The sequence below is a fragment of the Clarias gariepinus genome, chromosome 11 (genome assembly GCF_024256425.1).
Source record: "Clarias gariepinus isolate MV-2021 ecotype Netherlands chromosome 11, CGAR_prim_01v2, whole genome shotgun sequence".
NCBI lineage: Eukaryota > Metazoa > Chordata > Actinopteri > Siluriformes > Clariidae > Clarias > Clarias gariepinus.
Window position 1 is genome coordinate 5,034,104 of NC_071110.1, and position 144,179 is coordinate 5,178,282.

Sequence of the window (144,179 nt, forward strand, 5' to 3'; positions counted from 1 at the left end):
GATTTTCAAGGATCAGGTGTTCCACCTATATTTACATTTAGGCATTTGTTAGATGCTTTTATCCACAGTGGATTACAAAAGTGCTTTGAAGTTTACATCATTAGATAGGGAATGAGGAAACCGGAGTACCCGGAGGAAACCCACCAAGCACATGGAGAACATGCACACAGAGACGGGAATCAAACCCGGATGCTGGAGGTGCACTACACCACCGTGCCACCCTATGCATTACATATGATCCTTTAAATTCATTACTCATTCCAAATTAGAGGTTTTTTTTTTTTTTTATTATTATTTTTTTAGAAAAAATAAAGTTCTGTTTTATGGGAGCACTTCTTTAAATTCAGTGTTTATTCAATTCAGGAAAATAACATCTGCTCCTTTTTAAGTGCTGTTCAAGCAGATTAGTGTCTTTAATTATTTGTAGAGCTCTGCTTATCGTACAGAGCAGCCAGATTTCCCAATAAAAAAAAAAAACACAGAAAAAATAAATAAATGTTGAGAAATGCTTTAAAAATTAGGTGAATATACACCATCCTAGCACACAAACACAGCGAGAGAATTCAGCAGCTGTGAGGTTGATTAGTCATGCGTCCCTAACTGTTATCAACGGCGGCAAAGATATGTCACTGTCAATATACAATATGCAAGCAGCCATGCACTGCCGGGTGGTATTTATCTGCTGACAGGTGGCCGGTCGCTCTCACACAGATAGCTATGCTAATGACAGAAACATAAAGCTCTCTGCTTACCCTTCTTATACACTGCCTCTTGCAAGGAAGGTACAGTAAAATGCAACTTTGGGAGGAACCCGGGAGAGTTTATTGGGTTAGCCGATGTATGGTGTATGTGTTTGGTGAACTTCTCGATGTGATCTCATACAGTACTTGCAACAGCATATTGATTCACAAAGCTGTGTGACAATATATAAAGTTTAGGGTTGGCCTTAGGTTTAGGTCACGTTTTTGCATTTCTCATGAGATCAGGTTTAAACAAACTCATGGGCAATTTTTGTTTTTTGTGTTAATACCCAAGTGTGGTTAAGTTCTCGATTCTGATTGTTTAGAGGTTTTTAATTAATTGCCACCCTGGCACTAATGCAGGTTTCTATTACTGTGCTCATTTCCATACATTATGGTTATGTATTAGATCCATAGATCGACATGGTGGCGTAGTGGTTAACGCTTTCGATTCGTACCTCCAGGGTTAAGGGTTTGGGTCCGGCCTCAGGGTCTGTGCACAGGAAGTTTACATGTTCTCCTAGTGCTTTATGGGTTTCCTGCTTGTCCTATGGTTTCCTCCCCCATTTCAAAAACATGCAGATTAGGATTATTGCTTTTTTCAAATGCCTCAAGGTGTGTGTTATTGTGTGCTCTCTAACAGATTGACAGGGACGGCAGGGTATTACTGTTGCCTTGCACCCCCAGGGTCCGCCTTCGATTCCCATCTATGTGTGTATGTGCTCCCTGGGCTTGGAGGGTTTCCTCTGGGTACTCCAGTTTCCTCCCAAAGACATGCAGATAAAGCTAATTGGCATTTCCCAAATTGTCTGTAGTATGTGAATGAGTGTGTGAGTAAGTGTATGTGTGTGTGGCCTGCGATAGATTGGCACCCTGTCCAGGGGATACCCCACCTCACCTCACCCCACCCTACGTCTCTTGGGACAGGCCCCCCCGTGACCCTGAAAACAGGATAAAGCGGTATAGATGGTAAGTGAGTGAGTAAATCTATGAACATGTCTATGAATATACAAAAAGGTACATTGTTCTGATCTTTAGGAAAATAAATAAATAAATAAATAAATAAATAAATAAAATGTCATTATTGGCTAATTTCTGTGGTATAAGTGGAATGAAACACTTTGGGATGTGCAGTATAAAGTATTATGCATTACTAGACCCCTTTCATTGGGTCACATGATCCGACATTGATCTGCTGTACATCAGTATAATCAGGATTAAGCCCTAATAACACGATAGGACTAAAGTAAATTTTCTAAATGATACTAATGATCTCAAAAATTGACTGTAGATGGCTTTTAGGAAATTCTTCAGTTGAGAAAGAAACAGGAAAATATTGGGGTGAGATGAGGCTGAGAGGACTAAGCCCAGGCTGTAGTTGGTATTAAACTTGTACAGTATACAGTATGAAACCCCCAAACGACTAGCAGTTTCTGAACTACTCAAACCAGCTCATCTGGAACCAACAACTATGCCATGATTAAAGCCACAGAGATCAGACCTCCTCTCTATTCTGATGATTGATGTGGACATTAACTGAAGCTCTTGACTCGCATTTATACATTGTGCCGCTGCCCCTAGATTGGCTGAATAAATGAGCAGGTATACAGATGCTCCTATTAAAGTAGAGTGGGAGTGTGTTCATCTTTGATCTTTGCATGGGGAAGCATTTGTATAAATTTTTATTATTGTGTAATATGGAAAAAAATTCAAATGTCCAGCAAATATTTGGCAGCAGCAGCAGCGTGGGGGTGGCGGTAATCGCGGGTTAAGCAAGGGAGGTTTGTAAAATACTTTAGCACATTTCACATAAGCAACAGACATTCAAGAAAACAATTGTGTGATTTGAGTAACAGGGGGCCTAATTTGCTTTACTTCTACAGTAATCTACAAATCTTATAGACCAATGATTATTTGCCTTTAAAAGCACAGTTTTGAACCTTTAAAAGCTGAATTTTTTGCATAACAACATTTTGGATAATAAAATTCTTTATATGAAAAAAATCACTAACACAACAAATAAAAAATTTAATCTGACATTAAACGAGTGCATTTTTATCAAAAGATTAAGTTATTAGAAAGTAGAAGTAATAAATGTAATAAACAGTAAAAAACATTTAATGTGAACGTTAACACATATTACAAAATGTTATAAAACACTTAATTATACAGCAGTTATTTCCGACTGAGTAATCTGATTGGACGAGAGGCAATCAATATCACAAGTGGTGATAATGGACAGTAACAGCACTGGGAAATTAAACTATATGTATCACTCTGTGACCCAGATGTTCTAACAATCATTAATTAAGCTAATTGTCAGTCACAGCATGGGTGGAAGTAGGTCTGTGTGGTCCGCTATTATAATAAAGAGATTTTTTTCAACAATTTTTATTAATAATTGCTTTCAAGTCATTCCAAAATGCATCTGAACCGACCCAGTTCTTTACATTATGGTTATAAAGCTGACTAGCTCCTAACACAAGGCTGAATTTCAAACTGCTCTCCAAACCTGATCAAGGGCACCACTATTTGGGAACTTAATAATAATCATTATTAATTAATGATGTAAAGAGAACCGTATGAGATTTACAGGACCTCTATGGTTGATTCTTCTCACCTTTTGGCTACATAGCACCGTAAGAACTTTCACTCATGTTAATTACACTGACTGTTAGTGTTAGTGTTAGTGGAGCAAAATAACTGGTTAAACAAGCAACCAAATAATAATCTGTTGATAAAACATGTATTGTCATGATGTTTCTGTAAATATGACGTTCCTGTAACAGTTGCATAAAAGCAATATTACGCTGTGCTGTTGTGCTGAATATCAGCGCTCCTTCTCATGTGCTATAGCTTAATTATGACTCAGTAATAAAGGCTTAAGTATTACTTGGTCATGCGTAACTTGTTACCAAATCTCAAATTTCAGCCTAACAAGCATACAGTATTCTCGTTATAAATGACAGGTTTCTTGTCTTTTGAATTTAAACTTGAATTTTATCTTCATAAACACGGCCACATCTGTTTGCATCGACACTCTGAAACCTGAACTCTATTCTCGGCGATTCTTATCAACCCTGCGATATCATTCATTTGCTCCATATCAAGAAAGCAGACTTCCAGTCCTCTATCTGGCAGGAAATGACACGGTGACTGAGCCTCACTGACAGTGAGTGACAGTGTCATCTCCCGAGCGGTGCTCCAGGCCCTCTCACACTTGCAGAGCTGAAAACACATCTCTCCCTCTGACAGATAGGTGCAACTCGGAGCACTTCTGCCACGGACAGGCCTTTAATGACCCAGCTGCCACTTTCCAGCCCAGCCTTCATTTGACTCGTTCGTTCCGCTTTTTGCCCCAGGAGAGCAGCGTGAACGTATTTTCCAGGTGAAATTCAGCAGGAGAAATGGTAAATGGTGTCAGGGTGGTTTTTTCGTCTGAAAATGCCCAAAACGAAAAAGACTTGGTATTTAAGCTCGGTTTAACAAGGAATTTGCCTGACTGTATATATTTATAATAATTTCTGTAACACTTTCTATAAAGCTCATATGTACTGTACAATAACCTATAAATACAACCATTACTCGTTAAGAAGCAATTATTTATAAAAAATTATTACAGCTTATACCAGTGCTTATGATGCAATTATTAATTACATTAAAAAAAAAAAAAAAACACTGTTTATAAGACATCAAGTCCACACTGAAAGAATTCTGTCTCTGCTTGTTTTCTTTGATGATAATAATGTTATATGTTATAAGTGCTGCCTAAAATTTATTGTATTAACAATAACAAGTCATAATACATCATACATATTCCTATAATTAAAGCTATAATTATTTTCATTAACAATTATAAAATGTCTCTGACACCTTATGTTCATTATAACTATGATCTTCATGGAGTTCTTAGAAAGTTTATATCCTAAAACAGTTGTACTACTTAAAGGCATCTTCTGTAACGGACTACAGTATGTAGACATTGTTAACATGTAATAATGCCACATAAGCTTGTTATATGTAACATGGTATAACGCTACATAATAGACATGAAGGAAAAAAGCAATTCAGTGATGTGTGGCGATTCAGATTTGTATCTGACTGGCCGAGAAGTGCAATACAAATTAACAAAATGGAAAACAAAATAACAAATTCAAAAACAAATTAACAAAAACAAAAACAACAAAACCCAAAACAAAATAAAAATTAGTTTTGGGTTTTGTTATTTTGTTTTGGGTTTTGATATTTTGTTTTTGAATTAGTTATTTTGTTTTCCATTTTGATAATTTGATTTTGAATTAGTTATTTTGTTTTGGGTTTTGTTTTTTTGGTTTGGGTTTTGATATTTTGTTTTTTAATTAGTTATTTTGTTTTCCATTTTGATAATTTGGTTTTGAATTAGTTATTTTGTTTTGGGTTTTGTTATTTTGTTTTGGGTTTTGATATTTTATTTTTGAATTAGTTATTTTGTTTTATATTTTGATAATTTGGTTTTGAATTAGTTATTTTGTTTTGGGTTTTGTTATTTTGTTTTGGGTTTTGATATTTTGTTTTTGAATTAGTTATTTTGTTTTCCATTTTGATAATTTGGTTTTGAATTAGTTATTTTGTTTTGGGATTAGTTATTTTGTTTTGAATTAGTTATTTTGTTTTCCATTTTGATAATTTGGTTTTGAATTAGTTATTTTGTTTTGGGATTAGTTATTTTGTTTTGGGTTTTGATATTTTGTTTTTGAATTAGTTATTTTGTTTTCCATTTTGATAATTTGGTTTTGAATTAGTTATTTTGTTTTGAATTAGTTATTTTGTTTTCTATTTTGATAATTTGGTTTGAATTAGTTATTTTGTTTTGGGTTTTGATATTTTGTTTTCAGTTTTTTTTCTTCAGTTTTGTTAATTTGTTTTGCACTTTAGGGCAACCATAATACAGTATACTGTATGCTTGCCTTTGAGGTGGTTAAATCGCTGTTGCTTTTCCTCTATAATCCTGCAGGTGAAGTACTCTAAACTATTATAGCATCCTTTGTATTTTTTTTAGTAGTTAAATTATTTCCAGAGTTTGTTCAGAACTGTGACAAAATCTGGAAAAAACAATCCAATCTCAATATTTATTAAATTATGATCGCGGAATCGTAAGACAAATTCTAAAAACTTCACATCTTGGTATCATGATAATATCCCTGGTGAACCGAAACCGAAAGAGTTTTTCAGCCACCTTTATTTATGTCAGACCATTGGCCTTAGGAACTACAATGAAATTTGTCATAACATGGTACAAGTATGTATTTCACCCCAGGACAGTGTCATGACCTAAACTAATATCGCCAGAATTCAGCTTGACAAAAGCAGCCAATATAACAAATGACACCCATTTCAATCACACTTATAAATGTTTAAAGAGTCAAGAAAGACTTGTGTAGGTGTCTTGTAGCCTTATGAAATCGCCCTTCTGTGAAGAGTCGTCATTACGCTTTATAGAAAGGTTTATTATACATTATGAATGCCTAACATAATGTGTTATAACAAGTATTTATAAACACACAAGAAATCCCTCTTTCATGGTATTATGTCTTACTTTACTCATAGCTGACAAATACATAGCTGACTTATAAGGAATTATAAACCATACGTCTCTCAATAATCTACACTTATACAGGAAAACATTTACACAGTCAGTTACTCAGCGGGTCTATAACATAATGCATGACTCATATTTGTGGTCTTGGTGATATCATGTTTAATGACCACTATTTATGTACTTACTGTATATTGCATCAACCTTGATTAGTTTCTAATTTCACCTGTTACTTTGTTTTGTTGCTGAATGTTACCACGAATTAATGTTTTTAAGGCTAATCCACATTTTCTCAAGTTTCCAGGTTTTATTTTTCACATATTCGTTGGTTTATAAATACTGACATTGCCGAATATAGTCAATGCTGCATCCACACACATTCTTCTATCTCTAACCACACGTTTTCAGAACCATGTGTTAAAGCTATTCGTAGGTCATTATATATATCCCTTATATATCACCTCCATTTAAAGTGTTACCAAAATACTCCGAGGACCATGCGGAATAAATTAAGTCCGAGTTGCTGAAATAAACAAGTGAACTTCCAGGCCAGTGGGTGTTTTTTACTTTTGCTCTAAAATAGCACAGTGAGGCGGAAGAGCATGATCACGATAGTCTCTCTTCCGCAGCTACGAATATAGAAGCATGTGGGAAGAGCAAGGCAAACAAATGAAGCACCAGATCAGAAAGATGCAGGGTTTGTTAGCAGGAAAGCAGCACCTACAATATCTAAATTCACACTTCTCAAAACAAAGGCGCTTTATAAGCTTCCTTTAGAGAGATCCATCTCACAGAATGTTAACGGGATTTTCAGTAGTGAATTCAACAGGTTATGCAGTGATGTGAAAAACAACAAGTGTTCTAAATATGTCTGCTTAATAACTAGGAAGTTATTAGAATAGGATGCATAATAATAATAATAATAATAATAATAATAATAATAATAATAATAATAATTTGCATCCCATTGTAACAACTTTGTAAGCTTGGGGCAGGTGGTATTAATGTTCCAACTGACAGATTTTGGTTCAAAACAAAAAGTTTATAAGTGTTCTGTTTGAAACTCAATTATTTGTCACAATGAAATGATTTTGTTGACATATCCCAGTTGGGAAGCTGAGGTCAGAGCGCAGGGTCAGCCAGAATACAGCGTTCTCTGGAACAAATAGTGTTGAGAGCCTCGATCAAGGGCTCAACAGTGGCAGCTTGGCAGTGTTGGGACTTAAACCCCTGACCTTTCAATCAGCAACCCAGAGCCTGAACCGTTTGACCCACCACTGCGTGCCACTAAATGTCATACTGTGTATGCGACTGATAAAGTTTACTTTCATTTTACAATGCTGTTTTCCCCAAAGGTTGATATATTTCATACTACCACTTTTCATGACAATGACTTTTTCTGTGGTCAGATACAGGTACTGTACTATAGGTCACGGTGCTCATCTGCAACTTAAACTATTAATATTGGCATCTTAAAGGCTAATTCTCATCCTAGGGATTTCAGGAACATCTTCCAAACAGTGAGCAAACTTTAACTTCTCATATGACAGTGTAAGCATCGAGCCAGTCAAAAAAACAATGATGTGACAAGCCAGCCAATGTGCTGCCAGTAAGTTTGTTAGCAATGATTTTTACAATGTAGTACAGTATGGTACTATGTAAGAATTACAGTAATTAAGTACAGTAATATATCAGAAATTTAGCATAGGTTTCTGCTGCCTGTGTGGTAAAACACAGCTGGGTAATATTTCTTACAATATTTAATACAATAACTATTACTGTACAATAGTCTTACTCCTATTGTTTGCAGGTTTTACCGATAAATTTACCTTCATTTTCCAGCATCTCTGCTGTCAGTAAATACTGTAAATTTCCATTTATGGAAATTATTTAGAGACATTTATGAAAACATCAAACCTGCACTGGTTCCCCAGGGGTTCCTTTGATGGTTAAGGTTACTGCTGCAATAGATGGTTCTTCTTTGAATCTTTTCTAAAGGCGAGTAACTCTTTTAAAGGACTTTAAATCAAATCCTTAAGGTTTTACCCAAAAAGGACATGCAATATTTCTTTAACGTGCTACATCTTTTAGAAATATAAAAAAAATGTCCTTGTGAGAAAACCGTTTCCAGGGGACGTGTTATGTAAAAATCACTTTTTAGTCATGCTTAGACATTCAGATGGGTCTGCACGTACAAACAAGAAATGTGAGAGGGGAAAAAAACTTTTCTTTTTTCTATGTACATTTATTCATTTATTTATTATTATTATTATTATTATTATTATTATTATTATTATTAATTTATATTTTTTTAGTCTGTTGGTTAGTTAGGCAGACCAGGGCTTAAACAAGCCAATTCGATCTTCTCTCACATTCTGATCTCATATAAGAAGATAAGAAAAGAAAGTGATGGATAAAGTGAATAAAGAAGTCAAGACACAGAATTAGTCAAGACAAGATCAGGGAAGGACGCATTAGACATTTAAAGCAGGGCTGGTCTGGAAAATGGTCATTAAGAGGCCAGGAAGTGAAGAAGAATGAAACCTGCAGTTGGAGATCATGTAACCTACTGGATTCCAACCGCCATTGAACAATAAAGTAGAAGAAGAAGAAGAAGGAGAAGACTTATTGCTTATGACTAACAGCTAAGGCTCCTAAAGCAGTCTTCCTTACTCAACTCAGAAGATGGCAATTTGGAAAGGTTGTGTACACTGTGAAGGAGCATTTGATGGATTTCTTGAGAGCGGGGACTAGAAAGACTAGAAAACATGATTTAAACTGAAAGAATGATTATGACCAGAAGTTGGCAATAATGCAACATACTGGATGCCAACTGCCAATAAACACCAAGAAAACAAGAAGAAGACAAAACGTCCTGTTGCTCAGCTCTGCTGTTCTCTAGAGGGGCGTGGCTCGTCAGGAGCTCATTTACATAGACACTGAAACTCTGTGTTTAGAGGAGGAGTGAAACAGAGAGAGTTTAAGGTAAGAAAAATGGATGACCTTAGAGCTGGAGCATTAGCACATTCCCTGTGTTACAGCACTGAAACCTGTGTTTATTTATAAAAGACAAAAAGATTAAATGCAGGATCTTTAAGGATCTTTCGTATAAAACCCAAAAGAGAACTTTACCTATATCTATAAAGGTGGGCTGCGTTTAGAGTCCGAATTTACATTGATATTTACATGGGGAAAGATACTTGTGTTAAGAGACGTGTTGAGCCGATTTCCTGGATTGCATGCCGCATTCAGAGCAAATAAATGTATGTATGTGTCGTTTTTTTCTCTAAGTTTAACAGGTTTTATGACAATGTGGACAGCATAAAGAAACAGTGACAGTTAACTGTTTACACAAATGCATGAAGCTCCAAGATGCTAAACTGACTTTGTGACATCATAATGTCTATTTAGTACATAGGCGGTTTTATTATACTTTAAATTTTTTATGCTATTTTGAGAAATTAACTAATCGTCTATACCGCTTATTTTGTGTACAGGGTCACGGGAACCTGGAGCCTACCCTGGGTGACTCTGGACACGAGGTGGGGTACATCCTGGGCAGGGTGCCAATCCATCATAATGCACACACACACACACACACACACACACACACACACACACACACACATATAAAACCACAATTTGGGAACACCAATTGGTCTAACTTGCATGTCTTTGGACTGTAGAAGGAAACTGGATTACCCAGAGGAAACCCACCAACACACACACACACACACAGAGACCAGAAGCGAAAATCGAACCCTCAACCATGGAAGCGCGAGGCTTCAGTGGCACAACCACTACACCAGCAAGCTGCCCGCTATTCTATTCAATTGATGCTAAAAATGTTTAAACACTAAGGAGTGTTGCCATGTTTGTAGTAAATGTATGGTTTATCTGACAGGGTAAGCCTTTTCTTATTAGAAAATGTCAACAAAAGAGAAAATAAAAAAAGAGAAAAGATAAAGTAAGCTTATTTTAGACACTAGAACTAAAAAATGGTCCTGTTTGAGTTTCAGTATAAATCAAGATATTTGACATGAAGACAATTCAGACGATTCCACGTCTGGCTGTGTTTCTGTTTTAAAAACGAGGAGATCCGATGTGTCGAAAAATAGTGGCATAAATGAATAAATAAAACATTTCCAAGAATCATAAAAACCCAGCGTTCCATTAAAGCTGCAGAGATACCGTTTCCCTGCTGCAGTCCTAATGGAATAATGTATAATTCAAAGGTCCAGAGTGGACAGCCTTTTACAGCTGAATGGGAAAGAGACAGGGAGGAGAATACTTGAAAAGCCATTTACTCTTCACTGGTCATATCTTCAGTTCAGTTCAGAGGCTGAGCTGCTTCAGCAAAGGGAGACCGCACTCGGTCATCTTCCAAACACAGATATGTCAGGATGGAGACAAAGTGAATGCAGAGCAGAGAGAGAGAGAGAGAAAGAGAGAGAGAGAGGAGAAGAGTATTTTAGAAACCATATAATATCACAGTGATGACAGGGGAAAGGGACAAGAGTCGGGTTGAAATTGCATCTCTAAATGGTCAGGGTTTTGTGTACTGACCTCTGAAATGAAAAGCATCTATTGGTATGGACAGCTGTCCTTGAGGACATTCATACTGATGAAAGCAAAAGGAAATAGAAGACCTGCAGAGGAACAATGCAGACAGAAGGACATGCAGCGCACGAAACACACAGCAATCATTCGGCCCCGACCATGCCGAGACAATGAAGCATCCAGAGACTCACCCGCCCTCGGGGCTCTACACCATTAGTCTATTAGAAAGACTCTATGAACTTGAGAGAGAGAGAGAGAGAGAGAGAGAGGTGCTTTTAGTTCAGCTATCTTTATACTTTCTCAAACTGTAAACTAGATTATACTGTACAATATGTGTGCATACGTGTGTTTGCATGCGTGAAGTATAAAACTATAGACTATCAAATGACTGAGATGTCTGAGACGTTTTCCCTCTCTCACTCATTCTCTATATTGCTAGACGCACTAGGTGGGAGACCCCATGGACAGGGTGCCAATCCATCACAAAGAGCCCAAGCACATACACATACACACTGCATGTGGGAGGAAACCGGAGTACCCGGAGGAAACCCACCAAGCAAGGAGAGAACATGCAAACTCCATGCAGACAGACGGAAAGGTGGGAATCGAACCCAGAACCCAGAATGTGCGAGGCCACTCCATCTAAAAAAAAAAAAGAAAAGAAAGAAACCTGATTGATCAGATGAAATCTAGCCTGCAAAGAAATTGCAGCCAGTATGTAGAAATGGCTTGCAGGCTTATGCTAATCTGGATCTTAGACTCTTTGTTTCTCATCATCGATTGGTCGACTGCCTTCTTCACTAATAAACACAAACGATCGATCGCAAGTTTTAGGATGTTTCTTAATTAGCTACGAAAACAGCTAGCTACAGTAGCACTAGCAAAAGGATGCTATGTCACCCAGTCACAATCTTCTCATTGAACTGTGGTTAATAAAAAATTATGCCGTTTGCACCTTCACCAGGGTCTGAGTTCAATTCCCGCCTCAGGGTCTATGTGCATGGAGTTTGCATGTTTAGTGGGTTTCATTCCGGTTCTCCAGTTTCCTCCCCCAGTTCAAAGATATGCAGATTAGACTTGTTAGCATTCCCAAATTGCCCGTATTGTGTGAATGTATGTGTGAATGTTGCCACGATTGTAAAAATGGTCACCATTGGCCTCCACGGTCTCTAGTTGGACTACAGAGGTTCCTAGATGGATGGATGGATGGACAGATAGAAATGATACATATGCAAAAACATCTAGTTACATTTAGCATTTTGCTCCTCATCATCAATGCTAAAGTGACCTTGGATTCCATTTCTCATGTAACAAAAGCTAATAATAACAAGCTTGTTGTGTTACTCAGAAACCAGGAAGTAATTGGAAAGCGTCTTTACTGGAACCAATTTATAAGTGTACTTCTTTCTTAAGTACCCTTTATCTGTACCGTTATCACCCCTGGTCATGGATGCCTGGTCTTCCTGGTGATTGCAAATTCAACCGATTTAGGATTGGCTCATGCTAGCAACATGAAATTCCATTAAACTTTTCTCTAGAGTTTTCATCGTTGCTACAGATTTAGCGTGACAAAAAGGCACAAAATCTTTCACCCTTGGAAAGTGAAGTGACCATCCTCTTTCCTTCGGATATAAACCCTAAAAGTCTATTCCCAGTTATTGACTTGGTGTACAATTCCACAGGAACATGACGACTCTGTCCTCTTGTGGTCACTCTTGGAACTACACTGGCCTTCTCAGTCCCCGATTGAACCCGAACGCAGTTCAGTCACATCCTTTTCACATTAGTGCACGCTTGCTGACATTTCCATGTTTTTTCCATTAACTATACAACATTGTCAGCCCAGTATGGTGGCCATTTATTCTCATCGAGCGCAGGGTTGCTGATGTATGGATCTGATCTGTGGCTTCAGGGGGTGAAGATGTGCTTACTTACAAAATGTGCTGAGGTCTGCTGAGGTCTTTAATGATGCCTCTTGCCTTGAGCTCGGCACTCCCTTTTATTCGGTATTTATTGATATAATGGATACTTTCACGATGTTTAATGCTCTCCTACGTGGAGCGATCGCATTCATTACGGCTTACTGCTATAAAATGTGCTCCGGTCTGCTGAAGGATGATGATGCTGCTGGTGATGCAAGCTTGCCTCGAGTGCCAAGCCTTCTATTAAAGGTGTCCCAAAACATCTGTAGCACAGCTGCTGTCTACATAAAGCTATCTTTATGAATTGACTGGCGATTGTGATACAGCCACCACTAATAAACTAATAAACTTTTATTAGGTCATTATTGTGCTCCTGTTTGTCTGTGCAGTCATCCAATCAGCAAACATCTCCAGGCCTTTTTTCGATCCTCTCCAGGCCAGGTTTAGTGGACGTCTGCTGTCAGACGTCTTGTATAGTCCAGGATGCGTTCCTGCTCACCATAAGATGTAAAAAAAAAAACTATTATAACTGCCGAGCTAAACTTGTTGTTTATCCCTGCATGTGTGAAGTCTGGGTACTTTTGTGCACAAACATCCCAGGTGATGAGCACTGCATGAATTGAGTTGCCTATTCATTCATACCTAGTCCTTATTTAAGTCTTTATTTTAATATTATATTTTATGTAGCATCGTTGCTGGTGACTGTTTTGTGAAGTCAGAAAATTTCAGAAAATCTTTAAAATTTGTAATAACAATTTTAACAAAAATTTTTTTTTTTTTTTTGTTTTAATAGATCACCATCCTTGATGCTAATATACTTCATGAGGCAAAATATCAGCGATTTTATTATAACGTTTTATTATAATGCCTTAAAAATGTAGTTACTATAGCGTACACTGTGGACTGGAATGAGAACATGCAGGGCAGCTGTCCTCCAGGGTTAGGGACTGGAAAGCACTGCTCTTGTTTCACTGAGAATAATAAGCAATTACTGATAATTACAAATTAATTAAGTTTATCAATTAGAAGTGGTTACCAAACAATGAAAGTAAAATAACTGAATAAAAAGTTAAATTAAAAAAAACATAAAATCTGAAAGAAAAATTTACATTGACATGAACTAGTAAAATTGTCATTAAAAATAATAATAATCCATTATATATCAAAACTATGAAATAGCACATATGGAATTAGGTTATTACGTAACAACAACAAAAACAACAGTTAGTTGTTATTTTAAGACACAGAGGTCGGCCTTTCTGTAATAGTTCTTGCAAGAACAGTATTGTTAAGAGCATTTTCAAAATCCGTCAAGCACCATAATGAAACTGGCTCTCATGAAGGCCGTCCCAGGAGGGCGAGACCAAAACCTACCTCTGCCGCAGACGAGAAGTTCAGTTAGAATTATCAGCCTGAAAAATGACCAATTAACAACCAGCACCTCAGATTAGAGGCGATATGAAGTCTTTACAGAGCAGAAGTAGCAGAAACATCTCACCATCAACTGTTCAAAGGAGATTAATGCATGTTTTGGACGCCTTCAGCATTCCTTTACAATGTAGAAAGAAATATATATATAAAACATCTATTATTTATATTATTATATATCTATTATTATTATATAACTAGAAATGTGGAGATAGTGTACATTTTAAATGATTTACGACAGGTAAAGAGACAAAATTTTAAATTAAATTATATATTTTTTCCATCTAAATTCTAAATTTTATACACTTTTCCAAGGTAAAGTTTAATTTGAGAGGTACAAAAAAGTTTCCTTGGTAATATAGTAAAAGCTGCATATCATTATTATTATTATTAGTAGTAGTAGTAGTAGTATTGTTGTTGTTATTGCTTGCTTGTTTGTTTGTTTGTTTGTTTGTTTGTTTTTTTGAGAAAATAACAGCCAGGTGAGGGTAGCACTGTATGTTGCTGTGTACCACAACATTACATGTAACTACTTATGGGGAAAAAAAGAAATAAAAAGCTGTAATAAATTTAAAGAAGTGTACGCAGACTTCAGCACATGTGCTTATAAAAATATTATTGCGTTACTTTGTGATGACAGTAACTTTACTTTCCTACACCAACCTGATGCTGATTTATTGTCCTATAATAACGGCCTGAATTGTATTATTTCTTACTTGGATTTTTCAGTTTTTTTACTCTAAAATGGATTGTTGCGTGTAAAATAAATGCCATTGACGATACATTATTATTTTTATTTTTTTTTTTTAGGAAAAATTCATTTAATGAAAAGTAAAGAGTCTTTGCATCCACTAGATGGCAACAAAGGAAACATGTAAGCTGAAAACAGTGTGATGAGCAGACACACAAACACACACACACACACACACACATAAATCTGATATTGCTGAAAGTAATATTACACACTGTAATAAACATAAAAGCATTACAAAACTACAATAGTCATAGTAAACATCTAGTAATGATATTATTGTAATTAAAACATATAAAAGCAAGTATACTGTATGAAGCAATATTAAACATTATTATCATGTTGCATGTTGGAGACTGATTGTGAATAGCGTGTAGCTGTCATGGCGTCCTCGTTCCCAGTGGGTGCTGAGCGTGCAGTTCTCAGACACTATTTCTGGTCCCAGGTCGTCGAGGTGTAACGTCTAAGAGGCTCAGAGGCTTATTGAATATGGGGTCAATACAAAGGAGACACTGCTGTTCTTCTGAACTCTCTTACACACACAGACTCTCTCTCTCTCCCTCTCTCGCTATCTCTTTTAGTAAATGCTAGACTCTTATAGAAATTCCACTGATGTTGGGGATCAAGAAGATGAAAAACAAGCCTGTGGGAGGGGAAAAATTAAGATAATGATGAAAAATTGTGTAAAAACATAATACTGTAAATGAATCATGTAAAAAAGTCACAAGTAAAAATAAATCATTTATTATCCAAGGAAGGACAACCAGTGATTTACTGAAAGGGTGATCGATGCCCAAGGCTCATTGATGTGCACTGGGAGGAAAGGCTAGACCATTTGGATGTGTATGGCGCTGCATAACTGCGGACCAATCAGGCGGCTCGTGCTGACCCACGTCCCCCTCACAAAGCACCGAGAATGGGCACGTGAGCAACAGAACTGGAACATGGACCAGTTGAAGAAGGTGACCTGGTTTGGTGAATCATGTTGTCTTGTACATCATTTAGATGGCTTAGCTGGGGAAGAGATGACACCAGAATGCATTATGGGTAAAAGACGAGCCAGTTGAAGCAGTGTGATGCTCTAGGAAAGTTCTTCAGTGTGATATTATAAAGCTTTATAATAAAAAAAAAAACCTGAATAAAAGTCCCAGAGTTTAAAGGGTTCAATTTGTTTTTGATCTGAGTAATTCCGTGATGGTGTGCACTTGTACTTCCCAAACGTGAGCTAAACTTTTTCCAATCTAATAGCCAGTCTGCTCGTCTTGTCTGTGTAAATGAGCTCGGAGACTTCTCAAATCACTGGCGTTTAACTGACGCACGCGAATGTGCCAGAACTCGGGGGACGGCTCCGGAGAGTGGCCCCTCGTTAACTTTAATTATTCCCAACATGCGTTTGCACTAATTCAATTGAACTGTTGTGGCAAAGCAGAAGCCCAATTACGGTTAGCACAGAGCAGAGGGAGCACCAACCACATTACACATCCTTTATACATCCTTAAAACAAAACATCAACCTAGAGATAACGTGTTTATTTAAGAGCAGAATGGTTCACCCCTGGACTCCGTGGACATCCCAGGAATCACGTGGCTCACGTTTGAAATGTACATTTGACATGCAGGACATGTGTGCGTTTCCTTGTTTGTCCTTACCCATGGTTCATTCATTTGCACAGGTTTACAACTTTTTAATATATTATATAATTTTGTAACTTTTGCTTGTGATTTTTTTTCTATTTCCATGACTTGTTTAATGCCGCATGTGATTGTATTAACTTTTTTTTTTTTTAAATATGATTCTTTCACATTAATAAATGATTTCTACGTCTTTTTTGAAATATTCTTTCAAAAGATTTATTTTTACTTTTGTCTTATTTTCACACTTTTATGTCAATTTAATTTACTTCATTTATTACTACACATTTTATTTTATTTTTCTTGGCTTGTTTATTGTCATGCATAACTCATAACATTTTTGTTTGTTTGTTTTTGCTTGTACAGATGATTCATTAATTTTAACATGATTCTTTCAAATGATTCATTTAGTACCACATATGATTTATTTGCTTTCATGTGACTTGTTTGTTAATGCCTACAGTTTGTTTACAGTCCCCTTATGCTTTCACAGGATTCATTCATTTTCTTATTGATGATTCTTTTATGATTATTTTTTTCCACATAGGATTTATGCAGTTTACATTTTTCACAGTTTGTACATATTCCTTTACTTACACATGTTTTTCTTTCGCATGACTCATTTATTTCCACATTGCTTTCACAAATTGATTTTTAAAATTATTTTTTTTTATTTGTGAAAATTGATTGACATTGATTTTCACATACGGTTCATTTATTTTCACATTATTATTTTTATATGTTTGATAAATTTTCACATTTGATCTATTTCCACATATGAATCTTGTGACTGATTCATTTTTACATTCTTTCCACATGATTCGTTTAATTTCAAATGATTCTTTTGCCTGACTCATATTTTTCCACACATTATTACATCATTATTTGTTCCACATACTCTACTGTATGTGTGTGCTTTGAAGTTTTGCATAATTTATTTCAAGGTTTTGTTTGTTTGTTTGTTTTTGTTTGTTTGTTTGCATGATTTCATGTTTGTTTGCTTACATTGCCTAACATTTTTTGTTTCGAATAAATAAAAAGTGTAGGAATAATTAAGAGGTGAATTATTTTTATTATTAATTATTAAAGTATCCTTATTTAATGTCCATGATTTCTTAAAAAGAGAAAACCTTAAATAACCAACATCATTAGCATCAGCATTAGTTATTCAGAATGTATTGCTAATTATTTTACACTTATTACTCAAATGTAATGAACTGCTCTTCTGGTGAGTAAGAACTCTGTGAAGCATAAACGCAGGCTTCATCTCCAATCCTCTTATGCTGCACCTCACCAAGTATGGATTATACCAGGGGCTCACAGTGACGTCACAGCCTGGGGTCACTTTGACAGGACTTCAATTGAATGACGACCAAAGACTTGAGAGTGTGAATATATCTAAAGGGAAATGAACACAATTTGTATGCAATTATAACTATAATATTATTTTTTTTTAAATCCCAGCATATTAGAAATGGAGGAAGTATCGAAAAAGAGAATAAGGTAACATTAAAGACTTTAAATAATGGACAATGATGTTGATGGACTGCAGGCCTCGAGCGAGATGAGAAAAAGCTGGTGTTTCCTGGGTTCAGTGTTTTGGAGGTGTGTAAACCATCTGCACGTCATTACTAACAGCAGGCACTAAGGATCTCTCCTGGGTGCTGAAGTTGTTTCTCTCTGCTGCTGTGTTTGGAGAGATAGTTATATGGGGCTGCTTTGGTGTACGGAAAACACACAGTAGAGCTGGAGAAAGAAAAGAAAAATGAGAAATGCTCAAAAAAAGTCTGAAACTCTGAAGCAAACTTTGGAGGAAAATGACCTTGATGACTTTTGGACTTTGCTAATGGTAAGTTCAGGCATTTTCTTTCCATTTCTATTATATTATTAATCATTTCCTAGAAAGCTAGCACATGAAAAGTATGAAATAAGCAGCCAAAAAAAAAAAAAACAGCTACAAACCTTCCTATCCTATGTTTTCAGCTATACTTTAGTCTGGCCCCGAAAATGGTCATGTAAAAATCCACCAATCATAACGGATACAAAGAGAGGACAATGCAACAATTTCCTCTCCATTTTGAAGGTGCACTGTTGGACTTATCCAGCTGTTCATGGCATAACATCTTGAGAAGCAAGCACAGCCTTTCAACACTACCGTTTTTCAACTTGTGGACGATTCTTGCCGTTTTGACTTTTCCCTGCTGTGTGCAATGCCTCATATTTAAAGTCGGGGTCGTCGGCCCTTGGAATTGCGACCCTGTCTATTCCAAAACATTACCCGCCGTAGCCTCAAAGTTGGCCATTAGTAGAATAAACAGGGATGCCAGTTTGGACCTGGGTTGTACAATGGACTTTGTGGTTCTCCAAGAACCGTGTGAAACATCAAAAGCGCTGATGACGTTTGTGACTTATGAAAAGGAAGCCGACGCTTTCGTCGGACCTGGAAACCCTGGATACTGTAATGCAGCGACGCTCCTGGCCAAGAACTGGGATAAAGCTATTTTTTCATCGGCTTGCATCAACTATGAGCTCGATCGAATTCAGAGCTATCCTACGTTCGCCCGGATCTTGCCCTCACCTACACGAGTGCTTTATACTGTTTTGAAGTATTTCAGTTGGGCCAACATCGGCATTGTGTCCTCTAACGAGGATATATGGATCGACACTGCTATCAAACTAGCCAGCTCTCTCAGGAGTCAAGGACTTCCCATTGCCATTGTTGCATCCACTGGAAATAATGACACAGACATGGAGAATACACTAAGAAACATCCAAAATGCTGGGGAAATAAAAGGTAATGCAAAATTGATTGTATGGTTTCCACACACACATGTCTCGAGAGTTTATAGGTCTACATGAAGGCGAATTACATTGACATCTTACTGGATATAATTAATTCTTATGCTCTAATCAGCCTGAGAGGTGTTATAACACTACATAATTTGACTTCATTGGACATGACAATAGAAAACAAACCTTTATGAAGGTTTTCACAGATTAATGTTATTATGTGGGTGTCATGCAGCTCTATGAACACTGGCCTTAATCAAAGCATTATGTATAGTTTAAAATTAATCAATTAACATTAATGTGGCATTTCATTCTGTTATACAAATATGACAGAGTAAAAAAAAAATACCTACCATGCTTTCTAACCATTTATTGTTATGTGTAATGCTGTGGAACATCTGTGAGATACGTCTATCTTTTCCAGCAGCTTTAAACAGTTCCCTCAACAGCCTCTTCTTTCTCTTGAAATGTATAAAACAAAAAGAAAAAGCTGCAGCTTACTGTGAAACCATAAAGCAGAGACTCCTAATCCAGCCCATGGACTCTGAATTGATGACACACATCTTTTCATCCCATCTTTTCATTTTTCTTAAACAATTCATGCTACCCGTTCATTGTGGTTGAGTATACTACACATAGCTCTTCAAGATATTGTTATGAATCTACAGGAACATTCAGTCAAGTTTGTTGGCATTTAAAGTGGTCAGAGGGTACAGTTTCGAATCATGTTGATGACGTTGCTGTCAGGAGTCCTGGGAGCAAAGCTGGCCAGATATGGCTGTCATCACAGTGAGACTAGACAATCATGGGTGTCTGTGAGCTCATGCATTCAGAACGGGGCAGATAGGGCTTTCCTAGGAGTGTATTACCCAGTCCCATGATGCATACTGTATGAGTTCTATATGACTGTATGAATTGGGGAGAAAATCAGGAATAGCAAAAAGAAAAATATATATTTCAAGCTAAAAATAAAGTTGCAAAGCAGCGATTATCGGCCCAAGCACCTGTGTAATCACCACCCGGGCACACCAGAAGGACAGTGGTCACAGTCGACATATGCATTTAAGAAGAAATACCAATATGTCATAATGTCTGTGAAGATTCTCAGTCAAGCAGGTGAGGTTATCCTGAAGTTGAGTCCTGTCAACCAGACTTCTTCTTAGTTCAGTAGAAACGTTTCACTAATCATCCAAGTAGCTTCTTCAGTCTAAGGTACGTTGGAAAGTTCCTCATATTTATGACATAATAAATAACTATATAATTATATATATATACAATTAAGAAAGTTATTAGCCACTTTTTTTAAGTTTAAGGCCTCCCGCCAGCAAAAACATTTGAGATATCAAATATTCCCTTGCAATTCTGCATCTTCAGAGTCTTTAGATCAGATTGGCCCACTTTGGTTAAGATCAAGAGGAGTTTATCAAATTCCATTTGGTGCATTTTGCAAACAACCCAAAATAACTAACTTGACATTGATAAGCCCATGACATGCACAACAAAGGTTGTTCAGCTCAATGAGATTTAAATGTGTGCTAGGTTTTACATGTAAACATGCAAGTGATGAGCTATATAGCAAAATCTATTTTGAAGTGGCTCAGGGGGCGTAATGGTAGCAGATTACAGCCTGTGTGCTGATTTTCATGACTTTTGAGCATGCCAAGGCCTCAAAAAGTGAAAAAGCAAAAACTTATAATCCATAGAAGAACAAGAGGACCCTTTGCACACTGTGATGTCATAGTGCTTGGGCCCTAATTAAAAGGCACCAAAGTGGTTTAGTGGTTATCACTATAAACTCGCAACTTCAAGGCCAAGGGCTCGATTCCCATCTCAAGTCTGTGTGCATGGTGTGCATGTTCTCTCTCTCTGCTTGGTGGGTTTTCCCAAATCTAAAGACTTGAAGAAGATGAGCTAATAAGCATTACCAAATTGTCTATAATAAGCAGTATATAAAATGAATGAATTGATCAAATGAAAAATGGTAGCCAGCTTAAAACTATAGTTGCTGCCTCTTTTCTTTCTTCTGTCTGGAGACTGAGTACAGGGAATCCTTTTATTAAAACATTTATGTATTTTACAGGTTTTGATATAAGCCAAAATATTTATGCAATGATTATGAATATTCTTTATAATATTTGGGTGGGTTTGCTTTGAAGGTCCTATATTTACTATTATTTACGTCTCAAACCTCCTCCAAAGTGTTTAATGCTCCTGCTGATGTTTGATGAAGCTCTTCTAAAGTTCAAATGGGCTTTTTTTCTCACAGTTATCATCATGTGCATGCATTCAGTGCTGATCGGTGGTGAAAAGCAGCTGGATTTCTTGCTAAAGGCCTATGACATGGGATTAACAAGTGGCAGCTATGTCTTTATACCATATGACACTCTACTCTACAGTCTGCCCTATACCAATATTTCCTATTTTGCTATTCTGAACAACACTAAGCTACGTACGGCGTATGACGCTGTTCTCACTATCACAGTAACATCAGATCGGATGTCCTTCAACCAGGCCTTTAATAAAGCCAAACAACAACAGGAGTTAACCATTACCCAGGATGCTCAGCAGGTAAGAAAGTGGGAAAATTATATCAATTCTTTAAATAATTGTGATTAGGTTTATCTTTGCATATAATGCTGACATAGATGACTAAAAATATTCTTAAAAGAAAATAGCTATTTGATTGCAGGTACAGCAATTGTTTGAAGACTTCCTTTTCGTTGTGTTCTTCATACTTCTGAATTTCAGGTTTCTCCCCTTTTTGGGACAGTCTACAATGGCATTTACCTTCTTGCCAAAGCCATGCACAACACCAGGAGAGCTGGCCAGTGGTTCTCAGGGACCAACCTGGCCTTCTACACACGGAATCTGACATTTCCTGGCTTCAATCAGAACATCCAGTTTGGCCCAGAGGGTGATGGACAGACCAACTATATCATCTTGGACTCGGATGGCTGGGGGACTGACTTGTATCTTTGCTATTTGGTGGATCTTGGCACAAGCATGGTGCGCTATGCTGGAAGATCCATTCACTATCCCAGGGGTTCTCCACCTTCTGCTGACTCCAGCTGCTGGTTCAATCCTAAATCTATCTGCACTGGAGGTACTTGAAGATGTGTACATGGGATAGAAAAAAAGTGTTAAAATAGTTGTGTATGTTTACATCAAAGGGCTTCTTGGGTACCAATGTGGACTAGCTCATTTTCTCATCTTCTCAATTGCTTTATTTATTTATTTTTCAAATCAACAATATTAAGCAATAGTAGTCTGTGAAAATGGATTTTTTTTCTGCTCCTATAAATGGCGTCTGACCTACACTGATCTTATCACCCAACCTTCATGTTTTTATCCTAGGTGTGGATGTAATCTATGTAGTTATAGTTTTTGCAATCGTCATCGTTTTCATTGTTGGTGCTATTGGAATAAGTCTTCTTATAAGGTAACTCTGAACTATATTTATTTTTTGAGTACAGTCACTGGTACAGTCACTGATTATAAGTCACACATGTCTTCTTTTGGCAGACGGCGAATCCAACAACTCCAACTAGTTAGAGGACCCAATAGGATCTTGCTTACTCTTGAAGATCTCAGTTTCATCAATCCCCAGCTAAGCAAACGGGTACATAGTGAATCTTTTGTTTCATTGGTTCCTTTCTTGGTTACATTAAAACTTTCTAAAGGTTTGTTCTTAAAGAAACGCCCGAAATTTATTAGTTGTTGCTGAGATTTTGTTCAGAAGAACAGGTTCTTTTGTTATTAAGAGCTTATTGCCAGTCCCTTTGAAGATCAAAGTCGAATTTTTGAAAAATTCACTGTAACGTAGTGTAGATGTAAGTGCAAATGACTCAGAATGCAGTATAGCCACACTGTAGTTGCAAAGAGTTACAGCTTAGATTTACTTTGGTGTTCAACTCACTGCTGCATTGCCTTCTTTATGTAGAGACTAAGCAAGGGCTAAATCCCAGTGCATCAACATGAGCAAGTGGTTTACCAGCATTGTAGGCAATATATGGATCATAAAAAGCTAAAATATTAATGCACCTCAAAAGAACCTTAGAACTCAGAACAAATCAAATCCGAGCTTTCCATGAAAACCACATGCTAATTATAAAGCTTAATATGCGAGTTCTTCATGTTAGATCTTTCCATCAACTTGTATCCTTTCATGTGGCATGTCAGAAAATCACCCTGGAGGAATTCAGTGACTCCAAAAGTGCTGCTGATGAGAAGAGCGTGCGGTCGGCTGAACACTCAGTAAACAGTTTGGCCACAGCGACTCATGAGACCTCCAATGTGGCCGTCTATGAGGTAAAACATTGTACGTAACATGTGGCTACTCAATCTTTCTAAGAAAGTTAATAATGAATATTTTTACAGGGTGACTGGGTGTGGCTTAAGAAGTTTGAGACTGGACAGTTCAAGGAAGTCAAGCAAAGTACCACCAAAATATTTACCAAGGTATCTAAAACATTGCCAGGACAACTGTTCATGCTAGTCACTAAGCTTTATAAAGTATTCATATTTGTATCATCTTTAGATGAAAGATCTCAGGAATGAGAACGTTAACCCATTTCTTGGGTTTTTCTGTGACTGTGGCATGTTTGCCGTGGTCACTGAGCATTGCTCCAGAGGAAGCTTACAGGACCTACTGCGCAACGATGATGTCAAACTAGACTGGATGTTTAAGTCTTCCTTGCTTCTGGACCTCATCAAGGTGTCTGAACCTCGTCAAATTAATGAAGAAAAACGTGTTTAATTATGTGTTTAATGATATTTAATAGGGACTCGGTCCTGTTTCAAACAGGGAATGAAATACCTTCACCATCGGGAGTTCCCTCATGGCCGATTAAAGTCACGCAACTGTGTGGTGGATGGACGATTTGTGCTCAAAATCACAGATTACGGTTTCAACGAACTCCTCGAATCCCAGAAAGCTCCAAAGGAGAAACATGCACCAGAAGGTATGACCTTGCTTTTATCATTTCCAACCAATAAAGTATACTCCAAATCCAAAACTACCACATGGCAACAAGCATGTGTTCTGGCCTTCCCTTGTTCCTCAGATCTCTTCTGGACAGCTCCTGAACTTCTCAGAGACCCCGAGAACACACGCCGAGGGACGTTTAAAGGTGATGTATATAGCTTTGCCATAATACTCCAAGAGGTGGTGGTCCGTGGTGCTCCGTACTGCATGCTTGGACTACCTCCAGAAGGTTAGTTAAATAAACACATCACAAATATTTATTGCAAGAAAACTGTTGCTATATTTTTTCTATTGTGTTATGTTGATAAATTGGGTTTTGCAGTATGATACCGAAGTGTTCATGAACTCGGTTTTGTGTTGAGCTTGTGTGTTGTGTTTTGGTTATGCTTTGGATTGTCTTGCATCTCTTGGCCACCATAACAAGTCTTCTACCCTTGTGTCTTGTACAGAGATTATTAGAAAGGTGAAGAAACCTCCTCCCATGTGCAGGCCTACAGTGGCTCCAGACCAGGCTCCACTAGAATGCATCCAGCTGATGAAACAGTGTTGGAGTGAACAGCCTGACAGGAGACCGGCCTTTGATGAAATATTCGATCAGGTACATTGCCAGAACTGCATTTTGTTACTTCTAATTAGTTTATTGAGCTGCTGTGCTTGATATAAGTGTAAATACAGGGTCAGCAGTCTGGGCTTTACACAAGTGCTATGTCAGAGGATATAAGTGATTTACCAGCCAATCTGGACATCTGCCAGATTATGTGGGAAAAGCTGAGCTGCTGTATTCTTCTCTCAGTAAACTGATCTGTTGTGTCGATGGCAGTTAGAATCTTTTCATGTGCTTTGGATTAAGTTATTACCAATCGATTTCAGTGGTTTATTTTATTTTTTTTTATTTTTTGCAAAATTTCTTTTACAGTTCAAGCTTATAAACAAAGGCAAGAAAACCAACATCATAGACTCTATGCTGCGCATGCTGGAGCAGTACTCCTCAAACCTTGAAGATCTAATTAGGGAGAGGACAGAGGAGTTAGAAATAGAGAAACAGCGGACAGAGAAACTCCTGGCTGAAATGCTCCCACCGTAAGAATGTATTAAATATATAAGATGTGGTATTTTATTTTTTTTACATAATCATAACTGGTGCTATTTTACTCCTCCTAAACATCTGGTACAGTGACAACCACTTGGTAACCACTGCTTGTGCCTGGAACTAAAACTTCTCAAGAAAGTAATGCTGTCCAGAATTGCTCCATAACACTTTTAAAGTTTTGCCTGTAAAGGCATTACTACTCTAATGTTTACTTTTATGGCAAAATCTCAGCCAGCGCCCTTATCTGCAGTGATTTACACAAGTGCCTTAAAGTCTGTCAAAAATACATCCTTAATCTAGTTCACTAGGTTACCAAAAAAAAAAGTAGGTCTCTAGACGTTATTTGAAGATTATGTAGGTTGTTTAGACATCTATAGGAAGTTAATTCCACCATATACAGTACAGTAGATGCCAGAACAATAAAGGTAGGTGCCAGAACAATACAGGATCTAATTGTACTTGAGAGATGGTGGGACCAGTCGAGGAGTGCTGGAGGGTCAGAGGGAGCATGGTTCAGTGCAGGATGAGACAAGCCCTTTAAGTGAAGTCCAAACAGACAAATCCTGAAGATGATATTAAAAAAAAATCAACATGACCATGTCATGTTAACAGTGTGTCCAGTGCAGTGGAAGAAGAAGTGCTCGCCTTATCATTTGGAGATCACGAGTTTGAGTCCCAGGTGATACTGGGGGCCTGAAGAGAGCTGATTGGCCGAGCTCTCTCAGCAGGGTGGGATGGGAAGCACTTAGCTCTCTCACATCAAGTTACAGCTCTACAGCCAGTTGTGGGCATCTGTAAGCTCACGCAAGTGGAAGGAGTGGATAGCACTGTCCTACAAGTGTGTTAAACCAACCCAATGGTGCATGAGCGAGAAGTTCGAAAAAGATGTAGTCAGCTGGCGTCACGTGGTTTGGAGGAAACACATGATAGTCTTTGGCCCTCCCTGTGGAAGCCAGCTAGTGATGGGAGGGAATTGGATACGACTGAATTAGGAGAGACAATCAGGAACAAATCCCCCCCAAAAATGCCAAGGTTGCATGTAGTGACTGAAGGTGAGATCATAGAGTTGTCCAGTGATTCTCACCACCCCTAGTGGTTAGGAGGGGTAAAATAGAATGCCAGCTAAATATGTAACTGTGGTTCTTTAAAACTTGGATGTCAGAGTTGCATTTAGATGGTGCAACTTGACCATCATTTTAAATCAAATTCAGGGATGTTCCAGGAAAGATGGAAAGGTTAGAAAGGTTATTCTTACCACCAAGTTATTTCCAGTTAATAGAACCAAAGTTACATATTTAACATGCAGACTCTTTTGTGTGGTTCGAAGAAATCGTTTAAAGTTGTTAGGTAGTTTTTATAAATTGTATCATAGCTTTAAACGATATGGAAATCTTATGTTCTAGTCTTATTTACAAAGCCTAACATCTTGCAGATCTGTGGCTGAGGCGCTGAAAACAGGTGTTTCTGTGGAGCCTGAGTACTTTGACCAGGTTACCATCTACTTTAGTGACATAGTGGGCTTCACAACAATCTCCTCACTAAGCGATCCGATCGAGGTTGTGGACCTCCTCAATGACCTCTATACGCTCTTCGATGCAGTGTTGTGTAACCACGATGTATACAAGGTAAGCTCAGTATGGAAGGTACATCCTTAACGGACTATTCAACTGATAATAATTGAGCTTTTTACATTTATAATGTGCTTGTTTTTATTAAGTTTGATTCATTTGCAATATATTGCATGAACATTCATTTGAAAAGTATTCCATCTAAAATGGTTTATCTAAAAAATCTCACAATAAAAGACATAATATCTTGAACCTAGGAGGTGGTAACATAAACAGCATTACAGATTCTGCATGGTAGAGATTTTAACTAGTGTGTTGCATTGGTAGTTTGCTACAAGGTAGTTTACTAGTGCCATTTATCTATGTTCTAAGTTACTTACATAAAAGCATTTGTTTAGCCATAACGTTACAATGGCAAAAATAAAGCCCAACAGTGTTTACTTTCCTCCTTGTGCCACCTGGGAAGCTCTAACAGACTCCACACGTCCTCTGACTGCATGCTGTGGTGTCTAGCGCAGTTCCTTCACCCAGTGGATCATACTTGTTTGTCGGGTGCATTGTATAGGGGCTAGATCAGATTGTGATCTGGGGAGTTTGGCGGATGGGTCGGCACCATTGGGCTCCTTACCTACTGGGCCCTGTGCATGGTGGACTGTGGGGCACTGGGTTTTCTGGTGCCTCTCTGTGGCCAGCATTGACGTTTTGGTGTCGTTCCAAGCCCATATATTCCTTGACCTCTTTCCTTATGTTTCTTAGGAAGACTGACCAAATTGTTTACTATTCTATTGCTGTATTCATCCCGTAACCTAGAAAACAATTATTTTCCTTGGCAGGTGGAGACCATTGGAGATGCCTACATGGTGGCCTCAGGACTGCCAAAGAGAAATGGAAATAAGCATGCAGCTGAAATTGCCAACATGTCCCTGAACATCCTGAGCTCTGTGGGATCTTTTAAAATGCGTCACATGCCAGAAGTTCCGGTCAGAATAAGAATAGGCATTCACTCAGGTAAGCAACTATTGTTCAAACCTGAATGAGTGTCAATGTTTATAGACATTCAGTTCATTGCAGTCTCTTGTATAGATGTGAGGAAATTACAATTTCCTTGAACTCTTGGTCGAGGCCTTCTTAATTACAGAGGCTGTATTATAAATACAGAACCACCCAGATGGTGTTCTTTCCATTGGACAAAGGGGACTTTTATTTGCATTGACTCAACATTCTGATCAAACTAATAAAATACATTTGTTGTTTCCATACTTTGCAACATGGCACTTATATTGGATGTGCTGTAGCCCTTAGGAGCAAATAATACTGTTAATAATGCTAATTATTTTTTTGGTGCACCTTTAAACTTATACATGAGGTCTTCAACAGCCTAAATATAATATCATCCTAGCATCTTTATTTCACTGATTTTGTGTTAATAATACACGAAGAAGGCGGCACGTTGGTATAGTGGTTAGCCCTGTCGTCTTGCACCTCCAGGGTCCGGGTTCGATTCCTAGCCAGGCTCGATTGCTCGAGGCTCGATATATTGTTCCCAAATTGCCCGGAGTTTGTGAGTGAGTGTGTGTATGTGTTTGCCCTGTGATGGATTGGCACCTTGTCCAGGTTGTACCCTGCCTCTGGATGTGTCCTTCAGTGTGAAGTGCCTTGTCTCTGTATAGGGTCATGTGTTGCTGGAGTCGTGGGTCTTACGATGCCTAGATACTGCCTTTTTGGTGATACAGTCAACACCGCCTCTCGTATGGAATCTACGGGATTGCGTGAGTAACTCCAAAATATCTATTGTAAATAACTGTACGTGCAAATTTTACATAGATAAATATTTCTCTACATGATGTTATAGGAAACTAATTAATTATAGAATGGTAATAAGTTGCTGTTACCACAGAAAGGTGATCACTTTCTAATAACAGCCTGACCCGAAAGTGTTTTATTTGCCTCACACCACAGCAATTGGATTACAGGTTGTAAATGTATTAATGAATGATACGGCATATTTTTACCCATTTATAGTTATATTTAAGAGATGTTGCACAAGCAAGAGTGCAGTTAATGTATAGTGAATATTAGTATTAGTTGTGATTTGGGTTCCTGGCCACCCAAAAGCGTTGCCATTCCAGAAGGGTCAACCTATTGGCTTGCATCAGGCAAAGACAGCATCACAATTACTAGAATTGGGTTAAAAAGTGTCCAACTTGTAAATTGAAATCTGAAAGGATAGAGCTGAACTACATCATCAATTATGAATAATAAATCACAGCTATTTTTAATATTGAAATTAGGAGCATAATGTAAAGAAAACTAAGTGAATTTGGACTAAACAACCATGTGGCCATAAGAAAACCACTTTTTAGGGAGACTAATCAAAGAAAATCATTGGTTTGCAAGGAAGTATAAAGATTTTGCTTTTTTTGGACTTTGAAGCAATGAAAACAGGTCGTATAATGTGATGAGTCCAGATGAGCCTATTCCAGAGCGATGGGCGTGTCAGGGTAAAAAGGGAAGTGCATGAAGCCATGCACCCATCATGCATAGTGTCCACTGTACAAGTCTCTGGAGACAGTGTTATGATCTGGGGTTGCTCCAGATGTTCAGGTCTAGACTCAGCAACGTTATGTTGCAATTAAATGATGTCAGCTTCTCTTTTCTCTCGTCTTTTCTGAGAGTCAGGGTAAGACAAAAACACACAGGTTGGGAACTTTACCTACACTGGAGACCCCTTCCATAAATACAGAAATCTTTACCATGTAATTGATTTTTAGTTACGTACATAATGTTTTAATGCGTTAACTAATAGACTGTGCAACTATCTACAGAACTGCCGTCAGTGAGGCTATAAAACACCTTCTGACCAGTTGCTGTGGTATAAGAGGATGATATTGTAAAGATGTGCTCTGAACAATCAGGATTTGACTGTCAGATCGGATTTTCTTGCAGCTTATAGAATTCATGTGAACATAACCACTGTGAAGATTCTCCAGTCACTGAATGAGGGCTACCAGATAGAAGTTAGAGGAAAGACAGAGTTAAAGGTACAAATCCTTTTGACTTCCATCAAGTCAAGTCCATCGGCTTCAGTGTGATGCATTACCAGTAGTATGGTTGAAATTCTTTTTATTTTTTCAGAAAGGTTGATTAGCACCATGTCCTAGGTACATTACATTTAAATAAACAGAAAAGTAAGTGCATTAGACCTAAATCTCTTCCTAATTGTGTTAGGGTAAAGGAATCGAAGAAACATACTGGCTCGTTGGGAAATCCGATTTTACAAAGCCTTTACCAAAGCCTCCTGAGATCAAAGCAGGGTAAGACAATACTTCATCCATCTTTCATTTAACATTAGTCTGAATTGAATTGAGAAACACATTTGTATATATTGTATAAAACTACACTGATGAATCCTTTTTTTTATGGAAATAAACAATTTCATCTTTTCTACTTTACACCTCCCCTGAATTGGCTGGTAAAATGTTGTGTACCAGGGACAACCATGGTTTGAGTCCTGAAGACATTGCTGCTTACAAGAAAAAGAAAGCTGAAAAAAAGGCTTGATTCTCTGAGTCAGAAAGCAAGGAGGTAGTGCCTCGCATGCCGCCCTGTATCGTGACGTGTGGTGTTAAAGGCGGCATTATTAGTTTTGCAAAATCAGTGCTGTTGTTGTATTTGTCTGTTCATTTCTGTTAAATTTGGTCATGTATATACATGTATATAAGTTTGAGTTTGGTTTCTTTAAATAGAGTGCATGCATAGTACTGTTGATGTGACATGTCTGGTGAAGTGCAAAAGTTTGCATCCCCCAAAATTGGCAGGTAACAAACAATATACAAACAAAAAAAAACGTCCAAATGTTATTTAGCAATGTGATTATTATTGGAAACTATTAATTATTAGTGGTGCTTATGAAGTGAAGCACTACTATTATTATCGCTCTGGCTTATTATTATTTTTCCTTTTTTTTTACTTCTTCCGTACAAAAATCTAGTACAAAAAAAAGGAGCCCTAATAAAATCCACTAGACTTAACATTGAGATAACTTTTGATGGATTCTAGAGTTGAGCCAGAATTTGGTAGATATCTCAAATTTACCACATTTAAAGAGGCTTGCAAGCTGTGTGAGAACATACCCCGCAAGAGGGTATAAGTTGTACACAGGACAGGCCCAAATTTCCCCCATTAACGTATAATGGTAACTTCCATAGGAACTTTAGAACTGTGGATCGCATTGCTGTAGAGACACAGAGGAGGGCTCATTTTACTCAAGTAATCAATCAGTCTCTCCGGATCATTGTGAAGCTGTGAGGCCACAACAAGCACCACTCAAGTTTTCTTCAATAATTTCAATAATTATTATTATTGTTATTGTTAACAATAATAATAATAATAACAATAACAATAATAACAATAATAATAATAATAATAATAACAATAATAATAATAATAATAATAACAATAATAATAATAATAATGTTGCTATTATTATTATTGTTGTTGTTATTATTATTATTATTGTTATTATTATTATTATTATTATTATTATTATTATTATTATTATTATTATTATTATTATCTTCTTATGGTTTTCACTGTTAGTAATCTTTATGCCAAATATAAGGGTTTTTTTTAAGTCACTAAGCACAAAGAGATGTTAAATAGTGATACACATTTTTGAGCCTAAATTTAGACACAACTGCTGTTTTATTTAGGTTTCATGTTATATCAAATGGCGGTATTGTGGCATAGTGGTTAGCACTATGTCCGCACACTTCAGTTTGCATGTTCTGGGTTATCTGGAGTTTTCAAGAGTTTGTGAATGAGTGTGTGCACATGCCCTGTCCAGGGTATATCCCACCTTGTATATATACCCCACGCCTCCCACAGCCCTGTACAGGATGAGAGGTATAGAGAATGAGTGAGTGAGTTATAACTAATTAATCATACATTAAATAAATATCATCATGTTGTCAAACTGCAGAATACATTTTTTTTCACCAAGCAGCCAAGGGAATGCAAACTTTTACACTGTTGCACATTATTTACAAACAGTCAGGATAATTGCAGGGGGTTTTTGTTGTTGTTGTTGTTGTTGTTGCTTCAAATAACATCAAGTCTTTTGATGTATTGGGATGTTCCAACATCTTTATTCCTGTCCATAATGTTCAATGTGATATTCTTACATTTTAGGGATAACTGGCAGGAAATGGTGACGGAAGAGATCAAGACGATTTTCCGGAAGGCAAACAGACAAGTGGACAAGCCCAAAATCTGAACGTGAAACTAAGAAGACACAGGAGGAGAAGTATGAGTGTGTATCCGTCTGTGATCACTGCAGCTTACAGAGACTTCTTTAATAGGATTGACCCTCGTCTGTCTAATCTGCCTCTGGCCAGCACAGCAGAACCAGCAGCACACTAATGAAATGAGAGATGAGGAAACAGGTGATCACTGAGAATGTGTTCTCACTCAGGATGAACTGCAGGCATCGGCCATTTGCTTTTAGCCACCAAGTGGCTGTTTTCACTCAGGCTGTTGTCTGTTATCATCCAAGAGTCTGATGTATGCTAAGTAATTAATTAATTAATTAATTAACATCACTGTATTTTTGGTTGTTGTTGATAATGATGATGATGTATTTTGTTTTAATCTATGAAAAGAAGATGAAAAAAATTATCCATGTAACTAGAAAATTACCTGGCTTTTTATAGAACAAGAAGCAAATAAAACATCTGGAATAACAGCTAGTTGTTGTTGTTTTTTGTTGTTGTTGTTGTTGTTGTTGTTTTATTTGTTTGTTTGTTTGTTTGTTTTTAATCCAAATCGTATTATTGTAATTAATTTGCTCTTTTTTAATAGTTTTTTTTTCAGTAATTCCACCATACCATTTATTATATTTATTCATATATAGATATACAATAAATCTGTTCTAGTTGCCCGTCCTATTAAATCTTATTAAATATATGAAACATCATAAATATGGTGGTGCCCAAGACATTAGCAACAGATCTTTTGGGTGCTGTGGATTGGACTTGTTTGTCATTGTTATGCCTTGAGTACACATGAACCTGATATCATTGATAATTATATTATATCATACAGTATCTATTATAATTATATATGAAAATATTGATAATATTGAACACATGATATAATTGATAATACGTTAATGTTATGTAGTATTAGGGATGTTCATTCTATGCCTTTCAAAACACAAAAGTTAGCCATTTTATTAGATAAACCATCAACTAATCAATCAATTAAAAACTATCCGAATACTACAAGACATTTTATTTATGTTTAGGACAACAAATTACAGTATAGTCCAATCCAATAATGACAAAACCATTACAAATGCTGGAGCACCTACAATTAAACTAAAAAGACATTGTTTAGAGTAATAGCTCTCTAATAAGCATGTCATGTGGTTACCTTATTACTAAAATGTTGTCTGGGTTTTGTTTAAAGATTGTAAAGGCTGAGAAGGGCTTTGTGTTCCATTTATAAATATTTTTACTGCACTCATGTGGCTGAGTCTTCCATCACAAGTTCTCCATGAAAATATAATAATAATAATAATAATAATAATAATAATCATCATCATCATCATCATCATAATCATAATAATATGCTGAAGGTTAGGATATGTACTATTGCTCCTACGGGTTATTCGATTATTTTGACTTTTTGATGTTATTTTAAGACATAAGACATAAATTATTATTATTATTATTATTATTATTATTATTATTATTATGTCAAGAAAATTTGTTCTTATTTAAACTTCTATTAAAAATTATAATAATTGCTCTATTTTACGATAGTACATTAAGCTTTAAAGTGATTACCCAGGGTTAATCTTCCTATACAAGGAAAGATATATAAAGAATTATATTAAAAACATTTCAAATGGAATTTGCTTTATGCCTGCAATGTCAAAGCACACCACAAGGTGTCACCTTCCTCAACAATGCTCTTAATGTGTATTATCATTTGGGCATTTGGCAGACATTATCACACATTCACATCAGGCAAACTTCTAAGGCTTCAAAATCTGATTGTCAGTTGTCCTTGCCTTAGGTAACAACAATCATTAATTTTCAGTCCCTTTATTTGTATATAATACTAGCTTCTCTCCCATTGTTATGGAACCATAATCTCTGTAACCTTGCTCTCCAGCAGGACCGTGAACTCCTGACTTTATAGTCTAATTCCTAGTGTGTTTGGGAACACACTAATCGGCTTATTTCCTATTCATGACCAAATATATGCTGGTTGATGGCCCTCATGCTAGCATAGATTTTTGGAAAACATGTATCATGGTCTTGTGGTAGAGCGAGAGATAAGCGCTGTAAGGCTCAGGCATAAGATAACACTTCATTGTCTAAATACTGATTCCAGCCATGAGTGGAATGTGGTCCATGAAGATAGGGATCAACATGTCTAGGAATGACTGAACAGTAAACAATGCTGCATGAAGACCTTTTCTTGTGTCTTGTGCTTTGTACTACATGACTGACTCCATAAGGTATGGATTCTGATTTCTTATTCAATATTTTAATGTAAAGTTATTTAAGACTTTAGAATTTAAGACATTTATAATAATTTGCTATATAATGCTGCTTGTGTTTTTCCTCTTTTTTTTTCTTTTCTTTTTTTTTTTGATTGATACCTTGTTATGGTCACTGGCTTCTTCCAGGGCCAAACCTGTTGACCCAAAGAATGATACGAAGAAGACTAAGTGCACCCGGCCCAGATTAGGGTTACCAGGATAACCCCTGGAATCAAGACCAGGTAAGGTGTCTGTAGACAAGGATCTGATAACCAGGACACCAAAAAAAACCTAGTTAAGCTCAGCCCAAACAAGGTGAACCTCATCGCTTATAGAGATACATCAGCAATCTAAAAATGCGCATGTGAGGAATTATTTTAAAAGGGCTAGATACTTGGAATTGAAACTGTCTTTGATCATTTGTAACTCTTTACTATTTTTACAGGCACTTGTGAACTGTTGATAGTTTTCAAATGGGAAGTAAATTTATGACATAAGCACTTATACCCAAGTAATTAGATAAAAACTGAAGTCTGTATAGAGGGATCCCACTAGGTTGTATGTTTGGCACATATATTTGATGTATGTATTTGATATATTTGTATTATATTTGATGAAATGATCTTATATATTTTTTATATATATATGTAGATATTATTACTATAATATACTATGCATGATGATGTATGAGAAAAGGAAAATAACCCATAAAGCATAAAGGCAATTACTTTATTAATAGTTTATTTAAAAAGAAAGAAAAAAAGAAATGAGCACCACACAACTTTTGTACATTAAGCATGATTTCAAACATAATAATATAACAATTGACCTCATCTGTCATGGCTTTAAAAAGGGCGTCAGTGCAGAAGGCAAGGCAGTGAAATCAAATTTGGATTGAGCTGGAGTGTTTGAATAACATAAGCATTCAAAGAACATTTGCATAAAATCCTTTTCTCTTTAAACATTAAAGATAAGTCAAAGAACCCACACAGCTGTCACATGAACTCACGAGAGTTAGAATAAAAAATACATCACAATCACACAGGCCAACATGAATGCTAGCATACTTAATATAAGTATAGCATCTATTCAGATGGACAATTTAAAATTTAATAAGACACATAGTCCAGTTGATATCAAACCTGTGGATAAACCTTAATATCTAATCTCTCAAGTGGAATTCTTCTGCCATTTTCTAGTTACTGTCAAACTTTGGTTCAGCTCGAAAATTTACTTGAATAAATGTGGCTTTTAGTTTTAGCTCTAAACAACCTGCTGAATTGTGTCCATGAGGTAATCGTCATACCACAAAAAAATACAACTTATAACAAATTATTAAGAACAATTTTTAAAAAGGCTACTATTATCAGCATATTCACACTACAATTCATCTCTCATTTTGTCACCCTTTGGTCTAACTAGTCTTCCGATGTAGAGGATGGAGTTGGTCTGGTTGTCCTTAACCAGGAAGATGAATGGATGGTCAGCATAGAACAGCCTGGGGTTCCTGAGCTTTTCTGAGCCAAAGATGCTGGCGTCAAATGGATTACCCTCTGTGTCCCATTCCCATGCAGATGCATGAAAGACATTTGAGAGGTAGAGATCTTTCTTGCCAGAGATGTTGGACAGATCAGCCTTGGACTTGTCCACTGCTTCTGTGAGACCAATTTCTCCAAGGTGTTTCTTTGGGACATAAAAAAAAGCACACTTAATGACCATAATTCCATTTGTTTCATTTCAGTGTAATTCAAGCACAAGTCTGAACCAATGTTACCCACTGCACCATCAATCAATCCAATGTAAATCTAACAAAATTAAAATGACTACCTGGAGATCATGGCTGACTTCCATGATGACTTTGGGCAGAGAAATGGCCACTGCAGTTTCCTGCAACTTGCTCATCCAGGTGTTCAGCTGATCTTGTGTCAGAAGCTTCTCCAGCCTCTCCAGGGGCTCCACGTGGTAGGGCATGATGAAAATCACACTGGATTTCTTGTGGGCCAGAGGCATGTTAAGGACAAACAGTTTGTTCTCTTTGTCCTCATGGAAGCCATAAAGACCTGTACAGTTGCAAAAGTAAGTGTCAGGTTATTTGTTGTAGATATGATGGTGATCTCATATCACCCCTTATAGAACTGCAATATGGCATTTGAGATAAATAGCTCTTCATCTTACCTGTGCGATGCATCATTTGGACGGACACAGTAAAAGAACGGGACACAAGGAACCCACGGTTGTCAACCATCTTGTGGTGGAACTTCTCATCCCAGTGAGCTGTGGGAACACAAACTAATTTAGAAACTGGAACAGCTTAGCAAATTTTATATTATAAGGCATGCCTGAGCTTTAAATGTCCACTTACGTTTAAAGTACATGGCATTGACGATCATGGCACCATCTGTGTTCTTCACATCCTTGGTGATTTCTGGCAGCTTGCCATCTGTAGACTTGGTGGCCCACTCATTGATGGAGTTGAGAGCACTTCTCTTGTCACGGAAGTTGATCTTGGAGTGATCATACTTGTAGTGCTTCTTGCTGTTCTTCACAAAGTCATCAGCGAAGCTGACAGAACTGGGGCCATACAGCCTGTTGTTGATCTTCCAGGTGACGTTGCGGGAGTTGGGGTCACTGACCTCGCTCAGGAGCTCGGACAGTCCTGTATGCAGATGCTCATCTTTTAGCGTATTAGCCTTTAGGACACTTTTGACCTGTGAGGCAGTGGTGGATTTTCCACCAAGGGCAACCAAGCCTAGAGAGGATGCAACCACCACAGGGGAGAACAGGATGTTGTCCAGGTCTTTTTCTTTAGCCAAGGTATGGTACAGGTTAAAAGCGAGGTGGCTGCTGGTGTCAGCCAGGGAAGTCGCATGGCTGCTGAGTTTCTTTTCCTCAGCTGAGGAGGCTACGGCCAAAAGGCACAGAGTAACGAGGTTGGTCACCCACATTCTTGCTTTATGCCTGGGCAATATTGGGAAGCTGGAAGAATAGAAAGTACAAAAGAATATTAGGTTGTTTTACTTGTAGTGAAAATTTATATTGCATATACAGTCATGGGTCCCCTCATTTCTTAATATTTTGCTTCTAATGAGCTAGAATTTCTTGTAATTTTATGCAGCCTTGAGGAATAGTTGTCGAGGATTCCTGAAGGACTATTTCGGCTCTTGTTTTTAGTCCAGTCCCTGTACCTGAGCAATGTTTCAATGTTTTTTTTTTTGTTTGTTTGTTAAACCACACAGTGACCTATAAATCATTCAAAGATAAAAAAAATCTAACTTAAGGCGTGAACCAGTGAGAAACGGGTATAAATGGTGACAGATGATGAGGCTGGTGATGATGGAAGAGACGAGAGCGGAAATGAACTTGCTGCTAAGGGTAACATAAGGAACCAATTTTTAAACTGTATCTTTAGACACTTTGCAGCTTGTGGAAGTAAACCCTTTGTTCCCTTTTGTTTTATTCTACAGAATTGTATATATTTTAATATAAAGAAGTGAGGGGTGACTCAAGACTTTTGCACAGTACTGTATACACATATATAATAATTATCGTTAGTACATGTTTAGTTGCCTGTATTTCTGTTCTGTCTTAGTTCTCCATATGTGTTTATGTTTTTTACAAAAAGATTTTGTTAAAAAAATTTTAAATAAATAAATAACCCTAAAATTAAAAAAATTACTGTTTGTCTTTGGAACTATTGTAGGACATTTGAGCTGCATTAAGGAGGAGCAGCAAAAGCCCAGACAGAAATGTAACTGTAAAAGTCTTTTGTAAAAAAATCATTGTCGACTAAGACTTAAGAATGCTAATATATTTCCAGCTTGTGAATGGTGTGACCCAGCATGCTGCTTCAGCAGACAAAAGAAACACAAGCACTGCCTAAGCCTACATCTGCAGTCTGCCTTTCCATTGCCATATACAGTATCTTGATGTCTTTGTATGTTTTTTTTTTTTTTTTTTTGGTTGTTCACCGACAGGAATACCTTGAAAGGTTTTCATAGTGTTGTCAAAGATTTCGATTTTCATTCTGAAAGACAAGAGGTGCATTTTGGTAATCTACAGAACAAAAAAAAAGTGCACAAATATTGTTGATTGAGCAGAGCAAGCTAGATTGGTTTTTTTTTTTGTTTTGTAAAAACCATTGCTCCATGCAAACTTATATGCCAACTTGGCACTTCATGCAGACACAGGAAAGGACGCGTAGACATCTCCTATTGGCTAGAGAGTCTCGGGGGAAAGAAAGAAAAAACTCCTGACCAATCAGAGATGCCATAGTGGAACAGTAACTGGATACCAGAGGAAGTGCTGTGATTTTAGTATAAACACAGAATCACTCCCTTTTGGCTTCCTTCAATCTGATTGAAATCTTTACACAAATTAAAGTGGTTTTTTTTGTGCTTTAACACAGATTAGTATAAAAGAAAGACGTTTTTAAAAACTCTTATGTTTTTAAAATGAAACACATTTTGTTATGACTTTTTAATAGCAAATTTGTCTAGATCAGATTTTGATCCTTTATAGTCACTTTATCCTTAACATCCTTAACTTCTTGCTTGGTTAAGGAACTTTACTGATTAAAATTTTCTAAATTTATAGCTTATTTTCAAGAACTTTCTCAACTATTAAAGCATAGAAAAGGTTTCCTGTCCCACTTAGCAAGCAGAAAAACAAGATCAAAATATGCATTAAAAGTAAAAAAAAATTTGCAGGTTTCTTTACAATCCTTAATCTGCTATGCATTATAATTATATACACATTTAGTGTTATTGAAGAAAAAAAAACGCTTTGATCTTAAAGCAAGCAAAAGTGAAGCATTTGTTGTAAGTTCAGCTTAGAAATATGGTACAGAAAAGTCTCACCTTTCACAGCTGCTCTGATGCTCTGGTCCGGTCTGGTCTGATCTGATCTGATGCTGATGATCTCCTGCTGATGTGCTGCAAACCAGCAGTTTCTGGTGGTCTATATACTGCTTGGAAGAAAGTTCTGGAAGGTTTGTGGTGGGACTATTCAAATGAGGATGTCTGGAATTTCTTTGGGAAGCTGAAACTGGGACCTCCCACTGGATCGGGTGACCAGAAGTTCGGAAGTGAGCTCGGCTCTAAAGACTTTTCCAAATGTTCAGACTCTCTGCAGTTTCCACCCTTAAAGTCCCATTATACAGTATAAAAACAGTAATAAGGACAGGATGTGGCCTTGAAATGCATTAAAACTGAAAAATATTAACACCCCATTGTTTATCGCACTAAACTCACTAAGTTCTTCTTTTGCAGATTAGGGTTTTTTGTTTTGTTTGCTTCTTTTGGACATTTTCTGCACCAGTGTGAGGGGTAACGTCATGCTGAGATAACAAATATCACTGCGATGACAACATCACTATTGATTTTATGTACATATTCTTAATAATATTTGCTAGATTTGTGAATCAGATTCTGGGTTTCTGGTGTAATCCTGGTCGCTTCTTGCTGCATGCTCGGGCTTGCAACCCCACCCCCGAGTGCAGACTGCCACGTCTTCTTGCTGCCTGTAGGCTCCCACATCCACTGGGTGGGGGTGCAGCAAAAACAACCATCATACAGCTACCTTTTAATTTTGAGATACATTTTTAGCTTTATAATGATGCCCTCAATGCTTTCCTGCACTTTTTTTTTATTATTAATCTCGGATGGTCCAGAGACTCATGCTGTGTCGGCTCAGCTGGATATTTTATTTTAAGCAGGTTTGTGTGTCATACTGTAAACAATATACAGGAAGGCTACACAGGACATAGGAAGCCATGTGTTTAAATCGTTTAAAAACGTGTAGGACGTGGAATAGTTAGTCGTGGAAAAGTTTGTGCACAAAAAAGTGGGGATGTTAAAGTACATCATTTTGGCAGAAGATGATTAATAACTTTCATGGAATGAAATGGAATAATACACTAAGACAGGTTGGGATATATGTTCTCAATATTCTCTTTTGCATTTTCTGAGCAGCTTTTTGATACTTTTTTGGAGACCAAGAAGCTCGAAAGATATTGATACATTCTCTTTAATTTTATAATTACATGGTTACAATTTATCTTTTGAGCCTTGCAGTAAGCATTTGGCTTTATCAATCGCAAAACAGAAATTGTATACGATGCAAACTTATGCACAATAAAGTTCTACCAATATATTTTCAACATCTCACTATAATGAGATTTTGTGAATTGTAGTGATTTTTCGCATTTTTTCCCCCTCAAGTGTTAAATCCTTCTGTAAAATGACCCCTGTACTATTCTTTCTCTCCTGACTTTGACACAAACACATCTGAGCAAACACACATTCGGTGCATCACAAACCCCCCTGAATAAAGCACCAGCAGAACACAGACCCCCCATTCCACCACCACCACCCCCTCACTCCTACACCCCCCCCCCCCCCCGGTGTAAATGCTTCTGTCCTTATAGACAGTAAACCCTCAAATTCCTCATCCAGCCCATAACGATGCTACACAGCTGAACCCACCACCTCCTCAGAGCAGTGGAGGAGTGTGTGAATGTATGTGTGTGTGTGTGTGTGTGTGTGCGCAAGTCAGTGAGTGATGACGTGGGAGGTCAGATGCTAGAGAAAATTCTGGAAACACATATGGAGAAAGAAACTTCTCCAAGGATTTCATCGGTTAAACCACACCTACTGCTGAACGTACAGCGCAGGGAAGGGGGAAAAAACTGACTGTGCAGAAAGTTTAACGCAGCTGATCGCATACATGCTTTCTTTCTTTTTTTCAATATACTTTAATAGTTAGTTCTCATTATTTTTAGAATGAATAATTTATAAATTATTTTATTATTTTTTCTTTTTCTTTCTTTTTCTTTCTTTATTATCCTTTATATTAATAATAATAATAATAATAATAATAATAATAATAATAATAATAAATTATAACCCCCTAAACCAAGCAAACTGGATTATTATTACCTTTATTAATATTATGTTTCTGTATTCACCGAGGAAAATAAAGACCACTTGCTTTGAATGTTTTAAGGGGACAATATCTTCTTTAAAAAAGACAGTTATGATGTTCACTCCGTGATGTCGTCCATGTTTAATTACAGTTTCACCAGATGTGTTTTTTATTTAATTAGGTATAAAGATAGACATAGCAAATGTTATATATCTTTTATAAAAGAGAGGAACATAAAAACTGATTTACTGTAGAAGGACATCAAGTAACTCCTGGTGTGTATGTTTTGTTTTTATTTTTTTTTAACTTGTTAATTGTGGGTTTCTGTATTAAATTAATAGAAGGTAATTATTTCCAATGATTAACTGACTCTCACATGTGATGTATTTGTTGCTTCAGTTTATCTGTCTCCTACTGTATATAATAATAATAATAATAATAATAATAATAATAATATGATTATTTTAAAGCAACCTATTCATTTTTTTTTACTTCTTTTATTATTCTTATTTATTTTTCCTTTTTATTCTAATGTTTTCTTTTCTTCTTTTTTTTCTACAAAGTAACGTACAGCTGAGGCAGGATCAATCGGAGCAGTTTAGAGTCAAGGGTCTTAGTCAAAGGCCCAGAGGAACTCAGGAATTAAACTCACAACCTCCTGCTCATTGGCTCAAAGTCTCTTCTGCTCCATCATACAGCATGGATACACACTCACTCACACCGTCACGGCAGAGCTGCTGATTCTCCTGAACTATTGTTATCCTCCGACTCCTTCCAGCTAAGCCGCTGTCCTCTGCTCCTGATGCTTTTGTAAAACAATACTAAACTGTTTCACATTTAACATGTTGCATGAAGCCTGTTCATGTGTGCTCATATACTGTAGCATACACTATAGGACAAAGACTTCTTTCAGCTTAGGAGTAGCTGCCAGCACACACACACACACACACACACACACACACAGAGGCTGCATGATGTAAGTCGTGAGCAATGTTACGCTGGCTTACACGCTGATGTAACTTTCTGCTGAATTACAGATTTTCCAGAAATGCTGTGAAAGCACTTGGCTTCCATATTGTAAACTGAGGAGATATTAAACTCCTAGTGTTAAGAAAGCTGCATGTTTTATTTACTTTGCAGAATTCATTCATGACAACACTTCTAATGTAACGAAATGAGATCAGTGTCATTAAATAAAGACAACTGAATGTAAACATGATCTAAATGACATCTACAGTACATCAATGCAATACAATAATCACTGCCGGGAAAAGCATCATGGGAAATGTGTACATACTAAATACAGGACTACAGCTACACTGCTGGATATACAATCTTTAAAGTATTTATTTTTTCCATAACATCACATTCCAGTGTGTCAAATTCCCTTCATAATACAGCAATCATAGCATTACAGGCGATTTTTATTCTTTAATTACTGATCTTATAACCGCTACGGTCTGTGTGCATGGAGTTTGCATTTTCTTCAGTCCAAAGGGACGCAGAGTGGGCTATAATTGCCAACTCCAAAATGCCTTTAGTGTATGAATGAATGTGTTTGCCATGCGATGGATTTTCATCCTGACCAGGGTGTACATCGGCTCATGCCCAAAGTCTCCTGAGATAAGCTCCAGACCTATAGAGAATGAACAAACAAGTGCAGATTTACCTCCATATTGACTTCAACTTCATTGTGGGGGGGAATTTACAAAGCGCTGACACTGGAGACTCCTTCCGAAAGCAGATCTTTAAAATCACAATAAATTTCATCATGTAACTTACTATATGTTTTTTTTTTCCTTGTTATTTCCTTGTTGCCCTCACTGATGCAATCCTCGCATTTGATATGGCAGGCAACCATGTAATCCATCTATAATGAATTATAAAACCTGTGATTTGAAGCTGCACTACTGTTAGAGCTAAATGAAGTGGAAAATGTATGTATGTGTGTTTTAAACATTTTTTTTGTTTGGCCTTGTGTATGCTGAAATATATCTAATAAATCTACATCAAATTGAGACTGGAACAGTTTTTTTTTTTTTAACTGATCAGGAATTACTGCCATATTATTAAGGACCTTCTATTTGCTCAGGCTCAAAAGTATTTGGACAGCTGGTGGTTTCCTGCGGCCTGTTTCTTTCTCCGTTACGTTTTGACAAATTAAAGCGATAAAATGTCTGGCATTGATTCAAGTGTTAAATTTGCATCTGGTGGATATTTATAGTAACTTGTACAACTTAAACTCTGACCACATACGCACAAGCAAACGAACAAACAAACGAACAAACACACACATCAAATACACCATGGTAGTTATGTGCAATATTATGACGGAACACTTTAAACTTTATAGTGATTTCTAGTCATGTGCAATACTATGGTGGAACGTGCAATTTTTCTTTCTGTCTCGGGGAACCACCATAACTGGGCAAAGTGCAATTTAAAAACATTTTATTTAATTTATTTTTTTCCCTATTTTTATTATTATTATTATTTTTTTACTTTATTCTGTTGTTTCTTAAATTTTAACTTTGTACTGTCCACTTGCTGCCGTGGCAAAGCAAATTTCCCACTTGTGGGACTAATAAAGGTTAATCTTATCTTATCTCCTATCTTAACCCTACCCAAAGAAGTGTCAATGCAAGTGAAGGAAGCCATAATTAGGCCAAACAAAAAGAAAAAAAGACCTACAGAGACTTGCGAAATCAACAATTTAGTACGTTCTTTAAAAAAAAAGGAGGTGATTACTGGTGACCTGGCAACGTCAAAAACCTGGAAGATCACAGTAGACTACTGAACCAGAATAATCGCAGTATTCTTTTCCTGGGTAAAAAAAAAAAAAAAAAAACACTTGAAAACAACGAGGCCAAGCCAAGAACCACCCAGCACCACCAAACTGCTACAGGTAAGCCTTTGAGCAAGGCTCTTAACCCACTGACCCGTTCTGATACAGGATTAACTCGACCAGAATGAGAGGAAGGAAAGGAAGGGCTCATGATCCGAAGCATACTACATCATCTATTAAACAAGGTGCAGGAACAGGAACTGGAATGGAGCTGGGTCACTGGTGTTTATTGATGATGTGACGGCTGATAGAAGTAGCAGGATGTATTCTGAAATATGTAGAGAGCTCTGCAAAACTAAACTGTAAAAATAGAAAACTGAATCAAAGTACAGATGGATAAGGACCCAAAACTTATCCAAAAAAAAAAAGGAAAAATAAAATGTTCTTAAAGGACAGAGTCACTCGACCTGAAACCATTTCATCTGTTTTTCACTTACTGAAGACAAACCTGAAGGTGTAAAGACCGCTAACAAGCAGCGACTGAAGGTGATTAAAGTACAGGTGTGAAAGTAGTGATGGCCTACAGTAGCATGGGTTCCTGACTTCAGGCAGTCTCTGACTGAAATGTTTTTGCATCCAAGTATTAAAAATAAGCCCAATAATTATGATTGTGTTAGTTTTTTTAATTAGTTTGGTAAATAGGTAAAACCATTCCTAAATAGTTTTGCTAAACCCCTTGAAATAAAAGTGAAAGTGACTTTAATTACATATTAATTACATCCATCCATCCATCCATCTGGGAACCAGGTGGAGCCCAATGATGAACATCGTATTTATTCCTATTTTCTGACCATGGTAGGACCTTTGGTCAACATTCACACACACATTCACACACTATGGGTAATTTGGGGAGGCCAGTTAGTCTAATCTGCATATCTTTGGACTGTGGGAGGAAACTGAAGTACACTGCATGGGAAGAAAACACAAACTCCATACACACAGACCCTGAGGCAGGAATCAAACCTGGACCCTGGAGGTGTGAGGCGACAATGCTTACCACTAAAGCAAATGTTTTTTAAATGTCACTGTCCATATAAACCATAATGCCAAAAGTATTTGCTCGCCTGCCTTTACAGTACATGCATATGAACTTGAGTAACATCCAATTCCTAATCTATAGGGTTTAATATGATGTCAGCCCAACCATTGCAGCTATGACAGCTTCAACTCTTCTGAAAAGGCCTTCTACAAGGTTTAAAAGAATGTTAATGTGAATTTTTGACCATTCATCCAGAAGCGCATCTGTGAGGTCAGACACTGATGTTGGACGAAAAGACCTGGCTCACAGTCTCCGCACTGATTAAGCCCAAAGGTGTTTTATCGGGTTGAGATCAGGGCCAGGCAAGCCAGTCTTTATGGACCTTGCTTTGTGCACTGGTGCGCAATCACGTTGCAACAGGAAGGGGCCGTCCCCAAACTGTTCCCGCAAAGTTGAGAGCATGAAATTGTCCAAAATGTAAGACAAACCTAGAGCAGGTCCAACAAGACTGTATGTATATTGTTTGTCTCGTTTTATTTATTGTGGCATAGTGGCATAATGCTTCGCACTGTAGCCTTGCAGCACCAGGGTGAAGAGTCCTGACGTTAGATCTGTGCACTTGGTGGGTTTCCACCAGGAATTTCCTTCAGGCCTTGCGAGACCCAGTATTGTGCACGTGGTATAGGGAATGAATAAATGGATAAATTAATGAGTGATTGTTTCTTTTATAGTGGAGTGCACTCCCCTCCAGTGGTGGGAAGCAAATTTACTCAACTGGTGATATAAAATGTTTTTCATTATTTAAGTTATCACTAGAGGGCAGCATTGGAAAAGAGATCATTGAGACATAAGCCCAGATTTGTCTCTGGACCCAGAACAGGCCAACCCTGCCAGTTTCAGCTTGTAGCTCTAATTATGGTCAGTTATGTAAAGAGAAGTAAAAATTATTTTTAGTAATAATTTTCTTTTTGTAACAGTGACACTGTGGTTATTTTTTCCTGAGGTGTAGCCCTGAATTAATGTGTTGATGCAATGATTTAGGCTTTCTGATATTTGTTTTATAACCGTGAGGCAACAAGAGAGATCCAGACAATTAAATCATTTTACCAACAGGATCCTAAGCAGGGAAAGGTGGACTTATATAACAGTATTATATTTTTATACTTGGAATGATGCAAGACAACAAAACGCAGCCACAGGCATTGCGACATGGATATACCATTAGCTCATAGCACCTTGTCAGTCCCCACAAAATAGCCGTATATTCTTACAACATGTTAAGGGTTCGGCTACACATTTTTTTTGGCAACAACGTTGCTATCTCATAGCCATAACATTATAACTATCGGACGTGAGAGATGGGAGATACCTATGGCTTTAAAATGTTAACACCTGGCCTCAATGCATTACCTTGTGTCCTCAAAGTATATATATATATATATATACACTACCATTCAAAAGTTTGCGGTCACTTTCTAACTCCATGATGGTTCCTGATTTTGATTTCTTTCTACATTGTAAAGGAATGCTGAAGGCGTCCAAAAAATGCATTAATCTCCTTTGAACAGTTGATGGTGAGATGTTTCTGCTACTTCTGCTCTGTAAAGACTTCGTAACGCCTCTAATCTGAGGTGCTGGTTGTTAATTGGTCATTTTTCAGGCTGATAACTCTAAATGAACTTCTCGTCTGAGGCAGAGGTAGGTTTTGGTCTCGCCCTCCTGGGACGGCCTTCATGAGAGCCAGTTTCATTATGGTGCTTGACGGATTTCGCAAATGCACTTGACAATACTGTTCTTGCAAAAACTATTACAGAAAGGCTGACCTCTGTTTCTTAAAATAACAACTAACTGTTGTTTTTCTTGTTGTTACGTAATTACCTAATCCCATGTGTGTTATTTTATAGTTTTGAAATCCCCAGTATTGTTGTAGAATGTAGAAAATAAATCACTAAACAAAAACAAAGAAATTTGCAAGTGATATATATAATCTTACCTACTTTTCGTTCACAATTCGTTCCCACTCTTTATTCAATATTGTTCCTGTATGCCAGTTTTTGGTATTTTCAGTCATCATAAAGCGAGGGAGATGAGCATTTTTATGAATATTGATGAATACGTGATAATATACAGATAAATTCCTTCATACCCAGAGAGGCCCACTTTCATCTTCTGAATGTCATCTAACCATGTGACTCTCAACATTGTTTCCTCACCTCTATAATCCCAAATAGTCCACCCCAGGCCCTGCTGTTCTCCCCCTGCTGTTCCTAATTATCCAGAAGGGAAGTTCACAGTCGACAGAGCAGCTGGGGCTCTGATATTAAGTGCTCACTCTAGTGGAGAGTAGGGATGGTCTTTATCACAGCAAGACCTGAAATGTCAAAGGATATGTGATAATATCAGTGATATACACATGCAGTGATATGGAAACAGTATAATTCAGTGTATCTCAGCTGTGGGACCAAAAGTCCAAGGTTAAAAGCTTGACCTTCTCTAACCATAATCCTAACCCCTAAACCATAAGACTGCTGACATACTGTACATGGACTCCATCTCTTAGGCTTTTGTTTTAGCTCTGACCAGATAGAAGGACCTGGATCAGATCTGACTGCACCCTCTGGACTTCTTCACCAGTCCTGAATCAAGAGATAATTGGATTATTTTTCACATCCACATTGATTCAGGTCCCTGATTGGATCATTCGCTCATGTTGCTGTCAGTGTAGAGTTCCCTGTGTGCAGTTGGGTTTCCTTCAGGGTCACCAGCTTCTCAAATATATTCAACTTTATTGGTTGAATATATTCAAACATGTTTTACTCTAAATTAGCACTGAGTGCGAATGAGTGTATGGATGTGTGTGTGTGTGTGTGTGTGTTGAATTGATTCTTTGTAGTAGGGGTTACTGAAGATGAATGACATATTACTACTACTACTACTACTACTACTAATAATAATAATAATAATAATAATACCCCTGTGCTGGATTGGCATGTCATCCAGGTCATCCACCTTGTGTCCCAAGTCTTCTTATCTCTGTATACAGGATAAAGCGCTATGGATGATGAGTAAGTGAGTGACTTACTGAGAGTAATAATCCTAATAATAATAATATTCGTAATATACTATGATGATGATAATAATCATCATAGTATATTAAATAATAATAATAATAATAATAATAATAATAATAATAATTATTATTATTATTATTATTATTGTAGTTGTTGTTGTATTTAAGCGTCCAGATACATTTCCCTTGTGTTCACTATACTACAACTACTCACAATACTAATTGTAATAATCATCTTCTTCATATTATTATTATTATTATTATTATTATATGTATTTATTATAGTATATTGCTTATGTTGCTAATCAAACATCTAATCCTTAGTCAATTACATTTAAAATCTATGACAAGTGTTAAAAATATATACTTAATAATAATAATAATAATAATAATAATAATAATAATAATGATGATGTAAAATATTACATTTAAACAATAAGTACAGATCAGAGTAATACATTCCTGTATTAAAAACTAAAAAAAAACATGATTATCAAATTATACTCATTATAAAAAGGATAACAAATGAATAAATAAATAAATAAATAAACAAACAAACACATAATTGGATTATTTTTCACATCCACTTACTTGTTACTGAAAATTTAAACAGGAGGAAAAAAACTTTATACTCTTTACATACTATGAACGTTTTACATAATAAAAAAAAATAAAAAAAAAGTGAATTTAATTTTTATGAAAGAAATAAATCACCTCCAGACCTTTAAAGGCTTCCTGTTTATTCCAGTCACCAGAGAGCACAATTGGACAACAAAACGCTTCAACTCCGCCCACTACCTACTCAACACGCATCCTGATTGGACTACACTATTTTAATCCCTGCCCATTGGCTAAAGCCCCGCCCATTACCTACTAACCCGGGTTACTATGGCTGATGCGCTCCAGTCTTTATCCAACACACTGAGAGCGCGCGGACGCACGAGCTCTACAAGGCTTACATACAGCAGGATCTCTGGACTGTACAGTATATATACAGTGATTTAATTTCTTATTTTTTTCATCTCCTGCTTTATACAGTGTTAGGATTTATAGAGCAATCCTATGCAGCTTATATTTGTGCTATAAAGAGTGGTGTGAGGAGGAAAGGCAGAGCGCACAGAGGCTTCACCTGGCTGGAGATCTTACAGCACAGGAGTGGAGAGGAAAGGTAAGGACAACACTCAGAGATTCATACTTTTACTTTATATAATATACAAATATTATATAGTAGGCATGCTTGTTTAATGTTGCATAATGATAAACCAATTATCACCACCACATACTTCATTAAATAATTATTTATTTATTTATTATTATTATTATTATTATTAGATTTTATAATTATTATAATTATTATAAGAGATAATGGTTTCTGCAACATGCAACTTTAAACATGCATGCCTATATAGGATATTTTATAAATGATCCTCCTCTATCACGCCCTTTGATAGAGGCTCCGCCCCCAATCACCCCATCATCCTACCCTCTTACAGTATATACCACCACTACTGGATGTCAAGTAGGACATCTATACTTCCTAGTTCCACACTTGGATTCTCATTTTCCCTACCTAAACCTCCACCCTGAAGCACATGATTTGATTGAAGGTCCTGTATTTTGTGACACTCTGATGTCAAAACAGGACGTTGTTATTGTATATACAAAAGAGTTTGACAGAAAGACAGAAACAATCTCATATCATGTTTCTTCAGCCCTATTCAGACACGGGACACGCAACTTAATGACGGCTTTGTCAAAGCGATGTCTTTCTGTCGTTCAGGCATAGGTTATGACATGCTGGGTTAATGTTCCTTCATGCTTCCTTGAGACATAAACACAATCATGGACAGAGCCTGAGGTCAATAAATCCCGCCTTCAGCGTTAGGATTGATTACAAGAATTAGGTTTCATCTTTGATTGGTTTTAGGAATGGGAATCACCAGGGACCGCCCGAAACAATGTCATCACGATATCTACTTGCCAATTTAATTTGTGTTTTGTATCACGATTTTATAAATAACCCGATTCGATTTAAAGATTTTGTTGCAATTCTAAAGAATCTTAGCAAATAATTTGCACCTACTACACAGAATTCTGTGCTGCTTGCCAATGTGTGAATAGTTTAGAGTGTGCCACCTGTAGGATTTTAGCGAAATGACACTATTTATAAAAGAATTGAATTGTGTGAATTGCCATACAAAAGAATCGTGGTATGCAACTGAATAATTTTTCCGCCATCTCTTATTGGTGAACTCACAGTTAACACAAGTTAATCCTAGTGCATGAAGACAAGACTTAAATATTCCTGTCCTGGTCCTGAACAGTTTATGTATTATTTAACTTTGGGGAGGTGGTGGCTCAGTATGGTAAAGGTTATAAGTTACTGATTTGAAGGTCAATGGTTCGAGCCCCAGCTCGCCAGATTGCTCTGTTGGCCCTTAAACAAGGCCCTTAACGCTATCTGCTCCAGGAGAGCTGTATAATAGCTGATCCTGCACTCTGACCCCAGCCTATTAAAAAAAAAAACTAGGTTTTGCGACTAATAAATAATTCACTGTGCAGTAATTTATATGGGCTGAACCTAACTTAACATCGGTCTAAAGCACTTTTAGCTATGAACTGTCAGTCGCACATCTGTTACATGGACTGGATGCAGTTCTGACTTACGAAGTGTCGAGATATATCCGTAAATGTTACTTGGTTCAACCTAGTAAAACACCTACCATCACGTCTTTCACAGAACGTGCCCGTTCAGACATGAAGCCATAATTTTCGAGTTTCGAGTGCGTGTCTTTACAAACAAAAGAGCAGGAACGTCTTTTCCCATTCAAGATTTTCCAGCAGCATTAACTTCATATCAGTAAAAAATCCAGCATGGACGTAGTTGGGGTGTTGGTTCAAAAACCAGACTCAGTGACCCAGAATTCAGGCCAGCTGTATGACCCAGTTGCATCGAGTGATGGCAGAGACCCAAGTTAGCTAGTTAGCAATCTACAGTATAAGATGATGATTGTGATGGTGGAATTAGAACAAAAAGTCGCACAGACTTTAGAGGAGCCAGACAGAGTAAAGGTACTTTATGTCTTTATGTAGACATGAAACGAGTGTTAAATCCCACCACACGTTTATCATCAGCACATGGCCAAACAGCATTGAGAGTGATGATGATGATGATGATGACGGATCTGGTCACCAAATGTTCAAACAAAAATGTATCAGAGTTTCATTGTAAAAAGTGAACTCTTATGCACACTTCTAAATATTGATATGCAAGTCATCGAGGACGGACTTGTTCCTTGAAAATATCGAGTTGCTACTTTAAAAGCTGTTCCCACATTGTAGCTGTAATCATTAGCAGGTACATCGGTTATAAAGGGCACGCTGTAGGTGTATAGTTACTGACTGGAAATGATCGAGTGCTAGTGATTTTTGGTTTTTAAATGAAAATCGCCCACCATACACCCACCAAGTCCAGATATGACGAACTGCAAATGTCAGTGGCTGTTGGCGAAAAAGCTTATATCTGGAAGCAGTAAGGTTTCATCCACTGGGGAACATTTACAGCTTCTATGTTGAACCCGTGTGGTCGTACATTGATCTACATTATGAGAACGTGGTGGGTTACCAGTGTATCTAAAACCACCTTCATGCCAGCAAACTCTTTGGAAGTTTGTGCCAGTGAAAAAAGTGTTTCGTTTCATCAAACCACAAGTGTCAGCTGATCATCTGATGTTCTCCTGGAACCTTGATTGAAACCAGGTTTTCTGCTTGGATACATGGCATCATGGACCCCATGAAGTACCAGGAGATTCAATATAAAAATCTGTCTAGCTCTGCCAAGAGGTTACAACTCGGTCATGTTTTGATCTTCCACAAACTCAGTGATCTACAGTAAAAAGGTTGAAGATCAAGCTTTGGACATGGCCGTGCCAATCCTTGGATGGAGCGTTAGTGTGGCAAGCTGAAGAGGAGAGTGTGTAGGAAAGACAGATGGCCCTGGAGGCTGTGGAGTGTTTTATATTATGGAGTCTCAAGTTGCTTACGCTGTATTCTTTAATCTCATCATGCGTTATAGAAGACTAAGTGCTCGTATGTTTGCAAAGGGAAATATCACGAAGCACTAAATGCACAGACACTAACTGTGACATCATTTTGTTAAAATACTGTACTGTATGTGTTTTTATCTTTATCTATCTTTATCTTTGATTGAACTAACTGACTTCAAGTTCAAGCGCAGCAGACATTTTGGGGAAAACAACACCAAACGGACAATATGAATGCTCAAGGCTTGGCACTTTCAGCATCTTGTTCAGTTTATTTTCCTGGGTTCTGTGGTTCCACTGCGTCAAATATTGTCGTGGTCTGAGCGTGGGTGAACAAACAGAGAAATAGAAACTATTGCTTTTTACTGTGGGGTCACAACCACTAGACTAGACGTCTCTCATATTTTCAGTCTGAGAATAAACCCATTACTTGCTCGTCTATACCGATAATTCAGTAGCTGACGGGGTTATATATGGACCTAATAAAAAGGTCAATAAGTGTAGCTACAAGGAATCATTGAGGATGTGTAGTAGTGCACTCAGTGTCTTATCACTGGACATTCTGTATACAACCATAGTGATAAACGCTGACTATTATTAGGTGTCTTATAATGATTCACAGGCAGCATGGTGGCTTAGTGCTGGTGTCTTGGTCCTACAGCGGTGGCCGTTTGAATCTCGCCTCACTCTTTTTACTGCTTTACATACTTATAAATGCTTAATCGGTGTCTGGAATGTCTTGAGTGTGTGTTATTGTAAAAGGCACAGACAGCCTTTGCGACCTGATAGGTCTCAGTACTTGTATGACCTTTTGTCCAGCGAGGCATACAAAGGGTGTTCAAGTCAAACCGGGACTTTTGATGTGCAGAATAACAAAACATTTATAAGAGTAAAAAATAAATGTGTGTGTCTATATAATCCCCTGCTACACTAATGCACTTATCCCAGCGTTTTACAAGTGCTTGGAAACCACCAAGGTAGAAATTTTTTTCAGGAGCCATGATCGGACTTCCGCCTTCTTCACATCTGAAACGCTGGCCTCCCAGGAACTCCTTTAATGGCTTAAACATGTGGAAATGGCTTGGAGTGAGGTCAGGACTGTTTGAGGCATAACTCCTAGACAACTCCCTGTAATCTGCAAGTGGTGTTGGAAAATGGTTGACACAATGCATCTTTTCCGCAAGATGGCAGGTCTTTTCTGCAAGTCTGAGCCACCTCGGCCGGGATCGTTCTTCATGGACGTACGGCATTCTTTAAGAGGTTCGCATCATTCAAATGTTTTACTAAGACTAAGAGTCTCGTTACCGTACTGTGCTTGAAGTCTTCTGTGAATGTCGAGTTTTATGGCTCCATTAACAAAAATTGTATCACGAGTCCCAGTTTGAGTTGAACGCCTCTCATATTCAGAAAATAACTCTTTTTGTCAGAATCTATCAATTTCCTCGTTCTAATACGTTATCATTACTATAATAACAACCTGCGCATGGACAACATGCACTTCTCACCCAGAACAAAACCTGACTGAATTATTTGTTAACAGTGATGGGAAAGTCTTCAGGAAAAACAAGGTTTATTACTGAATGTCCCAAAGGACCGTGATGAATAAGTGAGAATTTTATATTGATCAAAATATCATCAGCATCCATTGTCTTGTCTTTCTGTAAAAATAATTGGTCTAGGAAGTAGGCATAAAGAGAAACTGCCGATTATTACACACAAACACACACACACACATATACAACTAATTGCATGCTATCCCATTTGTGTCAAAGGTCACCTTCATATCAGTAATAGACAGAGAAAAGTGAAGGACTTTTCTAGTGCATTGTAGAATTGACCGTCTCCGATTGAGTGGATGAGGACGGATTTTCTTTACTAATTGGCCAATTTTCCCCAGCGGTGTGACGTCTCCCTGTAGAGCTGGAGCTTAGATCTGTGAACCCAGGAGGGAAAAAAAAACCAGTCACAATTAAATGATTAAATTGCATATTCTCTGTGTGGCCATGTAAATATGAATAAATATCGTCTACACTTATTGTTTATACCGCTTTATCCTGTAGTCAGGGTCGCGGGGACCTGGAGCCAATCCCAGGAGGCTGCGGGTACTCAAGGCAGGGTACACACAATTTGGGAACGTCAATTAGCCTAACCTGCATATCTTTGGACTGTGGGAGGAAAATGAAGTACCCAGAGGAAACCCACCAAACACAGGGAGAACATGCAAACTTCCCAAGACGGGAATCAAACCCGTACCCTGGAGGTGCAAGGCGACAGTGCTAACCCCTACACCACCGTGCCGCCTCCTGTATACATGCATTAAAATATTAATGTCAGTTATGTGTTAATTTTGGTTAAAGTATGTCTGAAATGTGCCTTTAAATTCGAGAAGGGCTTTTAAAATTGACACTTAATAATTTTTTATTTATATTATTTTAATCCTGTAGGTGAACGTCAGCTCAGCTGAAGGAAGTCTTTAAAAAAAAAAGAATTCTATTCTACTAGGAATGTTTAGGTCAAACCGGGATTTTTAAGTGCAGAGTAACAGAACTCAGTTATGAGAGTAAATCCCCTGCTACACTAATGCACTGATTTAAGTTTCACTATTGCTTGGACACCATCAAGGTAGAAAGTTTTTCCAGTACACCAGAGCCATGATCGGACTGCCTGCTTCACATCTGAAACCCTGGCCTCCCAGAAACTCCTTTGTTGGATGTTTCCTTTAGTGGAAAAAACAGCCAGGCTGGGAGTTATCGCCACATCCCCCGTACAGTCCTGACCTCGGTCCAAGCCCCACATGTTTGGGACATTAAAGTGGGTTCATGGGAGGCCAGCATTTCAAACATGACGCAGGCAGTTTGATCATGGCTCTGGTGTACTTAGAAAACATTCTACCTTTATGATGTCCAAGCAGTAGTTAAACACTGGGATAAGTGCATTAGTGTATTTGGGGATTATTTAGAGAAATAAAGGGAGTTTTTATTTTCCATCAAAAGTCCCGGTTTGACTTGAACATCCCTCATAACTAAATTGAATTAATATTTTCCCTACAACAGTTCACCTCACAGCTGTGGCCTCTCTATGGTCTGTAAGGCACTGTTTCTTTTTCAGTTACATCACATCTGTAATCTGAACATGTCCCAACAGTTGTCTCTGTAATCTATATCTCTAACCCTTTTCGAAAGCAATTGAAACCAAAGCAAATTTTTGCATGCCTCATTATGTGACCTTTAAAATTATGGAGTCCCCAAAATACCCCGTTTTGCTGATGTGGATGAACTGCGACATATAGCAAATGTTAAAAATGTCTGGTTTTCCCTGGAAGGTCACATGACTATTATGATGAATAGAAATTAAACGTCACGGCCGTGACACTGTATAATATTCTTATGTACGAAATTTGAGAAAAATTAATGCTGGCTGAAGTAAAGCTCCCGAAAAGTGTTTGCGAGTAAATAAAGTGAAAAGGCGTCACATTTTGTACCTTTTCCGTCCTTGAAGCCTTGCTGAGGTTCTGGCCCGGCGTGTTCCACGTCCCCTGCTGAGCAAAAGCCGGTCCAGATGGCTACCTGTCGTCTTGCTCCTTCTGACAGATGGCTCTGCTTTGCTGTTTGCTCAGGAAGCGCTGAAGTACCAGAAAGAGTTAAAGATTTAATTGTTAGTCTCCTCCAGAATGTTTTTCCAGTGTCCGCATGCCACACATAACTTCCTCGGCTTCAGGCAGGTATGATTACAGGCTGAGCCAGAATTACGATCTCGTTCCCAGGCGGACAGATTTCTCCCGCTACTCATTGTTCGGAGGAATTTTCACACTATCGCAGGAACGAGGCCACGGGTTCAGTTTGGGTTCAGTTTGTAGGGAGTTGGCTGGAGATATCAGCTCTCCGGAGAGACGGGTCACGTAAGGATTAGTGTAGAGCTCTGTTATTGGAGGAGAAGTACATGTACGGGTGGAAACAGTCTAGCACAATTTATTTAAGGAAGGAGTCTCTGAAACCGAAAATTTGTAAGAGAGAGCATTTGTTTCATGGATGTTCAACAAGAAGAAATGCAACTGGAAATTTGTAACAAGTACAGGATGCCACTGATGATTAATTAATTGTATAGAGTTGGAAGTAGAGGAGGCGGCACAGTGGTGTAGTGGTTAGCACTGTTGCCTAGCACCTCCAGGGTATGGGTTCGATTCCCGGCCAGGCTCGATTCCCATTTTGTGTGCATGGAGTTTGCATGTTCTCACCGAGCTTTGTGGGTTTTTTCTGGGTACTCTAGTTTTCTCACATAGTCCGAAGACATGCAGATTAGGCTAATTGCCGTATCCAAATTTCCTGAAGTGCGTGTGATTGTGCCCTGTGATGGATTGGTACCCGGTCCAGATGAATGAGTGAGAGTTGGACGGTTACGGTTCATTAGGAAGCGCTGTTAAGGGAAAATAATACATTTCCTGGTTTTACTTATTAATACTGAAATTAATGATGAAGCCAAATACATTGCTCAAAAAAAGCAACAACAAAAAAGGGGACCCCTTAGTCTCGGTTTGACTTGAACGGCGCTCATATTTTTCTATGGTTCAAGTCAAGTCAAATGTGTTCTTTTTTTTTTTTTGAGCAGTATATTATTAATGTTTCAGCTAAAAAATACAAGCATTCATTTTCAAAACCAGAAATCATTACTTTAAGCCTTTTCTTTCCTACAGTCGTTTACTCAAAGCAGAGCAGAGCAGAGCAGAGGTTTGCGTGCGTGACTCTCGCTTCTCTTCTATCACTCCCTGCTGCTTTTAATTATCACCAAAAAAGAGCTAAACTTTCCACTCAGTGCTCAGACACAGCCCTACTCATCACCACTGTCTCTCCCTGGCATCCTAAATCACACACTAGCGTCACCAGAGGGTGGACACATCTCCAGCTGTGTGGCAGCCCCTTGTAATTATTCTCAAGATTATTCAGTATTGCTCACTTTTAAATCCACACGGTACCTTTCAAAGACTGCGATTCTTTCACTGGTTGGAAAACAGCTGCTGATTTACTTACTTTAACTGAATCCAGTTCAGCATGGAAAACCAGGCTATATTTGTGTGTTTTGGGTAATACAGTACATATACAGATAGATAAAATAACTGTTGCCTCACATCTGCAGGGTTGGGTTCTTGAATCTTGTCACCGGTCCATGTGTGTGGAGTTTTAATGTTCATTCTGTGCTTGTTGGGTTTCTTCAGAATACCCCGGTGTCCAAACCTCTACAGTCCAAAGATATGCTATTGGCTGATTTGGTTTATAAATTGCCCATTGTGTATGATTGTAAGTACAGTATACTCTTGTGCCTAGTGATGTGTGCTCATCCTGTCCAGGGTATACCATGCCTTGCACATGAAGTTCACTGGAATATGAGCTAGTCTTTTGTGTCCTTATCAAAAACTATATTAGATTATATTAGAGAAAACCATTTGATCTCAGGTTCTAGTTAGAAAACATTGATTCCATAGGCCTGATTAGTGAACGCTTGGCTCAAATGAGAAAACTGTGGGGTCTAATACAGAAATCTTAGCATGTCATTGGTGATCCTGAGTTATAATGTTGATCATCTGAAATCCTTAGTCCTGACTTGATCACTTAATGATTATGTGCTAATACTTACCCAGACTTCTGGCTGCTTAACCAATAAAAGCTTACTTGACTTGATTGACTTGACTTGAGACTGCTAGGTTCCTAATGTATTCTGATTTGGTTTGAGGATGGCTTGTGACTAATGTTAACAATTCAAATGGCTTGACCTTTATACTTGAAGATCTGCTTGCAATATTTTGGAATGATTACCAGTAGGGCGAGTCCCCCTGACCACCACCACCCACTCCCTGTTTGGGTTCATCCAGTCTTGACAAAGCGTTCAGTTTGAATAATCGGGTAATTCTAATCTAAAATCAGGTGATGATCGCTTTATTGTTAATAGACTTAGTATTATCGGCACCATCAGTGAAAAACCCTTTGAAATTGTGTTTGATGATAAACAGTATAAAAAGCTGGTTGTGGGAAATACACGACTTGGCATCAGAGCTAATCGACCTTCCGCTAACATCAGGAGGGTTTTTTTCCCACATTCTTGTAGAAGAATTCTATATTTAGCTCAAATCCATTCGAAGAGCTGAGAATGATCAATCTCCCCGTGGTCTGGCTCCAGATGCACACTGCTCGAACATTGTGCTGACTCCTGCACATTTCCCCTGCCCTTGTCTTTTTACGAGAAGATGACAGATGAGAGACGGGATGACAGATTGAGAATTGACACCATGACTCAGTTTATTCTAAGAGACAGAGAACACATGAAGCTACTCATCATTTAAGTATTATTTCATTACACTTATGCACTCTCGTGTCTAGCTCTTTGATATCTACTTATTTGCCACTAAACAAAAGCTTGCTTCGTCCCTCTTAGCCGTGCTGCAGGACTGAATGAAAGCATCTGTGTTCTCCTTTAATGTTCTGTTCAGGTGGAACACGGAGCTTTTGAACTTGACTTTCTAATGAAAGCTATGCAAATGGCTATCCATCTGCACTCATATCACTACGCATGATGTCTCAGTGTCAGTTGTAGTAATGCAGTTATCCTTAAGTCTATTTAGACGGACATCATTACCATATTCTCCATACGCTAGTGTTATGCAGTCGTTTTGTGGAAATCTCTTCGAAACAGCACTTCATTTCCCTAGAAGTAGTCAGTCGTTGAAAAGACGTTGCGTAAATCAGAAACAAAAGCTGTAAAACCTGTACGAGCTAGAAACTCCACAATTTCCTAGACAGAGTGCGTAGACTTATAAGAGAGAGCGAGAGAAAATGTTTCTAATTAATACTGCAATAAAAAAATACCTTGGAGTCTTTAGATGTGCTAATAGAAATATTGCGCCAATTTGTTTTTTGCTCATATCCTTCACATGAATGGTGCCAATACTTTTGGGGCTGAGAACATTTTAATCAGATTAGCTTATCTTAAAACTCTTTTTAGTTATTGTGAACGGGTATAAAGTGGAAACTATTCCCTAACCTCCCCCATAACGCGTACACCCCATGCAACCGCTTGTTCTACAAAGACTCTCTGGAAATCTCTCTGGAATTTTAACTCGAGGGACGATTACGAGGAACTCGCCTCCACAGAGTAGATCCGTGCTTTTTGATTTGACGCCAGATTCAGAGATGCCGATAATACATGCTCGGCCAGACTTGTCCTTACACACACCATTTATTCATTTGGAGATAACACACATTAGTTAGAACTGCACATCGTAGAAGTTTCTTCATAGAGCTGAGTGATTAGATCGATTATCCGGTTTAACTGATATTGTGTTGCTCGACTTTGTATCAGGAATTATTGGAATTATTATAGTTCTGACGGAGTGATCTGATTGGACGAGAGGCATTCCATGAGCGGTGATAATAGATGGTAACAGCACTGGGACGTTTAATCATATGTATCACTCTGTGTCCCAGGTGTTCAACAATCATTTATTACAATAACTGTCGGTTGGTTGACAGCTGAAAGCAGGTTGGTATGGTTCATCATATGGAGAAGAGAGCAGCTACCTGCCAAAACCCACATTCAAATCCAGTCACAGGTGCACTTCCAGCAAGAAAAAACATCGTAACTTCATAAAAACCAGTTACCAGAACTAGTTAGTTCTACCACGCATGGAAGGATATGTGTAGGCGGAGCAAAATAACTGGTAAATAAACAAACAAATCATAATTTGTTGATGATGAATGTTTTTTGTGGCACTGTTCTATAAAAGCAATATTACACTCTCGGTTGTGTCTGGTGGCTCACTGGTAGGTGTTCCGCCTGTCATGCGGAAGGCCTGGGCTTGATTCGGTTTTGCTGGGTTGTATCACAGCGTGCTGATATCCAGCACAGCAGCACTCCATCCCATGTCATATTGCTTAAATATAACCCATTTGTATGCAGCGCAATCTTCCATAATGCGTACAGGATACATGACAGCACTGTACTGTTGAAGCAGGAGCTCGGTTGCATCCTGTTTGCCCTGCTGTCCATGTCTATCCTCACCTACAGTATAGTCACACGCTTTTTTTTTTTTTTTTTTTTAAGGAGTGACTGAAATAATCAAATTGTAAGTGGAAGAAATAAGGTTCCTACGGCAGGGTTACACGTTTTAGCTTGCATCTTAGGGTTCTTCATGACAGGGTGAGGAGCTCGGCAGTATACAGCAGCATTAGGAATGACCTGCTGCTTTTTTGAATCAAGAGATTTGGGCATCTTACATCAATTCCCACTAGCACCGTATAAAAAATGTCCCACTGGACTGAGACCTCGGGGCAAACCCAGGCCCCTCTAGAGAAATTATATCAACAGACGGCTTGGGAAAGTCTGGAATCTGGGCTGGGGAAAGAGACATCTGAGATGACCTTCTCGGCTTGGTGCCTCTGTGAGATCTACCAGGAATATCCGTAAAAAAATGAACAAAGAACCTACTGGCATTATCGTCATCACCAGAACAGATCAATCACAGACGTAGCTTCAATTTTCAAGCTTTTTAAATGGAGTCTTGGAGCGGGAAGATATGTATAGGACAAGAGTTTTTAGACATACAACTCTCTTTATACGGCAGGATTTGTTCTAAATAAATTTTGGGTGTCATAGACCCGTAAGAGTTGATACATAACCGAATTGATTTTTTTCCTAAGGACATTTATCGAGATGCTGGTGCTGGAAATATACTCCTTTGGGCTTAGATTGGATTCCTTAGAATCAGAAATTCTACAAATATAGCCCTGTTTGGCCAAATTACATATTAGTGACGAAAATGAAGTGTAAATATAACTTGTTTTTAAGTGGAATGCAGTGAGGGATAAGCGGGAAGGGATGGGATTTAGTGGGAAGGCAGATTTAAGTAAAAAATGCCCAGATGAATGTTGTTGATCATATTAAAAAAAAAAAACATACGCAACAAGGAAAACATCATCTACGCCAAATTTTTATTAAAATCATCTTCCAAGACCCATGCAACTCTTTTTAAGCCCCCATGAGTGTATTATTCAGGTGTAAAAACAGGGCAAGCCTATGATACATGTTGAAAATAACTGTTGTTCTTAAGAGGGGTGGTTTTTCAAATTGTAGCCTGCACTCTTAAACGAAGTCTTGCACACACACACACACACACACACACACACACACCCTCTCTGACAGGGAGTATTTTAGTTTGGGTGTTGCACAAAAGTGGTGTTGAGCAAACAGATGGTCACTGGAATATTCCTGGATGTCATGGGGAATGCGAATGGCGAATGGCGAATGGGAGGCAGCTGAGTCAGCGCTGAAGGTCTTTCAATAAAAAAAAAGGGAAAAAAGGACCAGACGAGAAGAAAACAACCTGTTAATGAAATTCATGTGACCTGGTGCTTCTGTGATGACAAGATTATCAATCTAGTGATCAAGAAAACAATAGTCATTCACTTCGAGTTGATTACTGGGGATGACTTGATTAGGTCGGTCACATGTCCTTCTATGTATCGAACATTCCAAGTAAGAGGGTGTGTTTTTTTCCTTGACAGTAATAACCTAAAACCGTTCCAAGTTTCTCATCTCATCGCCAAGTTAAAAAGTAATCCCTGCCTCCTCCTGCAGCCTCGATGACCTCCAAGATGGGCCTCATTTTATGCAATAGTCATTAGTCAGGGAGAACTGACGTGTGTATAGTTGCGACACCACTTATTGCGAGTTCAGCCCCACTGTTCGTAAACATACACTTCCCAAAATGACAGTGTCCCAAAGATAGATTATGTCATGTGGTTTGTTTTTTACTGTGTCCTCATGCTATGCTGCCAGGTTGACGTGAGTCTGTGTGAAAGCAAAGCAGGGACGTGAGAAGGAATTGCAGGAATGTTTAACTGCCCGTTCAAGGGCAACTTCAGAAAGCAAAGGAATAATAAAAAGAGGCTTATATGTGCTTGTGTAAAGAGTTCTTTTAAGAAGTTTAAAATGTTATGTATGGTGTCTGAAGGTGGGGATTAATTTTTTTATAACAACAGGTTTATATTAATGCGCTCAGGATAATACGTTATTGTTTTTTAAATATCCGGCCAAAAAAAAAGAAAAACCCCACTTCAGAAGGGTCAAATTGTTGGCCAGCACCAAGTACAGTACTGAAAATAATAAAGGAGATTTAAAATGATTGGAATTGGGTTAAGAACGCTGTTAAACACCTTTTTAAAAACCTGTAAGGACTGTGCTGAACCATCAACTTTGTGGTTGAAATGTGTTCAGAAAAAAATAAATGAGGGTCACTTAAAGGTTTTGGAAGGATGAATGGTAAAAAAAAAAAAGAAAAAAAAAAGGAAATCATAACTATGTTAAAAGTAAAAGTAGGAGTATTTCCACATGCACACAATGTGAACTGGGACTTATCAGGTGTTCAGCCATAAGAAAACCACATGTTAGTGAGATTAACCAGAAAAAGAAAACACTTACATTTGCTACGGAGCATAAAGATTGGACTTTGAAGCGATGGAAAAAGGCCATGTGGTCTGATGAGTCCAGATTGACTCTATTCCTAAGTGATGTGCGCATCAGGGTAAGAAGAGAAGCACATGAAGCGATGCATCCATCATCCACCCTCTGTACAAACCTCTGGAGGCAGCGTTATTATCTGGGTTTGCTTTAGTTGCCCAGGTCTAGGCTCAGCATACGGCCTTATTCCCGGACTCTTCGAAATCTTAGAGTCTTCATTGCTGGCTGTGTTTTCCGCCACAGGAAAGTCATCAGGACTTTACACAATCTGGTTTCACTTGAAATTGAAAAGCTCCATTTTTTTTTAACCTCATTAACTTCAATAGTGATATAATAAGGATGTGGTGAGGGAACAAATATTTATAGCTGCTATAATATTTTTTTACATTCAAAAACATTATGTTTAAAATATTTCTTTGCAGTTTGTTCACAATTATATTTTTCATTTTGTTGTCCATCACCTAAGAAAAAGTTTAAAGTTTAGGGTAATGATTTGAGGAGAATGTTTTGCTGAACTTCTTGCTTGGTGCGTTTCTTGTCTAGCTACATACTGTGTTTTCAATTCAAGCCAAAGTGCTGAAACATTTCCCTTAGAGCAGACTGTTATTCTGTCCTTTTTTTCTTAGTTGGTATAGGAAGTGAGGCAGCGGAATAGGTGACTGCTCGTCCAGACTCCCTGCTCATGTGTGCCAATCCTCATTGAGACGAGCAAATGGTCAACAGGCTGGTATGAAGCTGCCAAGTACAGAGTTCAATCTAGGGAGTATTAAGACAAAGAGATATTTTTATCAGCTTAAATTTGTCTTTATTGCAGTCTTCAGGGGATTTTAAGACTCCTTAATAGGTAAAGTCGGGAAACTTGTAGAATGTCTGGAATGTCAAGTTATCTGAGCTGTTAGTAAGGCCATGGGCGTTATCGGTTTGGAAGCATCTAAAGGTAAAGGGACAATTTTATGATCGTTATCTTTTCATAAGAAAGTGTTATTGTAGCACGGTTGCGTTTACATCCTCAATGAAAAAACAGCCAGCATTAAAAAGTTGACATATTATAAAAAATTTACTTTCTTTCATTTGTAATTGTAGGCACGCAAATGAGTCTCCAATATATGTGTGTGTGTGTGTGTATATATGTGTGTGTGTATACAAGCAAAAGCAAAAACAAGCAAATTAGATTTCATTCACCCCCCCTCGCCCCGACTGTGACCTCATATAACAATATATGTTATACAGTGTTATATGTTCCCTGAGGGGGCGTGGCTCATCAGTAGCTCATTAACATAGATACTAAAACAGCACATTTGGTGGAGGAGGAGGAGAAGGAGTGAAATAGAGGGGGGTTGAGGTATGAAAAATCCATAATCTGAGCGGTATTAAAGTTAAATCGTTACCAGACACACTTTGCACCACCTCTGAGAACTTAAATAAGTAGTAAAATATGGAACCTTTAAATGTAATCTTTAAATGTATAAGATATTAGTCGTGGTGGGGTACCATCTTTTTCTCCCCTCCTATTAACAAGATTTGTTCAATACACTCTGTAATGTAGCATTAAGTAAAAGAGTAATTATTTATAATTTCGCAGTCCAGTGTCACCAGGAGAGAACGGATTCCCTTTGGAGTCTGGTTTCTCTGTAGGTTTCTTCATCGTAGAGCTGGCCCTTAGCTCAATCGTTATGGATCTAAATCTACCCTTCATCCAGATTTCTATCTAAGCTGCTTTGACATATTGGCGTAGCTCTTTAAACTTGACCTGAACTCAGTTTCTGTCATTACTATGTACATGTTTGGAAGAATAACCTTTCCCTAGCAGTGTAACATATAACGTTGACATAAAAAAAAACATCCCTTGTTTTTACTCTCAAGGTTATGTGTACATAGACGATAATTCCATCTCATCACAAGATCCTATCAGCAGGAGCTAATCCGTATCACTGTTTGACCCTCCTGTATGAGTAACAGTGCAGACTGTGTGGGAATACAAAGGCAAATATTATATTCAGTATAGAGGTGGTCATTATCTGACTCGGATCTTGAAGCACGTGTGTTATAGTTTATGGAGTTATTAATATATGATGACTGATTCGTTCCAGAAAAAAGAGGTATACTGGAAGGTAATCAAACTATTATGATCGCTAATTATACCTTTACAGTAACCTTATTACTGCTCAATTAATTACGTAAAAACAGGGTATAGACCTGTGCAATTATCTAATTACAAAAGGCTATAATTAAGTACAGGCTTTACAGGTATATGCACAATCAGTTATTTCTGTAGAATGTGTCAATAATTTATATATTTTTAATAAATTTTAAGGTGCTAAATAAATACAGTATTAGAAAAATTGTGCTGTTATTTGCTGTTAACCTTATCGGTAATTAAGCTATATTACATTAGGGAGAGTGCTGTTGTGTTGGATTAATCACGACTGTGATGATTTCTTTTATACAACAGTTCTGTATACACCATTTATTATTAACAGATTGGGATTTGTTTCTTTATTTAATCAGTTATTTTGCTCAGTTATTTTTACTGGAGTATACTCCATAGTCACTGGAGTGAAAGTAGTTTTTAAACAATGAAAGTGATAGACTGTCCTGTAAATCACGTAAGTTTCTCTTTATATTTCCACTTATTCTGATTTGGAATTTTACCTTTGTTAATTTCCGGGTTGCAGGTTGAATCCCATTTAGTGATAAATTGAAAGTTAGTGCATTAAGTAGGACATGCAATCCATTTTCACAAACACTAAGTAGGGCCTGTGATCATGGGTTGGAGAGCGATTTAAAAATCAGCACTATGTTAGGAGCTAGTTAGCTTTGTACCTGTTTAAAAAAAAACTGACATTTTTGAATGGAATCAATTATTAAGGAGTCAAAGGGTTTTTTTTTAAGATGACAAATGTTATCTGATTTGTTTTTCTTGCTGAAAGTGCTTCTGTGACTGGTTTGGGTTTTTTTTTGGCAGGTAATTGCTCTCTCTTCAGTATGGCGGACAGTACAGACCTACTTTTACAAATACTGCGACTGACCGTGTAATTGATAACTTATGAATTGACAACTCGTGTGTGTGTGTGTGTGTGTTTGTTTTTACTTTGTTTGCCAAGTAGATTATATGAGAGAAATGTCATATTATAATGAAAATTTAATAGCATCTCCATGGAAACCTCCCCGACCAGAAATAGAAACAGAACATAATTAATTATTATACTTATTCATCAAAAATCCAGTATAGATCAGTTCCACACAATGAGAAATTGTGTTGTTTTATATATTAGTTTTCTTTATTGATCATAAAAGACATTCCCAAACTTCTATTTTATCATAGGTTTGTTTGTATTTTTTCTTTCTTGGCTTTCTGTTTTTCTTTGTATTATTATTATTATTATTATTTTTCCTTCTAACTAGGTGTAGTTTTCTCCATGCATTTTGTGCTTCAAACTTCAAAATTGTGCCTCAAGCCTCACAAAAATTGCTCATATTGGCTAGCTGTTTAGCTATCAGTGTAGCATTTTTTTTTTGTGGCAGGTTAGCTGATATTAGCTAGCTAGCTAGCTACACTGACCAGGAACAGTAAGAATTATATAACTTTAAAAATTCATTTCAGTAATTCTAGGTCATTTTATCCAACTGATGAAATAAATATTAAATAGATTTCCCTTACAGAAATCCTGTCAGGTTAGCTCATGTTAGCCAGCTAGCTAAAATATGTAAGAACAATAATAAACATAAAATCCTCTCAGAAATCCTGTCAGGTTAGCTCATGTTAGCCAGCTAGCTAAAATATGTAAGAACAATAATAAACATAAAATCCTCTCAGAAATCCTGTCAGGTTAGCTCCTGTTAGCCAGTTAGCTAAAATATGTAAGAACAATAATAAACATAAAATCCTCTCAGAAATCCTGTCAGGTTAGCTCATGTTAGCCAGCTAGCTAAAATATGTAAGAACAACAATAAACATAAAATCCTCTCAGAAATCCTGTCAGGTTAGCTCATGTTAGCCAGCTAGCTAAAATATGTAAGAACAACAATAAACATAAAATCCTCTCAGAAATCCTGTCAGGTTAGCTCATGTTAGCCAGTTAGCTAAAATATGTAAGAACAACAATAAACATAACATCCTCTCAGAAATCCTGTCAGGTTAGCTCATGTTAGCCAGCTAGCTTAAATATGTAAGAACAACAATAAACATAAAATCCTCTCAGAAATCCTGTCAGGTTAGCTCATGTTAGCCAGCTAGCTAAAATATGTAAGAACAACAATAAACATAAAATCCTCTCAGAAATCCTGTCAGGTTAGCTCATGTTAGCCAGCTAGCTAAAATATGTAAGAACAATAATAAACATAAAATCCTCTCAGAAATCCTGTCAGGTTAGCTCATGTTAGCCAGCTAGCTAAAATATGTAAGAACAATAATAAACATAAAATCCTCTCAGAAATCCTGTCAGGTTAGCTCCTGTTAGCCAGTTAGCTAAAATATGTAAGAACAATAATAAACATAAAATCCTCTCAGAAATCCTGTCAGGTTAGCTCATGTTAGCCAGCTAGCTAAAATATGTAAGAACAACAATAAACATAAAATCCTCTCAGAAATCCTGTCAGGTTAGCTCATGTTAGCCAGCTAGCTAAAATATGTAAGAACAACAATAAACATAAAATCCTCTCAGAAATCCTGTCAGGTTAGCTCATGTTAGCCAGTTAGCTAAAATATGTAAGAACAACAATAAACATAACATCCTCTCAGAAATCCTGTCAGGTTAGCTCATGTTAGCCAGCTAGCTTAAATATGTAAGAACAACAATAAACATAAAATCCTCTCAGAAATCCTGTCAGGTTAGCTCATGTTAGCCAGCTAGCTAAAATATGTAAGAACAACAATAAACATAAAATCCTCTCAGAAATCCTGTCAGGTTAGCTCATGTTAGCCAGCTAGCTAAAATATGTAAGAACAACAATAAACATAAAATCCTCTCAGAAATCCTGTCAGGTTAGCTCATGTTAGCCAGCTAGCTAAAATATGTAAGAACAACAATAAACATAACATCCTCTCAGAAATCCTGTCAGGTTAGCTCATGTTAGCCAGCTAGCTAAAATATGTAAGAACAACAATAAACATAAAATCCTCTCAGAAATCCTGTCAGGTTAGCTCATGTTAGCCAGCTAGCTAAAATATGTAAGAACAACAATAAACATAAAATCCTGTCAGGTTAGCTCATGTTAGCCAGCTAGCTAAAATATGTAAGAACAACAATAAACATAAAATCCTCTCAGAAATCCTGTCAGGTTAGCTCATGTTAGCCAGTTAGCTAAAATATGTAAGAACAATAATAAACATAACATCCTCTCAGAAATCCTGTCAGGTTAGCTCATGTTAGCCAGCTAGCTTAAATATGTAAGAACAACAATAAACATAAAATCCTCTCAGAAATCCTGTCAGGTTAGCTCATGTTAGCCAGCTAGCTAAAATATGTAAGAACAACAATAAACATAACATCCTCTCAGAAATCCTGTCAGGTTAGCTCATGTTAGCCAGCTAGCTTAAATATGTAAGAACAACAATAAACATAAAATCCTCTCAGAAATCCTGTCAGGTTAGCTCATGTTAGCCAGCTAGCTAAAATATGTAAGAACAACAATAAACATAAAATCCTCTCAGAAATCCTGTCAGGTTAGCTCATGTTAGCCAGCTAGCTAAAATATGTAAGAACAACAATAAACATAAAATCCTCTCAGAAATCCTGTCAGGTTAGCTCATGTTAGCCAGCTAGCTAAAATATGTAAGAACAAAAATAAACAAAATCCTCCCAGAAATCCTGTCAGGTTAGCTCATGTTAGCCAGCTATCCAGAAGGGTTTTTGTCGCTAGCTGAAATTAAACACAAGGAACATTCATATAACCTAAAATCCCCCTGAAATCATCTGCTTGGGAAGAAGTTGAAACTGGGCTTGCATAGTCTTTATCATGGCATGGTTCGAGTTTAACAGTTAAAATGCTAATTACTGAAGATAAAGCCGTTTCCTCTGGTGTGATGCAAATGCCAGTCTGCTGGTGGTCTATAGATTGTGCCTCTCAAGTGCCTTTGATGGGAAAGATAGCCATTTGGGTCCACTTGTGTATACCGCTACATTAAACAGCTATGCAGCAGCAGCACTAACTGATAAGAGTGAGTAACTCTTTAGAGAATCCATTTAGCGACGGTAACTTCTGTGCTTATTTGTACAACCAGAATTTACATTAACTGTAGGTTCCGGATATACAAGTGCAGAAGTTTATTGTCACTGAAAGGCATATACATTTGAAAATACTTTACACAACGTACAATGGTGAGTTGAAATACTCCTCAAAATCATTATGTAACGTTACTTTAATGTCAAAAAGGACACCGGGTCATTTTTTAAACTTCCTGAAGTCTATCAGATGCCTCTTAAAATTTCATCCATCACAACCGAAATTGAAGTTAACAAAACCATGTTATGTCTGTGCAGTGTGCATGTGCACATGTCACATGAAAATCCCATATTTAACGAATATTGAAATCATGCATGGCTGTAATGAGCTTATCAGATTTTTTACATGTGACATGGAGCAAACCGAGACCATATTAACATTCCAAAATTTGTTCATTCCATATACCCGTGGTTTGTTATTTTGGTTGATTGACACACTGTGCAGATGTGGTCCATCATCAATCATACCATCAAATTGACGTTTATGTGATTGGCTGAAATTGGAGGAGACATCTAATGTCAGCGAGGCCTCAAAAATCCACGGACGATTGCAGGGACTAAATGCCTAGCAGTTTGCTGGGATAAGAGTTCACGAATGCCTAGCAGTTTGTAAATGCAGAATTGCCAGTTTATAAATAAGTGTACACACAAAATATTTTAATCATGTGACATTTATATATGGGTCAAGAAATACATCTGTGAATCATTGTGAAACTGATCTTACTCCACAGCAGGACAGCACTTCGCTGTACACATGGATAATGACTCAAAACCTACTGTGAAAGTAACCGGAGAGCCTCTTAAGGCACAGAAATGGAATGTTTTTAAAGAGCTGAGTCAGTCAGCAGACCTCGAGCCAATTAAACACACTTTTTTGTTTCTGAAAACAAAACCGAAAGGCAAACCGAAAGGTCCCACAATTTTGGGAAGTGCATGAATTTCAAATGTCATTGACTATCATTTTTGCATCCTAGTATTAAAAGTAATTCTTATATTTATGATTTGTTCAATTAGATTAGTTTTTCCAATAACTTTTGAGCATTTGATCCAACAAGAAAAATAATAATAATTAAAATTGCATTCTAAATACTTACGGACCTGACAGTATATTGCAAAAAAAGTGCTTTCGCAGAGACCACTGACATAAAAAAAAAAAAAAAAGAATGACTCTGCACCTTTAGCTAGATGTGTAATAGTGTAAACATCAGACCAGGTTTATTGCAGCAGAGCAGATTGCTGATGAATGTGTGTCTCTCTCTTTTTTCTCACGTTCTCTCTGCCTTTTTATCCTCACACTTACTCCCTCTGTCCGTCTCTATTTCTCTCTTGTTTTGACTCTCACGTATACACTCATATTCATTACCTCCGCCCCCCACCCCCCATCCCCTCCCTCTCTCTCTCTTTGTAGAGTGCTGAGCTGTCAGTGGGATGGTAGAAGGGTGGAGTGGAGTCCAGGCTGAAGGAGCATGGTGAAGCACCAACCCCTGCAGGTCTATGAGAGACAACTGTGCTTGTCCTGTCTAACAGGGATCTACGGCTGCCGCTGGAAACGTTACCAGCGCTCACATGATGACACCACAAAGGTGAGGTTTGCCTTTCTTTTGTTTCCTTTTACAACGCATCGCCACTCGTCGTGGTTACTATGGCAAAAAAGTGTTATATCATGGTGCGTAGAAGACATTTTATTGTATGATGTACAAGGGATGTTTAGGCGCACAATAACAGAACGCAGTTCTAAGAGTAAATATTTCCTTTATTTCTCTATATAATGCCCTCCTACACTAATGCACTAGCACTTCAGTGGTCCTAGGATACTATCAAGGTCTGTCTGAAACTCTGGCCTCCTTGGGAACACCTTTAATGATTCAAACATGTGGAAATCGCTTGAAGCGAGGTCAGGACTCTATGGGGGATGTAGCAGTAATTCCTAGCCCAGCCTATAATGTGAAAGCGGTGTTGATGAATGATTTCGTGAAGAGTTCAGTACTTGTGGGTACAAGATGCATCTCGTTCTGCAAGTTGGTGATAAGTTTTCCATTGATTTTTGTTACACCCGCTGAATGTTCATGCTCCGTGCCACCTCTGCCAAGATCGTCATTCACAGACCTATGGCCTTCTTTAAAACGTTTGCAGCATTCAAATGTTTTACTGCAGCTAAGAGTCTCATCATCCTACTGTGCTTGAAGTCTTCTGTGAATGTTAATCGGTTTTCCACCTTCATTAACCAGAAATGTCAGATATATGGAGACCAATATATTGTTAAAAACAGAAATGCAGAAAAAAGAAAGTGTGCATTGTGAAAGTTGCGAAGCAAACCAGCGCTAGTCAATATTTTAAGAAATGTAAAACAGACATGTTATAAATTGTCATATTGTTAATATATACAGTGACAAAAATATGTAACTGTAAATCTGAACTTTGAGCCATGTTTCGAAAGGGATTTGAGTCACCGGAAATAACAGCCATGCAGGGAGAGTGAAAATTGTACTAGATAGGCATCAGTCTGGAGGCCTGAAGGACCGGGTGTATCCTTTCAAGCAACTTTTGAATCCTTAAACGCTATCTTGATTTTGGGAACCAAACACCAGAACGCTGAATTATCAGAATTACATAGAAAAAATATCTTAATTTGTTAAAAAAAAAAAAAAAAAAAAAAGCTTTACATTTGAGAGACTCACCCTCCAGGAACTCTTTTAACAGTTGTGTATGATTGCGTGTACAGTTCCCACAGACAGATGCGTCTCTTCCACGAGTTGCCGGCAAGTTATCCATTGATTTTCAAAGATCAGACGTTTGACTCACTGAATGTTCACAGGAATTACTACAGTTGGCTCTGAGCCACCTCAGCCAGGATCGGCGTTCTTTAAAATGTTTGCACAATTTAAATGTTTTACTGCGACTAAGTGTCACATCCCCTTTTGTGCTTGTACGTTAACTTGTTTTACACCTTCATTTGGCAAAAATTTTATCAAGTCCCGGTTTGACTTGAGCGCCCTCCTGTATATTCCATAATTCCACCAACCTTATGTTAATTTTTCTGTAAATGATTTTCAGAGCTGCATCTTCAAAGTCAAATGTCTAATTAATTGCCTTTAATGCCAGTATGTGTTTTTTGCCCACATCACAGCTTTCATGTAGTTAATTAGTGGATGTGGTGTTCTATTCTGCTGAGTTCCTGAATTATTTATATGCACTGTGTGTAGACTGCCAACAAATAGCATTTTCTTTATTATATAATGCAGTAGCAGAGGCCAAGCGTGTAATATGCAGCACTTTATTTTAGTCAAAGCACCACTGTGTGCAAGTCCTGCAGCATCATATGTTGAAACTCAAAGCATTTCTTAAGAATTTCACCTGAATTGTTTTGCCACCTGTTGTTTAAGTAAACAAAATGACACACCGCACCGTTTCCATCCTCACACTTTTACTCCTCGACGCTGTTCAAGTCAGTAGGTGTGAAGTGTGAGCGGAGTCGAGCAGCTGGTCTGTAGGCTTATAGTACTGTTACATATTGAGCGTTGGCTCACTTTTATATGTTGTTTTCTTTTTTTTTTTCCAAACCCAACTAATAAGGAATAATAGTAGAGCTGGACGATGTGCAAGAACTCTCGAAAAGCAGTTGCGAAGGTAATTTTCCCATATGACTCTTTCTGACTTTGTCACGACTGTTTGCACTGGAGACTTCTTCCATAAGTGCCAAGCAAACGTCTTTTTACAAAAAGTTTCACTATATAGATGGTTATGTACTGTAGTAAATAACATCTTTTTTTTTTAGATCTTTATAGATTTTCTTTGATAACTTGGATTTGGATAATTTGCAGTACAAATTCCTGTGAATAAGTTACTACAGAAACGATAATGTATCTGAAAAAGCGCTTTAATATATTTTAAATGTATTTAAATTGCGTATTTTTGTTTATGCTGCTGATGAAGATTAAGATTAGGTTCTGACCAATCAAAATTAAGAATTCTCCAGCACTGTCGTATGCAATCTATATATATATTTTTTATCAAAATACCTTGAGGAGAGGTTGGTGAGGTGGTAATTGCTGCAGCTGCTGTAATGGAAGTGATAACAGGAACTACGTTGTTTCAGAGAGTTTTTAAATGAATTAAACACATTAAATTGATATGTTGCTTATTAGCAAATTAACATTGTTAGCCATGACGAATTGCAATATGGAGTAAAACGTTGTACGATGTACAGTAAAAGAAAATTACACATTTTAACAGCTCATATTAATATTAGTCTATTTTTTGCATGCAATGCTGTTTTTTACTGGTATTGTTTTTTTCATAAGGAAAACTATACTCCATAAAAAAGCATACAATTTTTTATTTATTTATATTTCTTAAGTTTAAATGGTCACGTCCACCTACGCCCTTGCATAAAAAGCTCGAACAAGAACCGCTCTACTCGACAGCCTCCTGTCAAAAGAATGCACATCGCTGGGCAGGTTTGGCGCTTGGCCCTGATGAGAGTGGGTGTCTCTCTGCGGCTGCCCTCGAGTGTTAAAGTGTTCAGTTGTTTTACTTTATTTTTTTATGTTTTTAACCGTGGATGACACTGTGTCATTACCGTGCTATGATTTGAAGCCTCTCTGCCATGTTTAGGAGTGGAGTAATGAAGCCAGAATGAACAGAGCTCTCAGGAGGCGGCTTCACGATATAATTAGTTTTGTTCCAAACCACTTTGCATGAATTAGCATTGTGGTGGATGTTTAAGGAGGGTGAGTTTAATATGCCCCCTGAGTACGAGTGCCTCGGGCAGAGTTATGTCAGATAGATGGTGCAGTAGGCAAGAGTACAGAGTACAGCTGAAAGTGCTAAGTTAATGTGAGCTTATCTTAGAATAGGAGTGAACTTAAAAGAGAAAAAAACAGCGAGAGCTGGAGATGTATTTATTGTAATTATAAAAGATTCTGTGGGAGAATATCATAATATTCACATAGTCACAATATCACAATATCTTATCAAAAGTAGTGTCTGATATTGTATGTGTAATGTAAGCTCTCGCTCTCTCTCATATATACATACATATACACACACACAGTGGAACCTTAAATTACAAGAACAATTCTTTCCGGAAGCAGGCCCGTATTTCAAAACACTCGTTATTCAAAGCAAATTTTCTCATAAGAAATAATGGAAATTCAAATGATTAATTCCACAGCCCAAATAAAATAAATACATAAAAATAAACCCGCACTTTACGTTTAAAAATAGTAAAAATAAATCCTGACAGGAGTTTTTCCGTTTATGCGCGCAGGTGCTGTGTACGTGTGAATCTAAGGTAATCAGCCCTCCGTCTCTCTCTTCTCATCTTAGGCAGATACCTTTCTTCCTCTCTTATTTGAGTTTCACACTCACACACACACATATTAACGGAAAGACTGTTTTATTGGAAAAATTAGCAAGGAACATTGCTAACAACTCTTGCGTGAGCGACACTAATGGAATCACTGCTGTTAAGTAAGAATAAAAAACAAATTAACCTGCACTTTACCTTTGAAAAAAATCGCGACAGAGCAATGTTTCTGTCTAGAGCAGAGAGAGAGAAAAAGAGAGTGTGTGTGTTAGTGTGTGTGTGTGTGTGTGTATGTGTGAAGGCACGAGGAGGAGGGTGTGTGTGAAGGGGCACGGTGTCAAATTACATACATTATGGCATGCTGAGGGAGAGAAAGAAAAGGGATCTTTAACCTCTCCAATGAGACTTTGGTTTGCTTTACACGCCCGCACACACGTGTGTTATAATAAACAGCACATGCGCGCTGTACACACGTGCTTACAAACACAAAATAAATGATGTTTTATGTGCACACACGTGGTCACAGTGTTATAGTAAACAGAACACACGTGCACGGATGTTGATTATACCAGTAAGAGACGAGCACTTAGACCTAGCAGGGGAGACGATTACCCACAATTCCGCAGCGCAAGAGAGAGAAAAACCGTTGGCTCAGTTGTGATAACCTGACGCTCAGTGTCAAAACAAGAAGTGCATGCGTGATACATAATAATAATAATAATAATAATGCATTTTATTTAAAGGCGCCTTTCTAAACACCCAAGGACACCTTACAGCAAAACATCCAATAAAATAGTAACAATATAAAAATCAGATTATAAAATTTACAACATAAATACATCCATCACACATCAAAATAAAAAAGAAAGCTGCAATTCACACGTAAGCCTGAGTAAAAAAAAGAGGCTTTAAGACGGGATTTAAAAATATGAAGACTGTCACTGTCCCATTGTACTTAAACGAATAAGTGGCGGCACGAGAGGAATAGAATGAATCGATCTAAGAGAACGAGAAGGAGTGTAAATATTTAGAAGATCGGTAAGATACGGAGGAGCCAAACTATGTAGAGCCTTAAATGTAAGAAGCAAAATTTTAAAATCAATAAGATACTTAACTGGGAGCCAGTGTAATTGCTGTAGAATTGGAGTGATGTTATGATACTCGGTACTCGTAAACCAAGACTTGTTTGTGTTCCAAGTCAAAATTTATTATACATTATACACACACACACACACACACACACACATACATATATATATATATATATATCCTCAGTAAAATGCTGAGGAGTGAGCAAAAGAGAAGAAATCAAAAGAGAAGTGAAGTGGCTATTGCTCTCAAGATAACCGAGTTTGTACATTGATCAAATAAAACTGGGAACTCACTTTATCAGATTCAGGAAGCGCTTGGCTTTCCCATGAATACTGTGGTCCCTTGTGTACATGCGCTAAAGGCTGCAGTGACCAACTCAACTCAAAGATGGATATCTGAGTACAGGGTCTGCCAAAGGCTTTTAAACTTGCAACCACATTAGAGTCTCAGTTGGATGAACACTTGCATAAGTCTGCCTCATCAGGGGCATTGCATAAGTCTGCTTCATCAGCTGCTGTGACGTCTATCAGCATGGTTAAGAGCTATTTAGTTGAAGCTAGCTAAATTTCACTGATCTCAGATCCTGCACAAAGATAAGGACAACCAGCGGTGGCTTATGTGGCAGTGAAATACTTCACCTGTCCCCAACAGGTGTCCCCTCTGAGTGTTTCTTTAGCATGTCCCCATCGATCCAGACTGCTTCCATCCCATGTGGAGAAGCTTATGGATATAAAATATAACTTGGAGAAATTTAAATGAGAGTATGGTAGTAGAAAATAAACATGATTTGCCTTTTGTAATTCATAAATTATTTGGTTAAATAAAGTGGAAAAACAACAACAACTACAAAAATATTGTTAACCTAATTTTTGTTAAGGTTGTAATTTGGTAGACATTTTGGTACATATGAAATACATAACATCTGTATTTTTTACTTTAAAACTAATGCAGTAGAATAAAACTTGTTCAGCCAGATCTCTCAGCCAGGGGTTAAGTAAGGTTTAGGTTTTGGCATACAGTACTTCAGAGAGAACATTTTGTAATGCTTTTTGTTTGTTTACATTCTGGCTGTTCAGCGTCCTCCATTCAGGGCGGTGGTGGCAGGGTTCACAACGTTCAGAAATCAGTTTATTGTATTGGGTGTGGATTAGGAACTGAATGTTGGATTTACAATCATTTTTAGGAAAATCATAAAACAGATATATTTATATATTTATAACTATAATAATAATTATTTGAACACAGACACACACATAAAGTAAGGCAAAAAAGTATTTAGTCAGCCACTAATTGTGCAAGTTCTGCTACTTAAAATGATGAGAGAGGCCTGTAATTTTCATCATAGGTATACATCAACTATGATAGACAAAACATCTGCAATAGGTAAGCAGCTTGGTGTGAAGAAATCAACTGTGGGAGAAATTATTAGAAAATGGAAGACATACAAGACCACTGATAATCTCCCTCGATCTGGGGATCTGGTCCGGTCAAAAAGATCACAAGAACTGTGAGCAAAAATCCCAGAACCACACGGAGGGACCTAGTGAATAACTGAGTGAAAACCTCCTTCCATCAGCAAGGGAATTGAAGATGAAACGTGGCTGTGATGACAATGACAATGATCCCAAACACACCGAAGGAGTGGCTTCGTACAGTAAGAAGCATTTCAAGGTCCTGGAGTGGCCTAGCCAGTCTCCAGATCTCAACCCCATAGAAAATCTTTGGAGGGAGTTAAAAGTCCGTATTGCCCAGCGACAACCCCAAGACATTACTGCTCTAGAGGAGATCTGCATGGAGGAACGGGCCAAAATACCAGCAACAGTGTGTGAAAACCTTGTGAAGACTTACAGAAAATGTTTGACCTCTGTCATTGCCAACAAAGGGTATATAACAAAGTATTGAGATGAAAGTTTGTTATTGAACAAAAAAAATATATATTTTCCACCATAATTGCAATGCAATATGCAAATAAATTCATTAAAAATGCTACAATGTTACTTATTTTGTCTCTCATAGTTGAGGTATACCTATAATAAAAATTACAGGCCCCTCTCATCTTTTTAAGTTGGAGAACTTGCACAATTGGTGGCTGACTTAATACTTTTTTGCCCCACTGTATATATATATATATATATATATATATATATATATATATATATATATATATATAAATCCGTTACATTAATCATATGACCAAGTTTGACCCTAATGGCTTCCCATAATTGCAGTGAGGTAACCAGGCTGTGTGTGGTAATGATTTAATAAAAAGCCTCCTGATGGAAGTTTGGATAAAAGGTGCTCGAGCTAACTTCAAAGGGAACTATTTTTTATAAGAATGCAGAATTGACTGGGTAGTGTGGGGTGTGGCAAACCTTTGAACCCGAATGCTCAGATATGAAAATCAGCAACCTAGAGCCACAGCCGCATGAGCCACTGATCCAATGTCATACATTAAAACAATTTGAGGGATTTTAATTTAACATTTGTTAAATGTTAATGTTTGAGATATTATGATGTTATAAAACGTATTAATCTATTTATGAAAACTATAACTGTGAATAACTGGATACATTTATTTATGTATTTTATTGATTGACAGTACTAATATACAGTACATACAGTGCGTTCATAAAGTTTTTCCGCAGGGGCTACGTAGAGTAAAAGTAGTGTGTTAACGCGGTCTTGTTTGGGGCGACCAGTCTGTTGGACGTATCCCAGGAGTTCTTTGTGGGAATGTTAAACATCAAAGAACCTGTTTTACTAGTGAAGCACATTTTTAAAGCTGCTGATAAATATAGTAAACAATAATAAAGATTTAATTTGTGGAAAATTTCAAGCAGCTTTTCCTGAGACAAGAATACCACATCGCGATAAATTGACACATGAATGAGAAGAATAATGCGGTTCATTAAACAAATATTTTCCCATACCCTACATAACCTAATCTGCTTCCAGTCCCTCCACTGGGAGGGACGTTTTAAACACACATTATATACAGGTGCATCTCAATAAGTTAAAATATCGTTGAGTTGTCGATTTATTTTAGTAATTCAATTAAATAAGTGAAACTTGTACAGTATACTACATGGATTCATTACACACAGTCTTTAATTTCTTTTAATTGTAATAATTAAGGCATACAGCTAATGAAAACCCCAAATTCTGTATATTAACATTATTGTGTAAAAAGGAGATTCATGGTATCACACTCAAAACAAAGGTTTCCCGAGCCTTTAAATGGTCTCTCAGTTTGGTTTAGTAGGCTACACAATCATGGGGAAGACTGCTGACTTGACAGTGGTCAAAATGATGGATGGAAGGAAAAAATGTGATATAAAAAAGTGGACAAGCAACAGGGATGGCCACAGCCTTGAGAGGATTGTGAAAGGATGCCCATTCAAGCAAAGATTTTCAAGGAGTGAACTACAGCTGGAGTCAGTGCTTCAAGAGCCACCATGCACAGACGTATACAGGACATGGGCTATAACTGTCGTCACTCTTGAACCAGAGACAACGTCAGAGGCGTCTTTCCTGGGCTAAGGACAAAAAAGGACCGGACTTTTGCTCAGCGGGCCAAAGTCCTCTATTAGGTGGAAGAAGATACAGTAGGAGAGGCACAGAATCCTTTGCTTGAGATATAAAGTAATTGATGAGCCATTTGGGGAGCCATGTCACCTGCTGGTGTCGGTCCACTGTGTTTTATCAGGTCTAAGGTCAGCGCAGCCGTCTACCAGGAAGTTTTAGAGCACGTCATGCTTCCCTCTGCTGACCAGATTTATGGAGCTGCTGATTTCATTTTCCAGCTGGACTTGGCACCTGCTTCAATAACACCTCAGCAGTGCCACAGACTGATCGGCTCCATGCAACGCAGCATTGCTGCAGTAATTCATGCAAAGGGAGCCCCGACCAAACATTGAGTGCTGTACAACATTTCTGTGTTACAAATCCCTCTCTCTCTTTTTTTATTTATAAACATTAATCATCAAAATCATTAAACTTGAAATATATCATTCTAAATGTAATGAACCTATGTATTGTTTTAGCTTGAATTGAATTACTGAAATAAATCTACCTTTTGCTGATATTTAAATTTATTGAGATGCACACAATCATGGTGAAGGCTTACTTGAGAGTTGTTTAGAAGACGAAATGTGGTAGAAAAAGGTGCACAAGCAACAGGGTTAACCGCAGCCTTGGGAGGATTGTGAAACCATTCAAGAATCTGGGGGGGATTCACAAGGAGTAGACTGCAGCTGGAGTCAGTGCTATATATATATATATATAAAATCAGGATTGTGCAGTATATGGTGACATATCCTTTTTTCAGCACAACCTAGGCAATATGATGAACTAAATTGTAATATATACATTATATATATACACATCCATACCTTTTTTTAAACACACACACACACACACACATTCACATAGGCAAAATAGCACAGATGTATTATATCACAGGTTTTTATGGTTGTTTTTGGATGTTTCTGTGACTGAATAATGTTAATAATAAAAATATGCACATTTTGTGAACAAACACTGCCTATAATAAAATAGTCCATTTACTTATTTCTAACTGGTTATTTTAATTTTTAGTCTCTGCTATCTCCCCTCTCCCCTTTCTTCTCTAGCCTCATGTCACTTCAGACGGAGCATAAATACACACCACACTTACAGATCAGCTATTTAATATGCTTTTGTTCCTTCCTAAAAACAACAAATTATAATAAAATGTATAAACTTTCTATTTGTATCTTCCTAGTTACTGACCTACTTACTGATTTAATAAACTACGGACTGAATGAATTATTCACTTACCAGCTGTGACCTACTCTGCTTACTGACTGAAGGTCGCCTCTGTGACCAAATAATAATAATAATAATAATAATAATAATATGCACATTTAGTGATATCTCTGCTAGCGCCAGAGCGAACTGTCCCCTACTGGTTAACCAATCGCAGATGGCAGATGGACAGATTTTTATAAAGGATTAGCCGATGTACTGTATACTCTATGTGTGGGAAACACTGCATATAATAAAATTGTGTTGTAGAAAACTACTCCATTTTACTTATTACATTATTACTTATTACACATGTAAATATACACCACACTCACCAATTTTGCTATTTGTATCTTTGTATATTGAGTGCTGAATTACTGACCTACTTACTGATTTAATTAACTACTGGCTGAATTACTCACTCATTGTCTACACCGCTTTATCCTGTATTAAGGGTCGTAGGGTCGCAGGGTTGCCTGGAGCCTATCCCAGGAGACTTAGGGCCCGAGGCGGGGTACACCCTGGACAGGGTGCCAATCCATTGAAGGGCAGACACACATACACACACTCTCACACAGTCTTTCACACACTATGGGCAATTTGGTAATGACAATTTGTCTTGCCCCCTTTAACTACAGTACTAATTTCCTGATCTAGTTGTGACAGATTTATTAGTTACTGTCTAACTGATTAAAAATGCTAACTGACTAACTAAGTTAATTACAGACTTACAGATTGCATTATTGACCAAAAGCACTCTTTAGAGACATAATCAGTTGTTGACCTAATTACTGATTGTTAAGGGATTTAATTAAGCACAGACCTGATAACTGACTTTAATATTAATTGACTGAATGATTGGGTTACTTAAGTTCCATCCAGCCATCTAGGAACCTCTGTAGTCCAACTAGGGACCATGGAGACCAGTGGTGACTATTGTCTTTATTTCCATTTTTTGGACCGTGGTAGGACCTCCAGTCAACATTTGCACTCGCATTCATACATCACTGGCAATTTGGGAACAATTAGCCTACACTGCATATCTTTGGACTGTGGGAGGAAACCGGTGTACCCAGAGGAAACCCACCAAGCACGGGGAAAACATGCAAACTCCGCGCACAGAGACATCGAACCCGGACCCTGGATGTGCAAGGCAACAGTGCTAACCACTAATACCCCTATCTCACCTATGCGGTTTGACCTACGGTAAGATGCGGAGTTAGGCACCGTGAGTCGCTGCAATTGCCTGCCGACGTTCCGCTAACCTTCCACGAAGTTCTGTAAGGACCGCAAGCTTTCGCGAGGACCGGCCAAAAAATGAAACGTTTAATTTTTCGCGCGAAAAGATGGAAACGTACTCACAGCACCAAAAACCGCGTAGGTGAGATAGAGGTATAAGTCACTGTGCCGCCAATTATTGACTTAATTCCTGATATACTAAGCGACTCAGCAAATTACTGATGCCTAACTATTGCCTCTCTTAATTACTAACTTACTGTCTGACTTATCCATTATCTGACCTTACTGATTTACATATTAGTAACTTATGGAATCTCAATTTTGTTCATATTCAGTATTTAAATAGAACAAAGGTCTGTAATAAAGTACATGCATGTAGTGTACATTTTTAAAGAAAATGTTTAGGTATGTAAATAATTAAATCCCATAAAACTGTATTGTTTCTTAACTTCCAGTACTGTACGTCAGTGGGCACTGAAGTCAGATAATGATAACATGGTGTTTCTGGTTGCTTTAAATACCTTGTAGTAGCAATTTTAATTTTACTTTTTATAACAATGACATGGATAAGCAAAGCTTTTTAAAAACCTCACAAAATGGGATTTGCGGATTGTCGTGTGACCGTGTGGGTATATACGGAAATGCAGTAAGGGAGAAAGTTACGGCTTTCCACACAGGAGGAATGGTGAGACAGTGACCTGTTTCCTGTTGTGTTCTGGCTCTCGGGAGCTGATAACGGTGCTGTCAGCAGTTTCAGCTTAGCCTTGACCATTGAATGGCAGCTCAGCCCCTGCATTACAACACACATTCTCTCTCTCTCTCACACACACAGACACACACCTCCAGCTTATCTGTCTTAGAAGCGTTTTGCCGTTTTCTCATTTTCTTACAGCTTTGTAAAAAAAAAATCATTACCAAAAGTCGTAAAATTAAATGAAGTGTTGTGACTTCCTCCGGCATGTTCTAAGAAAAACTGCACATTAGGCATCTCTCAGCACTGAGCCGGCTGTTCCAGCTCATCCGATAAAACCTGCAAGACCTACATTTACTACTACTCTGGTGATAAATTCATAAATTCCTATGACGTTTGTCATAAATTAACACTTAATGAAATTTTAAGGAAGAAGTCTTGCCTGTTTTTTTTTTTTTTTTTAGACTTCATCTCATTTGAATGCATCTCTACTCATCTCTGGCTGCAATTCAGATTACCATGCAGTGCACTACGTATGGTAATAAAAAGGCTTCAGTTCCACAACAGCATCGTGCGATAAAATAGGAAGGATAAAGGGAACTGAGGTTTCGACCCTAGATTGTTTTGCTAAGTGCTTATTTTCTGCCAGTTATCCGGAGATGGATGACGTGAATTTTGGCACCATCTGGATTGAAATGTTAAAAGGAAGGATGTTCATGGAAAAGGAAGACATGAATGAGGAAGGAATCAAAGAATTAAAAAAATGGGTTGCCTGTTACATGATCCATGACCAAACATAAATCACAATTGTACTGGGCGCTCGAGAGAAATTGTAAGACAATCTTGACCATTTATACTGTATGTGGTGTGTGTTTAGAGATGGTCTTCTGCATACCACGGTTATAATGAGATGGTATTTTGACTTACTGTTGCCTTTCTATCAGCTTGAACCAGTCTGGCGCTTCTCCTCTGACCTCTGACATCAATAAGACATTGTCATCGCCCATGAGAACTGCACTCACTGGTTATTTTCTCTTTTTCAGACCATTCTCCGAGGTGGTTGTGTGTGAAAACCCCTGTAGCGCAACAGTCTCAGAAATACAGCACTCAGAATAGCCCGTCTGGCAGCGCCAGCCATGCCACGTTCAAAGTCATTTCAATCACCTTTCCTGTCCATTCTGATGCTCGGCAGATCGTCTTGACCACGTCTACATGCATAAATGCATCGAGTTGCTGCCATGTGATTGGCTGATGAGATAGGTACTTTAATCAGCGGTTCAACAGGCTGTTAATGATAAAATCATTTCTAAAATCAGGAGCAGGTGTTGTGGCTGCAGAACAAACCTTGGTGTACAGTTTTAAGGCTGAGAGCCGAGGTTCTGACCTTGCGTGCCTCCTTAAACTCCGGCCTTGTTTGGCCTGGTCTTTGGGTATCCATTTTTAATTAAGCAAGACAAAATCTCTGGCAGCAAGACAAACCCTGGTTTAGACCTACAGGATGGTGTTTCACACGTAGCCGGTAATTCTGGTCTCTAAACACAATGACTGCACTGTGGATAAAGATAGATTTCTGCTGAAGCTTCTTATTTCATTTAACCGTGGAGCTTCTACCTGTAATGATCTATGTGTGTGTATGTGTGTGCGTGTGTGTGTTGTGTTAAATGCAGCCTGTCCTACTGGAAATTGATCCCTCCTCAGTAATAATTGAGAGATTTTCCATTTAGTCAGTTCTTTAGCATGAGCACAAAGGGCCTGTAAACAGAACCACGAGGCTTCTCCGGAGCTGATGGACTGTGAAGCCGGGACAGAAGAACAGCAGGATGAAACCTTTCTGTTCGCATTCACATCATGTCTCTTGTTGACATATGGATTGGATTTGACCCTATTTTCTGTTGTGGTAATGTAAAGGCAAGGTGGTAGACGCCGATTAAACGATTCGCAGTAGCTAATGTCATGGTTTCACGCGCATGCACTGAATATGATCTGATTTTTGACATTATGGATGACTTTCTTTAAAAGTAGCGATTAAAATCCATTTCCATCTGCCTTCTGGAGTGTTTTTTTTTTATTTTTTAACCCGATTAAGTTCCTTAATCCAATGGTTCTTATCTGTTTTGTGGCTGACTGCAACTTCCCAAAATGTAGGTTGGATTTCACCACACTCTCCCTCTGGACTCGGCCTAAATCACACTTCAGCAAACTCTGTTTTTTTGCTGGGTGGATGCAACCGTACTGAAACACTTTAACTGTATTTAATCCGCTACTGATAAACTGTAAATCAGTTGCATGGATACCTCAGCTTGGATGCTAGGGAACAGTTTGTCACCTGGGACAGGAGTATCCCATTGGTTAACATCTCTGATTGTTGATCATGGGTTCAAACCCTCGATCCAACAAGATACCACTGTTGGGCCATTGAGCAAGGCCTTTAACCATCACCTGCTCAGATGTATAATGATTATCCTGGTGATTTTAATGTTTCTTGTATGACATCAAATTATTCGAGGGGTGTTCGAGTGAAACCGGGACTTGGGATGACTTTTCTTGTGAGTAAGGGCGTAAACCTGATTGACATTTACTGTACAGAAGATTTCTAATGCAGTACGGTGATGAGACTCTTACAATCTTTTAACTGCGCAAACATTTGAAAGAAGGGAATACGTCTGTGAATGACGATCCCACCGCAGTCGTTCCCGTGAATATTCCACAGTAAGTGGAACGCCTTCCTTAAAAACCATCAAGGTATAATGTTTTCCAGTTCACTGGAGCCAAGGAAACTTTGGCCTCTCAGGAACTCCTTTAACTCCTTTTCTTTAATTGATCACCAAAGACGTTCTGTTATTGCATGACATCATACTGCCCACTGCACCACTTGCACATTTCCGGACCTTAAACAACACAATAACACCAAACCTGTTTTTAGGTGCAGTAGATGCTGGCTGGTGCAAAACGATAAAATCATATTTAAAACCTTTGTTGAAAGAGCTTAGCTTATTTCTTAACATTCAAGCAAATAGTCTTGTGCTGAAAGTGAGGCTTTTTCCGTCTCATTTACGGCAAAATGTAAAGTGTGATTGCAGTTAACTCTGCCCTCCTAGTAGAGAGCTGCTTCTGACTGCAATAAGGAAAAGCGTCCGTTCAGTCCATCAAAATACCTTTTATTTCCAAGTCTAATTAGCATTTAACGTCATTTGGTGAGTCGTAACATGCTTATTATGACAACAAAGCCTCCGAGTATACGCTTGAAGCTGTCTTTAACTCAGATCTGCAGATCGGGTGCTGACTTGTTCGCTACATGATGCAGGTGAACAGCAGAAACAGCGTCTCTCTCTCTCTTCGTAACTTGGAATAAATTGTAAGTGTCGATACATTGTTGTACTTCATCTCAAAAAATGAAAATCAAGTTTGCAAATCATGCAAGTAAGTTTCAGATATTTTTTAGGCAAATACGTTTTGGCTCATCCTTAATAATCTACGGTTACTATCACTACTAAGAAGTTTAAATTATAGATCATATTAATAAAGTTCAACCGTATCAAATAAAACATCCCACATGCACACACAAAGCAGAGTAAGATGAAGACATCAACGACCTGATACTTGTTTTTTTTTTTTTCCATTATGCAGTTTGAACAGTTCCCTGTTTATCATGGCCTCTTTAGTGGCTGACCTACAACATCAGCAGTCTCGTTTTTGCAAGCCGAGTGGAGTGTGCTGTCCTGTTACGTTTAATTCCGTTCTACCTGTCACACACATTATTATACTGCACACACACTTACTTGCACACCACTCTACACTAAGAAGAGATTTACTCGACCCATTTTCAGCAAAATATCCCTGAATAAAAAATGTGATTGCTATAAAAAAACAATTTTATAAAGTATATTTGGTTTGTTTGTATGACTGTTGCAAAAAGGGGTGTGTTTCGTACTAATTATTGACTATTGCTTAATGCATGACTTGGTTTGTCAGAACATAAAAGTCAATACTGTAATTCCTCTACATACGAACATTCGAGTTACAAACTTTCAAAGATACGAACATGCTTTACACATGTTTAATTGGAGAAGTTAGATCAAATGTCCGACGTACATATCACGTATAACGTGCATGTGGCGTGCAGCCCAGATGTCCGGAAAAAAGCATTAAACGCAGTGAGGATGAAGCTGGTACTGCTAGGAAGTGCCAAGCAATAACGATGGAGACAAAAGTGAATATAATTGAGAGAATGGAGCGAGGTGAAAAGATGGCAGGCATCGACAATTTGTTCTTTTAACATGAATCCCACAATCCCTCATCAGCACAATTCTAAAAAGATTATGTTCATTTTATACTGTGTATAGCCAATTGTGTTAGTATCCTAGTACCTGGACAGTTTTTGTTGAACACATAGAACTTGGCTTAACAGCACCACCTGCAGTACTGGAGACAGTATGCAAGCTCGTACGCCGTGTAAATGCGGTTTCTTCTTCGTACCAGGCTCACAAATGTCATCTATGCATTAAGTATCCTGAAGCTTAGTGAGAGTTGTTCTGACTCAATGGCCCAGTTGTTACAGCTTTACAGGGGGGAGTCTTTTAACTCGTTTAGCTACTGTACCCCATGTGTGAAAATGATTCCAAAACCACTCTTTCACATTTTGGGTCCTGGAACATATTGAACATATTGGAGTAAACCTATGCCATCAGAAAAAGAAAAACTTCATAGATGTGATAACCTGGTGATTCAGTACATTCAGGTCATCACCTGACGTCTTAGAGTCTAGACCTGACCGACTGAAGCAACCCCAGATCATAACAGATCGTCTCCAGCGGCATCAAGCGCTTCCCTTCTTACCCTGACACACTCATCGCTCTGGAATAGGCTCAATCTGGACTCATCAGACCACATGATCTTTTTCCATCACTCCAAAGTCCAATTTAATAAACTGAACTCAGACGTTTAAGTGATCTCCGTTTATTATAATTTCTCCCTGACGTTTCTTCTCCATTTCTTTTGTAAAGTTACCAGTTCAGCACTGCCATTCCAGGTTTTAATAATGTGTTGGACATAATCCAATCTTTGCCAAAGACTCGTAATTTCAAATCTTCTTAGTGTTTTTCGTTTCTTGATTCAGGCCAATAAATTAGAAATTTTTTAATATGAAATTGCACCTTTTTTTGGATAAGCAGTGTAGAATAAAATATGCTTTTGTACATCACATTCTCCACTGCTATTTAATATGACCTTGAACACACCAAGCTTGTTTTTTTTTTGTCCTATGTGAAATAGCCTTGGAATGGGTCATCATGACTCTTTGGCTGTCGGATGTCGGATTTGTTTTACATATAAAGAAAACAAAAATGCACTCCGTAAAATCCAGCTTCCCGGTCGTGCAAGCTTTATACTGGAATAGCACGACCACTATTTCAGCCAAAGTTTGACTTGAACCTCTAAATCATTCTACACTTGGGACGGTTGTGAGAAAAGCAGTTGTGTTCCTGGATTGAGGCTGGTGGTGGTATCTGAGTCAGCTGATATTTTCTGCCCTCTGTTCCACCTTTCTGCCTTTTATGTAACCACGCCTCTGTGTATCTGTGCACATGCTGGGATGTAAAGTAGATATGCTTTTCTTTGCTATCACATGCTGTCCAACTCCTCTGTGTGTGTGTGTGTTTATTACAATTATTATATGCAATGTGTGGCGTGTGAAGGTCGTGAAGGTCCTCCTGGTTTTCACAACACAATAAAATGCATTATAAGTTTCATCGGTCTTCTCTGTTTACCAATAGCCTCCTTGCACAAAATACAAGAGCTCACTTTATTTGCATGTTTTTATTTTATTTTTATTTTTATCAGTATCTCTCCTCCTGGTTGCACTTCTTTACTACTGGAGTGTAAGGGAAATGTGTGTGTTTGCATGGGTGTGTGTTTATATTTCTTCCACTGTATATCGAAGGCTGTACGATAGCGTAGTGGGTATCACTGTGGCCTCAGGGTGACCCCCTGCAACCCTGCACAGGGTAAGCGGTACAGATAATGAACTATGAAGGTGACACAGTCATGTCACATGATCACTGAGGTCCCAAATGAAGCAGATTTATAAGGCCGTCATCAGATATACTACAATATTAGTGTTAATGTAATCCAGTATGTTTTATGTGTGTATAGTGTCCAGAACAGGTGCTCTTCCCTGAACATTCTCAGGAGCATAATTACCACTAAACAAAACACTAGATAAGTGCGGTCATTACAGGTGGAAGCTGCAGATTATCCTGATCTGAGATTGTCCCAGGCTCCTTGTTTCAGCAAATAAATTGCCTACTTATCTTAAAACCGGCTTGCTGCATAAACACATTTAATTCTAATCTCAACAAATAAAGAGAACCCAGCGTTTTCAGCTGCTCTGAAACGACCAAAAGACTTTAGTTGGTTATGCTGGTTGATTGAAAGTCACCAGAACATTCAGTGCACTGCAGCGTTCAATCCCAGCACAGTCGAACAACGTCCTGGTGCTAGACACCAAAGCACACATCCAGAGACCCTGCAGAGCCACACTCCAAGGGGCTAGACGCACCTCATTGGCACAAGGGGCAGAAAAGAGGAAAACATCTCAGGACACACAAGTCATTAAACCTCGAGATCAAAGGACCAACGTTATGAGATGCTTTTCTGCTTACCATGGTTGTAAAGAGTGGTTATTGGCGCTACCGAGCCTTCCTGTCAGCCTGGTGTACATTCTAGGAGATCAGCACTTTCTAAAATACGCATGTATGATTTTATGCATTGCACTACTGATACCTTATTACCTGAATAGCTCATTACATGAAGGTATAAAAGGTCTTGCTAATAAAGTTGACGATTTAAGATTTAATTAACACTTACAGTTTCCAATCCGTTAGTTTTAAACTGATTTGAAAGTACGATGTAGCATTATTATGTACTGTAGTGTTACAGTATGATGTGATAATCAGGGATCCTGTTATCAGGTCAGGTTTTGTCGTTCTGATGCTTTTCGTGCCTGATTACCGAGTGTGAAATCAGTCTTCAGTGCCCGTCTGCGTCTAACACGACCAATTCAACTCAAATTATTCCTCATAATGAGAGACTGATGAGAGGGAAAGGTCTGACAAAGCTTGACGTACGATTTAACTCCGACAAGCAGATGCTGTTTGTATCGCATTACTTTCTGATTACTGTTAAAAGATCAGGAAACTCAAGTGATTAGTTTGGAATGTGTAAACAGTATTTTGTTTGTAGCCGTTTTGTTTTATAGGAATTCGTGTCTGGCTGGATGTGATTACCACAGACAAGTATTTCAGCATGCTTCTTAATACTGAGGAAACTGGAAAAAGAAATCCGTTTCACTCCATATTCACTCATAATAAAGGTCTATAGTATGTGAATAAACGTATAATTAACTTTTAAAGTGTGCAACTGTGTATATTATTAGATACTAAGGCAAAAGAAAAATGTTTTATCAACATGGACTAATTACATCTTTGTATTATTTGGGAAACTTCAGGAAAAGTCATAACATTTTAGGCAAAAAGAATTTAGTAATGTAGTGTGTTATGCATAGTACCACATACAGTAGGACTAAACACTTTGATCTGCTTTTTCACACAAAAACAATCTCACTAATCACACGTATAAATGCACATTTGCTCATTTTGCACACCATGAAACTTTGAAATTGACCTTTGAACTTTGCACATTATTCTGCAAATTGTCTTGCATTTTTTTCAAATGCCATTTTAATTCAAGTCTATTTCCTTCTTATTTTATTTTATTATTTGTACACATTGTGACTTTTCTACAGCTAACGTTTTATATATTTTCTATATCTGTATAATTTTTTCTCTTATTTCATACTTTATATTCTTTATTAGAAAACTTTTTTTTTGGAATTTTTAGGTCATCAGCGGTCGAACAAGCATTTCACTTTATATCATAATGTGTTTGACTTTGACTGTAGAATTTTTAAAGTCCAGTTATGCAGGTGTTCCTAATAAAGTGGATGGTGCGTGTACACATTGTGATAAAAATATCCTATCTCTATGAAGCAGGCAGATGTGTTTGTGTTTTTATGGTGTTTTCCAGAGGTTTCTGTGGTTTGCTCTCCTAAAACGTAGTTCCATTTTAAAAACGATAAATCACACAGGTCTACAAATATATGTAAAAAAAAACTAATAAATGATAAACAGTAAGAAAATTTACCAATTGCCCCTTAGAAATCTGCAACAAGCCACTTTTTCTATATTCTAATCTAAAGAATGATGTCATTCCAAATTACATTTTAATCACACATTTTCTGAGGGCAAAGTCCAGCCAATGTTAATATAACATGATCGGTTTATGCGACATCTGTGTAACCTCCAGTGTGTGTGTGAAAGTCGTCCCACAAGCCACGCCCCCGATAACCCGCCCACCTCTGATATTCCTGCTGTTATACCCCTATCTCACCTATGCGGTTTGACTATACGAGGACTGACGCGCGGAAAGATGGAGACCTAATCACAGGGCCAAAACTCGCGGTGAACCATGATCGGGAAGACCTGCAACAAGCAGAACACCTGAGACTGTTCCGACAAAGACTGACTGGATTAGAACTGGAAGCGTAATGAGAAGATTATTGCATGTCATCCAGCCGGTACATGGATGGATAGTTTCAGACGGACCTCGAACACTCCACATGTGGGAAATGGAGATTGGGCCAAAAACCATTCCTTTAATCCCTCCTAATATTGCTTTAATGATCTCCATGTGAAGTGAAGGAATACATTTCCGTATGTAGCACACACTTTGCATGCAATTGTTTTTCATCTAGTCTTTAACCAAAGTCTGTGTGTGTTTGTGTTTTTCCCGCAGTGGGAGTGTATGTGGACCTTCATCCTCTTCGGGACTTTCACTCTGCTGCTGTTCTGGCTTTACTTCTGGTTAGAAGCAAGCAATGACTACAGCGCATATAACTGGTGAGCTTCAGTTCAAAACACTTCTATTTGTGTAGCACTTTTAACAACAGACGTTGTCACAATGGAGCTAAATATAACTCTCTATTCAGTGAAGCTGCTTTGTCATTGGCATGAAGTCATCATGAAGTGAAGTATTATGGGAGTGTTTGCTTTGCGTCTGTGTCTTTGTGGCTTTTTTGTAAAAGATTTCAGTTGAAATTTGACTACCTGCGGTGAGACGAGGTAAAAGCAAATAAAAAACAACAACATATTGTACTGTATACGAGCGGTGTTCAAGTCAAACCAGGACTTTTGATTTCACAGAATATGTTACATATGCTACTCTAATGCATTTACAGTATCCCAGTGTTTCACTAGTGCTTGGATGGGAAGTTTTCTCCTCACGTTGGAGGTTGCTTGCTACACATCTGAAACGCTGGCCTCCCAGGAGCGCCTTTAATACATCTTTCCCTTGATAAATGTGTTCTGTGTTCCGCACACTCGTCCCTCGTACAATACCATGCACTGCACCAACTAACAAGAACTAAGTTAAAAGGAATAATATTTTTTTAGGTCGTGTTGCAATACTAATCAATGATTTAAAAGACTAACTTTTAACTTTTTAAAATGTTTTAAAAAGTTTTATTTGCTTATACCACGATTAAATAGATTTATTTCACTTTTTTTCTTCTTCTTGCGTGTCCACAATGAATGGTCTATGAACGTACCACAGACAATACAGAGTACCCATGATGCACTCTGGTGTTTGTTGGGAAGGGATTAATTCAATTCAATTCAATTTTATTTTTAATAGCGCTTTTAACAATTGTCATTGTCGCAAAGCAGCTTTACACAATCAAACGAATTATAGTAAATCAAACGTCTGTATAGTAAATATGGAGTCCAGGTAGTAATTGGATTAGAGAGTAAGACACCAGATTGAAAAAAGTTACTTTAGCTAATAATAAAATAATGATTTAAATATAATTGTCATAACACTAAACAGAAAAAGGAATCTTAAAACCAAGATCAAATGGTTTAAATGTAATATTATTGTAAACAAAGCCAGATTAACTAGAGTAATAATATACTCTGATACTCCCATTTTTTATGAGATGAACTCAAAGATCTGAAACATTTTCTACATACACAAAATAACCATATCTTTCAAATATGGTTCTCAATTAAACAATCTATAAAATAAAAAAATAAAAATTATCTCATTAAAAATGGGAGCAAAAACAAAAGTGTTGCGTTTATATTTTTGTTCAGTATAAAATTGGATTCCTTATTGGTTGTTTTATCTTGTCTTCAGTAAAATGATAATTGGTGGTAGAGTGAGTGTTTTAATAATATTTTTTTAATTTTAAAACTTAGTATGTGCCTTCTTTCTGTAAACAACAAAAACAAACAAACAAAAACATAAAAATATATACTATGCTGAAAATTTTAATTACTTTCTACTACAGCAACAATAACAAGCATTTAAAAAATGAATTTATATTATATTTCATAAACAGTGCTTATTTATATTAAAGACATATATTATTACATAGAAGAATATAAACAATCTGTTGTAGATCTCATGAGAAATACTACATACAGTCCCTGTGAAAAAGTATGTGCCCCTCCCTCATTTTATTTATTTATTTTTTTGCAGATTGGTCACACTTATATAATTGAGGGAGAATAAAAGACAAAGATAACCCAATTAATTACAAAATGCAGTTTTTAAATGGTGATTTCATTTGTTAATTTTTTTCAAAAGCTGTCCAGACTAGTGCCAGAACCATATTACGTTATTAGTTTTATATCAATGACTTTTTCACATGCAGTTAGGCGTTTTTCCCATTAATGAACAGAGTCATAATTATTTTTTTTATTTATTTACTCAGGTTATTTTTGCATAATATTGAAATTTGTGACAAATAAGTGTAACAAATATGCAAATAAATCATACTTTTTCACAGCACTATACTATATTAAAGTAAAGGACAATATATATTGTATATATATATATATATATATATATATATATATAGTATATATTAAAATTTTTTTAACCTAAAATAAAAAGGTTTGTGCTTTTTCAGTTCTTGCTTTCTTTCACTGGTTCATATTCTGTGTTCGTTCTCATTGTTCTCCATCTTCATCCACGTCTCTCATACCTTTCATATGAGACAGTATCATGAAGGACGTCTTGTCTCAGGATGTCCTCGAGTTTAAAGCCTGTGAACAAACTGGCAAAGTGGGAGATTGTAATAAGGAGACGTGTCTGTGATATGACCTTCTCCTGGCGTCCTCAGGGGAACGTCATGGCTGATCTCAGACCAGCTTCATCCTGCAGAATTAAGCATTGAATGCCAAAAGGAAGAGCTGTTGACAGCATTGCTTTTTTTTGAGTAAATATTATGTGTGATGAGTTTAACAGCACTGTGAAATATAATTCTCTGGTTTTATACAGTTTAAATGTTTTTTCAAAGAGCGTGTTCACATCATGTCAGAATTAGATAAAATACAAGATGAGTAATTTCTTTAAAAACGCTCTTACGATGTTATGTTAGCGAGACATTGAAGGACAAACAATTTTTTTTTCAGTCCTGACCCCGCTCCAGGCGATTTCCACATGTTTGGGACATTAAAGGAGTTCCTGGGAGGCCAGTGTTTTAGATGTAAAGCAGGGAGTCTGATCATGACTTGCTATCTTGATGGTATGCAAGCACTAGTGAAACACTGGGATAAGTGCATTAGTGTATTGTATAGGAAAATAAAGGGAGTTTTTACTCTCATAACTGTGAGAACATATTAAACCCAATCAAAGTCCCGGTTTAACTTGAATGTCCCTTGTGTATGTATATATCAATGTTTCACGTCACATTATTCATATACTGTAAATTGCTTCGACTTCAGTTAGACAACGTGTCAATCTCGAGGCCTTCGGGCCAAACACAGCCTGTGTGAACTTGCGAAAGTAAGACTGAAACGTGCATCTGTGTTTTCTCACTAGAGGAACATACTGTACATGTTAGTGCATGTTTGTTTTCTTTCTATTAATTTAGCTTGTAAACAGATTTGATGTACAAACTTGTAAACAGTTACAAACTGCCCTAATTTCCTGAACACATAACGAACGCAACACTATAACAAGTAGTGCAAACAGCAGTTCTTTTGAAAAGGTGACGTTTGTTAAACGCTATTAGTTGCTGTCGACGGAACTGTTCCCATTTTTTGCACAACTCAGTGAACTATTCTTTCTCATCGGATTAAATGAAAAGAGTCTTTCATGGCATAAGATTCCAAAGCAAGAAAAGTCAGTATAGGGTAGTATTTGGGGTATGATGTCAAATTAGCATGGCTGCTCACGGCATTAGAGTAAACAAGTGAAAACGTCTTAGCTTTAAATGATTTTTAGTCGACCCCCGAAATTCGCAGGGGTTCCGGTCCTAGAGCACCCACGAATTGTGAAAAACTTTTTTCGGATGTGGTCAAAATATGCCTATAAATGCCTATTTGCTAAAACACTTTAATTTAAAGTCTAATACATTACCCTTAAAAAAAATTTATAAAAGGATGTAAAAGTAAACCCGTATACTGTACAGTACTGTACTGTTGCGTCACCCGCAGTGCTAGAATGTAAAATACCGATGTTACCCCTCTATATGTATTGTAATTCATGAAAGTGCGTTTTCTTTGATATGTGCTGTCGTTTTCTTTGGGATCAGTACTGTAGGGTAAATACGGTAATAATTCACCGTCCCAAGCTGCGTTTTCCTCTACGGTCGATTTGTGTGGTCTCTACAGTACGACGAAATATATACAGTATTATATTTTATATGGAAATTTTGCTGAATTACTATTTATGTATAATTAGTAAAATTATATTGTTCTTAATAGTTTATCATTAAAAGGCATGAAAAATTTTATATTGCCATGAAAAAGCCATAAAAAAACTGAAAATTCCGCGAACAATTATTAGTTTGATTATAAGGAGAAATCTGCAAATGACTGAGGTTGTGATATCTAAACCGCAACTTTGACTTTAAATTAAATATACAGGTACTGTATAAGTCAGCGTCATACAGATGTACAGTATGGGCTCTTTGCACAGCGAGCTGTGATGCACTGGGTGTTCTGGTGCCTTTCTTTCATAGCCAGCATTGACTTGCTGGTGATTTGTGCTGCATTGGCTTTTCTATTGGATCAGACCGGACGGGCTGGGCTTCGCTCCCCGCAGGGTTGGGTAAGCCTTGGTTTGCCATGATCCTATCACCAGTTTACTGTTGTATACTGTAGTTGGTGGTCTACTGTAAGTAACAGTTCACTGGAGTATAGTGTAGGTGGTACTATTATGGCTAATCGGAATAAAAGTGAATAGTCATGATGGTTAAAAATAAATTTAACCATGCATGTAGAATGTTGTCAATAAATGTATGACATATTTATTTTTATTTATAGCCAACAAAGCACCTTGTAGCCCCACTGATCAGCAGTATCATAGTGATAATAATAGTAAAATGGGAAAAATCCAACAAAAAATCCACATATTGGTTTGCATTTGCGGTAAAATGCTATTAAGTTTATGGCCAAGCCTACACTCCTGCTTTGAGGTCAGTCGAGGACTAGTCATCAATGCTAATTGGGTATTCTTGGATTTTTCTCACAATGGACTGTATTCTGCTACAACATTGTCTGCTAAATGTCCCTGTTTCCTAACTGAACTTGACAACTGAGCGCTAAACACAATCACCTTTCGAAACCTTGGCTAATTTTAGCCATTTAAACTACCATGTTTTGCTAACAAACAGATTTGATTGACAGTAGAGAGATAAAGACAATCCCTTTCATCAAGACAAGTGTGGCCAATTATGCACTTTTGGATGTTTAGATTTATTTTTTCTTTTCTTTGGCTAGCACAAATTAGACGTAGCGGATTACACAATCACAGCTTCTTCACAGGGTGGAGGGTTAAAGTGTGCTTAAGATAACAACTTTACTCCTTCCTAGCAATTAGTTCTCAGAAACCTAAATGTAAAACACGTCCACTCAACTTATGTAAATGTACAGTAGGAGAAGTGATACTATACCAACTAGAAAAGACAGCGATCTGCTTTGTACTGTTCATTAGGACTGACAAGGAAAGAAAAAAATTGTAATGACTTTTTTTTTTAATTATTTCAAGGTTAGTTTTCTAAGGTATATAATTTTTTTTATTATTTAATTGGTTCTGAATTGTGTTTTTTTTACTCAATGTGGTGCCTAAATATTATGCACTTGGTGAGAAGATTACCTAGTTTTATAATTTTTTTTATTTGATTGGTCAGAAGAATTATACAATTTCAATAATAATATAGTTTCCGGAGGTTTTATTTCATTAACTTCAAGAAAGAGAAGAGTTAGTAAAGAATTTTATTCTGTAGCTGCTTTTTAGCTGCTATAATGTACAGTATGTGATAACAGGAATAATACACATTATTGTGTAAAAGTCCTCCCCTAATTTCATATATTAAATTCAATTAAAAACATGTTGTTTATGGAACAACCTCAGCAGCGACCTCATTTCCCCTCTCGTCTGTTCCGACCACTCAGCATTCAGCAACACCGGTATAATAATAACCGTCTGATCATCTGTCATCATCTGCACCTGTTTCTCACTGGTTCATGTCTTAAGTTAGAAGTTTTTTGTATGTTTGAATGATTCATAGGTCACTGTATGGTGTAACAAACAAAAAAACATTCTTCTGAAACTGCTTAGATACAGGGACTGGACTGAAAATAATAATAATAAAAAAAAAAAAAAAAGTCCTTCAGGACGCTTGGAGAACTATTCTTCAAGGATAAATAAAAATACAAAAAAGACTGTCTATTGGGAAGTAAAACATGAAGAAACAGGAGAAAACTACTAGGGTAAAAACAATGCTGAAGCCACGCAAAATACACAATAATCTCCTCTGAACAGTTGATATTGAGATGTATATCTGCTACTTCTGCTCTGTAAAGCTTCATAACGGCTCTAATCTGAGGTGCTGGTTGTTAATTGGTGATTTCTGAGGCTGGTGACTCTAAATGAACTTCTCCTCTGCAGCAGAGGTCAGTTTTGGTCTTGTTTTCCTGGGAAGGTCTTCATGAGAGACAGTTTCATTATGGAGCTTGATGGGTTTAACAAACGCACTCGACACGATACTGTTCTTACAAGAACTGTTCCAGAACAGCTGAGCTTCATGTCTTAAAATATCAGCTGACTGTTGTGGTTTTGTTGTTTTTATGTGTTATTTCATAGTTTTGAAATCTCCAGGAGTCACATTTTGACCTTAAAGGAACCGACACCTGCAATAGCGTCTAACAGTGCTGTAATAAAGTGATGATGGGTTCCTGCACATGTTTATGAATAATTTTTCAGGACTGGCCTGTGTAGAGTGTATTATATGAGTCATGAGGAACCTCTCCACTCACTTCCAGGAGTCATCGTGTGTGTGTGTGTGCGTGTGTGTGTGCGTGTGTGTGTAAACATGACTCACTGTTTCAGTTCCCAGCATCATGTTTAATGATGAACCAAGCTCTCTCTCTTTCTGTGTGTGTGTGTGTTTTCCTCCAGGTATTTATACAACCAGTCAGGCGAGTGGAGTGATGGAACTGTTCCCATACTGGCCACCACCGCTGCAGGCTTCACCTATATTGCATTTTTAATGGTGAGCTGCCGCTTTGCCTGGTATTCATACCTCCAAGGCACTGATCCTTCTCCTAGGCTCAGGAAGGTGGAGCTCATCTTCTCTTAGGCAAACCTAACAACAATATTAAAGGGAATATATATTATGCAAAATTCATTTGTAGTTATTTTTAGATATTCTAAAATATTATTTATCTAATATTTTTTCCACAAAAAAAAAAAACAATTGGTATTTGCCAAACAAATAATTTTTTCCCCTATTGTGACATCATATAAGAAGAGCCCCACTCTCTGGCTTGTTGTTGCTCAGCTCATTTACATAAACCTCTTAAATTAACCTCTGAGTAAAGCGAGAGACCTTTTAATTATATGTCAGAGTAACGCAGTTGGAAAGCCCTATCTTCGCTCCTATCTTGAAGAGACAGTGGGTTTTTGTGTATCTGTAATAGCATACTCTTACTGTCTTCTCAGTCACAGTGGCATCAGTGAGCTGGTGTAGAAGAGGGCCGCTCAAAAAGAGGCGGTTGGCAGGAAGCACATGTTTTGTCCTCTCTGGTTGGTAGCTGGCATGGGATAGGAGAGAATGGTACATTCAAATTATAGCTGAATGAGTGAACCACGGTGATGCTTACCATATTAAAGCATTGACTAAGAATAAATAAAATATGGCATGCTATTGTTATGTTATAATAAATACTTTATTATGCCACATAAGCACTTAACTCTCTTCCATGTAAATTAATGAGGCCTCTCTGTATCCTTCATGTTTCACATCTTCACATCAGCACTAGAGAAACTCTCCCTTATTTATTCTTTATAGCGCTTATCCTGTACAGGGTCATGGGAGGCCTGGAGTCTATCCTAGGTGACTTGAGGCATGGGGAGACTACACCCTAGATCCCACCTAAAAGCCTTTATTAACATTTAACATTAAAAGTTTTTTTTACAAAATAATAAGTATTATTTCTTTAATTAATCAAATCAAATCAATTCAAACCAATATTAAGTAGGCAAATAAAGAGCAGTGGTTAGTGGTTAGTAAACGGCACAGTGGTTTAGCAGTTAGCACTGTCACCTTGCACCTCCAGGGTCTGGGTTCGATTCCCGTCTTGGGTCTGTGTGCATGGAGGTTGCATGTTTTCCCTGTGCTTGCTGGGTTTCCTTCCTTCCTGGTACTCTGGTTTCCTCCCATAGTCCGATGACATGCTTAGGTTAATTGCAGTTCCCAAATTACCGTAGTGTGTGAATAAGCATGTGAGTGTGTGTGTGTAGTTGCCCTGCGACAGATTGGCACCCTGCCCAGGGTGTTCCCCGCCTTGTGCCCTACGTCTCCTGGGATAGGCTCCAGGTCCCCGCGCCCCTGAATACAGGATAAAGCGGTATAGACGATGAGTGAGAAATCTGTTAAAATATATTGTGTATACTTTCTGAAACAAATGTATGGCAAAACATCCAACTTGTTATCCCATGTCCAAAAAGACGATGCAGCAAATCAAAAGAAAATAATAAAAACATCTTTATTGTCATTATACTGGGTACATAAAAATTTTGTATGCCATTTCTCTTATAAGATTAGGGGAAGAAATCAAAAACAATATTAAGTAGGCAAATAAATACTGTAGCACCGTTCACTCATCTGTGAATGACGCTAGTAAAAGAAAAAATAAAGTGTAATAGCACAGACCTGGCAACCTTGGACCTTGGATTTAACGTTCCAGATGAATATTATTATATATCTCAATCCTGTGTGCATTATAATGATAACTGACTCCTTGCTAAGATATTAACTATGTTTAATTTGTAATAAATAAATTCTTCTTGAACAGACAAAAACAATCGTATATGAAACATATAATATTTAGATTTTTGCAAGCTATTAAAATGTTATTACATTTGTTTATGCATTTATTTAAACAGTTTTTAATAGGTTTGATTTTTTTTTCTTTATTATTATGTTGTAGATTTTAGCTTTATGTCACATCGCAGTGGGACAGCAGCTGAACCTGCACTGGATCCATAAGGTACCTGTTTATGTGGTGTGTGTTTGTGTATGTGGGGTGTGTGAGTGTGTGCTGAAACATCCTCCACTAATCAGCACACAAGGTCACCCTGTCACAAGGACTCGGTAAACATACAGTATGTCTCCTGTTAACCTACAGAGAAGACGAACGTTCATACCCGCTGCTTGACTTCGGCACTTTTATTGATCTTTTGAAATTTATAACCCGTTTGTTCTTCCTTAGATCGGAGTGACGGTAGCTTTACTGACAACCGTCATCGGCGTGATATCCGTTAGTCAGGCCTGGAGCGAGGAGTGGGACATCTTCTCAATCTCTCTGCAAGTATGCATGCTGTAATCAGTCCACATCTGTAGACAGATTGTTTATAATTTTATAATATATATTTAAAATTGAAGTTCGAAGCCTTGATGAATTTGGATGCGAAGTAAAAAGGCTAAACAATGTTTGATATATTACATATGGCATGTTAGGGATAATTTATAAAAATTAATTATATAAAAGATGTGCAAAGTAGAGAGAGGAGACAAAAATTTCAAATAATTTATTGATTGTTGTAGCGAGCTCAGATCTTAAAGAGAGAGACTCGAATAGAATAGAATTTAAAATACTAATAATAATACTAATAATAATCTTAATCTCTAAATACTTATTTAAAGATTAAGATTTGGGAAACTTTAATCTTTTAAAGCTTCCCTTTTTTCCTTCAAATGCCTGAAATGATTTCCCACAAATGTAATACCTGTCCTTCTGTCTTACTGTGGATCAAATCTGAATCATAAGACTATACAAAGATTCAGAAACTGTATTTGAGATTTAAAATAATGATTGATTCGGTTGTTTTCATGCAAATTGCTGAAACAGATCCCCACAAATTTAATACCTGGCCGTCTTTCATATTGATTTATACAAGCATTTATACACGGGCTGTAATGAAAATAATGCAAAAGTTCGCTTAACTTTTTTATTAACTAAGACAGGTTGTTTAAATTGCGCGTATTGTATTACTACCCAACATTGTCTTCATCATAAGTTATGCATTTTCACCATCACTGAACTGATGTCTTCAGCATTGGTTTCCAAGTTTCCATCCTCATTTATTCATATTTTTTCAGGCTTTCTTGTATTTTTAATGCAGTCTTGAGGAATAGTCCTCGAGGCTTCCTAAAGAACATTTTTTTGCATTTTCAGTCGAGTCCCTGTACCTGAGCAGTTTCAGGGAAATAGGTTTAATTTCTTACACCACACAGTGACCTGTGAATCATTCAAGCATTACAAACATCTAATGTAAGGCATGAACCAGTGAGAAACAGGTGCAGATGACAGATAATCGGGTGTACTTCAGTAAACTGCTAATGCTGAATGCTGAGTGTTAGACGAGAGGGGAAATGAGGCTGCTGCTGAGGTTGTTACATAAAGAACCAGTTTTTAAATTTTAAATTGCCTTTCACAGTAAAGCATTTGTTCCCATTTCTTTAATTTAAGTTTAATTAAATATAAAAAAATGAGGGTTTCTCAAGATTTTTGCACAGGACTGTATGCATGGAATAAATAATGTATTCTATTTATAAACCCCAGGGTGCATTAGAGTGCAGCAGAGTAACTATAACCACACTTGAGATGATTATTTTCCAATAGCCTTTAACTGTTCTTTAATGTTGTTGAACATCAACAAGTTTGTTCCAGTTATCACTTACTCTACAGCAGCTGTTAATTTTATCCCCTCACTTTTTATTATTATTATTATTATTATTATTATTATTATTATTATTATTATTATTATTATTACTATTATGATATAACATGAAGGCTCCTTCCATATGAGTTAAATGTTAATAAACATCTTTTTGCAAAAACTCTTTGAATATGAACAATTACACAAAATGTTTTGAAAGTACTATGAGTAAGCTAAGAAAATTTATATTATAATCCAGAGTTCAAGAATGAATGATGTGGTATATATTTAAAAAAGAATTAAATACTTTAAATCTGGTTCATCACATTTTTATTGTGTGTGTGTGTGTGTGTGTGTGTGTGTGTGTGTGTGTGTGTGTGTGTGTGTGTGTGTGTGTGTTTGTGTGTGAGCCAGGCCACAGGACCGTTCCTGCACATCGGTGCACTGGCTGCAGTTACAGCATTGTCCTGGATCGTGGCTGGACAAGTAGCTCGAGCTGAAAAGACCAGTAAGTCTGTTTTTTTTTGTTCTCACTTCACACTAATCAAACTGATGTTAAATATTAATCAAGAACAAAAGGCCCTTTTTTATATCACCAAATTCCCACATCATTCCTTTACCTTCACTGTCGCGCTAATCGAGAGCACTGGCTGGACGTGAAGTAATGCTTTCTGGAATTTCCCCTGTAATATCTAAACCAATGGTGTCCTTGTTTTTAACTTTTAACCAAATGTTGACACACCAGATGCAGTATAGGGTCATTAGCTGTCATCCTTCGAGATCGTAGTAGAAACCTCGTACAGAATAGAAACCAAAATACAAAGATTTTGTCAGTGTTTCAGAATCATATACTATATCTGCGTTCTGATTGGTCAAAAGATGTGGATTAATGTTCTATAACAGCAGCTTTGAGAGTAGTCCAGTTGATCCTAAGTTTCTATTAATACACTTGTAATGCATTATCGCTTTCTATAGTACAGTGGAACCTCGGATTACGAGCATAATTCGTCCTGGAAGTGGGCTCGTATTCCAAAACACTCGTAAACCAAATTTAATTTTCCAATAAGAAATAAAGAAAACTCAAATTATTTGTTCTACAGCCCAAAAAAATAAGAAAAAATGGATCTTTACCCTCTAATGAGACTAGGTATTGCTTTATATGTGCGCTGTAAAAACAAAATATGTTTTATCAATATATGTAATAAAATATGTTTCACATACACACACGTGGTCACAGTGTTATAGTAAACAGTACACACGTGCACGGATGTTAATTATACCAGTAAGAGACGAGCACTAAGACCCAGCAGGGTAGACGATTACCTACAGTACAATTCCGCAGTGCAAGAGAGAGAAAAAACATTGGCTCAGTTGTGATCACGTGACACTCGGCTTCAAAACGAGAAGCGCATGCATGATACAAGATACTTGGTGCTCGTAAACCAAGACAAAGCTCGTTTTTCAAGTCAAAATGTATTCAAAATCTTTGCTCGTCTTACGGAAAACTCGTGAAACCGAGTTACTCGTAATCCAAGGTTCCACTGTAACGGCGCATTTACATGTACTGTGTATGAGTGTTAAACTCATAAACATCATGTTATTTGACAAAGAAAAATGAATAATCTCTGTTATGATAAAGTTTTCTGTATGAAGTTTAGAATTTTGGTATTTAGGAAGGAGTTTCCAGTGAAATTGTGCAAATCTGCCTAAATCAGGGCTTTAAATCACAAATTTCGTTCACAACAGCATTCTGCTCTGAGACAGATATACTGTATTATTAACAGATGATTAACATGTATTCGGAGTATAAGTGCTCTGATGATAAGTGTGTGGTGTAGCGTTTCAGGTAATAGTTCTGCTCATCTACCTGGTGGTGCTTCTGAGCCTCTACCTGACCCCGCTGTCCATCACGTCGCCCTGCATCATGGAGCACAAGCCTAAAGCACGGCCTGCCGTCATCGCCCGCCGCGGAGCTCCCATGGTGAGTCCGGCAGCAAGGCAAGACAGAACTATGATTATTGTAAGCGTGGGCTCTTTACACACGTTTTTATTGGTTTATACAGACCAGTATGGCTCGTGTTGCTCATGAAAGACTTAATAATATGCTAAGCAGGGTGATTGTGGATTGTGCATTTGGGGTGAAAAAAGTACAGCAGATCCATGACTCATTTTTCGGAGAACTGAACCGGTGTGTGTGTTTATTTAACTTAAACTGTAACCGCTCAGGTTAAGTAAAGTGGAAGGACTAACTGTAAAGATGAGTCAGGTGATAGATACTGTATGTGGATGGACGGGTGGATAGGTTTATGGATGGAAAGGCAGTCGAATGGATGGATAGCAAGTTGGAGGGATGGATGGAATAACAAATAAAATGTGAAAGTATGGATAGAAGGATAAATGGGTGGATGAGTAGGAATTGGTGTGAAAAATGGAATGGTTGTGCAAAAAGAACTAAGGACAGATGCACGGATTGATGGATAGATAATTGAATGGATGGATAGCAAAATGGATTGATGGATGGGTGGGTGGAAGGACGGCAAGTGGATGGATGGATTGATGGATTAAAAGGCAAATGCCTGGATAGAGAGATTTACAAAACAATTTATGGATGAGTAAATGCAAAGTTGAATGGATAGATGGATGGATGGATGAATGGATGGATGAATGGATGGACGGATAAAAAGCCAGACAGTAAGGCACATGAAAGAACAGATAAAAGGGTTATGGATAAAAATTTGGATGTATGGAAGAATAGAATGACAGATATTGTCTGTTGACATTTTAAGATAGACAGTTTATTAGTAATACTTTTCGTTGTAAATAAATAATAAGCAAAGCTTTCCTGAAGTGTTCTTTTGGATGTTCTCTCATATTTTAATGATCCTGAAAGGAGCTGCAGCAAAATAAATAAATAAATTACACGTCTCCTCTGCATAGTTTTTGTATTCCAGCCTTGATGAAATGCCATAAACCTGACATTAGGACTCCCTTAATGCTTCTGTAAAGCCTGGAAACGTGTCGCTAATCGTGTTTTCGCATGAATGAAAAAAAAGCTTCGTTCATGAATCGTACTGTAACTCTGCCTCCAGGAGCCTCCTCCACTGTGAGTTATTAATCATATCAGAATAATTGGAAAAAAAAAAAATTAAGAGCGTCTTATCCCCTGGGGAGAAATGCAGAGCTGAACACGAATCCAACCATATCTCTCCGTCATGATTTCTTTTTCTCTGTAATGAAATTTATTTGCTCCTAACCCCTAAGGTCACTCTCTAACTTTTTTTTTTTGTTTTTTTTTTATTTTACTGCTTTTTATCCCTACTGCATTGTATCTGCTGTTTCCTCCCCTGGTGCTTGATCTCGCTGTGTTTGATTGAAATGTTGGATTGAAGGTTAACGCTCCCTGTGTGTGTTCTTCCTCTTCCTGACAGCTGGCTCCAGAGAACACGCTGCTCTCTTTCCAGAGGGCTCTGCAGAGCAACGTCAGCGGGTTGGAAGCTGAGGTGGCCATCAGGTAATTATTCATTTATTCTTTCACATATTTCCTGTGCATCTTCCTCTGTCTGAGTAAAGTACAGATCAATACACCATTTAGACTTTAGAACATTTAGACAGAATTGTGTGTGTGTGTGTGTGTGTGTGTGTGCGACAGAGAGAGAATGTGAGCTCACTGGGAGGTGGGTTTAGTCATGTCCAGATGATGGATGGATAAGAGGATGGAATAAAGGAGATGAGCTCCAGGCTGATACAGAAACGCTAAGAGCGCGGAGTGTACCCGAGACAACACACACAGTCTATGCATCTTAAATCCCCATATGCTCACTGAGGCCTACACATTTAGTGTATTTCGTCCTTTTTTGAGCATAATGAATAAAAAATTAATTGTTTGATTTCTTTTATTTAAAAAATGCAGCTCTGGTCTATGAAGGTTTTTAGTCCTTGAGTTCACTTTAAAGGAAACATGATCAGTCTATATTTATACTGTAATTAATGCTGCGGAACGTCTGAGACAAGTTTTCACTTGCATCCAAACTTCTACAAGCGGCCGTTTTATCACCAGCTTCTTTCTCTTCTCTTTATATTGTCACCAGAAATAAACAGCAGACTTTTTTTTTCTTCGATGTTTTATACCTGAAATCTTTCAAGACTTTTTCCATGAATGTCAAGTACATGTCTTCTAAAAGACAATTTCACACTGTCACACAAGTATTTATAGTTTTCTATTTGTTCTATGTTGTTAGTCTTTAGGCATTACAATGAAATGAAGCAGGTTTTTAAGGCTACTTCTCATCTCATCTTGACTCAAGATGTCATGAACAGAAACATTCAACGGTCATCTGCCCAGTCTAAGGCTTTGTCCGTCATTGGGTTCTGGCTGTGACTTGGTCCTATCTGGAACAGTTTAATCTGATGTAATGTAACTGCTCTCTGTTTTTAGTCTAGATGGAGTACCTTTCCTGATGAGAGATCGTACCCTGAGCAGAACCACAGACGTGAGCAAGCTCTTTCCTGAGAGAAAGAATGATGATGCCTCGTTCTTTAACTGGACTGAACTGAGTATGCTCAATGCTGGCCAATGGTTTTTAAAGGTACTCAACTAAATGGATGGATGGATGGATGGATGGGTCTGTAGAAAGCCACTTGAAGAATTATATTTATCAATGGCTGGATCCATGGATAGAATCATAAATGGATGGATGTGTAGATGTAGATAGATGAAGAAATGTATTAATGGATGGCTGGATGGACCTTAGAAAATTAAATGAAGAAATATATTGATCAATGGATGAATGGATAGAAGACTAATCCTATAGAAAGCTAAATGGAGAAATGGATGGATGGATGAATTAATGAATGAATGTATAGAAACCCATTTAGACTATTGTTATGATGGATGGATGGATGGATGGATGGATGGATGGCCCAAGAAATGGAGGACCTATAAAAAGCTAGATGGGCAAATGTATAAATGGATGGATAAATGGATATATAAATGGATGAATGTATAGAGTACAGATGGACGAATGGTTGGATAGAAAAGCAGAAAGGTTGGGAGATGGAAAGCTAATTAGTTGGGTGTGTGGATGGATAGATGGATCTAAAATGAAGAGACGGCAAGTTTAATAGAGAGCTCAATATAAAAATAAATAGACACGTGTCTAGAAAGGCAGAAAGATAGATGAGCAGACATGGATAAAAAGATAAACAGATAGATTAATAAAAAGATAAATCAAAAGGAAAGATAAATGAATGGAAAAGCATGGATGGAGGAATAGATAAGAAGATGAGTGGATGGAATGATGGAAAGATAAAGGGATAGATGGATAGGCTAAAAGTTAAGCAGATATATCATTAGTTGAGATAATGGAGGGATGGTAAGATGAATAAACTGATGAATGGATGGAGAGATAAATGGACAGATGGATAGAAAGCCAGGAAAATGGATGTATGGATGGATAAAGATAAATTGAATGATTGGGTAAGAAGATGGATGGATGTAAATGTAAATAGATGAAGGGACAGAAGGCAAAATAAAAGGATTTCTTAGAAGATGCGGTTTCTTTACTACATCTTTACTCTTCCGTCAGTGTGTTGATTTAGGTGTGTTCTGATTTTTTTTGTCCTGCAGGATGACCCATACTGGGCGGTGCACCACATGTCCGAGCGAGAGCGCCGATTAGCGGGCAATCAGACAGTTTGTAGTCTGGAACAGATGCTACGGCTGGCAGCCAGCGCCAATCTCTCAGCCCTGTTTACCCTCCGCAGACCTCCACCGGGGCACCCACACTACCTGAGCTGGGTTAACCTCACCCTGACCAGCATCCTGAACTCCAGTATCCCTCAGCACCTGGTGAGGCAAATGACTATCACGTACTTTATTTTCCTAATAAAAAAAAAATGTCATTAACTTTTTACAAGCTCTCCATATAATCCTATAGTGTGTTTTAATTGAACGTCTAGTGCATTATCCACTTTTTATACCTCTTAGTGGTCTAGTGGTTAGCAATGTCACTTTGGTTTGATTCCAAATGTCGGGTCTGTGTGCATGGAGTCCCCATGCTTGATGGGTTTTCTCCAGGTTTCTCCGATTTCCAAAAACATGCAGATTAGGCTAACTGGCGTTCCCAAATTTCCTGTAGTGTGAGTGTGTGTAAATGTTGACTGGACATCCTACCATGGTTGTACGAATGGGAATTGATACAATAACCACCAGTGAACTCCACTGTCCATAGTTGGACTACAGAGGTTTCTAGATGGATGGATGGATGGATGAATGGATGCCTCTTTATAATATACACTGTGTAGTCAGCAAATACAGCGAACAGATGACGAGCAGAAATGTGGGCTTGTACAGCGCTGCCCCCTGCTGGTAAAGTGTGTGTTAATGTGTTGTGTGTGTGTGCGCGTGTGTAGGTGGTGTGGAGTGTGGACTGGGACAGAGACCTGGTACGGCAGCAGGCTCCAGGCTTCCAGCAGATCTCCACTAAGAAACAGACGCCGGAGGATCTCCATGAGGAAGGCATCGGCAGGTTACTGCTGCGCTACAACCGTGTCAGTGAAGAGGAAATACGGTGAGCTTCTAACCTCAAGTGCATACACACACACACACACACACACAAACACACACCCTATCTCTCTCGCTCTCTCTCTCTCTCTATATATATATATATATATATATATATATATATATATATATATATATATATATATATATATATACACGTATACATATACACACATACACACACACTATACCTTTATCCTTAGCAAGAATTCGAATATAATATTATAATAGACTTTCCAGTGAACCATTTATTGTTGTGATAATTTCCTGTTGACATACTGTAAATAAATCATTTGTAGACATTTCCCTAAATTACATATTGATTTATGCTGAATGATGAGCTGCTTTATTCCATGTTTTACTATTTCCTGGGTGTTTACAGTATATTATAATTTATCTTATCCAAGTTATTACATCTTTTTGTTTATTTTCATTTATTTTTTTAGGCAAACCTCCTTTTTCCTAAAAAAAAAAAAAAAATTTTTCTTTTTTTTCTTTTTTTGCAAGAAGCAACTTCCATACCATTAAATCTAACTATATAAACCATTATAAATGTCCATCTTTCCATACAACATCAAATTTAACTGCAAATCACACACACACACACAAAACAGCACACTGTGGTGTGTTAATCTTTTCACGAATAATTCTTGCCATTTTTTAATTACAGTGTTTTTAATTACAGTAAACCTTTTGCATATTTTAACAATACAGGAATATTTTTCTCATGATATACTGTATAGATTGAAATAGTCATTTTTTTAAATAATGAATATCAAGATAATAGGAATCATTTCTCATTTTATGCAGTGAAATTACTATACAACAATCAGTATTTAATAATGAAGTGTTTTATTCTTCGAACCCTGCTGGATCCAGCTGAACATAGAGTCAGAAAGGCGACTGCAGTACTCTGGTGTCACTCGACCAATCCATGTCTGCTCGATCACTTCCTGAACATCATGAGTATAAGATGGTTTCTTGACTTTTCCCACCTTTCTTATTCTCAAACAACAGTTTGCTATAGGGTTTAGGTCTGGCTGAACACCGTTGTAGTTTTTGAGTAAATTGGGACAACTTTTCCGTTAGATTGGCTAAAACTCATTAGTCACATCACTTTTTTTTGTGCTCAGGGGCAACTACAGATTAAAACATGGCATATTCTGTCCTAATACTTTTGGAACCCAGTATATATACAGAATAATCCTATAGAGAGGGTGTGTTTTCTAGCGTTCTTATTTTTATGACAAGTTTTTTTCTCTCTCTCTCTCTCTATATATATATATATATATATATATATATATATATATATGTGTGTGTGTGTGTGTGTGTGTGTTTGTTTATCAGGAAGTACACAGCCAATAACGTGAGTGTGACTCTGTACTCGGTGAATGAGCCGTGGTTGTACTCTGTGCTCTGGTGCAGCGGCGTGCCCTCCGTCTCTTCGGAAGCGCCGCAGATCCTCAAGAATGTTTTATCACCTCTCTGGCTAATGGTGAGACTCTCTCTCAATGGGAACACGCCTCTCTTATAGATTTACTGAATCCCTTATTGAATTATTGGCACCCTTTATGCAAATAAGCAACAGCACCCCGGAACAATCACAACATATCATGCTTAAACATGTACAAATTAATACATTTGCTAGATTAATTCCTTGGCGCTTTGGGATTTCAGGGACAAGATTGAAGTTTGCGTAGAATCTAATTGAAACCCAATACCTTTGGCATTTTTAACTTTTCTTCCAAAATATCAGTAATATTAGTTACAGCTGGTTGATTTAAAACATAATAAATATGATATGTTATCAGTGTGCCAATAATAGATAAGCAAGAAATAAAATATTCAAGGTCATGCTTTTCGATGATGAAGTACAGTACACTCTCTAAAAGGTTTGATTCCTTTATACACCATAACAATTTGAAACCACTAACATTTCATAATGTATTAAAGTATTGCATCACCTTTGTTTTTGTTTTTATTTTTTTCTGTTCATAGTTAAATGTTAAGGAATGTCCAAGTTAGTTCATGTTATGTTATACTTATGTTATAACAGCTATAAATGTTCAGTACCTCATATGCAACATGGAAGCATAAAAATACTTTCCTATGGTGCAAAACCTCATTTCACCTTTACATCAGACTTTTACCGGGAACTTTTAATTCTAAGTTCCTGTGAACGAGCTTGTACTATAGGAGCTGTATAATCACTTATGGTCATTTTCTCAAATTTAAACCAGGCTTAATAGGAGAAAAAGCTTTTTTCTGTGTCTCAGTGCCACCTAGTGTCTGCTCTGTCACATCGCTGCTTCTGTTCCAGACTCCGGACGAGTACCGCTTGATTTGGGTCTCTACGGATCTCGTCTCCTTCGCTCTGGTCGTGGGGATTTTTGTCTTTCAGAAGTAAGCACTTTATCAGTTTGACTGTATAATGTTTTTCTACAGGACAGATTTACTTTCTTAGTGTTCATTGCAATGCTTGTATTTGTGCTTTGATAGTTTATTAAATCTACATTATCATCTGTATCTGTTTCACCATCTGTTTCTCTTTCATTAATACAATCTGCTAGCATTAAAGCCTCTTGTAGTAACATTTTGGGTTAAATGAAGTGAGAAAGAATAAAAAACTCCAGAATCCAAAAATAAGGAGAAGAATAGTGAAGAGGAAAAAAAACGTTAACTTTTAAAAGTCACCTGATTCAGATTATTTAGATAAAAAAAAGATAATAATGTTTAAAAAAAAAAAGATTAAATACAAATAGTCAATTATACCAAACATTACAAATGAATATAAATTTATATATTAATTTGTAAGGTTTAATGCACTCTTATATTTAATTTAAAAGAAATTACATTTTAATACACTATTAGTCAAAAGTCTGGACACACCTTCTAATTCCATGGTCTTTCCTGATAATCATGGACGTCCTACACTGTAAAACAATACTGAAGGCGTCCACAATATACAATAATCTCTTTTGAACAGTTGATAATGAGATGTATCTGCTACTTCTGCTCTGCAAAGCTTCGAAACAGGTCTAATCTGAGCTGCTGTTTGTTAAATGGTGATTTCTGAGGCTGTAAGAGAGATAAATCAACTTCTCCTCTGCAGCAAAGGTACGTTATTCAAAAGGTCTTGCTTTCCTGGGAAGGTCTTCATGAGAGACAGTTTCGTCATGGTGCTCGATGGGTTTCGCAAATGCACTTGACACAATACTGTTCATGCACAAACCGTCCCAGAACAGCTGAGCTTCATGTCTTGTAATTACAACTGACTGTTATTGTTGTTACTTAATGATGAAATTCAGTACGTGTTATTTCATAGTTTTAAAAAAATCCAGTATTGTTGTAGGATATAGAAAATAAATCACTAAACAAAAAAACAAAAAAACATTGGAAGGTGTGTCCAAACTTTTTACTGGTACTGTAAGTATTTAAAAAATATTAATATCTGTTTAATGAGCTTTTAATAATTAATAGGTATTTAGTTAGTGTTAATCAATATCAATAAGTATTAATATTTAGGGTATGGATTAAAACAGTTGGTGTGTGCTGTTATTTAAAAAAAATCTAAATTTGCCAACCATAACGTTGCTTTATTAATTAAAAACCTACTTTACTTTTTATCCTCCTATAATTATGTTTGACATTTCGGAAGTCCGCAGGCCTTATTAGCTGATGAAAGAAAACAGAAATGAAACAGCAAAATAAGAAAAACTAGTGTAAGGACTAAAAGGGTAGGGGAGGTTTTGAAGGAGACTGATTGATTGTGATTGTGTGACGACTGAACGAGTGTGTGAGCAGTGAGTGTATTCTTGCTGTTTCTGTGTTAAGAAGAGTTTTGCTGCGATTCTTGGTGGTTCTGTACGCAGCACTCAGTGTGGGATTCTCCTGCCCACTGCTTTAGTGCGGATGTTCCGCTGTGCTCGGCATCCTGACTTCAGCTTCTGCTTCTGAACTGACCTTTTGATTCTCTCCTTCTTTTACTCTGTTACCTTTGTGACCTTTGTACCTTTTCCTCCTCTACTTCCTTTTCCTGCTGCTCTTCTTCCTCCTCCTGCTCCTCCTCCTCCTCCTCTGCTGATGTGCATGCTCCTCTTCTCTGCTGCATTCTGGCATCTCTCAGCTATCACTTGATCAGGTAACTGGGTCACTTCTCCCGGCCCATGGAGGCTGTGCTACTGCGTCTGTCTGTCTATCTATCTATCTATCTATCTATCTATCTGTGTGTCTGTCTATCTATCTATCTATCTATCTATCTATCTATCTATCTATCTATCTATCTATCTATCTATCTATCTGTGTGTCTGTCTGTCTATCTCTCTATCTATCTATCTATCTATCTATCTATCTATCTATCTGTGTGTCTGTCTGTCTATCTATCTATCTATCTATCTATCTATCTATCTATCTATCTATCTATCTGTGTGTCTGTCTGTCTATCTCTCTATCTATCTATCTATCTATCTATCTATCTATCTGTCTGTCTATCTATCTATTTCTATCTATGTCTGTCTGTTTATCTATCTATCTATCTATCTATCTGTATCTATCTATCTATCTATCTATCTATCTATCTCTCTATCTATCTATCTATCTGTGTGTCTGTCTGTCTATCTCTCTATCTATCTATCTATCTATCTATCTATCTATCTATCTATCTATCTGTGTGTCTGTCTGTCTATCTATCTATCTGTGTGTCTGTCTGTCTATCTATATTTCTATCTATGTGTCAGTCTGTTTATCTATCTATCTATCTATCTATCTATCTATCTATCTATCTGTCTGTATCTATCTGTGTTTGTCTGTCTATCTGTCTCTATCTATCTATCTATCTATCTATCTATCTATCTATCTATCTATCTATCTATCTATCTATCTATCTATCTGTTTGTTAATTTGTCTGTCTATCTGTCCGTCTGTCTCTGTCTATTTATCTGTCTGTCCCTTTGTTTTTTTGTCTGTCTATCTATCTATTTATCTATCTATTGCATATCTGTGTTTCTATCACTCCCCTGTCTATTGATCAGTTTAATTATACACATGCTACTTGGAGATTAATACAAAAGTTTGTGCACCCACCATATAGTTTACTGTTTAAAAATACCTTTACACTCATAAGAGGAAAAAGTAATCTTTTGTTGAAAGTGTGTTGATACAGAAAACATTTTTTAAACAAGGTTTTAAAAAAATCTCTGATCTTTTCTAGAATGCTAAGAACCAAATAACATCCAAACCATTCTTAAGAGTCTTTTACTTGCAATTTCTGTAAACTTGGAGGAAAACAGATAGACGGGGGAAAAAAACAAGGTGAAGAATTTTGGGGTTGAGTTTTTGAAGCTTTTATGATGAATTCAGAAATATTGATCTCAGTCCCAATCAGTGCTATTGATCACTAAGATATGCAAACTTTTGCACGGTATTTTTATATATATTTAAAAGCTTGATACACAACATTATAAATATGAATGAATAAATAATGCGGTAAATTATGAATTTATTGGTTAATAGGCAGAAAAAGGGGTTTTCGTACAGAAGTACACATACACACAAAAAATTTTTTATCATCTTTTATCTTTATCTTGGGACCAGCACTGCATCCAGTGTCTGGGGTTTGAGCATTGGCTAGGAATCGAACTCTGACTTTGTCATGGCAAGCGAGAACCCTGGTATAACAATGTAACCATGTCTTCTTGCATCCACTAGAGGGTGGTGTTGAGCCTTAGGGCCTGTAAGCAGCTTATTATCCATCTGATGTGATTATTTAAAGCTTCCTGTCTAAGCGCTGAGGTTTGTGTTTTAGCTCCCGTTGGAGTTGAGATGTAAATACCGGCGCTGTGTCTAAGATGGATGGTGGCTCTGCATTAATCACACCAACCTGCACTAAAAGTCAGTTATTTATAGCAATTTGTCTGAGCTTAGACCCACACACACACACACACACAACATCATGCTACAAAGAAGGCCAAAAAGAGATAGGACACCAGTGATTTTATCTCAGTGCGAGCGTGTTATCTCACCAGGATTCAGCGTTATATTATTATATTATATTTAATAATCTCATTGTTCTAATATAAACACATTTAATGTTATTTCAGCAGAAGTCGTACACACATAAATAACTCTTTACATCATGCATATATATCTGTATTTTAGGGATGGAAGATATGATGGTATGAGAAAAAATATCCTGAAATGAGGCAACGTGCAAAAGTTTGCATCCCTCTTGGATTTGAGATGGAAAAAAAGTGTTTATTTAATGAAAAATGAAGTTAAATGTGAAATGTGTGTTTATTCACAAACGCAATGATCATCCAAAACATTAGATGAATAAACACTGCTTTGAAAATAAATAATAAAAAAAATAAATTTTTTTACATTTTTTTATGATTAACATTTTAAAAATATGCTGCGGTATATCACAATTTGGTTAATCTTTTTTTCTTGTTTTTTATTGTGTAATTCTTTTATTATTTATATTAGATTTTTTTTCTTCAAGACAAACTAAATATTCTTTATTTTTTGCATATACAGTAGATTCTGCAGTATTAGTCCAGAACCATGCAAATAAATATATTAAGTTTGTTTTTTGCTAAAAAAAAAAAAAAGAAAAAAATGGCTGATAATCATAATCATTATTCTTGTTAGGTGGTGCAGTTAAAAAAAATCATCACAATTTTTTTTTTCTGATAAACAATTAGCTTAGAGATTAGCAAGTGTTATATAACAATTAACAAATTAAAATGGTTTTAAATGTAAAAACAAGAACTTTGAGCTAACACTTCCCTTCTTTACATTTGCTTTTTTTTAATCTTATTATTTTTAGTTATTTTAGTTTGTTATTTACAAGGACATCAGTATTGAGACCTGTGTGTGTGTGTGTGTGTGTGTAGATGGCGGATGAGTGGCATGCGTAGCTACAACCCGGAGCAGATCATGCTTAGCGCCGCCGTTAGGAGGTCGAGCCGAGACGTCAACATCATGAAGGAGAAGCTCATCTTCTCTGGTAAAGGAATGTTGTGTGTGTGTGTGTGTGTGTGTGTGTGTGTGTGTGTGTCCTTTCATTTTGTGTTACTGCATGAGCCCCATGATGTCTGCATGGATCTGAGTGGTTCTGACGTTTCCTAAAGGTCAGCCACAGTAGCAGTTTAACCCCAGCTGTAACCCTCCATCATCATCACCTCATCTCCCATACTGTACCATCCTGCTCCTACCTGATCCATCCTGCACCATCCCTAACCATCACGATCCATCCTGCATCCTCTATCATCATCCTGTTCCATCCCTAACCATACTGGACCATCCTGAACCATCCACCAGCTTGCTTCCTCCCAATGCATCCTGACATCCATCTATCCACCCACCCATCTATCTATCCATCTATTCCTCACTCCGTTCTTCACCACCAGTTGTAGCTCATAAGTGGCTCTGGTAGTCATGACCAGTGCTCTCTTCATGGTGAGTAACCAAGTGTGGGGAAAATGTACACTGCCTTGCATAAGCTTTTATTCCCTCCATCCATCCATCCATCAATTAATTGTCATTTCCTAAACTCATTTCTAAACGTCATCCAATAGTTCGTAAATACTTGTGAATATAAAGCAAAAAACTGGGTCCAGCCAGAGCAAGCAAGATTTTTCAGCACTTCTGCTCTTCCACTAGAGGGCAAGCTGGAGCCATAAACCACATACTGACAAGACATTGTTTAAGAAATCCAGTCAGAAAAGGTTAAATAAAAAATATGAGATGTTGTAAAATCACTAGAATTGCACAATGAGACGATACTTGTAACTTTCAGTAACAAAAAACAAGCTTTTGAAAAATTAGCTACTTCTGTCACGTGTGCTACTCAGACACACCACCACATTTTGGAAATTATGTCATGGGTACACAACGTCACATGACTGCACCAGGATGTTCATTATCGTTGACTTTAAATCATAAAGTCTTTTAATGACATCTAAAGCTGAATACAGAACTTTCCAGAACATTGACTGTGTCCCTGTGGATTCTGTATGAAGTACAGCAGTGTTTTACCCCCTGGTGGGCGGTGAGGGTACTGCAGGTGGGCCACGAGCAATCATTTACAGTATCATGAAGAAAGTTTAACATTTTCATTTTGGTAATTCATTTGGAAATGACTTTACCTTTTTATATATACATTTTTACTTTAAAATTTAATATTTATGATTAATTGGTAACTTGCGGTTTATGTTATTTATGAAACATAATCTTATAAAAACGTAGTCATAGGGTTTAAATTCTGTTAATTTTCATTTATCTGACCTCTTTTTCAACCAGAGTGTATCTTACTTGCCGTCATTAGCAAGGAATCATAATTCACAATTATTATAACAGTCTGGTTCCTCTCAAGGTTTCTTCCAATTGCCATCTCAGGGAGTTTTTCCCCGCCACCGTCGCCCTCAGCTTGCTCATCAGGGACGATCTCACAATCTCATTACTATCTAAACACATTTTTTTACTCAAACACACTTCCATAAATTTTCTTTTCATTTTGTAAAGCTGCTTTGAGACAATGACTATTGTTGAAAACGCTATATCAATAAACTTGAATTGAATTGAATCGAATAATAGCTAAACAAAGTCTGTTAATGAAGAATATTCATCCACTTTATTTTTATTTCTCCAGTATCAAAGAGTCAGAAAACAGACTTAACTATTTGCTTTACATTTGTTGCTTTATACATTATGTGGATGTATTACCTTGTTGCTGTAGGCCCATGAACATAGAACTGTTCTGTTTCTAAAATGAAAATCAATATAATTACTGTATGTTGATCAGATATGTGATTAAAGAAGGATTTTTTGGTGATGGTTTAAGAATGGATGCATTTGGGTGTTCTGTAGGTTTGTGCAAGGATCTGAACTGCTTATGGTGTGTGTGTGTGTGTGTGTGTGTGCAGAGGTCAGCGAGGGGGTCAGCTATGAGGAAAATGGCTTCGACTGCTACACCAATCAGGACGTTCACTGACTCTGCGCTCCACATCCACATGGGCAAAAAAAGTACGATTTACGACTCGGACATACTGCCAGACCTGCTTTTCTTTTCCGTTCTCTTTCTTTTTCTCTCTCTCTTTCTCTTTTTTTCTTCTACTCTGCTTTCCATCACTGCTTTGCCATGTTCAGAGTTTTCCGTGTTCAGTGTCTCCGTGAGCTGCAGAGCATCATTGTATTACTAAAGGAACATCAGTGTATATTTTGTATAGTTTTTCTTCGTTTTGTACTGTAAATTGCTTGTAAAGGATCACCAAGTGCACCATCAACCGTTTTTGTTTTGACTGCAAGCTCAGATGTACTAAACCATGCCCTTCATTTCGGAGAACCCGTAACCAGGGTGCAAGGGATAATCCTAAACTACCCCGTATGATGTTTGTTTGTTACAAATTTTACTCTGGGACGCTGTCGGGCCCCGTCCACAGGGCCGAAGCGACTTCCTGTCTGTTTACAGAATGCCTGTTTTTCCTCTTTACTGTATGTGACTACTTTCATACACACCCATCTAACCTTTTCCTACAGAATGAGTTTTTATATTCATGTTTTGTGCTTTTGGATAAAGGGTTAAACTTTTTTTTTTTTTTTTATCCGAGCCGGATAGTAAAATGGTAACTTAAGCTTCCTGAAGGTTTTGTTTTGACTGTAAAAGCAGGAAACCGTGAGAGTGTGTACCAGCTTTTTAAAAGGAAAAATCCACCCTGGGTGAATGGCTCGCATGTTTTCTTTAAATAAAAAGTGTTTTGTTGCACTGTGTTTAAATGTTGAACATTTGCACGATGATGTCACTGAGAAACGGGGACGAGATGAGATTTTATTTTCAGTGTAAAACAAGGGTGGACTTTCCCTTTAATTCCGTTCTACACTAAAAGTGGTGAAGTGTCTCAGTGCCGTCTGCAGTACTACTGTAAACAAAGGGCGTTCAAATCAAACCGGGACTTTTGATTGTACAGAATGAAGACAGTTATAAGAGTAAAAACCTCCTTTATTTTTCTATATAATCCCCTGCTGCACTTATGCATTTATCCAGTGTTTCACTAGTGTTTAGACCATAATCAGACTGCCCTGCTTCACACTGGCCTCCCAGGAACTCCCTTAATGTGGCAATAACTCCCGACCGAGTTCCTGTAATGTGCAAGTGGTAAATGAATGAAGAATCGTCATTCATGGACGCATTCCCTTAATTAAAACATTTGCACCATTCAGAAGTCCTGGAGTCTCATCACCGCACTCTACTTTAAATCTTCTGCAAAAGTCAATCAGGTTTTATGTCTTCATTCACGAGACATTTCATCACATTTCAAATCTCGGTTTGACTTGAACGGCCCTCGTATTTCCTGGCCTGGAATTAAGTCTGAGTGTTTATATAATTAATATATTGTACAGTGATGAATTGTCTCATCACCATCACCCTCATCATAATCATCATCATTATCATCATGAAATTAATGTATTTTATTTGCTAGGAACAGTTTATAAGTTATGGCACTGGTAGACATGTTATGTGTTCATTTGCACAAGAGACAATGAACAAATTGTGTTAGTTTGTTTTTATTTTGTACATGTTGCTCAACAAATGAATAAAAATAATATTTTAAAAGCATGTTTCGTTTTTTTCACCAGATTCTGGAAGTCTCATAATGAGACAAATTTGTCTCAAAAGGACACACACAATTCTTTAATGTGTATAAGGTATAAAAGTTTGTTTTAATCCAGACATTTATTTATACCAGATTTTAATACACAACAATAGATATAGGGCTGTTTTAGGCATTTTAGCATTAAATCATTATTTTGTTATTCTGTAAAAAAAAAATTATATTCGTGGAAAAAAAAACTTTTACGAATTGAGGTATAGAAGAAGCCACAATTATGAAGCATTAGTTATAAACATTTTTAGGTATATTGTAAGGTAATTTTTGTTTTTCTACATTTAGCATTTTTAATAATATTTTTGAAGAATTAAACAGAGTATACAGTACATCTTTGAATTTATTAACATTTACTTTTTGTGCATTTTTTGTCAAAAACAATTTTTAAGTCTTCTTGGTGAAGAACAGAAAAAGAACACCAAAGCTAAACATTTAAGAAAATACAAGTTTCTTTTCCACAACTGGGAAATAAAAGAATCCAAAATGTATAATATCACAATATATACACAAAGAAAAGTTTGAAAACACCTAGACATTATTGCATGTTTACTCTAAAATGTATATATATATATATATATATATATATATATCTACAGTATAAGTGTAATTAGCAGATAAATCATCTAAAACGTCAAAGATTATCTTTTTACAAAACAATCACCATTTGCTCCTTAATTAGTGGTAAATTGGAAGGCTTTGAAGTCTTTTCCAGAAATTAAATTTAATTTGTATAGCGCTTTTAACAATTGTCCTTGTCGAAAAGCAGGTTTTACACAATTTTCGTATAAAATGTGAATGGTTATGAATCAAAATGATTAGATTGTCCCTCAATTCAAGTGTGATTGGTCCTAAATTCATCACGCATGTTCTACCAGGTGCTAAGGCATCTTTAAAAAAATGTTCATGGCCAGTAAAAAATATAATATTGAGATTGAGATTAATTTGAGATTATTTCTGACTTTTCCTCCAGATGGAGAGTGATCTGATGATAATAAAAATGGGCAAACAAAATGTGGTTTCCTTATTAACTCATTTTTCTATACTTCATTTGAGAAAGGAAGGTTATTCTCTGAGATATGGCCAATAAATTTAAGATTAATTTAAAAGGTGTACACTATAGTCTCCAGAGACTAAAAGGACAGAAGACGTAGTGGAAGGCCCAAGCACACATCTGGCCAAGAAAACGAGTACTTACGAGTGTCATTCTCGAGAAACAGATGCCTCACCGCTCCTGAATCTAAATAGACTTGTGTCTAAAACTGCAATGCACTAACAGTGGACTTAAGATGATTGGAACCAAGTTTTGTTCACTGATGAGTCCAAGTTTAAAAAGTATGAAAAGATGATCGATGCCTGCCTGAAACCATGACCTGGGGTTCTCTGGGAATGGAAGAGAGGGCAGTCTCAATCATGTACAAGGTGTCCTCAATCAGCATGGATACCACTCTGTACTGATGAGGCGTGTTGTTCCCTCTGGGCAATGACTGATTGGGGAGAACTTCATTTCGCAGCAAGACAATGACCCCAATCATTCTTCCCAATTGTGTAAGAATTATCTGAACAAGAAAGTAGATGGAATACTCTCTGTGACAGCTTGGCCAGCTCAATCACTAGATCTGAACCCCATCGAGCTGGTGTGGGGGAACCTGGACCTAAGGGTTTATTGACAGAACACGGCCCAAGCAGCACAGGAGAACTTTGGAAGGAAGAAATCTCAACTCTCAGCTCAAACACACCTGAATATGTGCAAAAAACTGATCTGATCAGTAAAATGAAAGTTACATTTAACATGCAAGTTTGATTTGACTGCTATCCCTTTCTTAATTATGATAAAAATGAATTGTTTTGTGATCCATTTACAACTATGTTTGAATAAAATCAACAAAAGTTAATATAGATATTATAATATACATTATATATATATATATATATATATATATATATATATATATATATATAGTATGTGTGTGTGTTTGTGTGTTTTTCCAAACTTTTTTTTCTTGCCAGTGTACGTATATGAGACTCACACTCATTGAAATAGATATGAAGCTAGTCCTGGTGTATAAAAAATATACATATATATTTTTTACATTACATCCAGACTTGACATTATTCATAAGACAAAAACAGAATAAACAAAAAACACAAGAAAATATTAAGTACATTTGGCTTGTTTTTCTTTTTAACTAAAACAAGATTTAATTACTATATTTGGCCCAAAAAGAGACAAAATTATTTTTGTTTTTTATTTTTTGTCAAAAAATTGACAAAATGGAATTTTTTTTTTGTACATTTAAGCCTCTGTATTTTAAAGTGCAACAGTCTCCTTCAAAACTTAAGCTTGAAATGTAAAACTCAGATGAAAACATGACAAAAAAATATATTAAACATCTATTAATAGGTACCTATTTTGACACAGTGTGGTTTTTATACACATTACCTGCTTAGAAAAACAGCATTTGTTTTCCCAAAGCTTAAAAAAAAACAACGGATGAGTCATGATTAGTCCGTGGTGCAGAAGTGACATCAGTGACGTTACAGTAATTACAGTAAAATACAGCGGCTTCAGTAAATGTAGTCACGAACAGACTGAGAGGCGAGAGATAAATAAATAAATAAATAGCTGATGAATGACTGGTGACGTTTGAGAGATAATCACAGAGATTTCTCCATCATACTCAACATCAATGCAACTTATTATTATTGGCACCCTTTCAGTCATCATTTCACTGATCAGTACTTTGACTCTTTCTGAATATAACAGCGGTGTGTATTAGGAAGCGGAACAACGTTACATGTTCAAATTAGCCAAAACAAGCGATTAAATGTACTTAATTTCAAATTGCGTTTCTAAATACCGCTGACTCTTTATATACTTCATTCAACCTACACAATTTCCAAGCGCACCCAGAGTCAAACTTTTCTGTAGAAATCCTACAGTTTGTTCCCAAAACATTTTTTTTTTTAAGTGCTAGAGGTTAAGCACCCTCCTCGAAAGCTTTCAGAAATGTAGGCTGAACATGTCACATGGTCCTCTCCCACGCTTTATATAAAAATAAAACCTGTTTTCTAAATGACCGAAAAGACTTTGAGAGAAAATTGTCCAAAAGACAGAAAATTAAACTCTTATTTTGAAGTTTTGAGCTTTTTTAAAAACTACACGTCCAAATATCAGTCGCTTTCCTCCTGAGAGCTCTCGAGGCGTTTCAGTCACGTTTCAGTCTGTGTGCCGCCCAGACGTCCCTCCTGCTGAGTCTCAGCTGAAGTTGGTTTTACGTAGGTGTCGGTTGGGAATCTCGATGGCGCTGACCTGCAGAGGCCACGATCCTCCCATGATGCCCGCCTGCAGCGCCACGCCTGTCACCACAGCCAGATCCGGGTCCACGCGCGTGTTCACTTCCTTCCCGAAGTACTCGCTGATGATCTGACGGACGCGTGGGATCCTCGTGGACCCGCCCACCAGTACGACCTCATCCACCTCGTCTTTTTCTAGCCGGCCCTCTTTCAGCACCGTCTCGATGGGGGCCAGGATCTTCTGGAACAGATCTGCGTTGAGTTCCTCGAAGAGCTGGCGACTGAGATCCTGTCTGAAGGTCACGTGCTCCTCCTGCTGCGCTTCTGAGCTGCTGAGATGGAGAGGGACTTGAAGGGAGACGGTGGAGTTGATGGTCAGGCTGAGTTTGGCTTCTTCTACGGCCTGACGGAGATGCTGGATGTCCTCCTTTAAGGACGGAGCGACGCCGTACTGCTGCAGCACTCGGTCGCTGACGTACTGGAAGAGCCGCTGGGTGAAGTCCTGCCCTCCTAACTTGTTGTTTCCTGTTGAGATGTCGAGAATGGAGAGTTAGTAAGTTTTAAGATGGCGAAAAAATATAAAAAACAGGATTAAAAAGGGAATCAAATGCTGTTCAGATTGATTAATTAGTCAAAAAAAACACTATAAATTAAAGTCACACTAACTAGAATTTTATAATAACTTCTTAATAAACTTTTCAAATGGCTGGGTGTGAACCTCTAGTCTGTGAGAGTAGACATACATATCCGTGTGTGTGTGTGTGTGTGTGTGTGTGTGTGCACGCATGTGTGTGTTCAGACCTGCCATGGCCCTGGTGAGGAACATCCCTCCTTGCTTATTGAGCAGAGACACGTCCAGCGTCCCTCCTCCCAGGTCCACCACCAGCACGTTGAACACGTCCACTTTGTGAAGGCCGTACGCCATCGCCGCTGCTGTGGGCTCGTTAATCACCCTCAGGATCTCCAGCCCTGCGAAACAACCCGCATCGGAAGGTGTTGTTACATTCTAATAACGCTCTGTAAGAGTAGTGCAGCTGAAAACCACAGGCTTCTATTAATAGGTTAGCGTTACCATGAGAACGGTGTGCACGACTTGTACGAGGGGGGAGTCTTCTGTGGGAGCTCTGTTTCGGCACGGTCTTCTGATTATAAAATCATACTCCTCGCTTAACATGCTTTTTTCTCTTCGACCGTGTGTACGTAGGCTGGTACAGACGTTACACACTTTACTTACTCTGTTAATGCACAATGATTTAAACGCGTTACACGCAAGAGGTCAATTTTACTTGCAAATGTGCATTGTATCAATACAAAGAGGTGGAGCTAAGTGATCGAAGAACACATGCAAAACAATGACTTATTAGTGTCAAAGGGGCGGGGCTTGGATATTCAAGTACGTTTGACTCGATTTCCTATCACTTCATAAAGTTCCATAAAGTGTTTAATTTTAATCATTTCTTATAAAAACAACCCAATTTGTTTTATCTCGAAACTAAACAGATTTTTTTTTCTTGTTGTAGCGCAGCCCTGCAGCACCGTTGCCACCTTATAATCATAAACGCGTCTGGCAGCCGCAGGAAGTCCTGACGGCGTCCTTTAACCGCTAATCTATAGCTGCGACGGATAAATTAATTGCTGCGGGAGGAGGAGAGTGTGAATTAGGCGAGTGGTTTGTTGGCAGACGGACCTGCTAAACTGGCAGCTCGGATGGTGTAGTTCCTCTGCATCTCGTCGAACTCTGCTGGCACCGATATCACCGCTTTGTCGATGGGGACCCCGAGGTGCTGCTCCGCCATTTTCTTCATCTTTAACAGCAGCCGAGAGCCGATGAACTCGGGGCTCACGGTTAAAGTGCCGTTGGTGTCGAGCAGGAACTCGGCACTGCCGTTGTTAAGCACGACCTGCGTGAATGCGAAAGCTTTTCAGTTAATTAGTCTCTTTCGAGATGTATAAAGCATGGAGTACATATGAAAAGCAGTGAAGGGGGATAAAAATGACGTTTAGATTATTATTTTTCTTTCAGCTTGATAAGCCATGACCGATCAGCCTGACATGTCTATACTATAATTAGTCTTAATTACATAATTACGCCAGTCTCAAAACGCCGCAAGTGCAAATCACACGTTAGAAGTTAGAGGCTGGACGACACACCTGGGTGCCCGAAACATTAGAGGTATTTAAGGCAGCGAAACGTCACTGTTTATAATCCTACAGGTGGTACACAAAAGCTATTCACACGCTGCCACCTTGTGGTAGGAGTCAATTATTTGTTTGTTTAGAATGAATAATTATCACAGGTGACAAAAATACGAGTAAAAATTTAACATTTTAAATTTAATTTTAAGTTGAACGTAAAAATTTTCTTTTAAAATTTTTTTTGGAATGCATAAGGAACGCATTACATTTAATGGTTCCTTTGTGGTGATGTTAATTACAGCTAAGGTAGAAAAATTTCGAGTTATCAACTATGAAATCGTGACACTTACAGAATCGCAATTTAAATAGAATCGGCTACTGGATATCGTGATAATATTGTATCGGTTGGTGACTTGCGATTCCCGACTTCAACAGAAAGGGGCCAAAATTTATTCACAGCAACCAAATAACAAAAACGTATAAAAAAAAAAACTTCCGCACTCTACACTTACATTTCTTATAAGACGAACTGAGGGTTCTTGCTCTGTACCTCGTTCACAGCTATTAGAATGACAGTGCACTTTTTTTGCACTTACCTTGAAAGGGTAGCGAGCGCTTTCCTGGTCCAAAGTCTTCTGGTCGAAAATCTTCCCTATAAACCGCTTGGCATCGTAAACCGTGTTTTGCGGGTTGATGTCCGCCAACTCCTGGCCTTCGTGTCCGACGTACACACCTGTGGGGGTGAAGGACACCACGCTGGGGATGCTTTTTCTTCCCTTTTCATCTTCGATCACCTCGACGTCCCCAGTCCCTGGCTGGAAGACGGCCACCGAGCAAAACGTTGTTCCGAGATCGAGCCCGATGACTCTGGGTTTAGGAGGAGGGAGGTACTGCTGTCCCAGATATCCGGCCAGGAATAACGCCAGGATCACAGAACCTGCGACCAACAGAAAGTTATCACTCTGTGATCATGTGAAATAGAGAATAAATGTGTGTCATTTCTAAAAGAACTGAAAATAAAAAAAGTGTGAGCTGATAGAAACAAGCAGGCTTCTGAAACAGGAAGTCAGTGCATGACTGATTTACACAACCGACTTCCAGATACACCATGCGCATCTCTACCCACCACCTTCACCCACGACTGTCCACTTTAACCAGGGCGACATCCTGTAGCACATGGTGCCGAGTCATCATGTACACTTTAACTTCAAGGTCGAGACGCAGCAGTGCACCCGGCGATGCAAGAGCAGCAGAACATCTTACAGGCCTTAATGCTAAATCAGAACATGATGCAGAAACCTCCATGATGTATAAAGACAGTAGACAGACTGTGCGCCAAATGTGGGTGATGAAGATGATAAACAAAAATATAATTTATAAAGACATTTTAATGTAACATGATCTAAATCATTCAATGTCTTGCTTGATGATTATTCTATTTAATGTATACATTCATACATTATATATTTTAAAAATCAGAAAAAAAGGATGATAAACCATTAAAAAGTCAGCTCCCAGTTCTAATATAAATTATAAAGCCATCATGATACCCATAATAGCTCAAGATAAAATGTACTGTGATGTAATTGATCACAATATCAACAACAACGCATCACTTCGCCCAGCCCTACATCTCGTTCTGACTGTACAGCATTGAAGATCTGCTGTTATAGAGCAAGCTCCGTCCATAGTGGTGAGAAATAAGCTTTATAGAGTGCATTTAATTAGATGTACATAAATCATTTTAATAGTTTATATTATATGGGCTCCAGGGGCAGGGGTAGCTCAGTGGGTAAGGCCTTGAACAACTGATCAGAAGGTCCCAGGTTCAAACCTCAGCCCCATTGGGCCTCGAGCAAGGCCCTCATATGTGTAACAAGATAAATCTAAGTCGTTTTGGATAAGGGAGTCTGCCAAATGCCACAAACGTAAATGTCCAAGAAAGAAAAAACAGGTGAACTGGCAACAAGGTCACGAGCGGTCTAGGGTCACAAAATAGAAAAGCTAGGGTAGCTCAAAATGCTGGATAAGTTAATGCTGGTTCTGGTGTCGCAGTTTGTTGCGTATGGATCGGGGTACACCCTGTACAGGGTGCCAATCCATCATTGGATTATATATACACACACACACACACACACACTACGAGCAATCAGTGCTGACCCATGCTGCACTGACAAAAGCTCCAGTGGGGGAAAGAAAAAAAAACGGCCTGGTCTAATGAATCACGTTTTTTCTTTTACATCATCTGGACGGCTGAGTGAATTGGACAACAGTTACCGGGAAACATATGTTAGCTCAAATTGAGGAAAAGGTTAATGTTGGTTGTAATGGAAAGGTGTCAGAACACACAACACTGTTATTGTGGGAAAAGGGGAGACTCAGTGTTAGGCAGATGGTCATAATGTTATGGCTGATCAGTGTTTATAGACAGATAATAAAAAAGAAACACTGAATATCGACTACAAAAGCTTTAGCAGGACTATACCAGGATGTCATTATTTTAAACATTTATTCTACATTTATTTTATTTCACTATTGGTATTAAATCCCTGTTATAATGGTTAAATATAGTAAAACAGCTGTTAGTGTTAAAGATGTCACTATAAGGCCATATGGGTGTGGTACATTTAATAATGTGTTACCATAAAATAAATCCAAATAAACATTGTATATGTTATAAATAATAAATAATTTAAAAAAACACAAGAATCATGATAGCCGTTACCTAGACAACTACATTAGCTCAGTCGCGTGAAAGCCGGAAATGAACATTAAACGTCAACAGTTTGTCCATTTTCTCCCGTATTTTAGCTAAATAATCTGATGTACAGCTAAAGTAAGACATAACTCACCGATTATAGACATCTCTCCTGCCATTTTTGCTCCCGCTGTTTTAATAAACTCTTCCAACTAAAGTGACGTTCATTCACTAAGCGAAACCGAGCCGGGAGACAAACATTTTAACCACACGCATGTACACGTCCTCCTAACCGGAGTTTATTGCGTTCATGGGAAATGTAGTCTCTTCCTACTCAAAAGCACACACAATTAGTTATTTTTAAAACGACATATCCCATAATGCCACGCGTAAACGTGTATCCGGAAGTTTAAATAGTTCTGCGTTGTGATTTTAAATATCGTTACTGTCAATTACGAATCCATATAATCCATTATCCATATAAATGTCTAAATTAATCAATAGTATGACTTTATTAATATGTAATATTTTAACTTCCGTATTAGCTGGGCATTCTAGCCACGTCACTTTTCGCCATATTGGAAAGGGCATATTTAGCGAGGATTGTTTTAGCTCCACCTCTTTTTCCTTAAACGGAAGCTCGAGGCGGTATAGCGTTTCAGTTCAGGTGCATTTTGTATTTCGGGCAACAGGTGGCGCTCCAAACGGCTTTTAACAAGTACAGTAATGGCGCTTGATTTCAGGTTGCCAGATTGAATTTAATGGATTAAAAAATTCAGAATATAAGATTTCTGTCTAATTTATTTCATCTGCAAAAAAAAAAAAAAAAAAAAACATTAACATCTTTAATAGTTTAACAATACTAACACCTTATTATTATTTTTGTTAATTTTTATTTTAGTGACATCTACATATCTGTCACTGATTGACCCCTTTTATTACATTTTATACTATATTTAACCTTGAGGATGTTAATTTTCTACAGTTGGAATTTTCTACAGTTAAAGTTTCTAACCTTTGATGTTTAATGTAAAGATCCTTGTGTGATTGAAAGGCGCTTATAAATAAAATGTATTATTATTATTATCACTCACTATGCATACCATTTAATCCTGTATACAGGGTCATGGAAGGCCTGGATCCTATTCTAGGAAACTTAGGGCACAAGGCGGGGTACACCTTATACAGGGTGCCAATCCATCATTGTCTGCACACACATACACACACTACGAGCAATTTGGAAACACCAATACGCAAGTCTGTTTTTGGACTGTGGGAGGAAACCAGATTACCCGGAAGAAACCCACCAATATTCGGGAGAACATGCAAATTCCATTCACAAGGACCGCAAAGGGGAAATTAAACCCGGGCTCTGGAGGTGCAAGGCGACAGTACTAACCTCTACGCATACGGTGCCTAGTTTACACATTTGCATTTAAAATGTCTATTTCAACAGCAATAAACAAAAACATTTTCCATATTCTAATACGTCTTTTTTTTTTTTTTTACATCTGTAATAGTATAATAATGAAACTTTATTGTAGTTTATAGACCTTTATTAATTATTATTATTATTAGTAGTATTAGTAGTAGTAGTATAATTAGTACTATTAGTATTATTATTTAATCATGTATTTGATTTGATTTCACTTTATACTATATACAGTATAATCTAACAGTTCTTACTTGTATACTATTTTATTTTGTATTGATTTTATTCTCAATTCTTTATTAAATTTAAATTTCTATGTAGTTTTTTTTTATGTTTAATGTAAAGTGTCCTTTGGTGCTTGAAAGGCACTTATAAATAAAATGTGCAACACGCAGTAGTGACCAGGTTAAGGGTTAAAAACGATTGAAGATTATGACGAAATAATGGTTAAACAAATAATTTATTAACTTCTAAGAAGTAAAAAAAAAAAAAAGGCAGTATACAAAAGTAGACATATATACAGTAGGTTTATAGTAACATACAGAGACCAACAGAAAAAAGATATAAGTAAATCTTGTATAAATACAAAGTTAGCAGATACATTAACACAGTAAAAGTACAGACGTATTGCTACAAACCCGAAGGGTAACAGAACAAAACGCAAATAGTTGAATTTGTGAGTAGTCATAAATGGTCAAAGGTCAACTCCGAGTAAAGAGATGTTAGTGAATGTCCGCGTCCTCTCTGCTCGAGTCGGCACACTCCTTTGGGATGAAACAGCCCGAGTCCCGAGGACAGTCGCTCACCTCCTCCTCGTCCTGCTCGCCCTTCGCCTCGTCCTGCTCGCCCCCTGTGTGTCACAGCAGATTGAGGTTAGTGTGTGTGTGTGGATTTGCTCCTGCTGCTTCATTACATTCATCTCAGAAAAGCTAACCAGGTTTGGCTACAATTAAGTTCATTTTAAATGAAATTACTGGATCACTTGCTGGTTAATAATGTGATCATGTGCAAAGGATATGACCTCTGCGTGGAATAAACGTACACTGATGCCTCAAACACAACCACACCAAAAAATACTGGATCCTCGCAGTCAAGGTTGTAACTCGTAATTCACAACCTTCAACAAAAAATAGAATAGAAAGAAAGAAAATGCTCTCAATGTACACGTAGAATTCCTACTCAGGAACTAATGGTGGCCAAACCAACATGGCTGCTCGTAGCATCAGCAGTACCGCTTCTTATCTTTAAATTAATTATACTATATATTTACACACACAAAGATTTAGATATACAGGTACATTTACTTGTTGAATCCAACACACTACCCTAACAGTTCACTGTTTTAAGGAGGAAAACACTTCACAATCACTCATCCCAGCTAGCTGGCTAGCTTCTTGCTAACATGCAGGCGGACATGTTCTCCCCCACCGGACCCTCACTTTGTAGTTTTTTATTTTACAATTTTACAGAAACCTTTTGACGAAATCTGAATCTAAACTTTGGTTTATAATATATAAAAGCATTAAATAGTACAATTGTACTACCTCATAAAGTAATATGGCAATACCATTGTATAGGTGGTTGTGATCAGGATACGGCAGAATCAAACATCTTAAATGGAATAAATATACATAAACATGTAGCTAATGACAGAAGTGGGCAAATTAAGTGCATAATTCAAAACTTTTTTTTTTATTCTCTAGATCAAATATTACTAAGTATAAGTAGAAGTCCTCTATGTACTTGCGTAATTGAGTAGAAGTACACAATTACTAGCCTTCATGTATCAAAAGTACACAGCTTGTATACGTTCAGTAGCCTTTTTAAATCTCTCTCTCTCTCTCTCCCTCTCCCTCTCTCTGTGAACCGTGACCGTACCGCTTTCATCACTATCTGCAATCAGTTCCGTTTCTGATTTCACAAACACCTGCTACGTGGTTTAGCGTGCCATGAAGGAAAGGGATGTCATGCAATCACGCATAAAAATCAGCCGGTGTTGAAATGCACACTTTAAACATTACACACTTAAAACATTACACACTTTAAACACTACACACCAGTGATAGAAATGTAGTTAAGTCAAAGTACAGAAAAGTGAAATAAGTCCAGTACATTTACTCCGTTACGTCCCACCGCTGGCTCATGGCCTGCTAGTTTGATTAGAGTTACAGTAATGTACTAGACTTTAGGGTAGCTTTGTAGCTACAAAACACTGTGATTCCAAGTACGATGTTTATATTATTGCTTTTTTGCAATATTTATAACTATTATGAGTTCTGCCTTTGAATATTAATGACTAGTGAACATGTGTTGTAAGTCTGAGGGGCAAAGAATGTCACTCTACAGTTATTAAGTCTCTGATTGCTCTGATTAATTCCATTCTTCATTGATTAATTTAATCAGAAAGCGAACTGTTATTTAAAGCATTGATTGAAAACCGTCTTCCTTGAATGAACATTTCGTTCAGACTCCAGTTCCAGCCCGAACTAAACTTTTTTTTTTAAAGGAAAGTCCGCTGCGATACTCACTGCCCATGTCATAGACGACCTCTGAAGCGGCGAGGAGCTTGTTTCTGTGCTCAGGATCGGTGATGTTCAGCTCAATCAGATGTTTCTCTTTTAAATGCTTCAGGTCGTCCACCGACTGGTAGCCGTTCAGGAGCAAAGTCGAGGCATATTCCTGTGAGATTTATAATGGTTTAACGTTAGAAACTCGTGTACTGTAGGTGTGTACATGAAGTTGGTTAAAGTCTAAACCGAAATCTAAATCTGCCCTTCTCAAACCCTTTACTGAATTAAATAAAATCATGACGAGCATCAACAAATGGTGCATAATGTTCAGTTTAAGTGATGTCATACATTTTTAACAAAACTGAATTTCTTAAAATCTTTATTGAATGCTCTATTCTGATGAGTTGGGAACATTTGATGCAACTCTGATTTAATTAGTTTAATCATTTATATAATCGTATTTGCAATCATTCTGATAATAAACTAAAATAAAAAAATATATAAATGTGTTATTGTTCAACAAAGAAAAACCTATATTTTATATTCTATATTATATTATCTTAAGGAGATTTAAGGTTGATGTAGGCTTTATGGAAGGAGTATCCAGTGTCAGGGCTTCGTAACAGTCGGACATGAAAGCTGTAACTTAGTCTTCTGACATCTTCAAGACAGAGGATGTTGCATCTACGTTTTTTCTTTTTCTTTTTAAAGAACAGGAAATGACTCATTTTACTGATGTTCTGAAACAATATTGGTAGCTCTAAATGGATACAAAGGGTTTTGCTTATTAACCCTTAAAACTCGAGCGGCACTTTTCGTTTGTTAATAGTTCAGGGTTAATAACTTTAAAACTGTAAAAACTAGCAACCTGCTGCAGTATAAAAGAAATGAAACATTTCTAAGCCGAACCAATTCATATGCTCATATAGTAAGTCTAATATATACAGTGGTAAGTTGTCTATTTTTATGTATATGGCTCAACTGAAATGCATCAGACATTTACCTCTAAATGCAATCTCTCCAGTAACTCCAGCAACGTTTTGGGACGTGGTCGTTTGGACAATCTATGAGGCCTGATCTTAAGACCATCTTCCTCCTCTTCCTCATCATCTCCTTCGTCTTTTTCTTTCTCAAGCAGCACATCCACGTAGATAAACTTGAAATTTCCTACTTTGTTGTTCAGCATGCCCGTCCATATCCCCATAGGATGTTTGCTTATGATATAGATGATATCGCCGACCTGACAGAAACATCAATATATTACAATAATATAATATAATGTCGTTTTTCCTTCTGATGCCAAGACACGGATGCATGACGATGCCAATGTACATGAAGCAGATCGCGGGCTGACCTTAAGCTTGAGCAAGTCTGTGTCATACGGACTGGGGAGGAAATCTGTGTGTACTCGGGCTCGTCCACAAAACGGCCCGGTGTAGGACACGTCCTCATCCAGCCTCAGGCTGTCTGGCCTACTGGATGCGTCCACGCTGCTGGTCATGGCACCTGAGACAGTAGAGAGGAACGACAGTATGAAATGAGTGTTGCTCAACTCTCTTGGTTTTAGTGTTTTTTTTTTCGATGTGTAAGCGCTTACTGGAAGAGCTCTGTCCACTGGAGAGACTTTCTAACGAATTATTTGAGTGGTTTGACGTTTTTGTGGCCTGAGAGCTGCTTTCTGTGCCTGCTTCAGTTTCTCTGTCTATGTCGTCCTCCTGCAACAGGTACAGTGTAGAGAAAGCAAAAGGATTTAAATGACAGTGTTTCAAACTGTACAATAGCCATCAACATAAATATTCACAGTCATATATTTATCTCATTGCCATATTAATAATAAAAAAAGGTCTTGTTTAATAAAATACAACAGTACAAAAACTCAACAGCGGTTTATTTAGTGACATTTCTGATAATCAACCAATCAGCCATAATATTAACAGCAGATAACATTAACACAATAGCACTGAGTATCAATTATATACACCATCACATTGGTGACCGGATCAAGGGCACCCAAGGCTCACCCATGCCATGGAGATCAAAGGCCAGAAAAGCCAAAAAGCAGCACAAAAACTTCATGACAGAAAGGCACCAGAACACCCAGTGCACCACAGCCTGTCAGAAAAAGAGCCCAAGGCTTCGAAACTTCCAGATCCCAATCGGATCGAGCAGCACCGGACAAACGAATCCAATCCAAAGGATCTGCTGCCAACATCCTGGTGCCAGACATCAGATCGCACCCCCGAGGCCCTGCTCAGCCACGCCCTGAGTGGTCAGTGCTGCCCCCGGGGCAAATGGGGAACCAATACAACACATAATGTTTTGCATTGTAATGTAATGGTAAAACTGATGTGTGTGTGTGTGTGCATTGTAGAAAAATACCAAAACAGTACAAAATGCAAACTAAAAAATGCATGAACATTGTGGCATCTTGAATTTTAACCAAGTCTAAAACAATATATTTATTGTCAATATTTTATTTGTACATGTTTATAGCCACATATAGTGCAAAGAATCATTATTAGTTTTTTTTACTTATAAGATTTTTTCACATGTGATTATTTATTTTAAGATATATGGAAAATTATTTGGATTTATTTCCTTTTATAATTTTTTTACTTTTATATCTAGGGCAATTCTTTATTTTTCTATTTCTCTTTATGATTAATTTACATTTTCTTTTCTTATTTATCATGCTTTATGCAATTTCAGGTCCACGGACACTGACAAATTCTAAACTCTAATTTTCATACCAGGATTATCATGTCAAGACTAATAAATGATCACATCCATTACAAATGTATTCTTGAAACAAAGCTAATAGTCAGTTTTGCCTCATACTTGTGTAATTAAACGATTTCAATGCAGGACCAACACCACAGATTTGCTATCAAGTTTCAGGAACTTAAACACGTCCTCTGACGTCATGGGGAAGGGTGCTGTCATGTCGAAATCTCACGTGTGGTTTTGCCGTGACTCACCGTGTCCTCGGAGCACGACTTGACATGTTTCTTCCCTCTCCTCATAGTCCAAGCGATGGCCCTCATCTTTTTCCCCAAACTGTTCGGCTTGTCCTTCCTCTCCACTCCAGCCTCGCCCTCGGCCTGCTCCGAACACACAGCGTAATGAATATTGACATCTCGAAACAGGCTACATCGGCTGCCAAGTGCTGAGTAAGCCTAAAGCTCTGAAGCAGCATCCCACTTAATCATGCACAAAGTAGATTCACCCTAAATTTAGCATCTTAATTTTTTTTCCCTGCAAAGCACAAGGATTATTTATCAAAGTGTAAAAAAAGAGAAAAAAAAAACATTCGTACCAGAACTGTTCCATCTTCCTCAAGCTTCGGAGAATTCCTGAACGTGTCAAACTTTCCAAAACTGGTGGATCTCTGATCGATGGGGGAAAGATTGTATGATGAAGATATTAACACACACACACACACACACTTCTTGCAAATACACTAGCTATACATTATTAAAATCAATGGTTAAAGGTAATTTTTGTACGAGTTTAGTAAAAAAGTTTTTACTAAATTATTTTGACCAAAAAAAAAAAAAAAAACATAAACCTTATTTATTTATGTTTGTTTTTTGTTTAAATCCTCCTCTCATATTGGTCAAATTGTTGGTTTTTCAGCCTGTAATGTTCTGTAAAGTAAGTTCATCTGGAGTAGATGTATTTGCATGTATTAGTAGATGTATTTTTCTTTTTATTATTTTTTTTTACCAAAACCAGTCATTTTGAAGGTCCAGTAACTGGTAAGCTAAAGATTACTGGACTCCTATTTGTAAATAATTCATCATCATGGGTGTTAACCCATTTCTCAAACTAGTGAGTTCGCACTTCTGTTCGTCTGTCCAGAATAGAAGACATTTCCGACACCTTGTTTTTCTTTCTTCTTCCATTTTAATACTAAATCAGGCATTTTACATTCTGACAGCTAACAATATTGCTGAAATTTACATTTATGTTTTAGTTAAAAAAAAAAAATTGTTATATGAAACGGATTGAAATAACATTTATATGTTAATAGGTTTAGTGTCGGGTTTTGCATTAAAAAAATACTGTTTAAATCTTTCACACAGAAAGACGTTCAAGCAAATCACTGAAACATTTTAACATTAGTATTAATTAAAGATTTATCTCAATTAGTGCAATAGATAACTAACAAACCCATGTTTTACATCTTGAGTAGGGAATACTGTAAGCCTTACCTTTGGTTTGATGTTCTTTGGTTTATCTGAGACATTTGAAGCTGCCCTTTGAAGCATGGTCCTGTTTTTTCCCCCTTAAAATTATCCTACACCTGAATTAATAATATTATATGTTTTTCCAATCCGAGCTGGTGTGTGTAACCTTTGACTCTGAAGCACTAACTGCAGTGGTTCATCATCTGTCTTGCTTTCTGACTTCCTCAGATGACACAGGATGTGACACAACCCGCGTTCTGTCTGTTATTGAAGCACTTTCGGAGAGAAAAAAAAAAATGCTTGAGTCTGCATTGTGGTTTGGTTGTTAAACCACTTCCCAGTCATTTCAAGGAACCTACATACAGCAAATATGCACAGGCGTGACAGCAGAAAGAACTTTCCACAAAATTACTGTTATGAATATACATGCGCAGTAATTAATAGAATCCAAAGTTATTATTATTAATAACATACTATAACCTTTATAATATGCTGGATTTGTATGAAAATTGCGAGTAGAGAAAACAAGTAGCTTTTACCCAAGTTGCAAAATCTGGTCTCTTTACAAGAGGAAGTATTAGCTAGCAAGCACATACAGGAATACAAAAGAAAAAGAAAAAAAAAAAAAGGAAATGTCATTTTACTGAAAGTGTACTTCTCATATTACCCAACCCAGTGCATTTTACTGCGGAACTACTGTCAGATTTAGTACTATATCCCTTTATTATCTCTGTGTGTATCATTAACCTAACCTCTAAGTCATAATCGCAGTACTAAAATGCCTTGAAAAAAGTCATAGTGCCTGATCTATTAATTTGTCATAGATGACTTTTAAAGTGCTTTTCTTCTAAATTGTACAAGAAAATCTAACATTTTGTTTCATAGCCATGAAAAAAATTCAGTGAACTTTATCAAAATGGTGCTTGGACCCCTATAATCACTGCTTGATTAGAGTTGTGATGTGATGTTTGTTATGAGGTTCTCAGTTCAACTCTCACAAAATGCACAAAAAACTAACTGGAAGAGGTTTTGCTAAGCTGGCAAAAACATTTTCGATGAGGCTGCACACTGGTTTCCTAAATAATTCAGATTCATTGTGCCTTGCCTCTGCAAAACTCATTATTACTGGGTCTACAGGATTTCTATTCTATACTTAAATCAGCTGAGAGAAGGGATTTTTATTTATACTGTAAATATTAACATCAAATCTTTCCTATCAGTCCGATCCGATCCGATCCTTATGCTTCACATGGCAACGTGTCCATGCTTTTTTATTATAAAGATCAACTTACTGGAGACAAATCCAGATGTTTCATTCTGGTGAGGGTTGCAATTAAACATTTCAGATCCAAAGACATAGTAGACAGAGTAGGCTAATTGCCGTTCCCAATTTCCCCATAGCATGAGTGAGTGTGTGCCCTGTGATGGCCTGGCACCCCGTCCAGGGTGTACCCCGAGCTAGATAGATAGAAACGAGTCACATGGGACAAGCTCCAGGCCCCCATGCAACCCTGTACCGGATAAGCGCTGTAGAGAATAAGTGAGTGGGAGTAGACTGAATGAAGACTCAGTATGGCAAAGCAAAAGGAGAAGGAGAAAGAGAAGTCCATGTCAAATATCACGGCCCAATCCCGAGTCGTGACATCAGACTTCTTAAAGCCTGTACTGCAAGATTATAGACCCACATGAAACCATAGAAACAAACAGCATGTGTTAAGGTTTTTTTCCATTGGTGAAGGTTCCAAAGCAAACCTCCTGTGCTTAACTTGTTCATGTCATCATGTGCTGTGTTCCTGCTAATAATAACAGATGCAGGAACTGATTCAGGAACTGATTCTGAGTCGCAGAGGAAGAGGAATTCTCAGGGTGTTGGACTTTAGGTCAGTTTACACAGTGAGATGAAATGTCCCTGATCTCAACTATCCAGAGTATTACACACGACCTGTGCGAGGTGCTATTTAGACTCTGTAATGCCAAGCCATTCACGTTTCTATCTAGCGCTGTGTTTTAGCATGTGACAGCGACGGAGCTTGTGCTCAGACATGTATGCTCTAGTATAAGCTTTTGTTTATTTATTTATTTATTTATTTATTGTTACTTTCTTACTTTTTGCCTTTTTAGGTTTGTTTCTGAAATAAAACATTTTTTTCATTTTTTTATATCTTTTATTGTCTGAGTTGATCTTTCTTTTGTTGTTTGATTTTCTTTCTTCAATTTTCTGATTTTCTCTTTCTTTTACTGTCTGACTTTAAAAAAATCATTAACCTTCTTTCTTTGACTCTTTTGCTTACGTCATCATTTTTTCTTTTTTAATTAAATAATTCTCTTTTCTTTTATTGTCTGACATTCTGTCTCTCTTATGGACTTTATATTCTTTCTTTTTATTCTATCAACTTTTTCTCACTTTCTATCTATCTCCAGTTGTTCGTTTCATTGTCTAAATCTTTCTTTAGTTGTCTGTCCTTCTTTTTTTCCTTCTTCTATGCTACAGTACCATAAAAAAAGTAGTTGCTTTTTTTTTCTAATTTTTTTTTGCATATTTATTACACTTAAATTATTAAGGCCAAACTAATTTTAATATTACACAAAGATAACCCGATTGAATACGAAATGCAGTTTTAAATGTTTTTTTTTTTTTTTTTTTTAAGGGAAAAAGCTGTCCAAATCTGCTTGGCCCTATGTTAAAACATAATTGCCATAAAGATATAAAAATCAACACAATCTAAAGTTAATTCACATGCATCAGTCCACAGATAGAGAAAACTCGGAACAGTAGTAAACCTCCCCAGGAGTGGCCGGCCAACCAAAATTACTCCAAAAGCACAACAACCACTCACCCAGGAGCTCATAAAAGAACCCAAGAACAAAAGAACTGACCCAGATCTAAAGAACTGCAGGCCTCACTTGCCTCATGCAACTTGCCATAAAATTATGGAACCATGAGTTTTGCTCTCTACCAGAAAAATGCTTGAAGGAGAATGTAGAATGTTAGTTTTGCAGTGGCCTATAGTTTAATCCGATTGAGACCCTGTGGCATGACCTTAATCAGGTTAAACCCTAAAATGTGACTGAAGTAAAGCAATTCTGCAAAGAAGAGTGGGCCAAAATTCCTCCACAGTGATAAAGACTTACTGCCAGTCATCACAAAGGCTTGATTGCAGTTGTTGCTACTAAGAATGGCACAACCAGTTATAAGTTATAAGGGGCAATGAGTTTTTCACATAGGACTAGACAGGTTTGGACAGCTTTTTCCATAATAAATAAAATCATTTAAAAACTGCATTTTGCATTTACTCGGGTAATTTTAAGAGAATATAAAAAAATGTTTACTGATCTCAATCATTTAAGTGTAACAAGTATGAATAAGTAAATAAATAAATAAATAAATCAGGAAGGAGCAATTACTTTTTCAGCGCAATGTATGTTATAGTAATGCCACAACATGAATTTTTCTATCTAGTTAATTTTTTGTGCTCACCCTGTATATTATAATATAAAATATATATTTATTATTTAATGTGTCTCTCTCTTATAGTAGAGCACACACACACCACATAATCTACTGGTTTAATAAACATAGAATTTAATAACGTTTTTAAAAAATATATTAAATAATAATGAATTGACTTCTGTAATGCATTTTACTTTCACTCTCTTTGTACTCGTGTTGATGACATACATGAGCTCGTAGGCGGCTCTTCTCCACCTGCTCAGCACATTTAGTGGGTGGGGATTTACCCACACTGATTTTGTTGCCGCAAAAATGTTATTATTAGTTAGTTGGTATGGAGGTGTAGGTGTGTTAACCAGTTGAAGCCCCTACATTTGCATTCATCATTTTACTCATTACTCCATAGTATCATTATTTCATTTACTGTACTCAGTGAAGTAAATTATAATAATATGTGCCAAACTCTTTAGTGCCATTTTCCGACAGCTGACATTTTTTACACAAGCCTCCATTTTAGGCTTGTTTGTCATTTTACAATTTTTGTTTACATGTTTATACAGTATTAAAAATAAGTACATTTTTTAAATTATTTAGACCTAAAACTCCAGTATAGTGTCCCAAAAAGCATTAAAATTGATCAATATATATTGTCATTTTCAGGAGTTTTGAATTGTTTTTCTCCAAATTTTATTCAAAAGCAAAAGCTAAGGATTTTTTACTTTAAGATTCGTTAAAAACTCAAAATAAACTTATAATAATAATAATTATAATAATAATTATTATTGGACTCCTGTGATAGGTTCCAGGCCCACTTAATAGGGCCCAAGCACTATAGGGTGCGCAAGACCCTCTTGTTTTCCTATAGGGATTTTTTTCCCCACCCCTTCTTGCTTTTTGGGGGTCTTAACATGCTCAAAAACTCATAAAAAATTGGCAGACAGGTTGAAATCTGCTGCCATTTGAATGCCTGAGAGTCGAGTGGCCCGGGGCCCTCAAGGGCCCCCACACGAGAGTTTTCTGTACAGCTCATAAACACTTACATGTAAGCACATGAAACTCGGTACACATTTAGAGCTCATTGAGTCGAACAACTTTCACACTGCATGTCCTGGGCTCAACTCAACAGGAGGCCCATTATTTTGGGTCGTTCCCAAAAATGCACCTGATGGATTTTGATATACTACCCTTAGGGAATTTATACGATCGCCACCAAACCGGGTCGATGTGATTTAAAGACATTAAGGACGCAAAATTGCGGAGGGATTTTTGATATCTCAAACGGGCCAGCCGTAATAATGTCTTAAACTTACATTGAAAACTTATTAATAACTTTCTGTGTGGCATCATATTGACTGACATCACGTTCAGAGACATCACATTGAGTAACATCATAGTGTGAGGTTTTTTTTCAGCATGTGCGGCCTATTGTACACACGTACACATCACAAATGTTAACACTCTCACACACTCTCACACACACACACACACACACACTTGACATGACAAATATTTAGGCGCGCAGGGTGCTTGGGCCCGTCATTATTGCTTGCAACTATTATTATTATTATTATTATTTATTAGTATTATTATTATTATTAGCAGTAGTAGTAGTAGTAATGTGTAAAGTCTGAATCTCCTACATTCTTTGTCTTTCTTTTTCCTTACCTGTTGATATATCATTCTTTCATTTTTCTGACTGTCTAATTCTTTTCGTCTTATTTCTTTCTTTTTTGTTGTCATTTTCTTCCTTCTTTTCTTTCTTCCTTTTATTGTCGTTTTTATTTTCTTTCCTGCTTGACTTCCAATCAAAATAATTGAATTCAGAAAGTGCTCCGTATTGCAAACTGAATAAAAATGGCAAATCCTGGCATCCTGGAGTGCAGGGTGAAGTTCAAGTACAGGACGATTGGCGTGAAACAGGAAGTGGATAACCTGGAGGTGACAAGTGGCTCTCCCAGATTATAGACTAATCAAAACATCACTTGTGTGTAAAATGCTATTTAGAAACAAGCTCTTGAATATAATTATCCTTGAGATCATAAGCGATCCCCTACACCAGTGGCATGCAGATCCATGCTGGTGTTGGAGCGCAGCATTCCGGCAGGTGAGGACACTCACAGTATCAACACAGGTGAGATGAGTCCTGATGTGTCTCCTACCTCTGTCTGAGACATCTCTGTCTGGCATGGAAGGGAATTCACAGAGAATGAAAAAGAAACAGAAGGCCATTGGGAAGAAGGTGATATGATGTAGTGTTTTTCTCCCGTGTTACGTCTGAATCCAAGCTGTTTATAATCAGTTAAACACATCGGTGTGTAAACCACGTTCCTGCACTCTAACAGGTGACTGTACCCCGGGGGCATCGGTGTGTAAACCACGTTCCTGCACTCTAACAGGTGACTGTACCCCGGGGGCATCGGGGTGTAAACCACGTTCCTGCACTCTAACAGGTGACTGTACCCCGGGGGCATCGGTGTGTAAACCACGTTCCTGCACTCTAACAGGTGACTGTACCCCGGGGGAGCCCCTCCTGACTACATGTGCTGGATTTTACTCTGAAATGCTGCAACCACTACAGGGAGGGTGGTGGGTTTGTTTCTGCTGAGGTTAGACCAGGCAGTCATGATCTCTGACTAACCGCTGAGCCTGAGAGCTGCAGAGAACTTCATCATGAAATAAACAAGACCATAGACCGAATCTGGAATAGAATCCAGTTACTGTGTAGAGGTTCCTCTGAAATGGATCTAGAAAACCTAGAAATCAGTCAGCTATTTAAACTATTCACTGATTTAATTTTTCCTTCCTTCTTCCACTTTATGTCTGTTTTTCCTCCTTCCTTTTTTCTTACTTTACTGTATTTTTGTCTCTTTCTTTCTTACTTTACCTTTCTTTTCTTTTTTTCCATTTTACTTTTCTTTCCCATCTCTTTTTCCCCTTTTATTCCTGGATTATTTTTCCCTTTCTTCCTTCCTTCTCCTTCATTCCTTCTGTACAACTGTTTATTTCTTTTATACTTTCATTACCTGTTTTTTTTCCTCTCATTTTTTGATATTTTTCTTTCTTTCTTTCTTTCTTTCTTTCATGCTTGTTTGTTCATTCCTTTCTTACTTAATTCTCACTTACATTATTTTTTTGTTAGTGACAGTCTAGCTTTTATTTTTATTTATTTTCTTTTTTTTCTTTACTGTCTATAGTTGTATATTTCTTTACTTACTTCTTTCTTTTTTCTTTCTTTAAGTCTCTTTTTCTTTCTTTCTTTCTTTCTTTCTCCCTTCTATACTTCCTTCATTCCTTCTAGTACAACTGTCTCTCATACTCCCATCATCTGTTCCTTTTTTAAAAAAAATATTTTTCTTTCTTTCAATCAGCCCGAATGCATTCCTTTTTTTTTTCTTGCCTTCTCCCTGTATATTCTCTGTCTATCCTGTGTAGACAACTCACTGTGTGGTTTCGTGTCTTACAGCAGGCCTTCAGAGTAAAACATGAGCAAACTCACTCAGGATTTTAGCATCCTGCTAAGTGTGTGTGTGTGTGTGTGTGTGTGTGTGTGTCTGTGTCTGTGTGTGTGCGCTTGTGCATGTGTGTGTTCATGTCTGACAGCTTGCTCTGTTCTCCGTGCCTGAAAACCTGCTTGTGGACAATTTTTTTATTGTTAAAGGAACAGAAAAGAAAGAAGCTGTAATCCAAACCTAAATGAGCTGAAATCTGAGCTGATGCAAGAACATGTAACATTTTACATTACTGACGTCTGCAGAATAAAAGCCCAGGTGCAACACACACACACACACACACACACACAGTTATTTCCTAACCTGCACAGGAAGCTCGTTTTCTTTGCACAGAGTTCATGTGATGGTGTTTTTCTTTTTCAGTACTAAAATAACACAAAGTCTAGCTGGAGCAAATTATTTAAAATTATTTATTTCATAATCTTTTGCTTTTGTCGTATTTATCATATTAATCGGGGTATCTAAAAATAAACAAAAACAAACAAAGTTCTTTCTATCGATCCTGAAACGAGATCAATGTGCAAACCAGGTGTTGTTTTTCATAACCCATGCTTCCTGTTTTGTAAGAGAGATGTACAGAAATAAAAAGACTCCATGTGTACTGTGATCATTGATATGTTTCATTTCGTTTATTATAAAACAGAGTGTATAAAAAGAATTTCCTTAATTCTTTTCTCCTTCCCCCTCTCTTCCCTTCTTTCCTCAATTTCTCCTTTCCTCCCTCTTTTGCTTATTTCTTCTCTTCCTCCTTTCTTCCTTTCTTTTGCCCCTTCTATGCCTATAAATAATAATGTATATGCCTATAAATAAATACATTCATTATTTAATGTAAATCTAATAGACTACTAGACCTTGTTTTGGGTATTTTATTTAATTTCTTTGAAGAGTACATACAAGTAATAAAAAGTGCTTCCTTTTAAACTTTATGAGCAATACAGCTGGGTGCAAAAGTTTGCGCCCCTTTTATATCGGAGAATATCTTGCATTTAATATTGTGCATTTTACAATTCATCTTCAATTTGCACATTAATTAAAGAATGACGTGCAAAACAGTTCAGAAGAAGCTTTAAGGTGAGCATGTGTGACAAGTGTTAGAGAATCAGATCACTGAGAAAAGGCATGCAAACTTTTGATCTTGTTTGAAACTTGTTACTTTCACTCTCATTACACACACAATCTGTTTTAGATCTACTTGTGGGTCATCCGTAAAACCTAATACAATGAACGTCTTGTTTTCACAAATGACGTTCTTAATTTTGTCCGAAGGGTGTGCACATTTTTTGCACTCAGCAATTGTTTATAGTCAGTTTTTTTACCAGCCTTTCTTACACTTAAAACTAATTTACTGTATAATGTGCATATTTTTTTCCCAGCATGCACCTGTACATGGTACCACATGATTACCCTTCTAAAATCAGTTCATACTCCTGAATCAGTGCACAGTCCGGCCTGGACACACTGGAATACAGTTACCAGAATTGAGTCATGTATTCATCTAGGATCAATTATTTTATAATTAAATATTAATTATAATAATGATTTTTTTTTCATACTAATGCTAGATGTTTTTTTTTCTGGTTTAATCACATGCATTAGCACACACTCACACACTACATTTTGAAATGCCAATTAATCTACTGTGCATGTGTTTGGTCTGTGGGAGGAAGCCAAAGTACTGGAGAAAACCCACCAAACATGGGGAAAAAACCTGCAAACTTACACACACACACCCAAGGCAGGAATCGAACCCCAACCCTGGAGGTGTGAGGCCACAGTTCTAACCACTATGCCACCATGCTGCTCCACTGTAATGTCCTACTTCATGTAATTATACGGGCAAATGCAAAAGTTACACAATACATGCAGAACACGATAGATAGGAGGCCAGTGGTAACCATTTAAATCATTCCAATCTTACAACCATGGTAGGACATGCGGCCAACATTCAAACATTATTAGCAATTTAAGAACGCCATTAGCATGTCTTTGGACTGTGAGGGAAACCCACCAAGCACAGGGAAAAATCATGCAAACTCCATTCATACAGACCCTGAGGTGGGAATCGAACCCAGACCCTGGAGGTACGAGGGGAGAGATAGATAAATAGATAGAACATAAACTCAGACAGTACGTTTGACTATGAATCAAATCA

The 144,179-nt window shown here is 37.4% G+C and overlaps 5 protein-coding genes across 10 annotated transcripts; 2 read left to right on the forward strand and 3 right to left on the reverse strand.

Moving 5' to 3' along the window:
* The first annotated feature begins 17,988 nt into the window (after nucleotides 1-17,988).
* On the forward strand, nucleotides 17,989-32,466 carry gucy2f (guanylate cyclase 2F, retinal). Of its 2 annotated transcripts, XM_053507671.1 has the most exons (20): nucleotides 17,989-18,456; nucleotides 18,591-19,401; nucleotides 21,664-21,965; nucleotides 22,146-22,500; nucleotides 22,752-22,836; nucleotides 22,920-23,016; nucleotides 23,577-23,705; nucleotides 23,775-23,855; nucleotides 23,935-24,111; nucleotides 24,202-24,358; nucleotides 24,461-24,610; nucleotides 24,831-24,979; nucleotides 25,298-25,461; nucleotides 26,904-27,096; nucleotides 27,873-28,047; nucleotides 28,710-28,808; nucleotides 29,986-30,080; nucleotides 30,268-30,353; nucleotides 30,531-30,624; nucleotides 32,230-32,387. In XM_053507671.1, exons 2-19 carry the CDS (start codon nucleotides 18,663-18,665, stop codon nucleotides 30,598-30,600), a joined length of 3,303 nt encoding a protein of 1,100 aa, XP_053363646.1. In that variant the 5' UTR covers nucleotides 17,989-18,456; nucleotides 18,591-18,662; the 3' UTR covers nucleotides 30,601-30,624; nucleotides 32,230-32,387. The 2 variants fall into 2 exon arrangements, with proteins under 2 accessions (XP_053363646.1, XP_053363645.1); XM_053507670.1 differs by lacking the exon at nucleotides 30,531-30,624 and having other exon boundaries at nucleotides 32,230-32,466.
* Nucleotides 32,467-35,306: 2,840 nt separating this feature from the next.
* Nucleotides 35,307-39,595, reverse strand: serpinh1b (serpin peptidase inhibitor, clade H (heat shock protein 47), member 1b). 2 transcript variants are annotated; one of them, XM_053507945.1, is made up of 6 exons: nucleotides 39,448-39,589; nucleotides 38,572-38,615; nucleotides 36,954-37,567; nucleotides 36,767-36,865; nucleotides 36,419-36,651; nucleotides 35,307-36,274 (listed from the first exon to the last, which is right to left on the reverse strand). In XM_053507945.1, exons 3-6 carry the CDS (start codon nucleotides 37,534-37,536, stop codon nucleotides 35,972-35,974), a joined length of 1,218 nt encoding a protein of 405 aa, XP_053363920.1. In that variant the 5' UTR covers nucleotides 37,537-37,567; nucleotides 38,572-38,615; nucleotides 39,448-39,589; the 3' UTR covers nucleotides 35,307-35,971. The 2 variants fall into 2 exon arrangements, with proteins under 2 accessions (XP_053363920.1, XP_053363919.1); XM_053507944.1 differs by lacking the exon at nucleotides 38,572-38,615 and having other exon boundaries at nucleotides 39,448-39,595.
* Nucleotides 39,596-49,341: 9,746 nt separating this feature from the next.
* gdpd5b (glycerophosphodiester phosphodiesterase domain containing 5b) lies at nucleotides 49,342-117,404 on the forward strand. 4 transcript variants are annotated; one of them, XR_008361359.1, is made up of 18 exons: nucleotides 49,342-49,574; nucleotides 70,585-70,759; nucleotides 91,142-91,245; nucleotides 97,817-97,910; nucleotides 99,850-99,909; nucleotides 100,132-100,230; nucleotides 101,996-102,089; nucleotides 103,420-103,562; nucleotides 105,010-105,092; nucleotides 106,017-106,167; nucleotides 107,208-107,429; nucleotides 107,993-108,150; nucleotides 109,491-109,638; nucleotides 110,464-110,546; nucleotides 112,270-112,284; nucleotides 115,037-115,149; nucleotides 115,274-115,601; nucleotides 117,068-117,404. XR_008361359.1 is itself a non-coding variant. In XM_053507831.1 (17 exons), exons 2-17 carry the CDS (start codon nucleotides 70,643-70,645, stop codon nucleotides 117,133-117,135), a joined length of 1,752 nt encoding a protein of 583 aa, XP_053363806.1. In that variant the 5' UTR covers nucleotides 49,342-49,574; nucleotides 70,585-70,642; the 3' UTR covers nucleotides 117,136-117,404. The 4 variants fall into 4 exon arrangements, 2 of the variants coding, with proteins under 2 accessions (XP_053363806.1, XP_053363807.1); XR_008361360.1 differs by lacking the exon at nucleotides 112,270-112,284; XM_053507831.1 differs by lacking the exon at nucleotides 115,274-115,601.
* Nucleotides 117,405-121,090: 3,686 nt separating this feature from the next.
* hspa13 (heat shock protein 70 family, member 13) lies at nucleotides 121,091-127,216 on the reverse strand. The gene is made up of 5 exons (XM_053507919.1): nucleotides 127,090-127,216; nucleotides 124,834-125,174; nucleotides 123,789-124,002; nucleotides 122,903-123,070; nucleotides 121,091-122,626 (listed from the first exon to the last, which is right to left on the reverse strand). The coding sequence occupies exons 1-5, from the start codon at nucleotides 127,112-127,114 to the stop codon at nucleotides 122,064-122,066; spliced, it is 1,311 nt and encodes a 436-aa protein (XP_053363894.1). The 5' UTR covers nucleotides 127,115-127,216; the 3' UTR covers nucleotides 121,091-122,063.
* A 1,422-nt stretch (nucleotides 127,217-128,638) lies between these two features.
* Nucleotides 128,639-135,309, reverse strand: samsn1a (SAM domain, SH3 domain and nuclear localisation signals 1a). Its single transcript, XM_053507819.1, has 8 exons — nucleotides 135,092-135,309; nucleotides 134,194-134,265; nucleotides 133,856-133,978; nucleotides 132,475-132,592; nucleotides 132,232-132,383; nucleotides 131,881-132,117; nucleotides 130,896-131,046; nucleotides 128,639-129,217 (listed from the first exon to the last, which is right to left on the reverse strand). The coding sequence occupies exons 1-8, from the start codon at nucleotides 135,146-135,148 to the stop codon at nucleotides 129,090-129,092; spliced, it is 1,038 nt and encodes a 345-aa protein (XP_053363794.1). The 5' UTR covers nucleotides 135,149-135,309; the 3' UTR covers nucleotides 128,639-129,089.
* Nucleotides 135,310-144,179: the final 8,870 nt, after the last annotated feature.

Bases quoted from the DNA above. Each gene is read 5' to 3' on its own strand.
- gdpd5b (XM_053507831.1), top strand. From the start codon at position 70,643: ATGGTGAAGCACCAACCCCTGCAGGTCTATGAGAGACAACTGTGCTTG. The intron at 100,231-101,995 runs GTATGCATGCTG...TGTGTGAGCCAG, and splicing joins TCTTCTCAATCTCTCTGCAA to GCCACAGGACCGTTCCTGCA. The intron at 108,151-109,490 runs GTGAGCTTCTAA...TTTGTTTATCAG, and splicing joins GTCAGTGAAGAGGAAATACG to GAAGTACACAGCCAATAACG.
- hspa13 (XM_053507919.1), bottom strand. From the start codon at position 127,114: ATGGCAGGAGAGATGTCTATAATCG. The intron at 124,003-124,833 runs GTAAGTGCAAAA...GCATTCACGCAG, and splicing joins GCGCTCGCTACCCTTTCAAG to GTCGTGCTTAACAACGGCAG. The intron at 122,627-122,902 runs GTCTGAACACAC...ACATCTCAACAG, and splicing joins CCTCACCAGGGCCATGGCAG to GAAACAACAAGTTAGGAGGG.
- samsn1a (XM_053507819.1), bottom strand. From the start codon at position 135,148: ATGCTTCAAAGGGCAGCTTCAAATGTCTCAGATAAACCAAAGAACATC. The intron at 134,266-135,091 runs GTAAGGCTTACA...CCCATCGATCAG, and splicing joins CAAAGAACATCAAACCAAAG to AGATCCACCAGTTTTGGAAA. The intron at 132,118-132,231 runs GTCAGCCCGCGA...TGTTTCTGTCAG, and splicing joins CAGACTTGCTCAAGCTTAAG to GTCGGCGATATCATCTATAT.
- gucy2f (XM_053507670.1), top strand. From the start codon at position 18,663: ATGCAACAATTTCCTCTCCATTTTGAAGGTGCACTGTTGGACTTATCC. The intron at 23,017-23,576 runs GTACATAGTGAA...GTGGCATGTCAG, and splicing joins ATCCCCAGCTAAGCAAACGG to AAAATCACCCTGGAGGAATT. The intron at 24,112-24,201 runs GTGTCTGAACCT...TGTTTCAAACAG, and splicing joins TGCTTCTGGACCTCATCAAG to GGAATGAAATACCTTCACCA.
- serpinh1b (XM_053507944.1), bottom strand. From the start codon at position 37,536: ATGTGGGTGACCAACCTCGTTACTCTGTGCCTTTTGGCCGTAGCCTCC. The intron at 36,866-36,953 runs GTAAGTGGACAT...GTGTTCCCACAG, and splicing joins CAATGCCATGTACTTTAAAC to CTCACTGGGATGAGAAGTTC. The intron at 36,275-36,418 runs GTAGTCATTTTA...TATGTCCCAAAG, and splicing joins AAGTCAGCCATGATCTCCAG to AAACACCTTGGAGAAATTGG.